This window comes from Larus michahellis, chromosome 6 (assembly GCF_964199755.1).
Source record: "Larus michahellis chromosome 6, bLarMic1.1, whole genome shotgun sequence".
Classification (NCBI taxonomy): domain Eukaryota; kingdom Metazoa; phylum Chordata; class Aves; order Charadriiformes; family Laridae; genus Larus; species Larus michahellis.
The window spans coordinates 69,214,345-69,345,566 of NC_133901.1; the positions used below are offsets into that span (position 1 = coordinate 69,214,345).

Genomic DNA, 131,222 nt, shown 5'->3' on the forward strand with positions numbered 1-131,222 from the left:
AGAAACTCCATCAGTTCATAACATAAAAACCCGTGTGCGGCCCTCATCTGTTGTGGCGGTAACAACATCTACGTATGCCAATGAACAAGCCCAATTAAACCGCTAACAAATTGTCTGCTGTCATAACTCCATATTCCAAAATTATTTCACATCGTTACCTGCACAAAGACATCATTAATCCCCTCGCAGCTGCCAAAACCCCTTCTTGACAAGTTGCTGTTATATTTGCTATACAAAAATATATGACCTATAGAATGTTGTAAGGGTGGTAAATAGAGTGAAATAAGTAAAATGTAATTCCAAATGCTAATGTGATGATTGGATTATTTGTTTACCTCTATTACTTAATTGAAATGATGCTGACTGGGAGCCGGGGTCCCATAATTTCAGTTATAGAAAATTATGTACGCACTCTTGTATTTTCTTTGAGCCCTTTCTGCCAAGCACATTGCTGTTATTTAATGGTATCTGCAGAACAAGCACGGGCTGGAATTGTCTAAGAAATTTAAGAATATGACTATTTATTATGCAAAGGTTCATGATTATATTATTCATTCCGCAATCTTTTGCCTTTTATGTGTTTACAAGATTCGTTGACAAGAAAAAAAGATTTAATACAGATGGCACGTGGTATTTTTACCCTAAGTTTTCTACTTGCACTTTATTTTTCCACAGTTTTGAATGATATGTTGGTGAATGTCTTTTCCAAGAATCATATCAAACAGGCAAAAACTGTAACAGCAATTAAAATGTTTTAAGTAGAATTGCATTTGGAAGTGTACGCCGCAGTCCTTCTACCAAGCATATTAAGAGATGTTTATTTAATCACAGACTCTTGACTGGCTAAAATCATGCAGCTGACCCTTCATTTGCTATGATTAAGGTCGTAACATTAAACCCAAGGGAGCAAAGTTGATTTTTACCAGTTGATACTTTGTCCAGTGTTTATTTAGGTCATTCTTTCCTTGATCTAATCTGCATCTTTCCTGAACCTCAATCCTATCCTGCCGTACAATTTGGTTACTTAAAAGCCAATAAAGAAGCACAAATCCTGCTCCCATAGAGTCATAAGGCCAGAAAAACAGCACCAGCTGCAGAGGCAAGACGAGCAGACCATGCAGAGCAATACAAAATCCCTGGCATGCCGTAGAAGACTGTGGCACAAGGTGTGCATGAGCACAAAAGGCACTTATAGGCAGGCCAAAAATCAAGAAGAAAAGATGATATCACTGCATTTCTGAACTACGCACTTATCAATGACCAAGCCTCTCCTCTCATACACACAATAAAACTGTCTGCATCCACGAGAAAATCTTTGTTTCAAGTCCTTCTCCCAGGTTAGAGGAGGGACGCCGTGCCACAGCGCTGCAGTGGTCCTTATTCCATGCCCTTTTCCTTAGGTTTAGTTCACGGAGTCAAAAAGCAGCCTTAAAAAGCCAGAGGAGAAAACACTCCTGGCATTAAACTCTGGAATCACGAGACATCCTTAAATATAAACAACCCGAGCAGGAAAGCTAAGGTGGGTTATTCGCTTCAGGTTTTTTCCCCAAATATAATGGTGCTTGTCCAAAGGGGGACTTTCAGGGAAAGGGGGACTGAAATTTTGACAAAAATTTTAATGATCTTCAGCAGAAGTTTTCCCCTCTCAGCTTTCCTCCCATATGAGAATAAAATGTAGAGTGTCAAAGCTTTTTTGAATTGCAAAAATATACCAATTTTATACTTTAGAAACATTTTTCAGTTTTTCATTCAAAACAACACTTCTCCTTTATAAGTATCTCTTTTTTTTCCCTTTTTTTTTTTGTCTATTTTTAAAGGAAACAAATTTACAAAGGATTAAATAACCCAAAACAAGCAAAAAAATTCATTCCAGGTTAACTCAAAACATCTTTCTACATTCTTCCTACCTCTTATTTCGGTTCGGCTTATTTCGGTTCAACTCGAATTTTGTTTCTGATTTTTTGCCAGACCGAAAACCCTCCGCTATTCATCCAGCTCCACTAACAGAAAGGCCTCGTGCAGAGAAATATGCATGAAGAGGTGGGCTATGTAACTCTCACTACGACTACCGCCAGGCTGATAGAAGCAGAGCTCGTGGACGCTGTGGGCTGCCGGGCTGAGGTCTATCGCTGCTGCCGCCACTGCCGAGCCCTCTGCCGGAGCCGCCGCATGGACAGGCTGATGGGCTGCTTCCCAAACTTCTTCATGATCTCCTTGATTCTCGCCAGGTTGGTTTTGGAGATGGTGAAGTCGCACTGGGTAGCTCCCATGTCGTAGCCGACTTCGCAGGTCTTGGTAGCGGCAGTGTAGCCCTCCGCCTTCACGCCCACCACGTATTCCCCCGGGTTGAGAAGACGCCAGTAATCACCATCGGCTCCTGGGAGGAAAAGAGGTGGTTTTCAGGACAGTGGCTCTTTCTCCTTGAAGAGGGTGTTGTTTATGAGAATACAGAAATGGCTCCACACAGATAAGATGACACCACAGGCGACAACGCAGCATCCTCACACCAGGAGGGTGTCAATGAGGCAGCCACCACCCATCACACATACCCCTCCTCGCCCAGCCAAACCTACAGGAAAACACATCTCAAACAAGTTTTCCAATATTCTGGGCTCCCTTGTTCAAGAAAGAGTCTAGTGGACAGCTATAAAGATGATCAAGGAACTGGAGCATCTCTCTTATGAGGAGAGGATGAGAGACCGAGAGACCTGGGTCTGTTCCGCCTGGAGAAGAGAAGACTGAGAGGGGATCTCATCAATGCTGATCAGTATCTAAAGGGCGGGTGTCAAGAGGATGGGGTCAGACTCTTCTCAGTCGTGTCCAGTGACAGGAGAAGGGGCAACGGGCACAAACTGCAACACAAGAAGTTCCATCTCAACATGAGGAAAAACTTCTTGACTTTGAGGGTGGCAGAGCCCTGGCACAGGCTGCCCAGAGAGGTGGTGGAGTCTCCGTCTCTGGAGACATTCCAAACCCACCTGGACGCGTTCCTGTACCACCTGCTCTGGGTGACCCTGCTCTGGCAGGGGCTTGGATGGGATGATCTCCAGAGGTCCCTTCCCACCCCTGCCAGTCTGTGATTCTGCGATTCTGTGAAATGATGAAAAAAGGACAACAGCCTTCAATTTGGTCTAAGATTTTTGTCTGCTGAAGTCAGGAAGATCCAGAGACAAATGGTCACCCTTGTAATCGTTGGTGATTCCTGAGGGGTATAAAAGATGTTCCCCGAACTAATTGTAACTAAGCAATCAAGAGGAGCCCCAGTGGGGTACCCACATCACACTCACAATCCTGGCCAGACCGCCTGGACACATGCGTTTTGGTACTATTTAGTATGCAAAGCACGTGAACGCATAATGTCGACTCACTTAGAGGTCTAAGTAAATATCCCCTTCTATAAAATCTTACATTGGGTTTTATTACACTGATTTTCCTACAAACTATAATTCGTCAGGGTTTTTAACCACTTGCTTACCTGTAAATGCATGAACAGAACTCCTGTAATCAACTCAACTTCCCCCGCATAAAGCGAGATGTATTTTAACACCTTATTGAATTGGGACTTTCTGTTTTCTTTTATCCCATATATGATCTCAGGTTACCCACATGTACTTAAGGACAGTTTTAAACTTCTTTTCAAATATTATTTTAACTAGCAAGTATGCCCAGCTGTGGGCTGAAAAAGGTGAAACGCTAATATCTAAAAATAGTTTTGCACTTTGCCCTGTGGAATGCCCAAACCCACTGTGGAATGGAAGTGCATATTCAAATACGCAGTTCTATGTATAAATAGAAATGCAACACCTTTTGTATGAAGAGGAATTGGTTTTTTTAAGCACTGATGAGAACTGACAGCCCTACTCTCACTAGCCTTGGGTTCCTTGTAATGCAGCCTGTTGCGAAAACTAAAGATGGTTTGCACAAAAATATTATACTTGGGAAAAGATCAGACTAGCTAGCCTCTGTTTAAAGAAAGAGGGTTTTAATTTAGGCTCTGGTAAAATAAAAAACATGTTTGCAAACAGCAAGTGTTAGCAAAACAGCAATATCAACTATAACCTGATACGGCAGCCTCTGGGGGCAAGCGTGAAATATTGTGCACGCAGCAGACCCCATCGGGTTAGTTCTTGCATAGCAGATGGCTCCGGTTTTTCTTTCAGCTAATTTGACCCTGTTTGGGGTGATGATCAAGGTCCAGATTTTCTGTATCTCAGGACTCGGGAATTTTTAGGAAGGGCTCTCTTAGAAGCTCTCTATTCAGTTCTCCCTTACTGTTGTGTCCATTGGCTCCTTCACCAAAACACAAACCACAAAGCTGCCCGGGTGTCTTGAATTTATCCCTAAGGGCTCATTTTTAGCTGTAAATGCTCTGGAGATTCTAGAGGGCTGGCAAAAGGCTTCGCATCACCCCGTGCATGGCTGTGAATGCATCCCTGCTCGGAGCTCGGCTTTACCCCCTGGATTTCAAAACTGACCCACATTTTCCTGACACATTTAACAGGCGGTTCATCACAACTCTGCACGCGAGGCCAGGAGAACATCTAGACATTCACACACCACCGAAAAATTATTTCAAAGCTGGATATTAAACTGTTAGCAGGATGCACTTTAACCCCTTCCCATTTACAAGTCAGCAGACATTAGTATTTCTGTCAGCTGTCATTGCCCAGAATTTAATACCAGACTAAAAGGATTGATTTTTTTTTTTTTTTAAATCAGATTAAATGCAGTAGGTAAAAAAATTCAGAGCAGATGGCAAGAGAAACACAATTAAAAATACAGATAAATTTAGTAAATAATAGGTTTGCTAAAAGAATAGGCTCCAGGGGAGCAGGTTGGAGGCAGACTGCATCTATCTCCTCCTATTGGGCCTGGAAAAGAATTTGTCATGTCTTCTTAGATAAAATAGCAATGCATAAAAATATGAAGATAGTATTATTATAAATTGTGTCAGATGACTCCATAAACCCTTCAATTAAGAGGAATATTCTTTGAGCCCGATAGGACAGACCTTTGTTACAATTAAGTGTCGTATTTGCACTTGAATGTACCAAATTTTACTAATTCAAAATTTATTTAATCATATAAAATTAGTTTATATAAATAAAAATTATAAAAATCCAGGAGATCTAGCCATAGTGCTGCACACCCAATGCGTGTAACAGCTAAAACTTAACTTTTCTCTACTGAGCAGGCAGGCAGGAATGAGCCGGGAGAGTTATCATACCAGAATTATCCTTAGCGTAGACTAACGTGATTAAATATTACTAAACGCTGCTTCAAAATCTTTGGGGTTTGTTACATAATGTATACTGAAACCATACGAAACTTACCAAAATATTCTTAAAAATTTCTCTGAACAAGGTGCCAAATTAAATTTATTAATGCTCTATTGCAAAAAATCCCACAGAAACGTGCCTCTTCCTTTGGGCTCCGGTGCCAGCTGTGATACAGGAGTGTTTCACTAGAAGGGAATGGTACATTTCTTCATCGAGATTTGCTTTGAGATTCCCAAAACTGCCACAAAACTGCCTTTGCACCATGGGGAAAAACATGTCCAGGTGCCTTTGGTCATCCCACGGATGAACTCTTTTCCCAAGGTTATCTCGTAGAGCACAGCCCACATCTAACCGTAACAACACGTAATCACTCAGACTTACTTAATCAATAGTTACATCTGCATCAAGAGAAAATGGAATAATTTTCCACAAAGCTCTTTCTCTCGTAATCAATGACTCCAATTAGCCTATTCATATTGTCAGCTTAGTGTCAGCAGCCCCCTCTTCCCATAAGTTATATTGTACGTCCAAGAGAAAGTTAAAAAAAAAAGTGCTTTCCACGCACTTTTTTTTGCCCACAGGAAGAAGCAGAGATTTTCTCAAACAAGTAAATGTTATTAGAAGGCCTTTACAGACAACTTTTGTCTGGCTCTACAGGGTAGTCGACCACGTTAATGTTATCAAAGAAATGGTAGATACCTTACAGCCTCGCTCACTTTAAACAAAAGTTATATGAATAGAGATAGTGGCCATAATTCTTCTCCTGCTTGGCCTATTTTTATATCAAGGCAACTCGGAGGTTTAAAAGGATACGTTTTTCATTTAAAAAGCTATAAATGAAAGAAGACTGCTGACAATTTGCCTTCTTTCTCTGGAGTTATACATATCGTTTTAGCTTTTTGGCTCCAACATAAATTCTTCAGTTTCAAAGACTAATGAGACATACATTGTTATCTGTATAACATAAAACAAGATAGAGAGCTTTTATGTTCCCATCTACAAAGTGATTCCCAAACAGAGTGTCAGCTTAAACACGCCTCATTAAAAAGAAGAATTTAAAAGAATGAAATAAGTACTTTTATTTTTGCTAACAACTGCCGATGGCCCTGAGCCATAGAAGCTCCGCTTTAAGTCTGGATGTAAATAGCCGTAAGATTCCCCAAGTGCTACAAGGTGGATTCTGGGACAGGTATTACATGTTCCACCTGGGCTCCTTTCCAGGTGCACTTTTGCTGTCTTTAAACTGTTGCATTTTCTTTCACGTGGCAATCCAGTGTACCGAGAGCTGGAGACGAATCACCTATTGCATTTACTTGGTCATTCCCACTATCATTTCCCAGTGGTCCCGTTTTGAAATATTTAAGGCAGAATCATTATTGCCTAATTTAATATCTGTCGTTTAATGTTTTCTTTTACAACAGAGACACGGTAGCACTGAAATAAAATTAATGTAAACTAAGTTAGATATTCCAAGATTTATTATTGGCTCAGATAATCTACTGTAGCAAACACTATAGATTTGGAAGTCTCTTATCTAAAGCTCTGTGATATTCCACAGCCTGAAATTAGTTTACATGACAAATTGTGCCATACTGTACCAAAACAAGTCAAAGTGGCAGCTAATGAAAGACCCAGAATGTCAGAGAGGACCTATAAAATACACAAAATTAGCATTCCTGTTTCTAACATTGAACCAAACCTCGAGTACACGACAATGTGCTCTGTCTGATTATTCACCATGATGCTACTTTTCCGTAAACATCCAACAGAAACCTTGTTAACCCCTTGCAAACAGCACTTTGCGTGCTAGGCAGCGCCGCTGCCGTCACTAAAGACTCCTGCCAACGTCTTGTTTGGGTATTTCTTTCCACGTGCACCTCTCCTTGCTCTGTCCCCTCTGTTTCTCTATTTAAGATGACCGTTATGTCTTAAATCACAATACAGTCCCTACACAAACGCAATGGCTGTTGGACGCTATCCCGCCTGCTATCTGCCAACAAAAATTGTCAGGTATTACTATTAATCTTGTAGTTGCTAGTGTATATTTAAAGCAGTTCTTTATTTAGTGCCATAACTACTTTCCAGCCATTAAATAGGCTTAGAGTTTACTCTGAGTATACATATCTGTGTCTGGGCATAGATCAAGACCGTGCTAAGAGGGCACATATCCATTTGTGTGGGTTTTTTTTTTCAAATTATACATATTGAAAAGAAATTCTCTGGGCTGAGATTCACCCGTACAAAGCAGTGTCTCCACTGAGCCCCATTAAACGATCTTTTATAAACCTGTGATGTTTTGCAGGAGACTCTTCAGGTTGTGAAACTCCCCCTTCCCTGCAACAGCTGTTCCTCCTCTGGACACGGCTCTAAATCACGTCTCCAACACATTCACAGTCCCGTAGCTGTTAACAGCCAAAGAAACACCCTTCGCCCACCAAGGCATTACCTGCACCCTTGTTTTGCAGTACTATAATTATTTTGTGTTAGATTTGCACTACCTTTAAGTGAGAAAAGAAGCAACAGAGTTCTTTAGACACAACCTTACTCAGGCTATTGATTTTGGGCACATAAAAGGCTATTTGCTCAATACTTTAAAGGATGTGGAAAGAGGCAGAGGAGCAGAGAGGAAAGCCATGGTTCTGCTCTTGTTTACGATGCTGAACCATGGGAAGAAGTGATTCCCTCCTCAAGTCCCACTCCTTCTGCAACACGCTGCTTGGACTGTATATTATCTGCTGGTTTTTCACAGAAAAGAGTCCAAAGTTCTGTATTTTGTTTTTAAGCCATACCTCTGTTCATTTGCACTGATGGTGGTTTTGTCTTTGGGTTTTTTTTTGGTTTGTTTTGTTGTTTTTTTTTTACCTGTGCGAATGTCATGGTTAACACCTTCTACTGAAATAACAGCGTTTGGGATTCCCTTTCCATGCACATCTTTTACTATGCCCTTGATGCCCCGATGGACCTATTGAGAGAATAAACAAACAAGCATATATGACACAGCAATGAACAGTACCATCATTAGGAACACACAACAAATCACTACTTCCATGTGTGAATTAAGTGTATTCCATTCCTACTTCATGCAATTTTGAAATACCGTTATTAACCCAGCTTCAGCCTTCTAGGCATTAACTGCTTCTGCGCCAGTGTACAAATTCTGTTAGAATTCCTGAGGCATCAAATTCGAGAGACAGATGAAACAAGCAGATAAAGCAGCAGACGTAAGGGTTTGGGTTTTTTCTGTCATTTTTAGCAAGCTCTGCACTCATGTCAAATTTTACCGACCTTCACTATTTTGCCTTCCTAAGTTAAAACAGCCTGGCTGAAGTGATATGCCAGTATTGCTTGTAGGTAAGGTTTCTATCACATAACAATATCATGTAATTAGTGACGCAAGGAAAATGTCAGAAACCTTAAACTCCCTTTCGATCCGAAAGGAGTCCTCAAGTTATTCAGAAGTTATCCTTCTGTCGAATACCTGTTCCATGAAGACAATCAGGGACTCGCGGTTGTTTTCCCATTCTTCGGGTAGCTCGCTCTCGTGGGGATACTTGTCGCAGCCGACATAGATGGACAGTTCAAAGCAGTTTGTGTGCAGATAACTGAAGTCATTTATGCCTGTCAATAGGAGGTAAAAAAAAGCAACGATCTTATATCCTCTGTTAATCTGTTGATCAGATCTGACTGTTTTCTGCAAAGTAATGTAACTTATTTAAACACAAACCGGGTATTTTTCTAGCTGGCTTAGTCTGCAGATCTGTCCAGGCAAAAGTATTTTAGAAATGCTACGTCCTCTGTAATAAAGCACCAGAGTAACATCACGGCTATACATTTAACAGAACAAGGCTTTCTAAAGACGTTGCCCCATCAACAGGTTCGAAACAGAGGACGCAAGACTGCAGCATGACAGCACGGCCCACCCTGTCAGCCCAGCACCACCATCCCCGATTCCTTTGCTGCAAAGAGCGGTGCCCTTTTGCTATCAGAAAACTTAAAGGAAATAGATATTTAGCAGAAAATAAAGAAACAACAACAAAAAAAATTCATTCCAGATGAAGTTTCTCTGATACTGACGGAACAGGTAGAATCATAGAACCATAGAAACATTTAGGTTGGAAGGGACTTTTAAGATCATCGAGTCTAACCATCAACCCAACACTGCCAAAACCACCATGTCTACCCGGCTTTTAAATACCTCCAGGGATTGCGACTCCATCACTTCCCTGGGCAGCCTGTTCCAATGCTTGATAACCCTTTCGGTGAAGAAATTTTTCCCAATATCCATCCTAAACCTCCCCTGGCATAACTTGAGGCCTTTTCCTCTTGTCCTGTCGCCTGTTCCTTGGGAGAGTAGACCGACCCCCCCCTGGCTACCCCCTCCTTTCAGGGAGCTGTAGAGAGCGAGAAGGTCTCCCCTCAGCCCCCTTTTCTCCAGGCTGAACACCCCCAGCTCCCTCAGCCGCTCCTCACCAGACTTGTGCTCCAGACCCCTCGCCAGCTCCGTTGCCCTCCTCACACCAGGAAGATGTTAGGAGAGGTCTCCCTTTACAGCAAAAAAACCCCTGTGCTTGCCTTTAAGACAGCACCAAACTTCACCAGTCCTGGACATATTCCCTTGGAGCAACTCTCACCTCTGATTGCCCTGGGTAGAAGTGGGATGGTCTACGTTAGCTTCCGTGGATGTGCAGCCCTTAACCAAATTTATACAACTCTGAATGCCAGGACACAATAACGGGTGCTCAGTGATCGTTATGTAAAAATGACTTATCAGAATAGATGATGAAATAGTTTCTCAGTCTAAATGTTTTCGTGGGTAAGTAATCTGGGTAATAGGAATGCCAGAAAAATCAAGGTAGTAAAAGTTCTTTTAAGTTATATATGGTGCCTGTTAGCTTGTAAGGAATGAAAGGACCTATTCTGTTTGCTCCCTATTATGGCTTTAAAGAGGGCCAGAATCTGCGCCACTGCTCTGCAATAAGGATTTCCCTTAGAAATACATCCTAATCAAACCCCAGGAACCTCAACGTCTCCGACCTCTGAGGAGCCGTGGTTTAAGTCTACATTTCCACTTTCCAAAGGTCCTGAGCACTAAGGAAGACTGTGTTGACATACAGATCTCAAACCTGCTATTTCCCAGGTTTCTCTCCTGATTCTTGCGATTATTTTTGTTCGGAAAATTCCATTTATTCATTCTTCACAATCACACCAATAACATGATACATGAAACACTGGAGGAAGAAATGATGGGAGCCTCATTTCTTTTTCAGCCATTTGCATTTTGAATTAGAAAAAAAAAATAAAATCTTTAAATGTTTATTAATGATCACTAATTGTTCTATTTTACAATGGCAAAGTTTAGGAGGAAATGCATTAACCACGTGCTTCTGATTGAAAGGAGTTAAAAAAAACCAACCTAGTCTTGTCCAATTACCACAGAGCAGTAGTCAAGTATTTAACGAGCCCTCGGTGCCTTTTGGATGCCGAGCGGGAGGACTCTATAATACAGATGTTAAGCTTTTCACTTTTGGTGATGGGGAAAGCCTGAATATCAGACAGTGGCATATGCTACTCTGCATAAAGGTGCTTCCTCGCTGTTTGAGAAACAGCCACAATTATTTTCCCCTCACATGCTGTATCGCATCCTGATTAATCTATTGTGAAATGTTTCGCGACACACAGTAATTGCTCTGTTTTAATACATGTATTTAAGAGAACGGCTTAACGTTGCCAAGAGCAACTCTCCGCGTAGGGTCTGAAAGATGCAAATCCAGCCTCGAGAGCACTGGAAATAAAATGAGACTTGTCTGTTCTTCACCTTTGTGCAGTTCACCTGGTGCAGAAACGTCAGATGTAAAAAGGCCGAAGAACTTGCATTCGTTGCGGCCCAAAACATGTGCGGGAAGTGGTACGGCCGGGTTTCAAAGGCATACGGAGGCGTTTGAGATCTGTGCAAGGAATCTGTGGTGCACGCACTTCTCTGGGGACTCTCTGGTGCCGAAAAGGAATTAGAAAAATCCCTCATACATTTTCCCATGGCATGAACAGCGAAAGGTTTATACGGATGACGGCGGCAAGGCCGTGGCAGCAGGAGGGTGAGGAGGGAGAGGACGCGTGGTACACGTGTGGTACAGCAAGGAGATGCCACCCACACCAAAGGACAGCGGGGGCAGCTTTCTGCAAGCAACGTGTTGGGGTGTCACCTTCAGGTCAGGCATTAAGCAAGCAGGGGTTTAGGAGAAGAAAAGTGTTGCGTGTTGATCTAAAAGGTAAATAAGCAGCAAAAGCGGAGTGAGGTATACAATCTATATAGTCACGGAGTTACAGAGTGAAAAAACAGAGGGGAAATCTATCTCCAAACCTAGAATCACGTTTGGACAGCCCTGTACAACGCAAGGTGCCATTGGTTAACCATCCATCAGCTGCAACACATATATATGCATGCACATGTATCTCTGCACCACAAATCCCTCTCTTCCTTTTGTCTATGTAAAGAAGAGGTCTAAAACCATCCCGCCTCCAGGCCGGAGGTGGAGCTCAAATGGAAACATCATCTTTTGAGGTTTAGTCTGGGGTAGAAGGTGTAAAGAATTGGAAGTAAAAGCAATATTTTTATTTTTGCATGTCCTTTTAAATATAAGGGCAACTATTTATAGGCGAAGTCTTATTATAATGGAGGAGAGCAGGATGTTAAAGTGTAAGGAGAAACATCATAAAGCAACAAAACAAATCAGATGAACCAAATCCAAGATGCAATTGTTACGAAGAAATCAAGATACTATTCAACATCTATATTGTACACCATTACTTAATATAACTTAGTGTGACAGCTGTTAGTGACATGGCCAATGTCATCTTTTCTGGATCGATTCATAATCATGTTTCTTACAGCACTTAGGAAAATTAAGCTCATAAATTAGGTAATTAAGCGTTCAAGTTAGCGTTGAGAGGGGTTTTTTTAGCACTTGCAGAAATGCGTAGAAATGTATGGTCAGGCTTTGGCCTTGTGATCTAAGCAGTTTAATCTCCGCCCCCCCCGAATTCACCCAGCACTTTTTAACCTCCTGAAAAAATATTTGAAAAGTTATTTCTTGGCTCTGGCCTTTAAAGGCTGGCCAGCCTTAACTTCACAGAGGCCAATGTAAAAGCTGTAAAAGTTTTGTCCAAAAGTTTAGAAATGTTTATGCAGTGAAACTACCTGCAAGTTAAAAACAAGAGCCAGCTCCAATAAAACGTGGTCTGCGCTCGCATCTGTTTGCCATTACCGCTGTAGTTGTTCCCCTTGTCATTCATGTGACGGCAGATGCACAGCTCAGTGCTTGATTTTATAGAATACATTGCCCAACCTATGCATTTATAAAAAGAATCCAAAGATTTTGAGCAGGGCCGTGATGGATGAGCAGGGTGCCTGTTCCGAGTCTGCTCGAAGTGTACCCCCATAGAGATAACCGCGCCTGTCGCTGCTAAAAATGTGCTTCTAATTGGGCTTTCCTGGAAATCGATGCTTTGCCTGCACTACAGGACACGGCTTCCCCTTCGCGCTCCTTGACAGGGCGACAGGCTTGGGCATATGGTGAGCAATGCAATCTGTAATTTATTCTGGCAGCAGAAATGCCTATGGAGCCCATGCAAAGTTTAAGTGTAATTAAGTGTATTTTTAAAAATAGGATGGTAGCAGGCAAGCAGCAGCTTTTGGTGGCATGTTTTTACAACTCAAAGTGAATGTGAGTGGGGGCTGATCTGCTACTTAGTTCAGCGAGCAGGAGGATGAAATCCTTATTTTCTAATCTGAGGGCCACTGGTCTCTCCCCAGGCTCCCAGACTAGTCTGGGAGTCGCTGCTGTGGCTCTGACACTGGGTGTCTCTGCTGTTTGGCAGCATTTTTCTGTTGGTACCCTCTGAGATGGCAAAGACTCACAGGTTCCCCCCTGACAGTAGGTTTGGACTGGGTTGGCTTTGTCCTGAAAAACCATCTTGCACGTATAGAATCCATAAAACCAGCGTATTGCACATGTGCTTTTGGAAACCTCAGTAGGTTTGAGGTTGACCTGAAATGGCCACCAGGTATTAGTGACACAGTCTCCTTCAACCCTCCGATAGCTGATGAAATGCAGTGAACTGACGTTCAGATGGGGAAATTCTCCTCTTGGTGCACGTTTTACCACCATTGCCACTGCAACGTACACCCGGCAGTGATGGCATTAGCATATTTAGCAAGGTAATTGCTAATTGCAGCCTCTACAGACACTTACTTCCAGCCACGGTGTGCCAGGAGGCTCCGTTGACAGTGCCATCCTCCTTTTGGAAATCCTCCGTGTGGCACGCTCTCCTTCTCGCATCTGTCATCAGGCGGTGCGTGGAGGCATAGGAATACGCAAGCCAGCGAAAGACGTGGTCGTCTGGGGTAGGGGTGTAATCCTGGGTTTTCCACATCGATCGTACCATATCATAGGGGTACGCCACCACCAGCTCTCCTCCCTGCAAATTGCCACCCAGCACAAAAGGGATTTTTTCCATCCACGCTATTATTGCCCGCGTCTCAACGGCCACCTGGGAGAAAAAGAAAGAGCGGCTTTGATCCAACCCGTGAAATCTGATCATCTTGTTGCAAAGGCAGAGCAGACGCGGGAGTCCCGCTGTGAGCTTCTTAGCATGGAGCGAGGAGCCAGCAGAAGAGATGTGGCCGGGAAGGGCTTTCTTAAATTACGGTGCCTGCCAGCTGTGCTTGGGAGGTCACCCACAATCCATAAAAACTAACAAAACCTTAATGTTAGTAATTTATACAGCAGGAACATCGATGTAGGGTGAGGCCAAGAGCAGCAACCGACAGAGATGTCAGACCGTGACACTGCTCCTACTGCCATCGGCTGAAATGAGTTTTTGAAATAAGGGATTTTAAACACAGAAATGTTTCTAGAGCCCACAGAACTGCCACAGTTAAGTGCCTTCCCCTCAAACTGGGGGGATCGCAGCTGCTATAAATAGTTGCCATTATACTTAAAAGGCCATGCAAAAGTAAGTTAAATTTTTGGCACTACGATGCAATCAATGACTTTAGCATAAGCCACCATGTTGGTTTTGCGTATGCCTCAGTGTGCGCTGTGTTATTTCAAATAAGAACATCAAGAAAACCTCAGGAGAAATCTGTACGGCGACTGAGTTTGCAAAGAGCTCATCTACACTGCAAAACTAGGGAGAAGCCCGATTCGCAGGACTGAGCCCTGCGGTGGGTTCCTCTTTGTCTACCCATCGCTGCCTAAAAGTTGGGCATCGAGTCCTCTGGGTTCTCGCAACAGCCCAGGGAAAAGAGGATCCTCTGGGATGCGGTTCCCTTCCAAGGGAGATAAGGGGGTGAATGGTACTTTTATGGAGCATTCTTTGCCATTGACTAAGAAGGAAGCCTAGACAAGTAGCTTAGACCAGGTACGCAATTTCACCTACAAGTTACTCATTTCTTGAGGAATGTTGGAAAGTTCACTCTTCCAGCCTGCCCCAGCCTCTCTACTCCCCTCTCTCTGGTCTTACTCACGGTGGCGTTTTCGGACAGGTACCAGTCGGGGATCGGGATGTGATGGTTTGGAACTTTCCTTTTACTCTTCTTCTGATCTTCTGACTCCCAGAGCAAAGAGTTTAAATCAGGGAAATTATTGTTGATGTCAATGCCGTCCTGGGTCCATCGTCCTAAAGACCAGCCCCCTAATTCTGAACCCTTAGATTTAAAAAAAAAAAAAAAAAAGAAAAATAATAAGAAAAAAAGAGATAAATTTTAATTCTGAACATGACAGCCTGTGAGCCCTCAACAAAGCGTTTGGGCATGTGTCAGAGATAATTCTATACAGAGAAATGGAAGGATGAATTATTTAATTAACTGAAATGAGTGACTGTTTTTGTTTTGTTTTGTTTTGTTTTTTTATTTTGCATGAAACCTTCAATGAGCTGAAACAAAACTTATGAAAAATTACTTGAGGTTAGCCAAAATGTTCTGTTTGGTTTTCCAGGTTTCTATTTAAGACTGGTTTTCCCCTGGGTTCCGATGGAGATGGCATATATTCCCTTCCATGGCTGTGAGTGCAACTTTGGTATTCCAGTCTTCTACAGACTGCCCTGGAAGATTTTCCAGTGTATTTGATCAGCCCCTGCAATTTTTCCTCCTGGTGTCTGTCTCCTTCCAGACTGAATTATTATGATGCTCAACACATTGTGCTCCCCTTAAAGACACACTATTAAATTTCAGCGGCAGAGGAATGCAAATTTTCATGTGCTTAGCTTGGTTTCTCACGAGAAACAGACTGCATGAATTTTCCATTTTCCATGATGGTGTTCCCATTGATCTATACACCTCAGTATGGTTTGTTCTGGCAGTCAGTGACCCTCCTTTCCATACATATCTTCCTGTTAGCCAGCGTCACACAGAATACTGGTTTTTCCAGCTTTTTTTTCTGAGTAAGAGTTTTCAGTGGCTTATGCTTGCTTTGATGTGTTTATTTTTTAATTTGTTTATTTTGATTGCTTGGAAAATATCACCTTTGAAAAAAATGAAGACAACAGGAGCATGTTTCATTAATCTAACACAACTAAAATAATCCCTTGGTATATTCATAATCATATTACCGCCTTATATGCCTTGTCATATCCATCGGGGTTGACTGAGGGCAGGAGGTGGATCCTGGTATCCTCAATGAGATGTACAATGCGCGGGTTCCCAGCCAGGTATTCTTGACACATGAACTGCATTAACAAAAGGATTAGCTCGCGTCCAAGCACTTCATTCCCGTGAGCTCCTGCAATGTACCGAAATTCCGGTTCACCTGTTGAAAACACGTGGGGGAGAAGTGTAGTCAGAGCAGCAAATTTCATTGATGTCCATCCGCAACTCTTCAGGAGAGTTGAAGAAATGCCTTAACTAACCAGGTGATAGGTGATGATGTAACTTTACAGAAACAAATAATTACTATCTATTTCATTTTGGAACAGGCTTATGTACCAGTGATATCTAAAGTCACTGTGTAAATCCTTCAAAACCGATATTTCATTAAAGAGATTTTTAATTACCTTCACAATTTCAGCATGTTACAGGTAGATTTTAAAAGTTCTGATAGTCTAAAAATAACATGAAAAAGACATGGCTGGTAGTTCACTGGGACAGGTGCTAAGGTTCTTAAAAGGTAACCGTCAGTAACTGTACATGACTGATCTCTGACTTCATACGCTCCTTTTTCTTCACTAATCAAAAACCAGGTTCACGTGCGTTTTTCAAGGTTATACTGAATGCCACAATAACTGCGCTCAAAGATGATTAGGAATAGCGCCAGCTGTTAAAAATAATAAGCCCCATAATTTAGTTTTTCCTTTGTCAGAATAACACTTGCAAACATCAAGAGGACAGACCCAAACTGGCCAAGCCATGGCTTGTGGCCGGATCCACCCTCCCAGTTTGCCTGGCCCGTGATGCACTCCTTGCATGTTTTCTGCAGGGCCCTCCGACATAGGTAAGTGGGGAAGGCAGATTAGATGAATAATTCTGGTGTGAACATCTGAGATTCAGAGACTGCAGTCTAAGATCGTCCCCAAGTCAACTGAGAGATTACATCAATTGTGCTCCATCCCTTGTGGCGAAGTGGAGAAATGTCTTTGGAGTGTGTCGTGTTCTTCCTTGGGTGGGATGAACACATTTCAGGGTATTTATGGACAAGGCAAAGCACAAGATGCCTTTATTCCAATGTCTGTCTCAGGCACTATCATAGCAATATCTTTATTTTTTCCACAGAAGGACAAAAGACTGAATGAGTTTCTATTCTGAAGAATTATATCACCATAGGAATTTGTACCCCAACACTCACGGGGGGAAGATGACTGGGGAGATCTGACCTATCCTTGCTTGTAATGCATTCACTCCATATAAAAAAGGGAAATTTCCACCCAAAGCTACATAAATCCCCACAACTAAAATCCATTCCCCGGTACTGAAATTCACTTTTATTTTGTTATTGTAAAGAATAAAACTCATTATCATTAAAGAATTTGATCCCACATTCAAAATGCCTTCTATTTGTGCTCACCCTCCTCTTCCCAATTTAGAAATATAGCACTGAAGTTCCTCCCACATACATTTGAAATCTTTGCTGCCATGAATATAATTCCATCAGTGATAATTACTGCAGATACAGAGAATGAGGGCAAAAAAAAAAAAAAAAAGAGCCAGATCCCAACACCCTTCAACAGATTTAGTTAGACTAAATCCTAACCAACTTCGTGTTCTCCTGGGTTGTCAGAAATCTCAACAGCATACAGCTTTAGTCCTTGGTTGCTTTTTCCAATATTGTAAATTCTTGTGATATTCGGGCACATTTTATTCACAGTTTTCATCAACTGCCAACAAAAAAATGACATACAGTTAGACAGTGCAGCATCAAAATAGATCCCCTATTAATTATTTCATTCCAGTTCATTTCAAATCGGTTGTGGCGAATGCTCCTCATTTTCTTTTCTCATTATTTCTTAGTTGTAAAAGCTTTATGTTTAGTTCATGAATTACAGCGCTACTATCACACAACGTAAAATCATAGAATGGTTTGGGTTGGAAGGGACCTTAAAGATCATCCAGTTCCAACCCCCTGCCCTGGGCAGGGACACCTCCCACCAGACCAGGATGCTCAAAGCCCCGTCCAGCCTGGCCTTGAAAAAACGTTTATTCAGCTTATGTTTGCTGAAACGCCACAGCACAGGTGAGGTTCGAGATCTTCCTTACATGAGATATATTTGTAAAATATCGTCACAAAATGAAGGACTTGAGGGGGAAGCCCGGTAGGAATAAAACCAGCAAAAACATTACTACTATACTACCAAGAGTCGGTAAAACACGTTTTCAAAACGTTATTCCTTGGAGGGTAATTAGGCACCTTAAAACTTCCTTCTACACACTCGATGGTTTACCATAGCGAAGTGACTTGAGATGAGCCGGGGTGTTACTGGCACGGCAAGGCAGGTACATTACAGGTTGCCACAGACACACTTTGCCAAGTAAAGGAGACTTCTCTCTCCTTTACCCTATGCAGCAACAACTTAATTTGAAACAAATGAAGACAGAAGGATATAATCCATTTAAACACTATTTTCCCAGTGAATTCTGATTACACCTGCTTCTGCTGAGGTAGAAACCAAGCCCACCCTTCTTGTCTTACAATGTGAAAATCTCACGTGGGAAAATCGTTAGGTAAGGCAGCGTTGGTGTGGCTGAAATAACAAAATAGATATAATCTGGATGACTCCATAAAAACAGCAGGACAACCTCCTGCAGTGAATAACAGACTCCTCAGAATTTGCTTACCAAGTTTCAACAAAAAATAGAATTAATAATAGAAATGCCAACAGCCTGGCTGAAGACGTTCCCTTCCATCAAAATCTCTTCTATTCGCTATTTCAGCAGAGGCTGCACGACATAGTGAAAATATAATCAAATTGCCGCGGTGCTCGCTAAAGGGCATAGGGAAGGTCACGGTTCAGGGCATAGCTCTGTTTAAACCAACGGAGCCACACAGATGTCGGCCAGGTAAGGACGTCTGGAGTCTAAATTGTCCCACAAACACTCCAGTGTGACATTTCAGGTTAATGTTAAAATTTACAAACGAGACTGAAAAATTGTGTGTTAATAATTAGAAGTTATTGCAAATCGCTTTAAATGACAATAATTTATCTGTCTGGTTTTTTTTTTTTTGCATCGCGAGGCACTAAAGAAAGAAATAAGGACTTTACTGTAAATCGGAGCCCTAGGGACTATTAATTAGACAATCTTTTCATAAACAAGGGTGCATACATTATTGAAGAAATACTGTAGCATAACAAAACTCTCTGCTCACACAGTGTTAATTTAGAAACAATATTGGACGATAACATGACCGATAATTTAAAAAATGCAATAATTAGACGTGTCCGATTCCCATGCCACCATTTAGCAAATATAAGTGGAAACACAATTCACGTTGGGAAGAACATCATTAAAATTCCTCTCATAAAAGGCTTCATTTCTATTTATAATCGTGTTGCAAAGAGACTGAAAAGATGCTATTTTTGTACATTTGTTCATCTCATACGTTGGTCTTATACATATGAGAAAGAATTTCTTTTGCAGATGTAAACTCAGCACTGAATAATCCAATCAGTTATGCTCGCTCAGTGTATTGTCTCGTTTCAGATCTATTTTTTTTTCACCATCTAATATTTTCATCATCATCATCGTCATCATACCAGTGTGCTGGTATTGTGGGTACCCAACTATTCCATGGAACTTTTTTTAATGTTCTGGGCATATGGGAGTGAGTATGTCATCATTTGTTATTCCAGCCGAAACGTATATGTGAAGCCAGATAGCCAGACGCTATCTTCTAGCGTTTGATTTAAACGAGTCAGTTAGTAACTTTTTTGAGACAGACTGCTGAAAATCCTCATGATCCACTTGCTCATAATGAACCACAAATGCTGTCAATGGATATGGAGCTCTGGACCTCTTACTAGAGACTGTCAAAGTCAACTTTTTGACTTTTTAGAAGTCAAAACTTATCCAAGGTTGACTGCGTGGGGATTATAGATTTATGTTCTACTGACAAGAGGATGAAAAGGATTATTATTGCATCAGATACTGTGGGGGTTTTTTTTCCAATAAATTTTTACGTTTTTCACTCTGATAATGAGTACACACATCAAAAGAAGGTCTATTTTAGCAGGCTAAAAACTGCTTTCTGTAATGTATGAATAATGTTATTGTCTCAGCTCTCTGTTTACTAATTTCTCTCCGTTTACCCTCTTCAAACTGCAGGAAAGTCCCTCCCAGCTGATTTATCCCTGCATCCATGCGGGTCCCAAGATGTGGGATGGGGGAGATGAACCTGTCCCCCCAGGGCTGTCTCTGGAACCAGGCTGCAGCGCAGAAGCTTTTCTAACCTGCCTGGCACTACCGCGGGCACAGGATCCCCAGAGCACTGATTGAGGAAAGCAGTTAAAAGTTGTGTTAAAAATTCATTGCTAGTGAGAAAGACGCCTAGAACCAAGTTCTAAGTATATTACAACAGTGGAAATATTTGTATTGGCCTCAGTAAACTCCCCATCATCTCTTTAATTGCCAGCATGTGATTACTTTCCGAGTCATACGAAGAACCCAATTAGAATCTAATATAATCTGAATAAATTAAGTATTTTGACACACAGAAAACCAAAACTTGGGCAAGGACAGTCAAACACAGTTCACAACTGACCAGCTCTCAGCCGCAGTCGCAAATTTTCTGCTTCTATGAAAAGTGGAAAAACATTCTGTTTTAAAGCTGTGCTTGTTTCCCCAAAGACATTTCTAACCTGTCCTTCTGCAATGAGAGTCTAAAATCCACTTTATTTTATTGGTTTTGGCAGTAATTATGCCAATTGAGTTTGTACTTGTCTCATCTTTGTGCTAAGAAATATAGGCCACAAAATCTCTACCGAAATAAACGTGTGACTCAGTACACAATTGCTCAATAAAAATGAGTGGTGATTCATGCAGTATAAATACACTGAAAATTCCGCACAGGGAAAGTGATTCACGCACTTCAAGTCCAAACGTATTATCTTTATATTTGAAGAGAAAGCAGGCAGAAATATTTCTTTAGCACAACCCACACCTGTGTCTGTGGTGACACGAAGCAAGATTAAGAACAACAACAACAAAAATAACAACAAGGTTACCTGTTTGAGGTTAAAGAAGCAAGATTATAACAGGGCTGGTTGATTTAAAATTATACTAACAGGATTTTTTTAAATTCTTTTATAATACCCTTTATTTTATTTTTTAAATTTTATTCTGATTATCCAAAGCCACTGAAGTAGAGGAGAATTCTGATGGCTAAATCTGAAAGGAGAAACAACCACAACCTTCACCACTCAAATATACATGGAAGCAAAAGGACGGCATGGGGACTTTAATAGATTGCAACTTTTTATGACAGATTAAAACAGACAGGGAAAAAATATTTTTAATTGATTGCACGTAATGTTTAATAATATTTTTTTAAAGGTAGAATTCAGATCCCACAAGAGCTCAAAAGCCTGCACCCCTCCACGCTCCACCCAGGAGGTCCCACACCAGCCTCTTTGCCTACCTGCCTCATTTCCTTGTAGTTGTGATGCTTAAAGTCAAGATTATCTGTGGTTGTCATTTCATTTCTTCTGTGGTAATAATTATTTGGGTCTGAGAAAAGAAATTAAAGAATTTTCATGTGCTTCTGCGTTTCAGACATAAAGATGTTTAGCCATAATACGTGCAAGGAGCGTAGAAATCTGAATGCCATTGTCCTATGTGTATTTAAAAACAGTTTTTAAAAGCAAAACTCAAAGGGAAAAAAAAAAAACACAAATCTGAAATATTTCTAATTAGTGCACAAATCACCTCATGTAGATCCAAAGAGAAGCGAGGAGGCAGCAGGCATCGGCTTGCTTGACAGCTACTCTGCGTGAACAACTAAACTCCAGCAGAAAAGCAGAAGGGCATCCTAAGGCTACAGCGGAGGGCAAGAGACACTGGAAAATGATGAGTCAGATGCAAGATAAAAAGAGTGGAAAAAAATCGCATGAGAGGAAAAAGCCCCAGTAAATGTTCTATGTCTGCTTGATTAATTTACTATTACAAGGAAAGGGGAATTATCTTTTAGTTCTCTTGAGTATATTCCGAGTTTGTGCACTGCCTACAAAATACAGAAAAGAACTGCTGTGCATATTAAGCATTCCTAATTACATTCCTGAGCATTTTTTGCAGAAGTCCGAGGTCTTCGTTACTTTAAAATTAGCATATTCATTTCTATATTTATAGTATGTATGTTTTGAAGTAGCTAAGGAGAATATGTGGATAGAATAAAAACCTTTTGTTTCCTTGATTTTCCAGGCCATTCTCCTGGAAAAAAACCAGGCCAAGACTGTTAGGGCTCAGCGATGTATTTCCTGATAGATGTGCTCCTGGCGTAATCCAGTGTGACTTATTTTTAGAGATAAACAAGCCTATTTGGAAAAAAATTGGACACATTCCTTAAATTGCCATATCTGGGATGCTTGGAATTTTGAGTAATAATTTGTCAAACCAGTGGTAGTCAGGCTGTTATGAAATTTTTTGTTTCCCCCTTTGCACAAAATCATCTTCATTTGGTTTAAAATTATGGGGGGCAAAAAAGCCAAATACGAAAGCCTAAATATCTTCTTGTCTTACTGTGACACAGACAAAAGACACTGTCCCTAAAGAAGAAAAAAATGGTTTTTTGACATTATCAACTATCGGTTTTGATTTTGTTTGGGGAAAAAAGCATAATTATTAGTATGAAGAATATGTAGATACTATGCTGCAACAAACACTTAATGAAATTATGGAAAATTCATAACACTTAAAAATACCTTATAACTTAACATTTTTAAGCTTCATATTTCTGACATTAAAACCTCTAAATTCTCAAATTTGTTCTTCCCAAAAAATTCTAAAAGCATTCGGGTCTTGTTCTTCTGTGGAAGGAAAGCAAAATTTGAACTTTTTCACTTATTTATGAAATGAAACATGCAAGTTCCATTAAGCTTCACTGCGACATTACCCACGTTCTCTACCACTTATTTACTCTTCGTACACACGCTTGTCTCCAATTCCAGGCCCTAATCTACAGCAGAAATGCTGGAAGGCCAGTTGAACGCTGCTCTGCAAATATGACTGAAAAATGTCAAAAAACTCCACAGTTGCCTCAACAAAATCTGGATGTTCAATGCTGCCTGTCCTTTCCAGTGAGAACTTATTCTATAACAAGACCATCTGGAAATGGGTTTCAATTAGAGCCTAATCAGGTGAGGAAACAAGATTTCTTTGCTTTTTTTTTTTTTTTTTTAAAAAAAAGAGTTTTGAAGAATGAAGTGGGTTAAGGTTCACATAATTCCCCTGCATTTTCAGGTGTTCTTTCCAACATAACCACAGGCTAAGTTGATACAAGCCCACTGACAATAGGGATGCTGCAGTGACCCCACAGATGCCTCTGGAATGCCAAACTTTTAAAGGTCAACCCACGTTCATTTCTAGAAATTATTCCTTAATATATTGATGACTGAGAAATAGGAATAATAAACGCCCCCCGCTTCTTCTAGATAAACACAATGCGTTTAATGCCACACAAAATATCTTCGCCATTGTAAAAATATCTCTGCGCTGTAAAAATATAAAAATAAACATCATAAAACTGCCAGGATGTTGAAGGCTTTCTCTAGCGCCACGAGCCAAAATATACAGCAACTGATTTTTTTTCCTAGTACTTTAATCCTTTCAAAGTCTGGCACGTTTTCCACACTTCAAACATTAATATCATGGGAATGACTGTGAATGCTGCAGAGTTGGTGGAAACTTAAAAAAGTCGTACAGTGAGAATGATTGTATCTCTGGTCCGTCCTCAAAAACAGTGCACAATTTGACAGCTCCCTAGAGAACTAACACTCATATTTTGCCAGGCTCTACCGTGGGTCTGCTTGGATCACTGGATTTCTGCTGCAGCAGGAATACAGATTAGAAAATTAAAAGCTAAAATGTAGAAAGGCATACAAATCTTGTGCGCAGCTGGTTAGGCCCGCCTTGGCAAAAATCATTTTCTTTCATAAAACAGAGCATAAGAGATCAAGAATCTCAAACCACAGAAGAATTCCATTCGAAGCATGCTCATTTATTCATGGCACTACCTCAGACAGTCTTTTTCTCTGCTAAGGAGAAAAGATCCTGCAAAAGCATGGTGCTTCAGTTCATACAGAGGAATATGTTAGTTTTTTCTACTGCTAATCTATGCTAATCTAGAGTTAATTAAGTTTGCAGGTAAAGGTAACCTGTTACCTTCATAGTTCTATTCTTCGTAAAGATGGACAAGTGACTAGGAAGCGTTTTCTATCTTCATTTCACAGAATCACAGACTGGCAGGGGTTGGAAAGGACCTTCAGGGATCATCTAGCCCAACCCCCTGCCAAGGCAGGGTCACCCAGAGCAGGCTGGACAGGAACGAGTCCGGGTGGGTTTTGGATATTTCCATGAATGAGATCAACTCTAAAATGCCCAACTGCTTTCCACCATGAAATCTCTGGGGACTGCCCATAAAAAGTACCAGAGAAGACCAACTGCTCAGCAGTTTGACATATTTTCTGTTACATTACAGCTCTACACAGCAGTGGAGCACCGATGCTTCCAGTGGGTTTCCAGTTATCGTGCTATCAACAGCTACATCTGTTGGTCTTTTTTTTTCCTCCTTTAGTTTTCAACGTCCTTTTAACTTGCATGGAAAGGTATGAAATGAGCTCTGCAATGACTCGAAGATGCAGTCAACACTCAGAAAACAATATGGTCTAAATATTTTCATTTAGTTAAGTAAAACTTGCATCCATTCCCAACACGATTTGTTCATATGCTTCATTCTCACCTAATTCCTACAGTGAATTGCATGGTATCACACTGATGGAGCTTGCAAGCTCAGAAGTGGAGCTCATGTACTCCAAACGGACAAGATAATGAAGTCGATCCAAGGCTTTTGGATAAGTTTTTAATAAAAAGAACAGTCTAATCTAAATCCTTTAGACTGCCTTCAAAACCTCAATGTGCCATTTTGCAAATGACTGATTTTTTTCATTTCTGTGTAATATAAGTGAATTCAACCTGTCTTCACAAAATTGAACACGTCACAGACAGCACGTGTGAAATCATGAAAAAAATCCTCTGGCAGACATATCAGATGATTGTGATTTTTTTTTCCACGTGATCTATTTCATGGCAGTCGCGAGCATTAACATCACACATTAAATGAGCAGGGAAATAGTACTCTGCAACTATATATGGATTCTTGTCTCTATATGTTGATGTATACTCAAATACCACACAACTCTTTCCAGTTAAGTATAATAAATGATAATAATCTGCAAGCGAAAAAACAAAACCTTAACCTGGGGTAGTTGCTCCCTAAAGGTTTTCTACCATGTTTGATATTTCTAACGATTTCCTACAGTTCGATTCGAATAATAACAGTAATTCTGAGGACTGGCAATACTCTTCCAAAATACACTTGATTGTACAAATAAAATATGAAAGAAGACCTTTTAATGACACCCACTGCATTGCTGGAGAATGTTACACATCCGTCTTGATGAGTACGGAGAAACATACTGTATCGGCTTTTCCCGGGAGAGTTATTGAATTTGGTGTCATTTTTATTCAGTCTTTGCTCAGGCAAACTTCCAAAAAAAAGTTTTTGATCACCCAAGATTAAGTTTTAGCTTTGCAATGATAAAAGCAGAGCACAAGGACAGATTGTCACTCTTAAGGAAAAATTTACTCTCACGTGAAATCGGCTGAATTTAGTACTGTTGCATACACGTTCACTTGTAGTGAAAGACACTCGTGGAAAGTCACAGTTTTATACAAAATGAGCAGACTCCTAGCCTTAACCAGGTGCCTGGCAAGAAGAGACAAGCAATGAAAATAGGACGGAACGATGCGCCCACTGAAAAACACAGTGCCCCATTGCAGAGCAGTTCGTCTTTTGTCCTGGGTTGAAAGAGATGGCATAATCACGATACCAATGATAGTTTTCTATATAAGAATTATTAAAAATTAAATTTAATCACAAATTTATTCCATTAAAATAATTGACCATTGCCTTGAATACTCCACAGTATCAATAAATGCATGAAGAGCTCAGCTAATTTTCTGTCTCCGGGTACTTTTGATCATATGCAGTTCCTTTTTGATTTTCCTTAGGTTCGAGAAAGAAGAGGCAAGGAAAGTACATCCATCCCTCTGAGGCAATTGCAAAAGATTACGCAGGTCAGTCTGCATCTATGCAAATACTAACATTTTTGGAAACTGGAGAAGGAATTAAACACTGGTGATTTTGTCCTGGTTTTCCCCAGCGAGAAATGGCAGCACTGATCCTCTGCTACAGGTAGGATTTTCTAACACCTTTCCTCCACAGCTAAATGTTTTTCCCTCGGTGAAACAGCAAAGCGCTTTTGTTGCCCGGAAGACGGTACTGACACAGTTGGATAACACAGCTTTTTTTTGTAGAGCTACTGTAATAGTCTAGAAAAGATTGTTTGTCAAAGCTAGCCTACAACACAACAAAAATGTATGGTATGAACAAAAGATAAGCATCTCACTGATAAAAATTACAATCATCTTATATAATACCAAATAGATAATCAGTAACTTCTCTCTTCCGATTATCTAATTAGTGTTTTCTTATGATTTGTTCGACTTCTAGTCCATCTAGCGTATGCAGCAGGTTTTATTACCAGAGCCCTACCCACAGGAACAGGTCCTAGCCGAAGGATGCAATTTCATCGCTGTCAGTGCTAACGAGCTTTCCTAGAATATTAATGTCTTATTCAGGTTTCTTTTTTATCTGGTATTCCTTTCTTACCTTCCCTTGTGAGCCTACATGATGGAAAGCTGATACATGGTACAGACTGAATACAAATCACTTAATTGATTCAGGGATTAATAAAGACACAAACCCTAACATTACAAGTTTAAAAGACAAGAAAAGAAATTCAGAGTCATGAAAAATGACTTACTTTCCCTCCGCTCCACTTTTTTTCCTTAGGGTATTTCCCTACGTCCCATCTGCCCGGGCACTGTCACTGCCTCAGGAGGACATGGTGCGTGGGAGCTCTAAAGTACGACCAAATGGCTCCTCCTGACGACTTGATTTCTTGTACGTTCACACTCAGGGTGCAAATATAATCAAAAACACACCAGGGACTGAAGGAAACTGAGCATCATATAACTTCTTTCATGGGTCTTTGGAAAGGCTAGAGTTGTTTGAGCTGACAGAGCTCCACCTCCTGATTTTGATGAATTTAAGAGACTTGCTCTGTTTTAAGGAGGAAACCTCTGTGAGGAAAGAACCCTCACTGTTTGGTCGCACAGTTGATACAGCGTACTAGAGCAGCGCTACCAACGAGGCTGGACCCATGGCCAAACCTGTTGGTTATCTAGATTGGAATGAGTAAGATGGCACCAATAAAGGGCGAAGAAGTCCATTTACAGAGAACTGCAAAAAAATAAGTCATGTCCTACAGGACATGCATGGAAAGGCCTCTGCAACCTGGGGAAGAGCTTTGTTTTGAGCGCCTTGCGTGCGATGAATAAATGAGCTAGAAGAAAGAAATGTCAGTTCTTCCTGAGTGAAAAGGATGGGTCAGCAGCTTACCAAAATCTATTAGTTCTTTCAGTCCAATTACATTTTGCATAAACCCACCCCATTCCCATTGTGTTTCTCAATGAATGATTCTGGTATTTTCTTTCAGAAATAAACTGAATCAGCCACCGCAGGCAATTAACTCAATAAATGACTACCAGCAGGAAGCACTGGTGCTGTTTCCAGGCTAATCCAAGACCTGCAACAAGCTGCGCCAGCACTCATTGCAACAGTGGTGGAACTGCGGATAAGTTCTCACCTCGGCAGCACCTTCCCCCACCGATACAACCCCGTGAAGCTGAAGGGTGACAAATGCTAACGCTGCAAAGCAGAATTTGGCCCTGTATGAGCGTACGCCCAACAAGAGTCTAGTGTAAATAACTGCTGCACTTAATAAAAATCAAAAATCAAACACTTTGCAAATATCAACGTTTTTGCTCTTTCCTCTTTAGGTAGAGTTTTAGGGAATAGAAAAGGATCGTGAGAATTTCCCTACAAAACGCTCTCCAAAATGGTTTGACTGTCACCTTTGTTATTCCCCGGAGATCTCCGTGCATGTCCTGCACGCCAGGAAATTTCTTCACAGTGCTGAATAAAGCTACGCTTTTCCTTCAGCCTCACCCTGTTTTACAGAGAGTGGATCCTCTGCAAACCCGCAGAGGAATTTGGGATAGATCACTGCCCTCTGACAGCCCGTCAGTCCTTTCAAGACCTGAGGGGAAATACTGGCTCTGGAATTGCCCCTCCAGTGTAAAAAGTACAATGGGAAACAAAGAACCCACAGAGCTGGAGTTTTCTGAACTCGTGGTTGAAATAAATCAGAGTCCTACTGAAAACATGAACATTCACATAGGCAGGACCCCCCTGGTCACTGCCATTGGAGTCCGGGATGTGTTTGTTACCCCCAGAAAAGCAGATTCTAAGTGCTGCGACCTTTTGCTGCTTCACATTAATACATCTACAGACTAAGCTTTATGACAGTACTTGCCCCGTATTTCTCTTTATTAGATAATTATCCCTTCTGTCCCCCAGATTGTTTTTTTGCTGAGTATTTAAACATCTAAAGGACAAAAATCAGGCTACCTCTGCTTGGTACGTGAAGACCCTACACCAGCAGTGGAATTGGAGGCAGCAAGTCTCCGAACAGCAGCAGGAACAGTTAAAGCAGTAATGAGAGACTTGGGAAAGGCCGTTCTCTTTCTGGCTCTAGTATTTTTGAAAATGCTATTCATAGCCCCCTGCAAAAAAAAAAAAAAAAAAAAAGAGACACCTATCCCCAAGGTGCCAGAATTTAAGATCAAAAAGACAAGAAAAAAAAAAAAAAAAGCAGATGAGGGAAGTGGAATGAGTAGTGGGAAACTTAGAAAACAAACTGTTTTTCAAATATACACACGCATACACACACATATGAAGACACAAATCCACCATGCCAGTACCTACAACGTGCTTAACGGAAACATGGTGTTGCCATAGTTTTTCTTTAAGTGGCCTCCTATAAATTTTCACTTTGTATACCCTGTTTAGCAAAACCCTAACTGTATTTTGCACTCATACAATAAGAGAAACGGCTAACACCAGAAGCTTGTGCTGAACATCAGGTTGTGTCTTTTCCACTGTTTTTACCTTCACCTGCGACTTACCACGGATTATTTCGGACGCAATAACACTTGAAATTTGCCAGAAATTCTCCAACCTCAACTCCCCTCCCTCCCCCTACAAGATAAGCACTAGTTCAGTCACAATATTTGCCTGGTAAGTCCTATGGCCTGTACAATGAAATTAATTTAAAAAAAAAAAAAACCAAACCAAAAAAACCAGACTGCATAATTATAATGGTTCTTTCTTGTCTTAGAAGCTCAGGACATCTGCAAGTGACTGTCCCAATATGTAATCCTATTGCCTCACTAGTACATGTGCACTCAGTAAGATTAATTGCACTGCACTTCAGCCCGAACAACAGAGAATATCTTGTTAGATCATCCACACAATCTTGTTTTATTAATAAAGCCACTTATAGATGCCATGCGGTTACATTTGAAGAGTTATCCTGATACCATCCCTGTATCTGGGCAGATATTTTTGTTTCTTTTTGCATAACTCTACTCCCTAAAGGCAGGTATCATATCAAAAGCAAACATATCCAAAGGAAATAAAATTTAAGAGTATTGACACAGGCAGCCACGTCATCACCAACTGAGACAGACTCTTACCTGGCAAGGGACACCCTAAGATTTCCAGTCTCATACAGATGCTACCTTCTTCGAACCAGGACCGAGGGTTTATACGGATATAACGTGCAACCAGAGGCACCGGCAACATATTGAGAACCGGGATCTCTTTCTCACTGTTTCCTTCAAAAATCTACGTATGGAAAGAGCAAGATCAGTCCTTCAGAAAGTCTTTTAGCACCTTTGGTAACAGAATCAGATAAAGTCCCCTGGTACGGCCCCAGGTTGATGGTTGCTCAGGCCAGAACTGCTCTTCAAAGAGCACAATCCCCCCATGTCCCTCAGAGAGGGGCAAAGGAGCCAGAGCTCCACACCCTCTCTCCGACAAAAGGCACCTCATGGGCATGAGATGTCCCCAGGGACCAGCAGACTAACCCTCGCATGGGCCATGCAACAGGGAACACATCTCATCGCAGGCAAGACAACTTCCAGGGTGGCATTCGCATCCACAGGCAGACATATGCAGATTCGTCATATAGAATATCCTGGGACCCTCTCTATGTTATGTGATTTGCTCTTAAAATTAGTGGGACCATTGAGAGACGTTGCCTTGTAGTCTTACGCTGACTTATCTGGGAAATGAAAACTCCATGTGAACAGCCCCCGCTTTCCCACCTCTGCTCTTCTTCATAAAACATCTGTTTCGCGATACTCACCACATCTCCAGACTCATTTCTGACAGCAGTCCACGCATGACTGTCATTGCTCACCAACACTCTGTAAGAGGTCACCCAGTTACTCCTTGAAAAAGACAAAGAGTATCTAAGTTATGGAAAAATAACTTAGAATGACTGCAAATTTTCTTTAATGTAATAAAGCTTGCAATGGAAATCCCAGTTGGCAAAGTCATGTCAATACTTGGCTGAAAGTGTGACATGCAAATCTAGATTCAATAGATAATTAAAAAAGCCTAGTGCATAGAAGCAAAAAGCCGAGATAATACTCTGGGATTCTTTTGTATTTCTCTTTCTTTTTATATGCAGATTTTGGGATAAATGGCTTATCTAGACCAGATGCATCCAGCATTAAAAACCTTACCTTTTCAGCAACAGAACATTTATTATTTCTGCTGTTACTATCAAAGAGGATGGGGAAAAAAATAATAAATCCTCTAGGATGAAAAGTCTATGAATTTCAACCAGCAAAATTTCCATTTCTTCCAATACAAGAATGACTGGAGCCTGCAGTCGTTCTTGTATTTATCAGCAGTAGATAGGAACAAAGAGACAGTCCTGTCACGCGGAGCCCAACTGATCACAGTACTAGCCCACTACTACAATATCGAGGTCAGTCTCCAGTAGGCTGATCTTTCTAGTGGCCCATTATCCAATATACTGCAAAATCCCCTTTAATCTAAAAAAGCAAAATCTTCATTCATACTTGAATTATGTCTGTATTCAGCTGAAGGAGAGCATGAGAAGAAATAAAGTGCTGCTTCCGACATTCTGAGTTGAAGCTACGTAGCTTTTACGCTGTCTAGCCATTCCCTATGGTAATGTGCATATAGCTATGGAGAAGGTAATGCCCTGACTTTCATATTTGTTGGTCCGAAAGGGCAGCAGTAATTTATTTTTTTCCTCTAACACCTTCCTGTTTTCAACAGGCAGTGACTTGGAGGAGATTTGTGGCTTGGAGGTATCTTTGTACCTCAAAGTCAGTCCAGGATGATTAAGTTCTATTTTCATGTATATAAACTGATCGTGCATAACCAGCTGTCCTCTGGAGCAGCCGTTCTTGAAGGCTGGTTCTTAGCTAAGCTGCACAGCCAGATTGCTGGGAGTGAAACCAGGGTAAGGAAAGCTCTTGGGACTAGAAAGAAGACGAGGGGCAGTTATGGGAGAAGCAGCAGAGCATACGGATCGGAGATACGGAGATTACCTGGAAGGACAGACGCACCTAAGAAATCTTCCCCCATACAAATGCAACTTTATTTGCTTTTTTTTCTTTTAAAATCAACAAGCAATACGAGCAACTACCTGTGAGCACACACTTTGGCTTCACTGCGCTTATGTTCGAAGGGACCAACTAGCCAAGAAACACCAAAAAAGGGGCAGGGGCAGAACGAGAGCAAATTCATCAGCCACAAGATCAGCCCAAGTTCATCCAGCTTCGTCTTGTACAAAATAGCGACCTTCAAATAACGCCTATGTCAATGCACGGGCAGCAGAAAATTTGTAACTTTAGATTTCCATCTGCTATTTCATTTTCTGAGTAACAGTGAAGATTCACAAAAGATTCAAACTGATGTCCAGACTTACAAGGGTGCCTAAGACCAAAGATGAGATGTTTAGTAGGATTTAGAAAAGCACTTCCGTATGTAGTACGCTAATACCCCCACAAAGTCAAAGATGAGATATCACGTGATTTTGAAAAAATGACTGGACAAACCCAGCTCTGCTTTACACACAAAACCTGTCCCTTGCAAACCTTTCACCAGCCTTCTTCAATGAATTGATATTGTTATTTTAAATGGAAAAAATCTTGACTATCGCCAAGCAGCCCGAGCTTTTTATTATTGCATTGAAAGCATGAATACACCTGTAATGCGCACACTGCTTCAACATTAGTTTAACAACTTTACCAAGTTAGCAGCACACTGAACGTACTAATTGTCTGCCTGTCAGTGGAAGGTATCCTGGGGTACAGGATTTACTGGAGATCTGTGAAGTGCTATGCTGGTATCCCAATTCTTTGTGGCCATAAAATGATATACAACAAAATAGTCAGTGACTTCAGCACGGTCTATAAGTTTCTACTAACTCTTGTCAAGAAATTAACCTTTTTCGCCTCAAATTCTCTGTGATCATAAGCTGAAGGAAAGCAGATTTACTTCTAGGAAAGATGGAAATTTGGAAGTGGCCAACATCGAAATTCCAGGAAGAGGGAAAAAAAAAAAACAAAAACTTTTTCCAATTGAAAAAGAAACCAAGCTTGAGAGCAAAACTCACGGGCTTGAATGGTGGTGGAGGTAGTAGTGCACATATTCATCTCACGTCAAATGGTGTTGGGTTTTTTGGTTGCTTTTTTGGTTTTGTTTTGTCATTGTTGAGGGTTTTTTTGTTGTTGTTGGTTTGTTATTGGTGTTGTTTTAAATATTTCTTAAAAGTTTCTTGGCCATTTTTCAAAATCTGGTTAAACAGCCAAAAGAGGCAATGTCACAAACCGAGTAACGTCATTGCTTCTGAAGTATTACAGAACTTTTTTCACTTCAACTACACAAATAAGATTAGGAGGGCAACCACAATACATCCATATTCATTACTCTATGCCTGGAAAAGAAATCCAAACAGAATAATATCACGGTCACATAAAAACAAGACAACAGTGGACATTCTTTATAATTGAGAATTTTGTAAGAAAATCATGGTGCACAAAGGACGTTTTTAAAAGAACCAGCTCATGTTACTGGTATGAGAAAATGTTGCTGATACGTGAATATTTCCAAGCCAGGATTTTATTTACCATATTTTAATTTTCTCACTCCCTACAGTTACAAAGGTTCAAACTTCTCCCAAAGGAAAATGTATACTAATCAGTCGTACACATATTCCATCTTGAGTGACAACAAGTAACATGCTTTTCGGCGGCAGCCTGCCAATTAAAATACAAACGGGACTACATCCAGCCTCGTACGTTTGCGGTCTAGAAGGACTGCAGAGGGTCATGGGAGGAGATAAATCAGCGCAATGTATTAGGTCACACACCACATCCCATTAACTGTCCTCGCCTGTAAGGAACAAGCATCCACTTTGCATTTGTTGAGATGCAGAATAAAAACACCGCGGGTGACCAGATCCTTCTCCCACCAGCACCAAATGCAAAACTGCCTCTAGGGGCTTACCGTCACAAGAAAAACAGCTCCTGCCAATATGAAAAAGGCTGCTGTACATTCAGATTCCCCTCCGAAATGGCATCTTCTACCTTAAAATCACATTCCCCGGGGTGGGGAAGGGAAACTTTGCACGCATTCATGCTTTCAGAGTATCTGGGAAACTGGCAGAAGTTAACGCACAGGGCTGCCGACCAGGCAGCTGATTATCTGTAAATACCAGGTATTTCTAAACATACAGTCCAGCAGCAGAGCACTGGCATCCTAAATCTTCTCCAAGGCTGCAGATTTTCCACACGTGTGCGGCACAGGAGGTCTGATGTTTCCAGGAAGCAGATGGAAGTGTCGCACACGCTGGGATCCCCAGCCAGGCTGTTTACAGTAAGCTCGGAGCTTCCCGGATTTGGAGGGTTTAATACCTACGTGGTGCTCGGTTGATTTGTGCAGACACAGAAATCTAAAGCTTTCGGGGAAATCCGTCCCAGAAAGACGACGGCTAAAGCAAAGTCTCGTGCTAGGGGGAGGATCGGGGGATGTCGTCTGCTTTGTGTTGTTACCTGACGGCAGGAGGATCCGTCTCGCTGGGTTGGGGATTCGCAGACATTAATTTCTGCAGCGCGTCACATCGAATCTTTTCGGGGCCCATCAGCACTGAACAATAAAGCTGTCTAAGGAAAGCTGAAAGCAAGCTATAAAGCTTTGCAGTTCTTCGGATGTCCCTACCGATGTTTTAGAGAAGCTCTTCCGAATTCACTCTATGAAATCTCCCTGAAACTACTATTACGTTCGGCAGACAAAAATACAGATATTTGTTGGTTTTAAAGAGTCAAGGAGCCATAGTTCAGGGAAAGTCCTATGCCAGCACTCAGAAAAGCGTGCGTTAATTACCGAGCTCGTTCTTGGCAGGAAGCTAGGCGGTACAGAAGTTATTGCGTGACAGTACCTTCAAAAGTATGCGAGGTTGCCTCCAGTTCATCATGCTCGAGCACAAAGTGCTACTTACATGCCTCATGAATTTCATCAGTGCTAGAAAAGGATCACGAGATACGCATTTGAGAGGAATCATTTTGGATTCAGATGCTTCCCGTTAATAAGTCTTTTCAAAAATTTATGCCAGCCTTAACTCTTCAGGAGGAGAGCCTCTCTGAAAAAGCTCCGTATCTATCGCCCAGATTAATCAAGTCGTTTCACAGAAAGCAAATGCAAAAATGAAATACAGCTAAAGTTCACTTAATGTGATGAGGTTTTATCATTATTATTAATTAGTTGGTTTTTATCTGTAATGCATTAGCTTTAGACAAGGCTTATCTGAACATCCTGGATTTTAAATTCAGTTTCTTGTGATGCATGGAAATGCCCAGCTTGCCTTTTTTTGGATGGAAATGGACAAGCTGAGGGATTAAGTGACTTGCCCAGGGACAGAGAAGGAATCTGAATCAAAATGGAGAATTAAAAGCAGATCTCCAACAGCTGTGGCAGGTTCCTGTCCAGAGGATCAGCTTCTCCTTATCTACGCACATAGAATCATAGAATCTTCATGGTTGGAAAGGACCTTTGAGATCATCGAGTCCAACTATACACAAAAAAAACCAACCAACCAAACAAAAAAACCTCCAAAACCAACAACCTACAATCTCTGCCCTTCCGAGCATGCCCTGAAGTGCCAAATCTAGACGTTTCTTAAATACCTCTAGGGATAGTGACCCAACCACCTCCCTGGGCAGGCTGTTCCAGTGCCTGACCACTCGTTCAGTAAAGTCATTCTTCCTAATATCTAACCTAAACCTCCCCTGCCACAACTTCAGACCATTTCCTCTGGTCCTGTCATTATTCACCTGGGAGAAGAGGCCAAACCCCACCTCTCTACACCCTCCTTTCAGGTAGTTGTAGAGGGCAATGAGGTCTCCCTTCAGCCTCTCTTCTCCAAGCTAAACATGCCCAGCTCCCTCAGCCTCTCCTCATGTGACCTGGTCTCCAGACCCCTCACCAGCCTGGTAGCTCTCCTCTGGACACGCTCCAGCACTTCAATGTCCCTCTTGTACATCATCAGGCTGCTGAGCACAGGGAAAGACATCACAACAGCATGAGAACAACAGAACTTCTGCCTTGCCTTCCCTGACCTAATTTCCTTATTTTTCTTCATGTGTATTAGACGCGTAGATGAATCCCAACTCGGCACGACGTGCAGCGAGTGCTAAACGAGAAGCAGCGGAGGGATGCCAGGCGTTTGGCTGCCCAGCCTCCAGCAGGCAAGTACATCGGCCGAGGCTTCTGACTGTTTGGATACGGTTTTATTTTTGTTTGAACAGTATCTGCTGCATGCAACATTTTAAGGCCAAGCTTCTCAATTACAGAAAGCTGAATAAGCAACAGGTGAAACGAATCTGGTACCCTTATCCTACTCTCTAAGGATGCTTTTCCACATCACCAAAACCCCACATGATTTGAGATAAATGAGGAAGGTTGGCAGGTGCCGGTCAGCAGAAGCTCAAGCCCACAGTGGCAGAGATGGTGGAGAAGAGACCAGAAAACATTGGTAGAGTTCAGGTTAGCATCACCTCCAATGGACCCGGCTCCAGCTGACCATATTAATCTTCTGCTGTCACGATAATCTGATTTATCTCCATTACAAAACCCCCAAATTAATAGAAAATGGAACCAGACGGGCACACAAATGTGTATCTTTCAAGAATATATAAACTGACAAGCTAAAATACTGGAAATAACGGTACCTCTTTATCAAAAAATTGCTAAGCAAACTTTAGATTGATCTGTAATCATGCAACAGAATCAGCATGCTGGCAATTAAGGCGCTTTCTGCTTGAAAAAGTAATTTGTAGTCTCATGCAATTAAATATAAACCCATTAATATTAATATTCTAAAATAATATTTACGTCGATAAATTTTAAATCACCCACTGCCCAGCAGTTTCAAACACAAGCCAAGTCAAAAACCGCTCAGGCTAACCACAGGTAGCCCAGCAAGCTTTACAAACTAATTGAAATAAATATGATTTAAGAGATGGAGCTTGGCTAGCAAGCAAGGGTATTTTTTTTAATAATTGAAATCTTTGAATGTTTAATTTTTAAAATTGCTTCTAGCTGACTTAAATGAATATACTGCTGTGAAATCCAGCTCTTCCGAGGCCCTACGAAGAAAAGCTCAGGGCCAGCATTTCACTTGCTCAGAATGAATTAAACACAGATTTTCCAAAGCTCTCTTCTCAGTCTGGAGGGGTTGGGGTTGAAAATGCATTTCCCACCCAACAGCGGCCACTTACAGCCCGGTTTTTGCAAGATTTTAATCTCTGAGTTTCTGACCTCTCTTGAAAATCCGGTGCCGGCTGCAGGTGTTTCCTTTTGCTGTTGGACATTCAGACAGTAACACCTGAAGATGCCAGGCCTCCTGCGTGGGGTTAAAGACATCCTCTGCCACACAGATTTTATGGTCTTACCACTCTTCATTACAGGCCATTCTCCAAAGAGAGCTGTATGTTTTTGGAAATTCTTCCTCCACCCAGCTTTCCTCTTCCGTATCTCCTAAACACAACCAGGCTGTGATTCCTTTTCTTCTGAACTTCCTATTGGGACATTTTAAATTTTCCTCTTCATGCCTATCACACCTTTGTATATTAGTCACATATTTGAGGAGAAAAATCTGAACTATACAGGCACTGCCTCGCTCTGCCTTTTTGCCTCCTTCCCGTGAATATTAAAACAATGGAAAATGAAAAGCTCCGGCAGTAACCAGCAAATACTGCCATTTGTGTGCACAGCTGTGGGCATATTTGAAGTGCCGCTGAAGGTCTCACATCTACCAGGCGCACACAAGGATGTGGCCAAGCTCGGCGTGGTGCGTGCAGAAGGGATGCTGGCCTGGGGAGGACGCTTGGGTGGGGGGAAGGAGCAGCTGCCCCATGTCCTCTAGGTAACCCCACACACAATCATCCTCATCGCGACGCGTCATAACACACATGCAAAAATATACAAATCAAGGCTGTGATTAACAAGCGTGAGTAATCTGTTGCAGCAGATGCCTGTATTCATTGGAGGTATCCTTTTCCTGAAGGCTTCAGCTCATTTGGTTTCAAACTACCCATTGTAGCCCCTTCCACAGAGGTTAAAATGCTTCCCTTCCTCTTCTGAGCATCCCCCGGGAGGCTCACTGTGCCAAGCGGCTTCTCCCCACACAACACCGCCCTTCCCCAGTGCAAAGCCCTGGTTGACCATGCAGGAGTTGCTGGCCATCCCCTCGGGGGGACGGCAGCAACCTGCTCCCTCCCCGCGCTGCGCGGTGAGTCACCGAGCCTTTGGCAGGAGAGTCGTAACTGGAGCAAGAGCATCGTGACAAATCACACCCGCAACAGAACAGCATCAGTTTTGACGTTTTTGTCAAACAAACTTGTGAAAGTATAAATACATTCCTGAGCATGCTGTCAGAACTCCACCTACACGGGATCATCGGAGCTGGTCACAAACCCAGCCCCCCAACGCCAGGAGCGGACGGCGAGCGTTCATCGGCAGCGATGAACACTGTGCCAAAATCCCACGTAGGGCACAGCAAACGAGGTGGAAGATTAAGATGGCACAGGAACTGAAGTGAAGTAACGGGACGGACAGCACTCGAGGCGGAAGCTGCCGAAGGCTGACTCTCAGCGCTGCAACAACGGAAAGCCCGGGAGACGGCTCCACCAAGCCAGAGTTAACGGAAAATATAACTTATTAAGAAAACCAATCATAAACGCTAGTACAATATGTAACGAGGGACATTAATATATCAAGGAAGTTTTTTCTACACTGAATTCAGGTTGTTTTGTAACTCCCATCAATATACTTGATACGATTTCCGTGGATTGGGAACAATTCGCTCCCTGGGAGTCTGACCTCGGGGAAGCCGTAATAATCTCTGCAGCCCTGTCACCTAGTCAGGGCAAATAACAGTTTGCACTGATTTGATGCACCATAACAATTCACGTCAGCACAGAGCAGCTGCTTATTTTAATTACATGATTTGGATAAGACATTGAGACTTTTTCGTTGAATTTGCTGAAGTTTCATCGGGGTGTGTTTTCGCAGCCCTTGCGTGGGGATAGGAGGTACTGCTCTGAAAGCCAATGCCAAGAATGTTGTCCTTGTGAGCTGGACAGGATTTAGAGTTTATTCTACTTTGCTTTCAAAAGCAGCATTGTGTTGTTGTATTTTGACCCTTCTTTGTCTATACAGTGCAAAATTTTGTTTTCTTAGATGTCTATAGAAACAACTCAAATACCTATGAGTAACCACTGTAGCATCCCAAATGCTAACACAGTTACACTGAATGGATTATCGCTGCTCTTTATACTCTTATTGTTGGAACGCTGAAGATGCTGATGTGATTAGCTCTTCTTGAGGCCAATCTTACTATTAAGACCATGTTTTTAATACCATGAATGGCTGATGAACTTGGGAGGAAGCAAGGATTTTTATCCTCTGGCAAGCAAGGGAGTTTACCACCTTGCAATCCTCACATACACACTGTCCATAAAAGCAAATCTCATTTCCTCAGGAATTGCCAGTGAGCATAAATTAAATTTGGGGTAATAAATTAAAATTCGGGACAACGCATTCATTTTGTGACAAAACAAAGAGCAGAATGCTGTAACGCCAAAATTAGAAGCAACTGCACTGACCTAAATTTCTCCTCACCTGCATCTCCGGAAGGTACCCAGCTTGCTACAGACCTAAGGTTCCCTAAGGACAGTTTCTCAGAAGGGATGTTGGGGGACCACGAAGGGTCACACCGCACACAGAGGAGGATGAGGGTGTACTATAGAAAAATGTAAAATTATTCCCCTATTCAAACACAAATATCTGATTTTTAGCACAAGCACCATCAGACGCACAAATCAAATCTGCTGGATATTTACAACTTGCTATCCCTACGGAGTGGCACAAGGAAGTCCAACAAGTGACACAGTAGGGAGTGTGTCATGGTGTCTACACCAGCTCCCAGTCAAAACATGGCTTCAAGAGCGATGAACTAAAATGACCAGTTTAAAAGTGGGCCAGTTTAGAAGCAAGCAATATGTGTAAGTCATTGTAACTGTTCCTTCCAGCCAGCACCGCTACTGATTTATTGTCTCCTCTAACCAACTAACCTTTTAAGCCCTGTTGCCGGTTTGCAAGGCACATGGATTAACCTCTTCCCAAATGAGATTTTGAAAATTGCCACGCCTACTTTTTTTTTCCTTAAAGACCAATATATTGCATAAAATTAAAATATCTTCAGTATTTTCATGAGGCTGAAAGGCCTTAAAGAAAACACACTGTGGGAAAAAAAGTCTATTTTGATTTTTTTTTTTTTTTAAAGATGTCAGAATTTTGCTTTGGAATTCGAGCTTTCTGCACAGATTACTTCATCCACGCTTTCTCTTGGTTTTGTTATTTCATGACATGCAGTGATAGTGCATAATTTAACATGCTTGAAAGATTAATTTTAATAAAATGCATTGTCACAAATACATCTTACTCACTGAAACATTGCATCCTCTTCTAAAAATCAAAACATCCTCTGCACTGAAACAGTCTGAGGCTTTATATTAGTCAGTACACGCTGAGTCTATTTAGACGTGGGTTTTCTCTTGATACAAAAGACGGTGCTGAGTTATCAAAAGGTTGTTTGGGTTGTGGGAAACACATTTCCTATGTTTTTCAGATTCTTGCCAAACTGCTAAGAGTGATTAATATTTTCTCTCCCTCTGTCAAGAGATGCATATTTTAAACTATCACATCATTGCTTTAAATATATGGCACAATCCCACAGTGATGCTTCCAGTGTCCCTTGGACAGTTGTTTAAAGCTGCTTGGTTCATAACACTGAAGGCTGTATTGGCAACCATACAAAGAATTATATATTGTATTTCTTCCCCAAATATTCAGCCATAAACCCTCTTGTAGGCCAGCTATGGCACCATCCACCTCTCAGAAGAGGATGTCACGTGCCTTTCTAAAAGGTCACATCACTCCCACAACTTTATCTTGAGAAGGCAAACAAAATAGCTCTGCAAAGAGATGTCACTGATCTATGGCGGCATTTAAAAGACGAGTAGACATAGCGCTTAGAGATACGGTTTAGTGATGGTTTTTGTCAGAGTTAGGTTGATGGTTGGACTAGATGATCTGAAAGGTCCCTTCCAACCTGGGCGATTCTACGAGTCTCTAATATCCATCTATCAGCTACTAGATATTCATAGAGAAACAGCGCGGTATCTGCCCAGAGACACTGATCCCCAGATGTTCTCTGTTCGTACAAAGAAACTGATGTTCTGCCCAGTCTCAAGGTGTTGGCTCTTATTCACATCAACCCACACTTGTGGCACCTCTGAGTTTTGGCTGTCTTCAGTGTAAAAAAAATATAAAAAACAGGAGTCCTGGTTCTCACAGCTGGGCCCCACTTTACCTGAGAAATTTAAACATCTGCAGATTTTCTGGATAATGTAAGCAGAGTTTGCCATTTATGATGGTAAAAGAGCACTTTGCCAGGATTTCAGGTTTCCCAAGAATGCCGGAGGTGCCTGAACAGCAACAGCCCTTGAGTCCCCATGCTTACTTTGACTGATAAAAGGAAGAACTCCCCAAATTCAGGAGTTTTTGGTCAAGGCCTGGTTTTTGCTTGTTAGAGGAAGAAAAAAGAAAAGTAGAAACACTTGATTCCATGTGACTATCAGGGAATTCACAGCCAGGCAGTTTGAGCACAAAATTTGACTCAGAAGGTTTGTTTTGTTTTGTTTTTTTTCCCCCCCTTAAAAAGGAAATTATTAAACAATTCAAGTATTCACTCCTAACCAAGCATGGTTTCCTTCTGTCAAGTCATCTGTGTTTTTAAGCGCTGTTTCTGCACCTTGGCTTCTTCCTCCTCGAGGCTCTCGTGTCTCAAGCAGAAGCGCCCTGGACGGGCACGCAGAGCCACAGGGGACGACAGACAAGAAATAGCAACTTTCCAAGTGAGACTGGGAAAGGAACAACGGAGGTGAAACAGTTTCTGCCAGCATACAGTAGGTGACAATCCCATGCATTTTTATGTTCTTTGTATTGAGTCAAGTGTAACCTTCAATTCATCCATTATTATCCTATAAATTTCCAACAACAACAACAACAAAAAAAAAAGACAACAAGCCAGGCTGATGTGAATAGACTGTCTCTGGGTGGAGAAGGACATCAGCAGAACTAGAGTTTCCAGTGCTGCTGTAAAGGAGCAAAGTGTAGCTCCCACCACTACTACACTAGCTCTGGCTACAGCATCAGAGATACCCGCAGAACCAGAGGCCAGACTGCCAATAACTCAAACGTTGCAGCCCTGCAATGAAAGGCAAAGTTATTTGCTGCAGGATTGGGCAGGGTGTCCTTGCCTGCCCTCCCTTGTCATTTTACATGTCCTCATTAAGTCGGCAGCAGGCAGCTAAAGGGACCAAGACAGGTACAAATCTGATCTAGGCACAAGCTCAGAGAGAACTTTCAGTTAAGTTTTCCACTTTGCAGAAGTTTCTTGTTCAATACAAAGAGGGAAAAAGAAAAATAAAAGGTTGGTTTTCTGATTCTTTGTTACTATCACATCATAACATTGTTGAACTTAGCATATATCCCAGTGTCTTGATTTTTTTTTTTAATTTTATTTTTATTTTAAAATCAAATGCTGGGAAATTCTCCAAGGCTAAAACAAAATCTTACGTTGGCCCTCAAGCTTAGCAGGCTTTTGTTTCTAATACAACAGAGATCAGAGGGGTGTTTTTTGGCTCTCCTACCTGAAATAAGCCTCTTCTCCAACATATGTTTCTATTAGTTATGAAAGCAGTATATTCTGGTCATATAAACTCGTGAAGTTGGGAAGATGCCTCAGGTAACAGAATGGCATCTTTTTGTACAAACTTTAATATCATAAATAGTCCTTTTTGATACCATCACAGTCAGTAGCTGAGTAGAAGAGAAGGAAGTTAACGAGTCTCCTTTGATTGTAGTGCCCATTGTAGCAAAACCATCAAAAAAGAACCTGCCCACACCAGTAAAAGTCCTACCAGCCTGTTTCTCCTGGTCTGGCTCACAAAAGGCAATTCACTGCGTGCAAGCCCTATGACTGTGGTCAGGTCATTGTCTCTTGAGTTTGCCACAAGCACCAAAGCTTCCACCAGTGCCTCTGAATCCCACCCTAAGGCAACTTCTGCTCCAAGCTCGGCGTCTCTGCTGTTGTCTGGATTCAATTTCCCTTTGTGTAGCTCTTCTCTACACCAGGATTTCATTTTTCCTTTCTTCTCACTTTCTTGACTGCTGGAGGAATCGGGGTAGAAATTCATACTGAGAGAATCATCTTTCAGATGCAACAACGTGGTTGATGGCCATGCTGTTCCCAGGTGCTGAGACTCTGGAAAGCCCAGGACACCACTCTTGCCCCAGCAGTGGGGGCTGCACACATCAGCCTAAACTTTTTAGAAAGCATGAGCATCTCCAAGTTATTTTTGACACCTAAGGACTTACACATGCAGAAGCAGAGCACAGAAACGTTGACTACACTGATTTTATCTGTTCAATCTGATGAAGAGAGAGAGAAAAATGAAGTGGACTCCAGGGACGGGAGTCCCACAGCCAAGGCTGTATCAACAGACACCAAGCGAGATGGAGGCCATCACACCCTGACAAGAAAACCCACTTCCATGGCAGTCCCTCATGGGCAAGCTGGAGGTAGCGAAGGAGGTCACCCCTTCCTGGGACTATTTCTCCCTACTCCCCTGGCCCCTCCATGGGCCAGCCTTACAGGACATGTCTTCCAGGAAATATCAGCCCACCCCAGTATGTGCCTAGTCCAGCTGGAACTATCTTTGCTCCTACGAGGCAGAAATGTGCCTGATTCTCCACAAATCTGAGTAACAAGCCAGGAGGAACCTGGACCCACTCTCCCAGCACCAACCCCACTCTTTCTGCTGACCCTCAGGGTTCTGCCCAACAACTCTTCACGGGGGAAGAAGGCAAAAGCAAGATTCAGTAATTTAAAAAACAAACCAAAAAAAAGAGACGACGACTATGAATACCAACTATAAATAGAGTGTCAAATCCTGCTGTAAACTCGCAATAGGGCTGAACTAAAAATAGCAACACTACAACGAAGCAGTGCAGCACTGGTGTTGATAGGAACAGCAGTGTCAAGAGTATGAATATAGAAAAGAATAAGACTTTTCTACAGCAATTATCTACCTAACACAGAACAATGTAGAATAAATATAGAAACCTTATTGCCAAAAACGCTCCTGCTCCTGCAGTAATATTAAGAGAAATAAAAAAACTCCAGAAAATTAAATTATAGAAGGAAAGAAAAGACTCCCTTTTCTTTTCTTAACTATAATGGTATTTTTCTGGTTTGCCTTTAATTATATGGCACATTCATTTTCTTAAGTGAGAAATCAAGATAGAATCAAATCCTTCAACACAAGAAGGACATGGACCTGTTGGAGCAGGTTCAGAGGAGGCCACGAAGATGATCAAAGGGCTGGAGCCCCTCTGCTGTGAGGACAGGCTGAGAGAGTTGGGGGGGTTCAGCCTGGAGAAGAGAAGGCTCCAGGGAGACCTTAGAGCAGCCTTCCCTAAAGGGGGCCTACAGGAAAGATGGGGAGGGAATCTTTATCAGGGAGTGTTATGATAGGACACGGGGTAACAGTCTCAAACTGAAGGAGGGGAGATTTAGGTTGGATATCAGGAAGAAATTCTTTATGGTAAGGGTGGTGAGGCACTGGGAAGTTGTCAATGCTCCATCCCTGGAGGGGTTCAAGGCCAGGTTGGACGGGGCTTGGAGCAACCTGGTCTGGTGGGAGGTGTCCCTGCCCATGGCAGGGGGGTGGCACTGGATGATCTTTAAGGTCCCTTCCCACCCAAACCATTCTGTGATTCTGTGCAATCTGACCAGAACGGACCTAAGGCTGGGCATCTCCTGCATACTTGGTGACAAGGTTTAGCAGTACAAGTGGGATTATTTGCTCACATAATGCAGTGAGACTCAGCAAGAAATTAAGAGACTGAACAAACAGTGTAAAGACCAGGAAAACAAATAAACCACCACCTCCAGTTCCTGTTTCTGCCAGCTGATTGCTGCATTCCTCCTATACAATTCTCGCCTCATTCACACTGGCTGTCTTATAGAGCAATCTGGGCACCTACACTCAGAAGGTCACAAATGAGTAAACGCACACAAGTCTGTGCAAGCCAGTTATTTCTCAGTGCCATATACTCATTCTGTAACACAAGCAGTAACCAAAAAGCTCACGAATGATTTTGGTGTTGGATGTCATCAGCACTATCAGATCAAATTTTGTTTCAAGAGTTCATTTAAAAATCATGTCTTTTCAGAATTTTACCATTTATTTGGTGATTGTCTATGTCTTAGAAAATCTCAGAGGTCACTGGTCATTCTTTAAGACGATAAACTAATCAAATTTAATGCTGGAAAAGAATTAGGAAGTTTAACACAAGCAAATTTGACAAGGTGAGTATGAGGGCATATAATCTGAGCGAATTGTGTTGCTTCCTTTGCCAGATGTAGATAGTGACTATGGAAGTCTACTACCTTTAAATTTGTATTTTATGGCATATATATGCACTTCACCTTTTACTGTTCCTCCATTCCGTTACTTGATATCACAGAGCATTTCTATTCTTTACTTTTTCCTTGAAAACCCAAAAGATAATACAATATGAATTCCTTGGTCAGAAAGCTCAGAATCTCATGTAGAAAAGTAAGCATGTACTTACGACCAGAGAGAGTTTCTTCCTTGTGTGATGACTCCAGTGAATTTTGTTAGCCTTCGAGCATCTACTTCAATCCACTGATACGGGTCATTTCTTCCTGCACACCAAGCACCATCATAAAAATCATTTTCGTTAACACCTGCCTGAAAAGAAGGCAAAACTGTCTTCATAAATCAGAACCAAGAAACTGAAGGTCTTTCATGGGAAAAAGGAAAGAACACATGAAGTCATCATTCATTCCACTTACTCCTGTGGCTCCACTTTAAGACCCCCGAGACTGTCACTCTCAACAGCTATATGGAGCAACCAAAATATTTTCTTCCTCAGAGCAGGGAGGGAAATTCTGAAAAGTCCCTTCAAAAACTAAGAACTATTATGTATAAACTTAAGTTGGAGTGAGAGAGCATAAACAGAGCTTCAGTTCAGTCCACCTGTCTGTGCCTGTGGCCTGGTAGAGCCTTTATGCAGAACAAATTATCCACACGGTCTTCTGGAAGTCCTAAAAAGCCAGCTCCAACCCATGTAAATAGTGGTCAGTACTGGAGCAATATCTCATTTCCCACGGAAGCAGCAAAGGAGGGGGTAGGCCATATGGAAGCAGTAATACCATTTCCCACCAATTTTCAATCCCAGAATTATTAATTTTCATCAGCAGGGATATTCCTTAAGCAAATTAATACCAAAGGTTAAAAATTTAGGAATGCCCAGCTGTACTCCAACTTGTGTCCCAATATGTACCCCAATATATATAGGCAAAACCACCACAAAGAGCCTTCTCAACGTTTTCAAAGAAATAGCTGCAAGGTATTTTGAGCAAGCTGTATTCTAAATGTATCCGAAATAGTATTTAATGACACATAGCATCTGAGGTCTTCGGATATTTATCTTACTACTAAAGCCCAGGAAGCGTTCAGCACCAAACCGGCTACGGCCATGGAGGGCACAGAAGATTTTGCCATACGGTTTTCTGAGGCTACATGTATTTTTATGATATTTCATCTGTGTTTAATATGGATTTATCATTGCCATCCACATAACTCCAAGAATGGATATCCTTGATCATTTCCCAAATATAAATGGAGAGCGTAGAAAACTTTGTAAGTTTATCTTAAAGATAGATTTTAAAGCGCTGGTATACAGTTATTTTATGCTCAGTGGTACATTTTCAGTTGGTGAAGTACCCAAGAATACAACTGTCAGTTAAATGTCCCGAATTATCCCTCCGCTTCCCACTGAGCAGTATTTGCAGATATTACAGCCATAGCTGGCTTACAGTGACAGAGATTGACAGGTCTGTCTACCTCCATTTTTACAGATGGTTTCTACCCAAACGGGCACCGGCTGGGTCTAACGCAAAGAAACGATGCAGTTGTTAATCCCTTTTCCCTGTGGGAGTCTGGTGGCATCTGGAGGAAGTGCTGCAAAACATGGACAAAGGTTCAAATCCTAAAACTTCTCGTTTTCTCAGGTATTCAAATCTGAGGCAGGGCAGCTTAAAAATTACTTGTTGTCCTGCATCTACCAAATTTACATTAAGCCACCTACTTCTATGCATTAACTGATATTTTAAAGCGAAGGTCATGTAAGAGTTGAAGCACAAGATACAGAGAAAAACTCTATTAACAATGGAAGATAAATTCTTCAAGGGGAACTGAAGACTGGGAAAACATGAGAATACAAATATGGTCACTGACCTGAGTTATAACCTTTTTCAAGAAAAGGTTTCACTGCGTTTTAAAATAAGATGGAATTTGAAGTAGCCTTAGGGTTTAAAGCCAACGCTTGCCAGGAAGCGTTAAGATCTGCAGAGCACCTTGAACCAGCAGCCTGCTAATCCCCTTCACACTGACGAAATTCCACCAATTTCTACAGACCAAGTACCTCTATGTCTCATTGCTTCAGCTGGGATCCTTGGTCCTCATTCAGACTGAGGATATTTCCCATCGGTGTGATGCTCAGAAAGGTGTAAAACTCTCCTCTACGTTACAGTGAGGTTGAAGGAAACAGGAGAGAGAAAAAAAGAGCTTGTTTCCAAAAAAAAAAAAAAAAAAAAAAGAAAAACCCAGACAAAAAAAAAAAAAAAACACCCCACAAAACCCAACCCTAAGTTACATACTGAAGTCTCCATGGTTTCAACCAGACTTAAATAAAGCTAAGCATGTGTTTAAGTTTTACATCAAATATGAAGATTTTACAGGACTCTACAAATACGGACAGCTTAAAATACGATGGTCTTAAATAGGGGCAAAGAGAGTACACAAGAAAAAAGAAACTGTGCTGCTACTTTCTTATTTCCTGACATCAGCTTCTCTGAAGCTTAAAGAATATTTTTACTAGGCAAAATGAAGCAGGTGTCTGTGTGTAACTATCACAGAGTACTATGTGAGAAAGAAGAGTTTAATCAATGAGAAGGTCTTATTACAAACATTTCCAAAGGAAAAGAATTCCGATAAATTTATGTTGAAACTTCTCTTTTCAAGCTTCAAGTCTGCGTATTTCCTTAAGGCACCTCAAGTTTTGAATTTGCCCTACGGCCCCTTCAAAATAAAATAAAAAAACCCACTTATGAACGCAATCAAATATTTAGTAGTTAAAATTATTATTAAATTTCTTTGGAAAGTTTTGATTCCTGAAAGATGAGAAAAGCTATCAACAAAGAATATAGATCGAGATACCTTTTCTCAGCAAGATGCTTACTGGAATTTAAAGATTGTATATTGAGTTAGTGGAGATAACGGATTCAAGTTATGATATACATAACTTAAAGCTATACATTTTAAACATTGACTTTTACCTTCATAAGTAGAAGAAAGAAGGAGACAATGAAAACTCGAAGGACGGACTAGGTCTTAAGCAAACCCTTTTTTCCTTCACTAAATTTTCAAGAATAACTCAAAGTTTAATCTAGCTTATATTTCACTTGCAGCCAAATGCAAAAACATTTCTCAATATGCAGCGTCTTATGAAAAAACACCTTTTTGATATAGGAAAAGAGTGTGTTTTTTTCCTGTCACTCCTGAATAAGTTATCTCTAAATGTCAACGTTGAAAATTGTAATTCAAATAAAACAAATCAACTGCTTAGTATTTACCTAGAAGCCAAGATGAAGGGAAATCGAAAGGTTACAAACCCTTTACAAATTATATGGCTTCTGATTTTAATTCACGTTTACCTTCAGAGTTAGATGTGTGCAAGACTGGACAAACACTTGCTTACGTTATCACTGGTCCAAAAGACTTATACTAAAATGAGGCGAAAGATATTACCGCCTAAATATATTAAAATGAAGAAAGACATTTCGGTTTACTACCACAAGACAGCTAGAACAGCAGGAAAAAAAAACCCAACAAACCACATACCCAATAGCAAACCACTTCAGCTTAAATTCTTATCCATTCCCAGAAAGGTGATCACAAACATTATTTTACCACAGGAAGTTTGTGAGGAATACAAAAACAAAGCATTACTCGTCACAGGTATTTATAGCAACCGCTGACAGTAGGAAAGAGAAGAATTAATGCACACGGGCTGAAAGCAGCACTTCAATAATTTTGTCTTTTGCTCATGTTTTGGTAATGGAGCTTTTCAAAAGGAACTAGGGAAACAAGGAACTGAAAAGACAAAAAGCCATACGTCCTGCTTAATTGCACACACGTGATTGCGTTACTTGGTTAATCTTCAGTGTAATTTGGATTTCTCCAACCAGGAAAATGAGGAAAGGGAAGAAACATAGTTTGACTAATTTTTTTTCAGGTTTTAACCACTGCTAATTATTTTTCAAGTGACAGATACTAATGACTTTTATCCCTGAAGGCAGAGCGCCTCACTGTATATTATTTTATGCTATGATTTTTCCTGAGGATGTTAAATTACTACCAGTTATGCCACTTTTGCAGTTGCAGGCTAGATCTCCAAAACATGGGGCTCTACGGCCCCAGTAGCTCCGTCTCTTGAGAGGTCCCAGCTGAATCCCCACGTTCACACAGGACTGGGAGCAAAATCAGGTCCCATGCGGTGCAAGGTCTCAAGAGAAGCAGAACCTAGGAGGTCTTATCCAGTCCTGCTAAACCTGTCGTTCTTCGGAATCCAATGTACAGCAACTGATTCACTTCATACGCTTCAAATAAACTAAACGGAATAAAAAAAAAAATAACCCCAGAAGCCTTTGAAAAACTTAATTATTCTGTGAATTCCCTGCGAGCCGAGGTAGTGCCAGTTACCTGGGGTGAGCCCTAAGCTGCTTCTCAGCTGACTTCGCATCAGATGATGAGATTGAGCAGAGAGTGGAGTTCGCCTTATTTCGGGGAGGAATGCAATAGTCACATGAATATCGTGATGGCACTCTGGCGATACCCAGACCAGGCCACGAGGGCAGCAGCCCATAAAATTGCTCATCGTTAGATTAGCAGAGTGCTCTGGTGAAACTTGAGCGGCACATCGACCTCACGGAGCCTCTCTGACTTGGGCCAAGCATTTTTCTTCGTGAACGCTACTAAACAGCATGAAAACACAGCTTAAATACCTCTGCCTTTTGCCTTTCCCCAGCATACTGCAACCTGCCCTTTTGAGCAGCAAACAGAAGCCACCAAGAACCTTGTTACCCATCTGACACATCAATCCCCTTTAGCACCTGTTCCTGGTTATAAACTTTTATCTTTTAAACACTACCGAAATTCAGAAGTCTTAATGCAAAGTGCAATTAAGTACTGAAACCCAAGTGGCAGGGAAGAGGTCCGCAAATTCTAAGTGGCTTTAGAATTACTAGCACCTTAAAATTTTTTCAACATTCTATGAGTTTTAAGCTAGTCCCAAAGGAAGCAGCCTCTAAAGAAAAATAAATGCAAGCCCACACTTTTAACACTGCCGGCCATAACATTAACTCTAAGTGGGCAAGGGATTTAGGGAATTATGGTATATATAGTATACAGATAAGTTTTCAGTAACAGTAAAAGCTCTTAATTGGAGGATTACCAGAAATCTCTATTAGGGATGAAGTTCTTAGAATCACAGAATGGTTTAGATTGGAAGGGACCTTGAAGACCATCTCATTCCAACCCCCTGCCCTGGGCAGGGACACCTCCCACCAGACGAGGTTGCTCAAAACCCCATCCAACCTGACCTTAAGAAAAAGGGCTACATTTAAATAAGAAAAGTAAAACAGATGAGTCATTGAAATCAAACTTTGCTATAAGCCAGGTGTTGTTGGGTTACTAGCATATGAGCCTCCCACAGTCCCGGGCTCAGGTAAGTCTCCATCCTAGAAAAAAGTAAAACCAGCTTTTGGATAATAAGGGGAGACAATCTATGCAGAACGCATACAGCTCAAGAAAATGACAATATGACGGTCTGTATCAAGCAGAAGAGTGACGTTGTGAAGCCTTCCTTCACAGGAAAAAAAGCACCATCTTTTGAACAAAGAAGAACACAAACCCAATTTGCACGGGACAGAAGGTCCTTCCACCCAAGACTCCACACAGCATTCCAAGGAGGAGACAGCAGCCCCTGCTCTGCAGAGGTGGGGACCTTATTCTCACAAAAAAGCCAAAAGAAACCGCTGCCACAGAAGTGTCAGAAGCATTACGGTTGTAACCAGTAGGGCCTGGGCACGGCACCTACCCAGCAGGTGAAGGTGGGATGGGAGAAGTGCAGGCTCTGAGGTCCTAGGAGACAGGACACCAAAGGAAATGCACTTGGTATAATTCAACCATGCTTCAGCTTATTTCCCAGCAAGAGACTGTCTCCTCAGCTCCTGCTGGAGGATCTGGACTATATTGAGGGGAAACATCCATAACTAAGGTTCTTACACTGCTCCACCTACTTTAAGTCAGCGTTACTGGTGACAACAGGACACTGGGCTAGATGGAGTCCTGGTTTAAACCAGTATGGTCATTCCCGTGTTTAAATAAATTAAACTTTAACATCACCAGGAAAAATGAGAAACCGCAACCAACAGAGAATTCAGAGGTTTATATCACAGCCCTTGGCCTTATGCCACTATATAAAGAAAGCTATAATAAAAAAATTAAGTATTCCTATAGAACTCATATGAATATCATCCGCACACCATCTTTGTGTTCATAAGGGTTGTTTTTTTTTTTTTCTTAGCAGAGCATATGAATAAACAAATCACCTCACTCAGATCTCAAAAGGAATTAAATGTGAAGGCTGCAGGTGAGACTTCACGCTGTACCCAACCCCCTGTACCTGCACCCGGGCTTGGAAAGGAAGAGCCCAAGACCCCATTCCCACCTCTGTGCAGGCTGCAGGCTCCTGTTACTCACCTCCAGCTGGCTTTGCTGCTCATGGGGCTGCATACCAAAGCGGTTTGCTGAGCTTTCGGACAAAAATTAATTCATTTAAACAAATAACAAGGAAAAAAAGGGGGGGGGGGGGCAGCTTTTTCCCCCATAGAGAAGCTCACGGAGCTGTTTGCGTAGAGGCACCAGAAGGTGCAGCAAAGGAGAACAGTTGCCCAGTGGTGCAACTTTAACTCTTCAACCAAAAGCAGACCCTCCTTCCAGTGGCCACCCACCATTACACTGCAGTGGGCACCAGGTGAAATTACATGGCTGATTAGAGCTCATCTTTCCTAGTCCCAGTCTTAGTTCGTTAACCAGCAAATTCCTTCAGCTGGAGAAAGAAAAAAATCTAATGACTGGTCTAATAATGAAAGATAACTAATAAATGAAATAAACTTTAGAGTTGTTTTTTTTCCGCTGTTGACTTGGTGCAGCTATTCTGTTTATGACTTTGAGTTTCAAATGTACTTTTTATGCAAAAGTAACAGTTTTACACTGGAAAAGACTGTACTTCAGAAAATAGCACGAATAAAGTGAAAACCAGAAACACAAGAAATGGGAAAATAGCAGTTGGTCCTGCGAGGCACCTAAGCACATCTTTAATATTAAATAAAGGAAGCTAAACCAGGTTGTATGCTAGTGACTTCTGAATTAAAGCATTTTTTTTGGTAGCGTGATCATCGCCCCTGAAAAGCTGCCTTGGGGCAAATGCTTCACTTAAAACGACACTTTCAATTAGTCATTGTCATTAACCACAGGCAAACCACAAAAAGAAAAGCAACTTGCGTGTAAGTGTAAGCTTCTTTCCCAGCTGGTTGTTAAAGGAGCTGGGAAGGGAGCAGTTCTGGGCTGCCCCTGCCTTTGCTTGCTCTTAGAGTACGGTGTGGATTTGCCCCCTCAGCACACTAAGTTTGGAGGTTTTTTTCCTGAGCAAGCCCCGCGAATCTAAAGGTTATCCATCAGCCTTAGTCACTTCTAGAATCCCAGTGTTTCCCCTTCATTTGAGTTACATGAGCTGACAAAGTAGTCAGAAGCGATAACCATCCGTTGGTTCTCTTTATACAACAGTACAACCTTAAGCCATTCTCCCACTTAGGAGAAAAAAAAAATTGATGTTACCTGAATATTAAGCCTTCCTCTGTGGGCCCCAAGGCCATACCGCTTTGCTGTAGAGGCATGGAGCTGGAAGTCAGTAATTTTTAATGTCTCTAGACCAAGTGGAGGACAATCTACAAAACAAAAGATTGATTAAAACTTAATTAAAAAAAAAACAACCCACCACTCAACACAAAACAAACACGTATTCAAAGTTTCTGGATTCCACTTGTGCCAAGCTGGCTGGGGTCCTCAGCTGGTATAAATGAGCACAGAACTGCTGAGGTCAATGAGAAATGGCAGCTCTCATAAAATCAATGAAGCAATGCTGATTTACACCAGCTGAGGATCTGGCTTTTTGAGGGTCTCAGATAGTTATTCCTGCTTGCTATATGCTTTGGTTTTCACGGACATGCACGGTATTTCCCGTCGAGTGCTCTTGAGTACAAAATGCCAGTAAAACAGGCTTTTATTTTTCTCTCTTTTTGGGCATTTTCTTTTTTCATCTCTTGTTTTGAAATTTCCCCCTCCCCCCCCCTCCCCCCGCTGTAGTCATTCCAAGCTACTGTATGAAGTTATGTTTCTAATTAAAATCTGTTCTGGAAAGTTCAATCACAGTCCCTCACGTTGCACAATAGCATCTGTTACAGGGGTCTGGGAGGCCGGACAGCCCAGCTCCAGAGAGGTAATGACTAAGCACAAAAAGGGCAATTTGAAAACAAGGGGGCATTTCTCTAAGCTCCAAAGCTTTGAAGAAAGAAAAGCAGATGCCATTACTTTAGCCAGCAATGGATCAAACTACAGCCTGGAGCTCTGGCTTTGGAAGAGAAGACATTGGAAAGAGGCTACTTCATGTTTATCAGAAAAAATATTCTGCTCTAAAATAACCCCAGCCCCCATGGTATTTAAGGCCTTCACAATGCTTACCATTATTTATCCTCAAAATGCCACGGTGAGATGGGGAAGACTCACTCTCAGTGTTCAGAGAAGGTGAACAAAACCACAGAGAGACACTTTGGGAGCATCTAAATTGTACAACAGAGGACAATTTAGAGACCCCGAAGTCAGCGCCAGCTGGAATTGGAAAGTCTGCATAGGGCAGAGGTGGAAAGCAGTGTCCTACTTATTATTTAGCTTGGGTACTTGTTAGGTTAGACGAGGTTTTGCACTGCCATGGCCATATCACTTCTGGTTTTGGATAGAGGCCAGATTTTTCCTACGGTTGAGCGTGGGTGGTTTGCTGTAACTTGCAAAACGGCCGGTGACAGAGACAGGAGCCGAGCACTAGTCATAAATCATGGAATCACAGAATGGTTTGGGTTAGAAGGGACCTTAAAGATCATCCAGTTCCAACCCCCTGCCCTGGGCAGGGACACCTCCCACCAGACCAGGCTGCTCAAAGCCCCGTCCAGCCTGGCCTTGAACCCCTCCAGGGACGGGGCAGCCACAGCTTCTCTGGGCAACCTGGGCCAGGGGCTCACCACCCTCACAGCAAACAATTTCTTCCTCAGATCTCATCTAAATCTCCCCTCTTTCAGTTTGAAGCCATTCCCCCTGGTCCTATGGCTCCCCTCCCTGCTCCAGAGTCCCTCCCCAGCTTTCCTGGAGCCCCTTTAGGGACTGGAAGGGGCTGGAAGGTCTCCCCGGAGCCTTCTCTTCTCCAGGCTGAACCCCCCCAGCTCTCTCAGCCTGTCCTCCCAGCAGAGGGGCTCCAGCCCTCCCAGCATCTCCATGGCCTCCTCTGGCCCCGCTCCAACAGCTCCGTGTCCTTCTGCTGTTGGTGGCCCCAGCGCTGGAGGCAGCGCTGCAGGGGGGTCTCCCCAGAGCGGAGCAGAGGGGCAGGATCCCCCCCTGGCCCTGCTGCCCACGCTGCCGGGGATGAGCCCGGGCTGCGGGGGGTTCTGGGCTGCCAGCGCACATTGCCGGCTCGTGTTGAGCTTCTCCTGTGTGAAATGTGGTCTGAAGCCCAGATCACATTTCCAGTCCCCAGGCCACACCTGCAGTCCCCAAACCGTCCTTCCTCACCACCTGCCTGACAGCTGGGATCAGCATCTCACTTGCACCACGGTTGCTGGAGAATTGTCAGAGCTCACTCCCATGGTCTATACCTGTAACCCTCTTACATATATATTTTCAATCGCTCACCAAAACGTCAGGAGTGTATGTACCTGAGAATCTCATCATCGCCATGTCTAACTTTGGCATGTAGTTTTGCATTACCCTGCGCAAACTGGCAAAACGTATGAGATTGCCAATGCTCCTCCTTGGCTCGTTAGAACCTAAAATCCCTCAGGAAAAATTTTACTTCTTGTCAATTCATGCTGGGATTTCTTTGTTCATCCTTAGGAAAGTTCTCACAGGAGTCCAGGGCCAAAATTTATATCTCCATCAGAGACAATGCTACATATTAATAGTAAAGCCAAATGCTAAATATTAACGTATTTTCTAAAGTACCAGCAGCGATCTTAGTCTTACACAAGAGACAAAATGTAGACAGTTCCTCATTTCGAAGAGCTTTCAATCTAATTATCTAAAACAGAGAAGAGACAGGATAAATAAGGAAAGGCAGAGGAAGGAGTAGCTCAGAGGATTCTTGTTTCGTTGGCTGATTGTTTTAATCCCGTTTCCCTATAGAGTGTTTCATCTTTCATCATACTCAGACCAGAAGAAGACTCAGGCACTGACAGATCTCTACTGGGAGTAAATTAAAGAGCTGGGAACTGCCTGCCTTTCTTTAACAAGTTCAGTGCTCAAGACAGGTTTGGAAATCGGTCTCATGGTGTAATCCTGCAAAATTTTTTGCTCTTTGGTATATTTTGCTCCGTGGACAGTCTCACTGTTCCCAGGCACTCAAATGCCGCCCGGAAACACCCCCGCCTGGTTTGAGATGGAAACAAAAGCAAGCTGCTTTTACATGCTTAGTTCACAAAATATCATTTAATTTGATGGTTTTACTGCACCTAAGAAGGCTAAGGGGCAATGTAGAGGTACTGCTAGGAATTAATAAAAAGTAGAAAATCTCCCACAAAGTGAACAGCCGGCTCCGTGAGCAACGCATCCACCGAAACTCCACCTCTTCCAGATTGTGTCTCACAGCCTGTTCTCCACTACCGAAGAGGAGCAAGAGCTTACGGAGCCGCCCCAGGGGCACTGCAGGTCACGCTCTTCTTTACAGCAATCTGTTTTCATGAAACCTGTTGGAAAGACCCTATTTTTGAGCCTGGCAGCTGCCCATCAGACCTGGCTGAAGTTTCCTGGCATGATATATGCTTGCCAACGAACGTACAAGAAGTGGGTTTGCGTTTATTCGGACTGAAACGTTACCTATTTACTATAAAACCGCAATATTCCTGGGTTGCCTGTGGATTTCAGAGGGGGTTCCTTAAACTACAGGATGGGTATTTGCAGGCTGAAAAAAATTGCCTGTATGTATTTTTGTGTACTATCTCTGTTTCTAGAGAAACTGAAGCCTAATCCTAAGGCTCAAAAAAGTTCACACGGATCTCAGTTAAACATGCCTGACTGCTCTTTATTTTTCAGGGATAAATAATTTGTATTGTCTGTGAACACATCGGATTACCAGGCCAATATTATGAAATGCTCAATTTAATGTGAGTTTTCAATGAAAGCAAGATTAGGATCTAAGAGGAGGCAGGAGCTATCTACGATACGCAGTATAGATACCTTTGATGAAAACTGGGCAATATCTTGTTAACAATACGCTGTCCTTTCTCAATGTGCTCAAGCCTTACAATATTTCAAATGAAATCATTAGGAGCTTTACCATCCATTCAATAGTGTCCAGGAATTTATTTTTTATTGTTATTTATGTAAATTAATAGGAGAAGCACCTAACTTGCTTTCTCTGGAAGTGAAGTAGACGTTAAGCTGTCACTCGAATAACTTACTGAATCACATAAAGATTTATTGTTTTTCAACTTGGTAAGAAAAATCAAATATTTTGCTCCACTACTCAACTGAAAATTAATGAAAAGCATTCCTTTTGCAGTTGGCCCCTCTTTCTCCCGTGACCATCCCAAACCGGGGACAGAGCAGCAGGATTCTCCATAAAAGACCAGCGACCTTTAGATGTGTCTGTCTGTGCCGCTCTGCACCAGGATGATATTCTTGGAGTCATCAAGCCTATTGTTTGCAGTAGCTTTGACGTATGGAATTTGTGCGGTTTTCCACAAGAGAAGGCCTTTGATTTTGCCTTTAAATGAAATTATGTCTTCTATTTATAGCCATAATATTTGGCTATTAACGCTTCAGGAATATTAATTTTTTCCACATGCACATGAATTCCAGCATCAATAAAGGGATGAAAAGAGAAGCATATTAGAACAAACCATCAATCTTTAATGTACAGAGGTGGTGGGGGAAAAGTTTTCAGTATGACCTCATCTGATTACCTCCAGGTTACTCATTATAATACAACATAATCCACCAAAGGTTGCCGTTTCACTACCAAAAAAAATATTAATTCTGCGTCATACTGTGAATCTAATTTTAGATAAATTATTTTGTTGGTGTGTGTCAGGACAATTTATTCTTTAAAAGCATACAGGAAAAGAAACTGATTTATGGCATTCATAAAGACTGCACTTTTTAAAGTATTGTTTTAATATATTTTATTTAAGAAATCTTCCCTATAACAATGAAAATTGCCACACAATCTATAAGACTGTCTTAATGCTTTTGTATTCTCCGTGCTAGTATTTTGTATTCTCCATGCTCCAACACTTGCAGAACCTACAGAAATTGGGTAGCGGGAATAATCATAGCAGTTCATACCTTATAGATTCAACTGGAAACGACCCTGTCATTTGGTAATTTCTTTGACTGGTTGAAAAACTAATTGTTATAAAATAATGGAAATTCAACCATGACTTTAAAAGACATTTAAATCCACATACTTAATGACCTATTAACAAAATGCAGCTAGAGTATTTATGTTTTAGAGTGACCGAAATGCAAGCATTAAGCTTGCAGGTGCAAGGAAGAGGCTGAGTTATGGACACTTCTCTCTACCTGGCCCATATCCAACCATGATTTCGTCTGTGATTTGCAACCATGATTTAGAAACGAGCCATTAGTAAGATGTCTAGATCATTAATTCCAAGACTTAAAAAGAGATTGGGCTTGGATTCAGACTTGGTAACATTTGTACCTGGAACAGCGCTCTTGTAAGGTTTCCATTTCGAAATAGCTTTCCTATCAGCTATGTTAAATGGCAATATTTCAGTTGACCATTATTTTCAATTATGCTTCTGCCAGCCAGACAGACAACTGTATCCCAGCTAAGGGCACCGAGGCATTTCTGATACTTACCCACAGCACTCGCCTGTCCCTTGAAGTCGGGAGGGGGAAAGACTCGAGAATTACTTCAGTCACAACCTCACCTCCTGAAATCTCAATTTACCAGTTATAATTCATGGCTTGCCTCTACCTGAAGGAGCTACTGAGCTCCCTTCTCAAGCCAACATCGACTCAACTTGCAGTCTCAGCATCCCGCTGTGCAAGGATATTAATTAGCCCAGGTTCGAAAGCAGTTTCAGCCTCGTGGTGGGCTATGCCCTACAGATACAGCATCTTCCACTGAAATTCTGGTCAAAAAACCCACCTTCTGCAGAGCCTGCTTGGTTGTCTTTACACCTGCAGTATAATTATAGCTGCTCTGCTGCAACGTATTCTGTTCTTTATGATAAAATTCTATTAGCAGGCATTCTTAGAAACATATCAATTCCATAAGTAGAAGATATATGTATGAGCAGGGCAAGGAAAACACTTCTGTTCATCTTTATTGCCTATATTATTCATTTATTTTCTTTTCTTGTAGTCTAAATAAAGATTGTCAAATAAGCACAGATTGTCTTTATAGCTTTTGTATCTAATAAGGATGCATTTAGGAAATCATTCTGTACTGTTCTTTTGGAGGCATAGCAGACAAATTATTGTTTTATTTAAAGGATATTTTCCATCAATTTAGGGATATGTACAGTTTTTCAAATGGAAAGAAAAAAGAAGCATCATGTTTTGTTTTCACTTACATTTTTAAAAGCCATACCTATAATCCTTTTCATTTCCCTCAAGTCTGTTCTTATCTAACTCCTCATGCACCATGATACTCGGATCTAGAAATGGAGAAACACCAGCCCTGTGCAGTCTGACAGTCTCCTTCACTTTTGGAGGCAGAATGTACTCTGACTATTTATTTTTTGTGATTCTAAATGTGTTTTAGCTTCAGGAGCTTTGTCATTTTTAAATACATAAGAATCCCTTTGCGCTTCCAAACGTCTGGGGAGAAAGGATGTCACACTGCATAGGTACAGCAATTCAGAGAAGACACGAGGAGGTGAAGGCAGTGTGACGGTGAGTTAACACAGAATTTTCTCTGTTCAAAGAATGGGTTTAGGGCCAGGATTTTTTGTTCTTGCTGTTGGTGTCTGTAGCTTTGCGTCTGGGGCTTGAGCTTGCACCACCAAAGTCAACGGAAGAACATCACTACGATAAATATGAAGAGCTCATCACCCTTCCAGTGTAACCGATTTCTGTAAGGAGTGCATTTTCCATGAAAACATACACTGCTGGTATGATTTTCAGTAATGCAGCACATCCCCAGTTATCACTGCATTCGGCAGCACCAGAGGACACTGAAGTATCTTTGAAGTGAGGCTGGTCAGTTTAGAGCGTCAAAAATACGTGTTGTACATCTTGGCCAGAGTTTGCCTAAATTGGGGGACGACAGTGGCCAGCGGGCACCTACAGCAACAGAGATGTTCTGTCATTGCTGGGAAGAGAAGCAGGTACGGCGCCAGCGTGATGTGCGTTAGGGTGCTATTTCTATTTCTGGTAACAACCTATCACTGTCATCAATACTTGTTTCTTCCTTCTGTCAACCCATTTGCCCATCAGACTTGGCTAGAGACTTGTCCCTGCTCTGGAGACCTTCTTCCCTGAGGACTCAACACATACCTTGCCAACACAGGATGGTCGGGTATCCCATGGCAAAATCCCATTGTAATACGGAAGATTTAGCTTTAGGTTTTGATTCCCTGTTTCTTTTTCTGGACCATCCCAGGGCAGATGCAGAATTTAGGCCTTGTTTAAGCAAAACACTTAAACATATAGTTAACGAAGAAGATGCACATTTTTGAAGCAATTTTTGAACTACAGATGCAGGGAAGTTAAGCTCACAATTAAACACATATTTGGGGGGATGAAGATTTAACACTTATCCTATTATTCATACTATTCTTAGATCTTTATGGACTTGGACAAAAATTGAGGTCATTATAATACATTTTATCCTAACAGCTAACTTTAGAGCTTTTCCTACGAAAAAGTGAGGTTGAAAATTCATCTTCCAACAGCAGAAACTTTTAATGGAAACTCTGGCAGTCTAATTCCTGTGTCTCAAGTAATATTTAGGTCACAGGTATTTTGCAAAGTATTTTAATACTGCGATGCACCTGAAAGGTGAAGTAACAGGAAAAGCACATTTCTTCTGACCTGCTACTCGCTGAAAACATCTTTTGATTCCTTTGCTGCGATGGACAGCCTTTGTGGGGGCTGAATTAAACTGAACAAGGTTCTCCTTTTTCTAAATAATTTGTTATCTTTACAGGCTGAAGACATTTGTGGGGGGAACGCGGTCTAGCTAAATTTTGCTGTTTTGACGATGCGATCGTGGAAGTGTGAAATTTCCGCAGATGTTCATGAGTCACACTCTATACTTGGTAGGGCCCAGCTTTTCCTTGGAAACGGGTCCGTGCATTTCAGTCTGAGCGCTTTTCTGACTTTGTTCACGTCTCAAGGGTTGCTGGCAATACATACTAGTTTCTTCGGAGGCCTGAATTCAGGCCACCAGCCCCCATGCACCCCAGGTTAATTGAAGCAGTACAGGCAGATGAAGGTTCTTCAAGCACACGCAGTTTGTTTTTATTTGCTTTTTCTTATAAACCCATTCCCAGGGCGCTAAGAGAACAAAGCAAGCAATGTGCACTTGCAACAAATCCCCTACACAGAAGTTAAAATACTGAATTATAGTCCCAGATCAAAGATCAAATAAAGGACTAAATAGATGCCAAAGTTTTCTACCCTAAGACAACGTTAATTGTTCTCTAATGTTGCATCGAAGCTGTATATTTTTCTAGGACAAGCAACAAATACTGCACAGGGGTTTAAGACGTTGGGGACTTCTCTCAGAAGGAAAGGGCAATATTTATCACAGCACTGCAACACGCACTTCTCTTTATGGCTGCTGTTGAAGATTAAAAGAAAAAAAAAAGCCACAAATGCTTTTGGTTAGAAGCCCCAAAATCCATCTCTGTTAGGAGGTCTCACCCAAAGCCTCCTTAAATCAGGAGGAACATTTTCATGGGCTCTGGGTGAGAACCAAGTCTGAGTGAGGGTCCCACAAACATTACCCATCTGGTATCTCAGAGCTGCTTTTGATGATCAAATACGCCTCTTCTTTGCAACTATCTTCTCCAGGGGCTGCCTCTGGGCCAAGGAGCTGTGTCTTGGCAGCCTCTTAGCCTGGAGGGAGGGGAGGTGGTTTTAATCCTAGCTTGCTGCCTAGGCTGGCTCTTCTAGCCCTCCTTTCCCTGCTAGGAGTCTCTCCAGAAGATTTGCTGCAACCGTGTTTCATATGTCCCACGCTGCATACACTTCAACAGCTAAACCAGCTCTTTCAGAAGGGAGGTGGTTACAGAGAAGTGGCAAATATCTCCTGCCTGATGGCACAAGGCAACGCAGTGCTGGGCAGGGAAGGTGTGGGTTTAAAGCCCGTGTCCGCTGGAGTCATGGGCAGCAGACAAGAGTGAAAGCCCCGCGATGGTTTCAAGGCCACCAAAGTTGTGTCCGCACCATACCTTATGCCAGTGACACACACGGCCCTCCTGTGATACCAAGACATGGAGCACTCCCATGCTTGCTTTGTGCCACCTAAACGCTGTGCACCAGCCGGCAGGATTTGCGCACCGCGGTTGCTTGAAAAGTTGCAGGGTACAGACTTTATGCGAAGGTAAAAATGTCTCTTCTCCTGCTTCCAAGGTTGAGGGAAAATTCAGCAATTAAAGACAAATAAAGAATAAATTATCTTGATCCTTCAGGTCGGGCCTGAGATGAAACCAAATATTTCTGAGATCCAGAAAGTATACTCTTATTTTTTTCTTGCATTACTTCTCACATTTTTTGCTCCCTCACAAACCCAGTTTGTGGCTGGTTCTAGATGCAGCAAAACAGCACATTTAGCAGGAAGAGCTTCTATTATTCCTGGCACAGCTGGAAGCAGGAATTTCCAAAAAGCCTGTTCTCTGGGAGATTGTTGGCCAAACTTTCAGGCTCAAGGGGCTCAGCTAAATTCCAGATAATATGTGACATTCCCTGAGCTGCCTACAGCTGCCATCGTACAGCCTGTCGTGGAGATGACGCGATTGATGATGTGATTTATGACGTGGACACTACAGGAGCCCGATCCCACATGCACAAAGTCTGCGTGCTTGGGCACATGAGGCATTTCCCATTTTTCCTCCTGGCTCTGTCCTTCTGCTCAGGGGGAAGAAGCAGCCATACACTTCCGTGCCTGCAGACAGAAGCCTCCTCCAGGTGGAGAGGTGGGCAGGCACGGAAACATAGCTCTTGCATGTGTTAAACTGGCCTCCTCTCCCTTACCCCGCATCTCTTTGGGAGAAGAGAAAGGCAGAGGAAAGCAAAGGAGTTTCCTCCTTCCTGCCCACGGGAACGCCACCTGGCTGACCTGACATGAGAAAGGAGGAGGGTGGAATTTATTGCAAACCTGCTCATGGCATCCAGGCCATTAACAAAAGAAACGATGCGAGGACAAGCTGTATTCTGTGCAGACCGTCAGCACATGGAGGCATTAATTACCACTGTAGGCATAGCCCTAGGAAAGGTTTCCAGATGCTGGTAATACAAGGTACCCTCTCATTTATATCCAAACCTGACAAGTCTTCCACTTTATCTACAAAGGAATACGTGTATTTGATTGCTCTGAAAAAAGACAAATTATTATCTTCAGTGGCCAAAAAAAAAAATACAGCCTGAAAAATATCATATAAATTCCTAACTTTTTATTATGAGCTTTGACTAAGGCTGAATTCTGTGCTATTAATTTTAAAATGTCTCCTCTGCTGTTTTTCTGAAGCACCCGATGAAGACTTGCTGTAATTCCAGCTAAAGCCACAAAACTGAGTACAGCCATCAAAAATGAGAACTATCCTTTTTTTTTTCCAGAGCCAAACAAATAGACTTAGCCAAACAATGGAGAAAAAAACTGAGACAGACCGCTCGCACAATGGCTGGGTATAGGACTAAAATTACCATTAAAAACACATATCTGCCCAATGTGTCCATGCCAGAAATAGCTTAAAATATCAAATCACTGAGGTATACTGCAAGACCAAAGATTCTACAATAAGAACATTAAGTCTAGCCATTAAAAATAAACATTGAAACTTGGAATACCATTAACAAATATAAAATCAAGACAGAAAATAGTTACTACCTTAAGATACTGCCCTGGCCCAATAAATAAGACACCTTAAAGTGCTGATGTTTAACCACTTTAACAATTCGATTGGAGTGTATTTTACCGAAAACAGTACAACTGCATAAAAACAGTTGTATGAATGTAAAATTGGCTTGTGGTGCAATTATTTTCCTCCCCCTCTATGAAAGCTGTAGTAGCAACTTTATGCAGAAGTGAATATATCCATAGTTAGGCACAGCACGTTCACTATGCAGTTGTAGAGAGTGACAGCATAGTCAGGAAATTCCTTAAACGTACATAACCTAGAAATTTTCCATAACTTCGGGCACTGGAAACATACATCTGCCAAGAATTCTGCCAGCTTTAAGGATTTTGCAGCAAAGCCAGCCTTTTGGAGCAGAAAAGGGATCCCAGGGAGCACAAGGGAAGTATCCAAGTGGGAGGACATAGGAAAGGGGCTGTATATGCTCCATCGCGAGGGTCAGAATTACACACCTGGGGCTATCGTAGACCTAGTGGTGAAACGCACACAAACAGTCTCAGCAGTCCTCTAAACACACCTAATTTCACTGAAATAGGTGGCACCCCTCTGACATCACCCCGTTTTCAACTTCTCGCTCTCCCCAGCGCACACAGGAAGCCCACACACAGACAGCAGGAAAAACCTGAGAGATTGTAAAGGAGGTCTCATTAGTACTGATGAGCCATTAAATTTTATCACCCCTGCTATAGTTACCTCCCTTCCTAAGTACTAAATTTACACTTGAGAAAGACTGAAATCAGCCACTTGCCAGTCAGCACTACTTAATGTTATCCAGCTTTGAATCAAGTTAAGCTCTAGCATAGACCAAACTATTTATTTTAATTTTCTGTAAAGTGGAAAATCTGGTGTATACGATATTGAAACTAGCACTAGCTTCCTTTGATGACGCAATCCAAAGCCTGACACAAGTAAATCGGGAATGAAGAGAGAATCACTTTGCTATTGAGTTTTGGGTTTCATAGTAGGCTGTTAAGCTTTCTGACTTAGCTCTTGGTGGGCGCCAGCAGACTTCAGAGCCAGCATGATGAAGTAGTGTGAGCTATGCCTTTCGGCAGCAGACAGTTGTTAGTCATCTTAGCTATGAGTTGAAATGTCATCTTTTGTTTTTTCATGATTAAAAATACGCATTCACCAACAGAATGTAGAATAGAAGTAGCCTGTATCTGCAGCGAGACCTGGGTGAATAGCACAGAATCGTCCTTCCGAGAGTCATTCCTCCCCTGCTGGTTTGTGAAAAACTCATCCTCACCAATTTTAAATCTTCCCAAAGAACACGCCGCTAATCAGAAGTGACCTTAAAATTTGCCTCCTCTGCATGTAGACATATAGCTGCAAAGACACCTCCGTGCACAAGCAAGAAGACCCTCAAAGGCAGGCTGACGGCTTCGGCAGAGGCTGCCAAGCCAACCATCATACCCAGGCACCCAGCTGTGCTTATAGCCCTTGCAATGAATATCCCTCCTCCTCTCGCAGCGCTATCGGCGCTGCTCACCAGGAGGAAGCATCTCGGAGGGGGTGGGAGCGACTGCCCAAGCCCCGGCGTTTGTTTGGGAGCCGTCACCCCGCAGAGGCTGGTCTTGGTTGCTGCCTAACCCTCCTCCAGGTTGCACATCTGGGCTGAATACTTGACCTATATAGAGAGCCTGTGACAGGAAATACCTAAAATCTATCCAACTTGGGTTTAAAACCTTTTATAAAGTGTAAGTCTCCGTTTTATGGAGACCTGGTGTGTCTGCTCTACCAGTGAGTTTAGACATTTATACCTTTTTTTTTTCTTTTCTGAAATCACATCTGTTGTTATTATTTCATATGAAATAATAAGAGAAACGAACAAAACCAAACACTTTCTCATAAAGGATAGAAGTCACCGTAGTGCCTGGAGCTATTGCTCAGGCAATGATTTCAGAAGAAAGTTGTGTGGTTACAATTAACCTGAACTCAAACTTTGTGCTTCTTCCCAGCCCTGAAAAAGGAATCAGTTTGTATTTTCTAGAGCACAGTAAAAGACAAAATAATTTAGTCAGCTTGTTTGCTTTTTACTTAATTATTAATTTTAATGAACTTTTTTTTTTTTAATTGCTTCGTTGATTCAAGCTCACCTCTAAGACAGTACTAAAAAGTCAAAAGTGGCGGATATATTTAAAGTCCCAAACAGTGGAAAAGTGTTTTAGTGAAGGGATGAAAAATTGGCCAAGTGCACACAGAAAATAACTGGAGGTTGTTTGGATATACCCAGAAGTCCTGAAAAGCAAAAGATTTAGCAACTCATATAACAGAGCTTTTTTCTTTCCTTTAAAGCACCCTACGTCCAAGCTGTTGCACCCTTGAGAAGCACCCTGAAAGCAGAGTATTTCAGAGTTCAAAGCAAAAGGAAGTAAAACTTCAAGAAACAATTAAATCTCTAAGATTTGCGAAAATCAAATCCAGGCCTGGATTGAAATGCGACTACCCTTCAAAAAAAAAAACACAAAAAAAAACCCCAAAAAATGGAAAGGAAAAGCCTAAAGAGCAGAGTGGAACTCCAAATCCCTGGGGTGCACGGAGGGTTGTAGGAGGGATGCTCCCCCTGGGAACAGGTCTATGGTGTTTGGGCTCACTGTGAGGACACAAACCACAGGGGAGCACAGGAATCCCACTGGAAAATGCACCACGGATGAAGAAATCCAAGCACAGAGCCCAGCCCCTCACAGGCGATTAATTATTCCCTAAAGTAATTTCTGGAAAAGGCATGATTTTTAAGGAGCTCACAAAACACACACGCGCTCTGCAGCCAGGCTCTCCCTTTCCCACATTTCACCAGCTGTGCTTCCCAGGAGCTTTTGCTCAACTTCCCAAAGGATTTCAGCTTCCAGATGACTTTTAAGCTTTCAGACGTTCATCGTCCAAAAGGCAATGGCACATACCACAGTCCATCCATTTTACTTCCTCCTCTCTACCTGTCCTCACGCTAGTCATGGAAAAGCCAATTTAGGGAACTAAAAAAAAATAATTTCTAAAAAAAATGCCCCAAGCCCAAGCAAGCACCAGAATTCTGTGGTTTTAAAAGCTCAGTTAATATCTTTTAAATTTTGGGCACTCAGCATTTTCACAAGCCTCTGAGCTTCCTGCCCACAGAAAGAGAAATGCTAAAAATATCGTGAGAAAGACATGGCTCTTGATATTTCTGAGCTGATCGGAGGGAAGAAATAGAGGTTCAGCAGGGAAGCTCTTAGGAAGCTCCAGCTCCATGTTACAGAGCGAAAGAGTTGAAACAGTTCAAGCAAGGTTCAGGCAAATATCTCAAGGGGTGGGCACCTCTCCAACTCAAATGACTGAGTGTTCAGAGGTCCTTCCTCCTTATTTCAGCTTCCAACGACCTTGCAGCTTTCTGCGGCCCGCAAAAGATTCCCAAAATTCATTCTGTCTAAACATCTCTCCCACTTTGTTCAACCACTCAGCCCCGGTCCAGCAAAGGCTTATAATCACAGGCGAAAATATTACCACATGGGGGTTTCACTGATTAAGATCTAAGTGTGTCAGAAGCTTCAAATGATACAAAATTTGAGTTATTAGGGAGTTTAAAATTGCATGCAAGCATGTCTGCTTGCTCAAGGCTGAAAGCCCAAAGATCCAAACTGAAGGCAATGCACTTGTGGACTTACAATGCACTTACCGTGGACCCCATGAGGGCTGCTCAGGAAAGCATCCAAATAAACCCTAATTTATACTCCTTGCCCAGTGAGGTTTGACATCCTTTCCCTGGAGAACAGTGTCATGCTAGCAACAGCCCATGTTGGCACCACCGGAGCCCTTGTCTCCACTACAGGACATGAATTGGCTAATGTGCAAAGTGCAGGCTATGATTTGGGGCTTATCATTGAGTTGATAAGAAGCTCAATATGAGCCGGCAATGTGCGTTCACAGCACAGAAAGACAATTGCATCCTGGGCTGCATCAAAAGAAACGTGGCAAAGAGGGTGAGGGCGGGGATTCACCATCTCTGCTCTGCTCTGGTGAGACCCCACCTGCAGTGCTATGTCTATCTCTGGGGGGCACAAACATAAGAAGGACACGGAGCTGTTGGAGCAGGTCCAGAGGAGGCCACAAAGATGCTGGGAGGGCTGGAGCCCCTCTGCTGTGAGGACAGGCTGAGAGAGTTGGGGGGGTTCAGCCTGGAGAAGAGAAGGCTCCGGGGAGACCTTCAAGCCCCTTCCAGTCCCTAAAGGGCCTCCAGAAAAGCTGGGGAGGTACTCTGGAGCAGGGAGTGGAGCGACAGGACAAGGGGTAACAGTTTTAAACTGAAAGAGGGGAGATTTAGATGAGATATGAGGAAGAAATTCTTTACTGTGAGGGTGGTGAGCCCCTGGCCCAGGTTGCCCAGAGAAGCTGTGGCTGCCCCATCCCTGGAGGGGTTCAAGGCCAGGCTGGACGGGGCTTGGAGCAACCTGGTCTGGTGGGAGGTGTCCCTGCCCAGGGCAGGGGGGTGGAACTGGATGATTTTTAAAGTCCTTTCCATCTGTAACCATTCTATGATTAACTCAGCTGCTGCCCTGGAGAGCCCATCCTCCTTCCCACACACAGGAGCTGGAAGTATTTAGTAAGCATAGTTATGCTGCACTTGAAAAACCATGGAACAGAGAAAGCTTCGAGGCAAGCTTCCCTGAGCATAAAAAACACCCATTTTTCAACTTGCTAATTGGGAGGAAAAAAATCTGATTCAGGACTAATGAACAGAAATACCGAACGGTTTTGCAGAGGAATAGTTCCGTGCTATTTTCTCTCCACTTTTTCAAAGGATTCTGTGACATTTTAGCTGCATAACTGACACTTTGAAAAGTTTCCTGTTCTGTTGCTCTTGTAAGAGTCAGTCAGTCAGTATCATTGCAATTTGACCAGCATTCAAGCATCAAAAAAACCCAAGTACATATTTGCTGTTTGGATATTAGCAATATGAAACAATTCAGGTGTGTCTGTAATATTTTGTATTCCACATGCTACTAGCCTTCATCATGATTTGTACCTTTTAGAAAGTAGACCTACAAGACTTTTTTTGCCCCCTTTTTCATTTAATACTTTAAAATAACACTGACTGCCTTCAGCTGCTGGCTGAGAGCTTCGCTCTCTGTTCATTGTGGACTTGAAGTATTGCTTGCAGACAGACATCACCCTATTTTTTTTGTAGAAGTGTTTTCAGATCCTAAGCAACAAGGAGTAGTTTTGCAGAAAAACTGGATCAAGGGTATATTACCCCTTGCATTTGCTTCTCTTTTTAAATAAAGAATTCAGTCATTCAGGCAGGGAATAGATGCTATACCTTGTGATTTCAGTGACCAGATACCTCAACCCTCATTCCTCCTGGGCTGCAAGTTGGCAACCGAGGAATTGATCCGTTTTCTTCTCTGAGCTTCGTGCATCCCACCCATCTCTGGGCTTCTGCAGTACCTGGACTCACCTTGACAGAATTTTCAAAGCTCTTTGGAAAAAGACTCATAGCTTTCTGCCTCTATATGTGATCCCCCAATCATTTATTCCACTAAAAGATGGTAACACGATTTTTTTGGGGCCTCTTTCTGTCACTTATATGCATCTAATGAAATATCTGATGCAAAGGAACTGGACTAGATGTGAGACACTCATCTGAGGAGCCTGGAAGAGTCTTGGACTGCAGTCCTCTGCTGGGATCAAAAGCATCCAGAGGAGCCTGAGGAAAAAAAAATCTTCCAAAAAAGCTGTAAGATATTTCTCTCTTTGTCTTAGCTGGGGTATGTGCTGGACCCTGGCAATGACTGGCCCTGGTTCCTTGTCCTCTCCTCTCCTCTCGTCCTCTATTCACCAGCAGTGTAAGAGCTATCGCATCACCTTAGGGGAAGTCTCCTGCTCCAGTGGCGTGCACTGAAGACTGGGGCACGTCCCCATGCTGTTGTGTCCCATCCCAATGCTGTTGGGTCACCTGCATCCTGGAGAAGATCCGAATCCAGACTTACTTACTATGGGAAATTCCAGCCTTCGCTCCAGCCATATGTATATATGCCATATGTTAACTCATACATACTTTTGGCAAATGGAATTTTTACTTGGAATTTTAAGTGCATAAAGAACGTACGATTTAAATACTCTGTGGGATAAAACTGGGTCTATCGGTTTTGGTAGGGTATTTGCCACCCAGCTTGTGATGGCAAATGTAATTCCAACTGTTTCTGAAATGTTTTCTGTAATTTCTTAGTACACGAGCAATTAAGGGGAAAAAGAGAAAAATCATGTTGTCCAAGGCTGAAGTTTTAAGTTCTACTTTTAGGCAATGCAAGAGTTAGGCAAGCCTCCTTATGCAAGGCCCTTTGGCTGAAATCGAAATTTCTACTCTAAGCCAATGACAAATCTTTGGGAGGGTTGAAATCCAGACCTGTGTTCAGACCTCCTCTGTCATGTGTATGGGGCAGACTCATTACACAATTGAAAATTATCTTGGGGAAAAAAAGAGTGTGTTAAAGCCAAATCTGGCATAAGGGGTGGTCATAATGCTGGTGGTAAGGAGTGCTTACGTCCAGATTTGAGATCAGGTCTTCTAAGATACTTTGAACTTTTCCCTTGATTTGACAGATGTTTTAGGAGGACCCTGACTGTGAAGAGGAGCCATAAACCAGTCACCCTAACACACTCTGAAGAGGAGAATATAAAAATACTCTAATTTCTGGGAAAGAATGATAAAGAGGGTTTTCAATTGCTCCCATTGCAAACACCATCATCTCCCTGCACACCGCGATGATTAACGCGCCCAGGCAGTTTGTAGTAAAACTTGTGTGTGTTAGAGGAAGGAGATACCTGGCCTCTCTCTGTACTCTCTTGTCAAACGTAACTCCCCTTGGAATGGGAGACTGTTTTGCTTTCTAGAGTTCATATGAGGAAACACGTAAAAGGTAAATCTGGGGACAACGGAGACTGCAGAGCTCTGAGCCCCTCTGTAGGCCAAAGAAAACTCTGGAAGTCAAGCAGGGGCATTTGGGATTCCCCTTCATGTTCCCTTTTAGGTCTCAGCCAGGAGGATCAATCTTGTAGAGCCAAGAAGAAGGAAAATGCCAAGAAAACTAATAAATTTGTGCTACATGGGAGTGTGAGGATGAAATCATCTACAGGAAGAGCTTAAGCCCCATAATCTAAGCAATCAAATTAGATTTCAGAAGCTTGGTTGAATGAGCTAGATGTCTGGAAGAGCTGGATGTCTGGATGAGCTGGGTGTCTGGATGAGCTATTGAGGACCAAAAGAACAAGCTGAGCACAGGACTCTGGTGTTTAAGCTCCACCAAGTCCCATTAGAGTACCCAGCATTCAGCTTTGGGGCATATCCAGCGTGTCTCCTGGATGATGAGATCTATCTACCATGTACTGGGATTCAAAACTGAGCATTTGCCTGTCCACATTTCCCGAACAGATCGGTACACTGCAAACACGTCCAACACTGCAGGCTCTGGGTGAAACATGGCCACCAGACATGGCAATGGAACAGGATGTTTCCCTTTATCTAACTTCAAACGATTGCCCAGATGGCTAATGCACTCTCATTGCTGACGTGAACGCACATCTCGCAGGGGAAGTTGTTGAACATGAAGCTACTGAGGCACAGAGGTGCTCTCAGCCTGCGCTGCAGAAGACAATCCTCCTTTTGTAAAGCTCAGAAGGAGCGGAATGGGGGCCAGAGAACTAAGATGAACGTTATTCTCCAACCTAAGGGCTAGGGCATGAGAAATCCTGCCCTGATGATTATTTTGGTATTTGTATTAATTCACAATGAATGAAATAGAGAAAGATCAACTACAGTTTCAATAACTGCTACCAAAACGATCACTACCTGTGGCCAGACTTCAAGGAGAGGAGCTTCTCTCTTAGATTTTAATCTGTTGTCCTGAGCACCAGACCACACCTCTTTCAAAACTCCTGTATGTTTACCAGTTTTTCAATATAAAAATGAACATAACCCTTTAATATTGACTTCCCGAAGATTTAAATTGCTTTGTACGTTGAACTTGGTCCTCGGGAATCATGTTGATTAGAGCAGAATAACGCTATTGCCAGGTACATACCTCACATATTTCACAAGCAGCTGACGTATGGCCATACAAGCAGTTTGTATGCAATTCATTAAAAAAGCCAAGAAGTTTGAAGGCAATTCATTAAAAAAAAAAAAGATAAAACACAAAATAGATCTGTACGTGATTAATTAAAAAAGAAAGCAAGTGCTCCATTAATCAGGTACACTATTCGATTTGAAAGTAATATTCTCTATGTCAGTAGCTAGAAACTACAGAATAAATACAGTGTGTAGCAGAAAGAAGTAAAAAGATGTGTAAGCCGCCAGTACATGGACTATGTTTAATTTATGTATACAACAACTTTTATTACATTCCTTGTTTGGACTGTTGGATGTAGCAGCAAATTTGCAAATACAGCATCCTGCTAAATGCTTGTGTGAAAGCCGGAGCAGAACTATATTATTTACTATTTACAGATCTGTACATTTACAGGATTCCCATACTGTAAATACCCACAAGTAAATAGAAGTTTAATCCTGTATCTGGGGGCTTTCGCTACTCAATCAGATGCCTAACTTCACCCGCGGGCAATAGTTACTGGGAGTCACTACGGTCCGCTGAAGCTTCCCAGCTTTTGTGCCGTTTCCTGCAATATTGAATCCGCCACGCAGCCCCACACAGACCATGCACTGCAGGTTTGGGGCTCACGCATGTGTCAGAATAGGAAATCTTTCACTCCACCCAATCCAAGAGTGAAATATGTTTCTCCAGCTCTGACACATTAGTAGTATCTCACATAATTTTTTTCCAAGACGTTCTAGTAAAATATACTTTTGGGCCTCATTCTTATTTGTAAGACAGGTCTTTTAAACACCCCTGAGAATCAGAAAGTCACTTCAATGCCTCTTTTTCTTTAGAAAAATGATGCAGATCACTGAGGAAATATGGAATAAACCCCTTATATTTCCTCATTGCCCTTTAACCTTTGATAATACGGTCCAAATCCTGGCTTGCCAATGCCAGTATGTTACCCATGAGAAAGGAACTATTTTATAGAATCATAGAATCGTAGAATGTGTTGGGTTGGAAGGGACCTTGAAAGGGACCTTTATGTCCACAAGAGGACTTAGATATCTATAGTAGATTCCCCAGAATATCCTTTGCAACTTAACTGAAACAGGCCTAGAGAGATTAACAGCTGAACCCAAGTACTCCAAAGATGCTTTAAATGATCCCCACAGACTTCCTCTGGTGTCTTCATAGGCACTCTGACTCTCAGAGTCACCATCTGGCATCTCTTCATTCCCCCTCTTGTTTTTCTCACCTGTTTTTTTGTTGCCATGTTTAGCTACGGGTATAAAAGAGAAACAGTTTTCCTTTTACACCTGTCAAGTTGATTTAGCACTGCCTGGTGACTGCACGAAGAATAAAATGCCTTGCTCCTCTCTGGTGGTGCTCCATCCCTTCCAGCACGCAGCAGGCACCCAGAGCGCCCTGTTCTTCCCCACACTGGGATGATAAAACCACAGGGGGCTGGAATAATAAGTGTTCTTTTTGCTGTGATACAAGGAAATTAGAAATGTGTTTGCATCAGAAGCAATGAATTAACATTGCAGTGTATTTTACTAACGGTTTAATGTAGGTATTTTTCATTGCTTGGTCAGATATGTAAAAACCCCATCAAACACCTTTTGAAGTCAACAGAAAAAGCCACAGAAAGGCATCCAGAGGAGCTAGGCAAGCTTCTGTAAGAGACAGCTTTGGTGCTCGGTGGTCAGCATCATCCATGGCTCAGGAAAAGAAGTCCCCATCAGAAGAATAACCAGGCAGCAGCAGTGTTAGATACCCATCTTGGTGCTGACCACAGTGTCCTCTAAACACCCTTATTCCATTGTCCATGCACTTTATTCTTGCCTGGGCACGGATAGTGTGTTCGGGTAGGTTACAGAGAAGTAACTTCTACACTGGAGATGTAACTGCACGGACATGATGGCCACAACCATCGCTGAATGAAATCCCATGCAAAAATGCAGGAAACTCGAATGCGTCGTTGACTCACAGCCTATTGAATTAAATAGGACCAAACTGTCCGCTAAGGTAGCTCCCAGGGACAGAAAGATTAAAGGTGATTGTCTGTTTCTAACATGAGTAATTATTCCTATCATTCCCTCGGTGAATGGTTGGTTGAGTTGAGTAAAAGCCATGGAGTGTTTTGCATGTGTAATCACTGGATTTTAAAAGGCAAATAATTTCAGCTGCATCAGAGCTTTCCGTATTCCCATTTTCCTTGAGTACCCAACACCCTAGTGTTAAAGGGATGTATTTATATGTTCAGTTCAAAAAGCCTTGCTTTATAAAGCAAGCAGTGCCACAAGACATAACCTCACCAGAGGCCTGACAGGAAGACCAGATCTGATGCACCCTTTGCGTAATAACACTATAAGCACAAAAAATCTGTGAACATCACAATCAAATCTCAACTCTGTACCCAGACAACACATCTTTTGGTAGTCTGATTTTTACATAGACAATGCATTAGACAAGACTCAAAAATCCAAGGAAGAAAAGGCTCAAACACTGAAAATTCAAGAAATTGCTTCTTCTGCACCATAACTTCCGCTGGTTCATCCTTTTGATAGATTGTAAATTCACATAGCTGACAGAAGTCTTCATTTCAAAGCTAAAAGAAATAAGTGAAATATGATTTTGAACCATCGGATTGACCTGTCTAGCCAGCTCACTGAACAGAGAATAACATTAAAAACTAAGAATGAATTCAAATGATGAGTGACTTGTAATATGCTGGCATTTCAGGAACAGGTCTAGACTTAGGTTCATACTATTAAAATCAATTCAGTGACACCATCCCTTTTTTAAAGAGGTATTTTTCTCACCTTAAAAATTAGTTTGAATTCAGAGAAGACTGCTAGGAGGATTATTGTAGAAACCGGTTTTCTCGAGCATAATCAAATGTGTTTATTCTTGTATTTTTTTTCTCATGTTACATTATTCATTGAAGTCATGGATAAGGAAAGATGCTAATCAAAAAGGTTTGGCCAATTTTGAGGGCACTGCTCATTATTCATTCTTAGTCATCCTTTGTCCTCTTTTGTTGTGACATTCTTTAAAGGATGAGCTCTTAAATGGAATGCCTATGTTACATTTCATTATTCTACATATTTGTAGAAGTGCTGAGGAGAAAATAGAAGCTGGTAGATGAAAGCAAGCTCATTAAAAGCCACATGTTTTCATCTTTGCTTGTCACATCTGGCAATTAGGACGCGATACAGGTCATATTAAAATTCATGGGATATGCACCTAGGGCCAACGAGTTCGTTCGTACAAGTTGGTAGTATAAGAAGTTTAAGCAAAAGCTTTAAAATGACAATCAACATTATAGGTCACAGGAGTGCTCCACTTTCTCTGGGCTTCTCAGGAATGGAAGCCAGCTACAAGGTTTAAGAGAGAGGATACCCGTGGGCTAGAAAACAGCAGCGCTGGTAATTACCCAGCATACGGGTAATTCTGTGCTTGTTTCTTAATTCCTATACGAGGCATTTATCACCGCATAGCCTTCGCTTAAATACCAGCCCACGTACGTGGTCATCCCCAACCTTCATTTTACCCTGAGTCAGCTCCCTAACCCCAAAGCCTGTTTCCTGTTCCCCCTGAATCTCTTTTGTGTTCCCGTTTCCCTTCACACCTTCCCGCTAAGCTCCCCGACACGCTGCCGAAAGCCCCTGCTGGCTCTGCTCCCGGCCAGGCCCGCGCCAGCCGCCCGCCCCGTCTGGCTTACGGCCCTCACGTTCCACTCCAAGGCACCTTGCCAACGTTTCCAGTGACTTCTTCCCAGCCGGAGCTCTGAGGCTTTACCCCCCCTTCAACGTGCCAGCAAAGTTCAACATGCTGGACTTAAATGTCTTTGGAAAACTTCGACTTTGATGATTCCTTTTGCTCCTACGCTTCCTCCAAACTCTAGGTAGGCCTTCAGCCTGCCCGGCTGTTTCCAGTCTCTCCCCTTTCCATCTCTGCTCTAGCTAATCCCATCCGAAGCCACTATTTTGGCAAGCGGTGTGGATTCACAGGCTACCTTCTCCTTCTATGTTTCCTTCTGTTCTAGCTGGAAATCTGATGTATCTTGGGGACCTCTTCTTAAGTGCTTTCAGCTATCGGTTCAATGCCTTACAGATCACTCTCTCCTGTCTTCTCCCTAGTAAACACATTCACCATTCAAATGCCAGTAACACCATAAACTTGTCATGTTTTTAACTTCGCACTCTCTTCAGGTCTTCATCACCATTTTGCAACTAAATCTTTCCAGTTTTGCCTGAGTAACGTCTCTATGATTCAGCTTTTCCTCCGTATTCACTCATTGATCTCTCTCCAAGCCTTCATTATCTCATATCTTGATAAATGCCTCATTTAATGTGCTATCAGTCTATTTTTATACATTCAAATTCTTTCCACAAGATAATTTTCATGGTTGCTTGCATTGGCCATTTTATCCTCTTTTTGCCTTCCCTCACCGACTCCTCCTCAGACACATGGTCCTGTGAGATCCTGATCCGTCCAAGAGATTCCTGTGCCCTACGTAAATTACAAAATCCCCAACAAACCCAAATCCTTAAGAATTACATTGCTGAACAGGTGCCAACATTACACAAAAATAAACAAATATAAGGCAAGTAAACAGTGATGCATCTGAAGAGTTTCATCAAGCCTGGGGAAATCAGCAGATAAGACAAGACAAAGGAAACCATGACTAGTACACAGATGCTACGTCGGATTGCACAGAGATCAAACACTGGAAGGCCTGTGAAATACAAAATAAATGTGCACTAAAACCCCTTCTGAGCACTGCCATATAAATAAACATCACCCCTTTATTTTCTAAAGGCAGCCAGAACTGAGGCATGGCCAGAACAAGAACTACTGTAACAAGTATAAGTTTTGTAAATCAAATCAAAATAATTACAGATTTAATTGTGGCAGACTTGGGCGCAATAGGAACTGTTCGGTCACAATCCAGAGCAACGAGCAACACTGAGCAGTGCTCATGGGGACTGCAGACAGACCCCCAAAGCATCTGTAGGGGTCTGCCCCACAGATGGTAGCTGAGACGTATATTAAACTCTATTAAAAGCCCCATAAAAGAAAAACATTGACGTTAACAAGGCTCTTTCCACTGATTTGAATGGGCTTTGGATAGAGGCCTAAACAAACAAGGATGGAATTAGAAAATGGAAATATGTATATACAGAAACCTGTCAATCCAACCATTTACCTTCCAAGGGTGACCTAGTACCACTTCATTTATGAGTCGTTTAAAGGGCAAGGAGGCAGACGGGTATTTTTAACTGTTATCTGAATCGAGTGTTTGCAAATATTGATTCTATTAATGCTTTTATTTTAAAAACCACATTGCAACCCCAGCAGCATCAATAGGATTTCTTCCTACATTAATATTTCACAGATTGAAAATATCTATATTCTCACCACCTTCGGTAATTAGCTTAAATAAATAGAGTCTGTCTCATCTGTTACGTGCCGTGTCCTTCAGACTGCTATGTTTGATTTCAACTTTGATTCAAAGCTGGGGCTGATCAGTACCAGCTGCTCAGCCAAAGGGCAGATCACACGTTCCTGTTCCTCCGTTTCCTTCATCCCAGCTCCCAGCCAGACTATTGTTTGTTACAATTAATTAATCCCGCATGCCCGGCTGCCAGCGAGCCTCACAAAAAGCAAATTTTTGTATTTACTGCGTGTCCAATAAATTAATCCCGGTTCCGGTTATATGTATAAACACATATAAAATGTATACATATATACACATCACACATATATACACAGCCAGATTTATAGTTACTATTCATAGATAACTGTTTGGAGACTGCTATTATTATTTCTAGCTGTCCTTTTAACAGGCCAGATGAGAGAAATGATAGATATGTATTATTATTTAGGCACCTCTGGGAGGGGCCTAATTTTCAGATCTTCATTTCAAACTGATCCCTGGTGACATGGTGACATGGCACTAAGCATTGGAATCACTGCGCCGGCAGGACCTGGCCCTTGCCTGCCTTTGGGAGAGGAGAAAGGAGAAATTTCAAATTTTATAGCCAGAACTTTTAACACTGCCTGCAGTTAAAGTTGCCTTCCTGCTAAAAACCTCCTGTTTTCACTTACTTCTTTAACAAATGCTAACCATTCTCTTTGCTGGGTGTTTGCCTTAGGCCTTATTACGGCTATTTCAGTTAAAATAGTTCAGCTGCTCCCGAGGAAATACACTGCATTTTCCCATATTAAAGTAAGCCCAACAGCCGGTTTGTTGAGTTGGCGTCAAGCCTCCACGTGTTGGAGCAAGGAACGAAAGTTTGGTGGATGGAATCAGTTGTTTATTGTACCCCTGGCTATTTTTTTAGGAGCTCATAGACTTTAAAACCTCTTAATGCACGTGGCTGGTGAAAGCTTGGTAGGTCAGCTGTGCCAAAAGAGTGAACGACTGTTGTGGAAGGAGGGACTGAGCTATTTACAGCTGCTTTTGGTGGCGCATCACCAGCCTCTTCTGCGCTCCCCTTGACCTTGTGCTTGGCCATGCTGAGGAAGGACCTCACCTGACTGAATGCAGAAATAAAATGACTCCCTGGGCTCAGAGAGTCAGGTAGGGTGGAAAGTAAAAAAGCAGTACATTAGAAGATGAGTCTTGCACAAGTAATTGGTTGGCACGCAATGGAGTGTTTCCTGGGGAAGCTTTGAGGAGGTAATTTTTTTTCCCTTTTCAATTCCATAATTTCCTGTATAGAAAAATGAATGCAATTCCATTTGGAAATTAGCAAATTCAGACTGCCTGTAGGACCTCAGTATGCTCCCTGGCAGCTCAGCAGTGTGATATAGTTTGAATTTTCTACCGTTGTGTCTACAGTGCATAAACCAAACCAGGTTTGCAAGGGATGAGTGCTCCACAATGATGAATGTAGTTACTGGTATGGCTGATACCTTCCCTCCACCTACAAGGTGCTCAGTGCAGCTGGTGGGGAACAAGGAAGATGCCTGGCTGTGAAGATAAATGAACATTAGCCTCACAGATTGGATACTGTCCTCATTGCTGTCATATTTGGTGGAGTATACGTGAAGCCATGGTGCTGGGGAAATTGGGAAAAAAAAACAACAGGGAAGATGAAAGCAGAACTGAACTGCAGAACATCCCCCTGCAGGCTGGAAATCTGCATTGTCTCCACCACTCAAGAAGAAAAATCCAGGTACCCAATTAGGTAGCTTTAAAATCCATGTGTTGCCCATGGTTAGATAATGAACCTAATAAACCAGTCCTTGAGATGGTCCAGGCAGTAGCATCTGCTTGGGAAGCTGCTGCCTAGCTGCTAGCCCCTGCGGGAGCCACAGGCGCAGATGTCTCATGTCTCTGCTCCCCTAGACAAGGTGTATTTCCTTTATTTCCATGGTTTTGGCCTTGGGTCACTCTGGCAATCCGAACCGGCTGCCACACAAATGTTTTTCCAAATTTCAGAAATGGTATTTTCTTATCACTATTTATTATTATAAAAGTTCGTATCTTAGAATCACAGAATTACAGAATGGTTTGGGTTGGAAGGGACCTTAAAGACCATCTGGTTCCACCCCCTGCCCTGGGCAGGGACACCTCCCACTAGACCAGGCTGCTCAAAGCCCCGTCCAACCTCGCCTTGACTTTGCTAATCAAAGGCTAATTAATTTCTGTTACTGTTAAAATTAAATTGAAAATATTTTGTTCACTATCTTCTAGATGTAACTGGGAAAAGTGAAAGCCGCTCTGCAACCCTTGCTCCTCTGTTTTGCTCTACCGCATGTATTGATGGCTCCAAATTGCAAACTTTGTGCCATATGCTCCAGCCTTTAACATTAAAAGTTTCCTTCTGAAGTAAAAGGGAGTTCAGCTGTAGCAGAGTGGGATCTGGCCCGAAATTTCACAGTTCTAAAGTTCATGGGCCAAGCTCCCTCCTAAGTGTCCCAAACCAGTAAAGTACCTACCATACATCAGGAAACGTGGAAAGAAATGACTCTTCCTTCAGGGCGGTGCAATTAGCTCTTAATGGGAACAACTGGTGGTAAAAGCTGATCGCGTTTCTGCAAACTTTTATAATTGCATATTTTCATCCAATCGAATGCAGACAACAGAAAATGGAATTAAGGGTGGCCTTTTTTATTATAAGGCATTTTTGTTGCTGTTTAATGCCTTTATTTTAGAGGTCAATAATTAAATTGAGCTTGTTGTGGCTTAGGCTTTTACAGGAAGATCTTTGTTTACATATCTTCCTCTGGAGGGCTTTAAAGTGAAATCCCAAAGAAATTCACAGGTTTAGATGTAAAATTAATTCAGGAACCTCTCTTAGATGAAAATGACAAGGGCTAAAGTAAGGTGTCACCACATACAATCCACTTTTACTACGGAATCTGTCTCTTCTTCTGCTTACAGAACAGCAGCTTTAACAGCAAGCCAGTTGTCAAGTGTAATTAAGAAAGTAAAGCCAGTATACTCGTTAAAGTGCAGCATAATTAATACATTACCACTCTGACATCTCTTTACTTGATGAGGAAAGGGTTAAAAAGCCTATAAAAGTTCTGTAGATCTGTTCTGCGGGCTATTAAAAATTAATGTCTTGTCATCATCATCACCACGAGCACATTTATTGTTATTATTACCAAGACTGCCATTAGCTGGATATTCATTAATGCTAAAAGTCACCGTCAGCATGAGATTCAGCAGACTCCGAGCTCTGGAGGAGGAGGTGGAAAGTTACCTGGTGGAGTTTCAAGAATGGGTTTTCCTTTTTTGTTGCTTTTCTTCGGTTTTAACTCTTTCCTGCTCGGTTTGAACCCTGGGTGCTCCTCTGTCTCTGCAGCGCGAACAGGTCCTTCCTCTCCAGGTTGCTCCGTGAAAGGAAAAAACTCTTCACCGGGATACGGAAAGGAGTAATAATGATCCCTGTTGCTAATCTCCTGCAGGTAATAATCCTGATCGTCCATGGGGACAGCCCGGGACACATCCCCCAGCAATGCCAGCCCAAAGGCGCAGAGAGCGAGGCAGAGCTGAGAAGAACGTGAGCTTTTCTTGCTCAGGGCAATCATTATCGTTTGCTTGTGCAGAAATCTCCTCTGCAAGTCCCAGAACTTTATTTGGCAAGAGGGAAAACAGAGCCTTGGCAGCTGGCGAACCGCCCCCCCCGCCTCTCAGCCCCCGAGGAGCCGCAGAGGGCTGGAGGAGCCTGCCTGCGGAAAGTGCCTCCGCTTTGGGCGAGTTTCGCCAAAGTTGCGAGGAGCGCAGCGGGACGGAGGGCTGCGGAGGGAGGGGGCAGGACGGGGACGCATGTGATCCCCGGGCTCACCAGCCAGACAGACGGACAAAGCTCTCCGCTCCGCCGGCGTTTGGCAGGTGGGATCTCCAGCGCCGTTAACTCGTTGCTTTTCCTCTCCTGCCTTTCTTTTTGTTGTTGTTGTTGGTTTTGCTGCTTTCTTCCCCCAAAAAAACAGAGTTGCAAGGCACTTTGAGCTAAATCCCCTAACAGCGCCTTTAGTCTTCCCGCACGCGGCTGATCCGAGAGAGCATTTATTCAAAGAAAAGTAAACTTGGCAGCCAGCCTTTGCCTCCCAGCCTGGGTAGAAAAGTGTTTCCCTCCCCCCGGAGATGCTGTGCAGCTGGGGGTGGGCACAGGGAGCCGGGGATGAACCCTGCCCGCATCTGGCAGGGCTCATCCGCCTGCGCTTGGACAGCGGGCGTACGTGATGTGGATCCATGGCAAATAATCCTCATTCCATATATGCTCTGCTATATTCCCTTTCGGGGCATTTTACTATTTTTTTTTTAGCTTTTACAGATACAGGATCCTTCTCCAGCACCCATCTCAGCCTTCCTTGTTTGTATTAATTTATATATCTATAACTTAAAAATAGTTTATATAACTTATATTAGTTTATATATAAAAATATATACTTATATTAATTTATATATATAAGTTTTATATATATTTACATATATATATAAAAACTATATATGTTATATATAACTACTATAACCCAAGACATAGCATGTACCAATTTATAAGAGGTTTCTCCCAGGGTACATGGGAGCTCCCTGGATTCAGCCCAGCTGACAACCAGGAGGGGCATGTTTCATCCGTCACCCTTTTTCTCACTCTTTTTTGGAATGATCCTGACTTTTGTTCTCTCCGAAACATCTTCTAAACAGATTGGGATGTATTGTGCTAGCAGCTGCACACAGGCAACCCCCTGTCCTTAATGGAATCAATTTGTCCGAGAATAAAATCTTATCTTTCATCTTTTTAATACCTCAAAAATAACCTTCAGTGCTGAAGGAAATGGGCCGCAGTTGGCTCGCATGAAATAAGAATCTGTCCTCCCGTGTTGAAAATACCAACTTTTATTGTCATCATGTATATTGTATTTCTTGCCATTGTCCAGTCATCTAGGAGAACGTATTACATCTGTTACCCCACTTTATTCTGCCTCTGCCATCACATTTCGTGTGCGCTTCTCGTAACTTTAATACTATAATAAGCATAATTTCATATCCCAGTACCTATATCTTTTGGTATATTTGGTTTCCAGACTGTGGGTAATTCAGTCCCATATTTTTAATGATCATCCTTGCTTTCTCAGTCACTATCTCAAAAGCAATTTAGTGATTATATGGTGTCTGTTGTCCTTCCTTTTAGACAGATCAAAATATATTTTTGGTAGCAAAATTGTTTTCATTCTTCAGTTTAAGGTTTTTTTAAATCTGAAAACTATGACTTTTTCTGTCTTAAAGATAGGAATTTTCATTTCCCAAAACTAGAATAAAAGATACTTTACTTTTTCACTGCTTTTCTGAATTGGATTTATTTTTTTTTTAAAAGTCCTTTAGTGGAAAACTGCTTCCCATCAGACTTTTCAGATAGTTTTATCTGGCATAGGTGGCTTGGTCGCCCTTGGCACCGAGTGTGGGTGCAATGTGGGAGCCGAGACCTGCTGGATGCGGTGTGTGAAACAGGCTGCTTGTTCTCTGGATCCAGTGGCAGCCTGAATATCCTGGATATTCCGTTTTAGCGATTTCACAGCTGTGCTGTTCTCCCTTTCCAAAGTATCCCGTCCTCTCCTCCCTTGGTCCTAACTTCCGTAGCACAAGCTACAGAAAATGTGTATAATTTGCAGCACAGTCACTCTTTTGCAAATATTGTGGACATTCGCAGATGTGGGGAGAAGGAATAGAAAAATAGACTTTTCCATGACATCATTAATGACCTATTTTTTCGGTAGCTCAAGGAGCAAATTATTATTTAACTCATTGCAGTGGGTGAAGAAGGATACAGAGAAACAGAAGAGGATTTACATTTCCAAGCATAATAAGAAGTATTTTCATAAAATATAGTCACGTGTACATTAATTAAAGACCCGAGGAATGTGATTTGGGGGAATTTTACATTATTTCCTTTTGGCAACTTTACATGTGTACATTTCAATAATGTACGTAAACATCATGCATTTTCTTTCACATACAACAGGCTGGTTCTATAAAGAGACAACTGTGTGTTTGTGGGTTTTTTATTTATACTATATCTTATAACAATGTGTCATGTTGGATTTGGGTGTCTTTAATAGGTGAGTATGCAGAGTGGCTGTGTATACATCAATGCGTGACTATAGCTGCGTACAGTATAGCAGCAAGAATCTTCTCCTGCTGAGATCAGATCTGTACTTGTTTAATGTATGTCAAAATATACATTTAAGTGATACAAACGGCAACCCAAATGTCACCCAGATCACCCATCACAGCACCTTATTATCCGTGTACCAAACAACTCATGGCTATTTGTTCATGTTGCTTAAGGGAGGTGTTGGCCATAACATTAGGGGCCAAATCATGTGCCAGCTGTGTTTCATCTCATTCTTTCATCTCACCCCTAATAAGTTCTGAATTCATTGGCAGATCCCTGGAGAAGTTCAAGGCCAGGTTGGACGGGGTTATGAGCAACCTGGTCTAGTGGGAGGTGTCCCTGCCCAGGACACGGGGTTGGAATGAGGTGATCTTTAAGGTCCCTTCCAACTCGAACCATTCTATGATTACAAGCAAGCTCATCAAGGCAGTGAAGCTCTCGGTGAAGTTTCCATGCGCTGCAGTTAGCTAAGAGTCCCTGCAAGGGCCCCCTCACCAAGAGATCTGAGGTGAAAGGCCACCACATGGGCTTGCATGTTGCAGGAGAACAGAAGAGGCCATGCCCAAGCGTGCATGGCAGGGGGACATCCGAGACAGAAGAGAAGCTTGGTGAGGAATTCATGGTCAGACATGAGGATGTACCCAGCAGGAGGCAGCGAGAGACTCAAGGAGCAGCATGTTTCCTTGCACACCTCCACTTCTGCAGGTAAGAACTTTGCAGAACTTCAGGCAGGGCTGTATCCACTCCTTCACCTCCTGTAGTCACCACAAACAACTCACTCTTTTTCTCTCCATCTGTACTTACCTCAAGAAAGACTGATTCACCCAAACATACCTATCAATACGTATTCCTAGGTCTCGACCTGCGTCAATAACCAGCTCCCCTGTATTTCTTTCTCTTGAATGTTAAGACTTTCTGTGCGTATGGATGCGCTGCTGCTCCTTCCACACCAGCCTCTCCTTTTGGGGTCTGCATGCCTCCAGCCAGCTGGGACCCCACAAAAGTCTGTCTCTAGGCAGAATTTTGGTCTTCCTCACTGCAAGATGTTTTTACCATTTTTTTTTCTCTCAGTCAGAATCCTAGTAACATACAACTTACAGGAAAGGAGATGTTTTTTCTTCTTAGGACTATTAAGTTCATTGAAGGCTCAGATGTTTATGGCCTAAGGGCTGTTCCTTATTTTTGCCCGTGAAGTATCACAATAGCTTTTAAAAACTTGCAGTCGACGTGAAAGGAGATAAAGCAAACTAATATTTTTGTAGAACAACTACATTATCCTCCCCTCCTGAACTGATGCCAGCGATAACGTGTAAGTCATTCTACACTTCGCTTTAAATCTTTGTCCTGCTGGAGGGAAACACAACATGCTGTTACCTGCAAAGGAGCAGGGCTTTCCCCCTCCGTTCCCAAGAAGCAGTTATTTGAAAGATGATGGCTTACCCGCTACGCTGAGTTAACACTTCTTAAGCTGTGTATTTTGAGGCAATTTCAACAACGCCCCTGGAAAAAGAGACACTTCCAGCTCCCCCTTGCCCCTACCCACAGGCAGAGTTCTCTTTAGCTGGACCAGTCCCCATGTCACCCCCGAGCTGGAGATGCTCAGGTGCCAGCAGCAAGAGGACACGTGAGTCACCCTTTCCTGCCCTTCCTATGCCTCAAGATGGTGTTTCCCAGCTCTTATTTCACATACACCACTTTGATAATATGTGGCTTTAGTGGAACTAGTGGTTTGTCTTTGGGAGAACTGGGCTCTACGCGTTGCGCTCTTCCCCTCCCACCTCCGCAGCCTTGTTTCTCCCTATCCGGTTGTCACCAACCGTAACTTCATGGAGTTCAGATTCACAAATGCACTTTTACTGAAGAGAGGCAGAGCTGTATGTGTAAGCACTGTCCTGCTTCAAGGTCTTCATTTGTATGTATACTACACAAGCAGTGATCGCACGTTTATGCTTAATTCAACTTCAGACTGCTTGGTGACTTCTGCAACCTCTCCACCGGAATACGTGCATCACTCTTAAATCGGAGAAAAGCTTTGTGGTTGGAAAGAAAAGATGAAGAAATAGGCATCCTTCTTTTATTGCCGTTCCACGGTAACTTTCTGAGGTAGCACATCAGGTTTCTATATGCCTTGGCAACAAAACAACGCTAAAAATAACTTTCCTTCCGAACACCAGTAAAGTTTCTGTTCCTTTGTACTTCAGATCTGTAGTAAATCAAGGAGCACAGAACGGAGCAAGAAAATCGAATTACCCTTTTTAAGCAGTCGTTTTCTTTTCCACATAAAGCACTTACCCCTGCTGTCAACAAGGTCAAACCATCTCAGAGGAAATGGAAACCCAAAACTGACATTGGGAAATACAAAGTAAACTGCATTTAACGTTTATGTGTCTCTCAGATGCCTGTTTCTTACATATGTAACAGAGCCAGATACTGGCTAGCTGTCCTTCTGCTTACCTGCGTACGCTGCGTGCATCCCTGGGGTGTCCAGGCATTTAAAAGCCTATTTGCACTTGTTGGTGAGGCAGATCCTTGAAAGAACAGCTTTTACTGCAAAAATGACTGGAAACAAAACCAAACTCTCATATGGTGGCATTTTACTCATTTTTAGGAGGCATTTGACTCTAAAGGGAGTGTCATTATTTCACCAGGTGAGGGATGCCAAAAACACACGGGATCTTAACATTTGTCTCTGAGCACGTCAAATAATGACACAAAATATGAGTAAGTCTAAAGAGCCGCCAGTTGTGCTCCCCTCCCTCACGAGCCGGTGGCTGTTTCCTTTAGGAAAACAGATTTTAAAATAAACAGATGACATTAATGAAGGCAATTATTTCCTTCAACAACTGCTTATTTTAACTGGTTAGAAATGCAGCCTGCGTCCTGACTGGGGAAATTAGCCCAGTGTATTCTCTCTAACTTTTCTCGTAAGAACAACATGACCTTCAGATAATCAGTCAGCATATTGCCTTTGTGCTCGTGTCTGAAGAAGGAGCTCGGATTGCCATGGAAACAAAGGCTCCTTGTTCTCTTGTACTTCCCTGTGCTATGATATTATTTTCACTAGATGAACCCTTCACTTAGCAACAAATGGAACTGTGGGATTTTCATGTTTTGAGCATCCCAAAGTCACCAGGTGATGACTTAGGTGATGGCTCAGTCCATGGCAGAAACGCTTTGAATGTGGAGCAGAGACTGCACCCATCATCATTATTATTTAGAAATATTTAGATCTGATACGTCTGCATCAGTACGTTTCTGCTGGAAAAATGAAAACTAGAGATATACTCTTTTTCTGAGTTTTCTTTACTTTTTTCCTTCCGTGCTGAACAGCTGAGAAGAAACAGCATTTTAAGAAAGACGATGTTAACCAGGGACATAAACAAAGCCAAAAAAGAATTTCTGGCATTTTTGTAAAGAATGCAACAGTTCTTTTTTTTTTTTTTTTTTTTTTTTCTTTTTTATGATGGGAACTACATTTCTTCATGCCCCAGAATGCCTGTAGATTTTATGTTGACAACACATTGCCCTGGCATTTGGCAGGCACTGCTGGATCAAAGCCAGCAGGATTATCACTAGGCTGAAGAGGCTGCCTTGTGATTAAAAATTCTGTAATGCTAGCAGTACAAAAAGGAGAAATAATAATATTTTTTTTTCCAATACTGTTTTTCTTTGGTTTATCAGCATTTGAAAGACCGTAGGTCTGCATTAGTCAACAGTTTAAAGTAGAGGGGTTTTGCACTGTTCAAAAATAGGCAAATTTTATGCGCGTTCTATTTGAACTGTAAAAAAAGCCAACATTAAGACACCAGAGACGATGGGGTGACAGTAGTTTTATGGAACAGTTGGAGAAAATGGGGCAAAATGCCCCCGCTGCGCGCCCAGCCAGGCTGCGGGTGATGTGCGGCTGGAATGTCCTTTTCGCTTTACTTGTATGAAAGCAGCCACTTCCAGCAAATTCCCATGGACATCACCTGCCTGCCAACATTCGAATTTCAAAAAGTAATGACTCTCTCACATTTCAGTCTGGTATTTCCTGGACCAAAATTGCTGTCCATGTGCCATGCGGAGTGTGAGCAGTGTGTTTAGCACATCCCAGGCAGCAGCAGGGAAATGCGATGCGGAATTTGCCTGAAACCTACTCAAAGGCCATTTTTAATGGGATTTCTTCAATATCCACAGCCTAAGCGTAGCCTGAGAAGTCACGGGCAAAAGTCCGGTGGAAACTGAAGATGACACATATATAGGTAGTAGCCTTTGTCATGCTAAAGGCAATAGAGCTGGCAAATGCAGCGTCATCAGAGAGTAGTCCTTAAAATTTCTGTATTTATGGATTGTGTTTTCAAGACAGAACAGCAGGGAATTATTCCTGTCAGATGCAAGTAGTATTCATGGCTGTGATTCATTTAGGTGCTTAAATACATAATGTGATATCTTCCATATGATAACTATGTCTCTGCATATCTTATGTCCAAATCCAAACAGATCCAGAGTAATGTAGTGAAGTTTCATTATTTATAGGTAATGCATTTATTTGAAGATGGGAAAAGCTGGCTTTGTTTATCTTCATAATCACGTATTTTGCCAATATGCTGGAAGTACCTTCCGTAGTGCATTCACTTATTAAAACAGTGAAAATGCAAGAATTTATGGGAAAGAAAAGCTCTGAAATGAGTTTTCACTTGTCATACAGAAGGCATGAAAGATTTGTGTCAGACGTACATTATCGGATATGCCAATATAATTTCACAGCTATGTAATAAACTTGTTCAAACTTGACTTATAGCCATTGAAAAAGGGCTTGCGCCAGCGTGTTGGATAAAACTGTTTGAAAGCTGAAGTGATAGGCTCTAAAAATGCACTGAAGCTTTAAGGCTATGCAGATGTTTACTAATATGTGGCATAATATAAATTATGACGTTCCAGAGAATTTTTTGCCATCTCATACCACAAATGCCCAACTGTTTGAAACGCACTAATATAGTTTTCCGCATGGGTCCTGGGCACTAATTCTGCCAAGGAAGCGGGATGGTGAAAATTGCCTTGCATTTTTGGAATTTATTTTAAGTATTTAGTTTCAAAAAATCATAGAATAGCTTACGTTGAAAGGCACCTTTGGGAAACCAGCATCTCCCTTTTAAATCCCTTTTGTATGTTTAAACTGTAAGATCTCTAAGACGGAGTTTATTTCTCACAGTGTGGTTGCATATTCCACTCATTAAATGAGTCAAGACTGTTAGAGATGTTATTGACTTCAACAGACTTATATCATAAAAAGTATCATTAACGTTTGGGTTACCGAAGTTTAGTTTTGGAAACATTGAAACTTAGCTAAATACACCCCATAGTGCAGTTCAGATTGGTTTTGCTTACTTCGTACTGGTTATGGCAAACACAGTCCAAGCAAAACAAAAATCCGGCTTCACTTGAGGCCAGATAAGCTTGTCAGCTGAGTGGGGAGTAATTTCCAGAAGCATCCATCAGGACTTACTTAAACGGCTTATCTGAGAAATAATGATAATAATGTTTTTTACAGGAAATCACTTGTGACTGGAATTTTTTAGGATGCTGTTACGTGCTGGTTTTGCTTATGATGTTCTCTTCCCCTCCTGCCGGTGGTCCCCACACGTTTGCCTTGGGATGGGCTTCCTCTTCTTTGGCCGTGGTGTTGTACGGCATTGACCACAGCGCACCGGGGGAGCGGCTGAGCCCGGAGGGCTGGCAGAGCAATGACCACGCTGCTTCTCCGCACGGTTATAGAGTCAAGCAGGATCCCCGATTCTTCATTTTCACTTTCCCAGATTTTAATACAAACATCGCTGCCGAGACCTGCCTTCACACTGGTGATCGTGTTCTGCCTCATCGCTCCTTTCTGCTTCTCGGCGGCCACAGTCTCAGGGCTCCATTTCATGGGAAATCTCAGAGGATTTGCAGTGGTTTTGGAAGGAGATCAGCAGACCTTCTGCCAGGCTGGCAACCTGGGAACTGGATGTCTGCAGACCTGAGCCTTGAGGGTGGCCTGAAATTTATGTAGGTGTAACACCGCACCGTAACTGTCTTTCCCATCTAGTTTCACAGGTGATTTGAAGCTCTATTAAATAAGATGCCTTTTCTGAATATAAACAGGCATTTTCAAATGCATTCATCATCTGTATTTTATTCGCTTCGGACAAAATCCCGGCAGAAACTCACAAGAGGCTCCAGATCATTTGCAGGGAACATTACCGAAGGCCTCTTTGCCAGCAAACGAGGAAAAATGAAAATTTAGCTCCTCTACCTCCAGAGAACTCCATCATGCACTCACATATTTTGATTAATTAATGCTGAGTGACAGCTTTAGGTTTTACGTGTACTTTACATGTATTTTAAATGAGATTACAGTCATATGAGGTCATGATGTTTTATGAATTGTAGAAGTCACTTGCAAACACTCATTCAAAGACTGGGATTATATCAAAAATATCACACCCTTCCTATACATCCGGATTATCTTCAACAAATGCAAACTGCCAAGGGTGTTACAGAAGCATCATTTTTCCATCCTTACTCCCTTGAATACAGTGAAAGATAATGTATTTAGTAGCATCTTTGGAAACGCCTGTCCCACTGTGTTGCACTGTCACCAAGCTGTCTGTCCGCTCTGTCTTCCCAGATGCCTGTCCACCTGCAGCGCCCTCGTCGCTAGTGGTGCTGGAATCCCTGATGGATTTCGTTTGAACTGAATGGAAAAATCAAGATGGCAAATTAAATTCCCTTCACATAGCATGAACGTTGGCTGAATAGTGAAAACACAGGCAAATTAGTAACCCCAGAGATGGAAAACTGCACTGTGAATTTAACGGTTTTCTGTTCTGTTTAGTTAGCTGGTTTTTCAACATACAGATAGCTTCAGACCAACCCAAGCGTGTGAATCCTCTTGCCAAGACGGCAATTTGGGGGTGTGGAAGAGAGCCAAAGGTACTCAATCAGGACAGGGGAGCAGGAGATATGAAGAAAAACAGAACTCACTGTGATGAGCAGCCATAGGCACCAAGTCATTAGAGAAGAGCCATATAGGGGAGACAGAATGGAGATCCAGAAGAAATTATGCTCATCATCCTTTCTGCCTGCACGTGCTACCTGTGCCCCCAGCCCCCCCAGGACACTCACTGCAAACTTGGAGATATTTTTCCTATTTCTGCATCAGCATCTCTTTTCCCAAAGGCTGCAAAGGTCTTCCAGTCCCGCTGCCCTAGGCCAAAATATCGTATCATAGGTCTCCCCTGGGGGAAAATGCACCGTCTGTCGAGGGGAGGCGCTGCTGCTCTTTTCATGTGAGGGACAAGGATGGTCCAAAGCTCCCATTTCTGCACCAACACTTCTGGGGTGTGATTTCCACACGCCTCGCAAGGCGGACAGGCAGGGGAGGAGGGCAGACTGCTGAAAGCTCTTCCCGAGTCAGCTTCCAGACATGTAGGCAGCACATCACCAAATGGAAGGGAGTTTTATAGGGACCTTTGATTTAAATCACATATATTCATCTTTACTGCAGAGGAAAAAGGAAACTTCACTCACAATACCTGTCCTACCAATGAAATTGCCATATGTGGAGTTCAGGTTGCAGCTAAGAACTTTTGGGCTTTTTAACAGCTGTGAGTATGCATCGTGATTAGTTTCCTATATTAATATGAATACAGTCATTGGCAGCAGATCGTCTTCCCTGAATTTTTACGATGAGCCGAGCTGCCAGCCACTTCTTTCTTCAATCCGAGAATTGCAATTGTTTTGGTTCTTGATTCAGCAGGCACTTTGCTACGAGACCTTGGTGAGTATCATTTGAGCAGGGTGGGAAAGTCCTTCCCACCTTCCCAGGCTTAGCAGCCTGTGACCACAGGCGAAGGACTCTGAGCCACGAGGAGGAGAATGCTCAGATAGACTTGATGCTCACCAGTGGCCATCTCCCCTACATGCCCGTACAACTCCTCCCAAGTCTCGGCAGTTCGTGTTAGTTATTTAAGACACTCAAGATTCCGCTCAGACAAACGAAGAGTTTTCCAGTGGCATATTTTCCGGTGTGAAATGCTCCATGTCATGAGCCTTCCCACATCCACAAACATCCATTGCCTCCAGTGCTGCACGGAGAACTGTGCCTAAGCAACCTGAGGGCCAGCACAGCAGGGAAGAAGGATGTGATGTGCCTAGAAAGTTTTCTTCTGCTGTAGCAGTTGTGTCTTCACCTTGGTAGTGGAAAATGAGCTTCAAAAGTTGGAGTCAGCTGGAGGATCACTTACAGTTTGCGTCTAACTGTGATCCATCATACATACCAGACTAATGGATTACAGCGCAGCAACTTCAGCTTCATCTTCCTTTATCTTGGAAAATCTGGGTAATGGCATTAACTGTATTTTTCCATAAATAATTTGTATGAGGAGGCCAACCTTGTAATTGCAATGGAAAATATTTGTTTCTTGTTATTTCGCCCAATCATGTGTAAATTCCTCCTGCCTACTTGTCTCAGACTGTCACAAAAGGAAAAAAAAAAAATACTTAAAAGGCAATGTTGAAAATGCCCTGCAAACACCAGAAGCTTAAAATAAAACAGTAGGGTAGAGAAAGGCAAAGCAAGACACAGTAAATTCCAGACAGACAGTCAGATTCCACAGATAATCATTAATCTGGAAAAAAAACCCTTGCGATTTCTAAGATTATTGGAAGGGGGGTGGTTGCCATTGATTTAAACTTTCTAGTATTTAAATACTCCTGCTTAAATAGCATGGCCATCGCTCACCTACTGCAGGGACAGCAGGAGAGATGAACCACGCGCGAGGGTTCAGATGCAAAACCGCATCCTCATCCTGCCCGTGACCTGCCGGGAACGTGAACTCCGCTGGCTGCAAACCTCCTGCAAACATCACTCCCAGCTCTAATTTCCAGCAATTTGCTTTATAAAAAGCTCTAATGAGATGGTGTTTACAGAGCGCAGCCCGTGGGTGTCGGGGGTGCCGGGGAGCCCGGTGGCCGGTGGTGCAGCCCTGCCTGGCGAGCAGCCCCGCCGTGCCGGGGCGTGCAGCCAGCTCCGGGCTCCGGCAAGCCAAAAAGACTTTCTTCAGGCCACGTCAATTAACGATCCCCTGAATTTCTATCTCAGTTCCCTTGCAGGCAAGCCAGTTATTGTGTAGCTTGGTCCTTAGTGCCTGTGCCATCATTTCACGTGGCTCCTTGCTCCATTTATTACAGCGTCGGTGTTCTCAGCGCCTCACATTTTTCCAAGAGCTGTTTTTGCTAAGAAAATAGGATGAAACCAGAAGGTTTTATTATCAGCCCAACAGCAATCTATTGAGGTAATACTGCCTTTGCCGACAGACGTTTCTGCTTGGTCTGTCAGTCTCTTTCATTTCCTTGTCAGAAAATAAACCTCTGCGCTATAAAGAAAGGTTTAAAATGGGACAGTTGTGATTTTGGTCTCTTCGGAGTGGACTGTAATTGTGCTTATATAAATAAAATATCCCAAGCTATTAATTCTGGACAATCAGAAGTGCATGTTCATCTTTAAACAGTGATACCGCACTCTTTCAAAATCAGATTTAGAACTCAAGAGAGAGGGAAACCTTTTTTTTTCCGCCCCCCCCTCTCATTTTCTCCCTTTCCCCCGGGCCCTGAAGCGCTCCTTGCGTATTTTCCCTTTGTCCAGGTTTTTTCTTTTTTTTTTTCGCAGCAGCAACGACACGTGGTCCAGCCACGAGCACAGAAAGATGAGGAATAGCAGAGCTGAGCATTGCTTTCACCTCTGGCACTGACTTGCTGTGTGAACCCGACCATGTTGCTTAAACTTTCTGTAACTCACTTTCTCTAGTTATTCTCCTCGGAAAAAAAAAGTGCATTTTTATGCAGCTGATAAGAGCTATTAGCATTATTCACTTGTACTTTCACGTGCATTTTTATATTGAACACAGGTTCAACATTACCAGATAATTTTGGTTTTGAAAATTTATATGAGGGAGATTAATTAATAAGCTGACTGTGACCGGTGCTGCACCGTCCTAACAAGGCGAAGGCAGGAAAAATCTTGGCGTCCCTTCAGATAGCGTCGCCTGGTTGCAGTCTGTTCTCCAAATTATTTCTTGAAGAACCTACAACTTGTAAGCTACCAACCAGTTTTACAGACACCCTGTTTATAAAAGGGATCGTAAGAGTCTCCCTCCTGTTAGTGCGACTTTTGAGGCCTCATCTCAGTGCAAATTTCCTTGGCTAAAATGGGGATAAAGCACAATCGTGCTTTTCCTTTGCCACAAAAGAAAGCAAGAACAGGTAGATACCAGCTGTAGTAGCAGCTGATTCCTATAAATGGTGCTTTCCAAAGCAAATGAGGCAAAACTGATTGCTTATTCTTCTCCCTGAAATTAGGATATTTCCCTAATGGAGAAATTTAGCACGCAAATTTTTGAGTTACACTCCAAATGTAACATTCTGCATACAGCAAGTGTGTTACGTGCGTATGTTTCTATGGAAAGGTATAGGATGACTTGGTGATTTTATCAGGCTGCTATAAAGTTGTTGAAGTGTAGTGTTCTTAAATGTTTAGTTATATGACGGTGGCTGTATTTTACATATATATGTAAATGTATAATTGTAATGTATATTCTGTGCCCTACATATAATAATACAATAATACAGGCCGTTAGGAGACACATCTGGACTAAATTGTGTGGATGAAGCTGGGAGGACACAGGTGGCCTGTGTTTGCCTGCAAACCACGTTATAAAGGCTGCTGTCAGAAGACAGGCTCTTCAACAGACCTTGGGAGAGGGAAGGGGTGGATATAAGAAAGAAAAGGAAGAGAAAAGTTAGTTTTCTGAAAGCTTTGTGGTTCCTGAATTTAGGTTTAATATCACACAAGGGCCACATTTGTATAAATTGGACTAGTTGGCTTTTTCAGTGCTGATTTGGAGGGCTGGAGCCCCTCTGCTGGGAGGACAGGCTGGGAGAGCTGGGGGGGTTCAGCCTGGAGAAGAGAAGGCTCCAGGGAGACCTTAGAGCCCCTGCCAGTCCCTAAAGGGGCTCCAGGAAAGCTGGGGAGGGACTCTGGATCAGGGAGGGGAGCCATAGGACCAGGGGGAATGGCTTCAAACTGAAAGAGGGGAGATTCAGATGAGATCTGAGGCAGAAATTCTTTGCTCTGAGGGTGGTGAGCCCCTGGCCCAGGTTGCCCAGAGAAGCTGTGGCTGCCCCATCCCTGGAGGGGTTCAAGGCCAGGCTGGACGGGGCTTGGAGCAGCCTGGTGTGGTGGGAGGTGTCCCTGCCCAGGGCAGGGGGGTGGAACGAGATGGTCTTCAAGGTCCCTTCCAACCCAAAACATTCCATGATTTCCCAGAGGTGCAGGCCATCAATCACTGTCATTTTAGATGGAAGATAGATTGCTATTCCTCTGCCCAGCATCAGGCAGAGGTGTCTCAGCAAAAGCCACCGGCTGCCCGAGCCGGATGGATGGTGTGCCCTGGGCAGCACAGCCCCCGGCTGCCAGGACAGGCTGGATGCGGAGCAGGCTGACCTCCTTTACAAGGGCTGCTAATGAGGGTTTCAAAATGAGGTCAGGGATTTGTTTTCGTCCAGAAAAACATGCAGCTGATAATGATGTGTAACTTCTCCTTTCTCCACACTTATCATTAATTCGGGCTAATTCTGAAGACTAGGCTCATGATCTGGATGGTAAAAATTGTTATAATTGGATATTTAACTCCCTTTACAGAAGCTCAGAGGAGCCGAACGCTCTTGGACAAAAGCAGCAGAAACTCTTAAAAATGTCTGTTGACATTCTCGAAGGCTGATGTCATCATGCAGCTTTTTCTTAATAAAAGGGTGATATGTGTGGGTGCCTACAGAATTAATTAACTCTTCTTTCTGTGTGGCTCTGGATGGTTAATGATTAACACTTCCATCGCATGATAGCGGTCAACACGGATTAGCTCAAATTGCTACTGTTGCATCTCTAAATAAATGCAGATCATAACACCAAACAAACGGCAGCGATGGCCAAGCCGACCTTTAAGTAGAACATGCAAATGAGTTCAATACAAATAGCAATCCTGGGTCGTTAGTAAGCGGGTGTGAGTGTCCCTCTCTGTACGGGTAGATGCTATCTCAGGGGGTTTCTTTCTTCTTGATTGTGTTGATAGTTGTTCTAAAAATAATCTTTCCTGTCCAGACCTGCTTGAGTTCCCGGATCCCCCAGCATGTGACAAGCCCAGGGCTGACAGATTAATTTGAACTGTAAATGGAATTTTTAGAAGATGCCCAGAAAATGCTACCGTATCCCCCAGACGGGCAGTGAATCAGCCTTGTGAAGAGCCTAGAAGCCATCTTCAAGCAAGAATAGCTGCAGGAGTGTGAAACCCTGTCTGCTTTTGATGGCCACCCTGAGAGTGCTGTCTGTCCATCAGGATGCTGAGCTGTCACCAGGACCTCGGAGCACGCTTTGGGGCAGATGTGCTGTGGAGCATCACTGTCAGACCCCTTCAGCCTTCCTGACTCTTTCAAGAGCAATTAATGGTGGCAGCTCGGGGTTTGTGTTGCTAAACACCAGGTTTCCATTATTTCCCTCATGTTGTTGGAATAGTGAGTCACGATATACGTTTTCACCAGATCAGAGAATGGTAGGGGTTGGAAGGGACCTCTGGAGATCACCTAGTCCAACCCCCTGCCAGAGCAGGGTCACCCAGAGCAGGTGGCACAGGAACGCGTCCAGGTGGGTTTGGAATGTCTCCAGAGACGGAGACTCCACCACCTCTCTGGGCAGCCTGTGCCAGGGCTCTGCCACCCTCAAAGTCGTCTTTTTTCCAGACTGAAGAGACGCAAATCCTTCAGCCTTTCCTTTGCTTTTTTCTTCCCTCCTCTGTTAGTACGTTATTGTGTACAGCCCTCTGCTTTACGGGGGTTCACCACGTGGACATCGGTGCTTTGGAGCTCCCCAGGACAACGCTGAGCAGAGCTGCGTGTAGGCAGACACCAAGCAGTAGCTGCGTTCCAAGATCAGGCCAAAGATCTGTCTCAAAACCAGGACATAAATTATGACAGTTTACGTTACATTACATAATAACCCGTTGCAATAAACATGATGTTTAATACCATTTTATGGTGACCAAGCTACTTAGAATGTATCTCCCCATGTAAATTCTCTGTTGTCTGTTAACAAGTCGGCTCAAGCTATGGGCTGTTCCTTCCCCAAAGCACCAATAATTTGTATTTCATAAAAATAAGAATGTGGGGAAGGAAATCAGTAGTAACTTTAAACCTCTGCGGCCTCCATATTCTCTGTCAAAATCCAATGAGCCAGGCCAACTGGAACAAAAGTTATTAGAGAAAACATCCTCACAGTATGGATATAAAAGCCTAATTAATTAACTAAACAGGCTAATTAGAGAATCAAACTGGGATTTGGTAACAACATCCAGAGCACTAATAAAATTAATCACATGTGCACAATTAACACGCTGTGAAGATTTGGGCTGATGGATCATACTTTGGAGTCTCCTTTGAACACAAGGAAAAGGTGACGACGATCTTGTGACCGGGCCATAGCTCAGATCGATGGTTGGGCATCAATTAATGCAAGACATTTATAAAGTAAGACCCAGGGAGATTTCTGCAGTGTCACTGGTGACAGCAACTGAACCGAGGTCAGCTTGTACGGCTCGAGGGAGCCTATTTACTTGCAGCTTCTTGAACGTTTCCTCGAAATTATCTCAAATGTGGTGGATCCATTTAAGTGAGATTGTACATAAATGCCCATTATCATTAATAATGAAAACAGCTGCAAGGACCACACGTGTTTGTTCACCCGGCCTCCAGCGTGGCCTATGCTGAGACTATGCTGAGTGCCCCAGCTGGGGCTGATCCCCACTGGGGATGCTGGTTTGAACTGATCACACAAGACTGAAGCACCTGTAGGCATTAATTGCTGTAAATCTGGTGCTCAGAAAATTACTATTTCGTTCTGGTTGACTAAGTTTTCTGGAATAGATGACCCAGTCCTGGCTTCCACTAAGTGAATTTACACTCCAAGCTGTTGGAGGGAAGAAAGACTGTCCCTACCGATGTGTCTGCAGCCAGCTTGCCCCGTCCACTCCTCTCTCTTCCTTGATGTGTCCCTCAACACTTGTGGTGGGCAGAGGGCTGTAACAGGCTGTGACACTCCTTCTGACTGTCAGGAAGGGTCCTTGTGTCTCTGTTGCAAGCTTCACCGTGGATTGCTCGGCACGACTGAGCCCCTGGAATTCCACAGAAGAGGACAGAGCATTCAGCCAGGTGACGCAACGGAAGGCTCAAGGGGATCCAGGTCCAGCCATCAGGATGAGGGTAGCAGCAGCCGGAGTAGAAATAACTCTCAGAGCTAACAAGCAAAGAACATAAACGCCGAGTTTGAACCAGCAAATTGCTTTCACTTCACAGAAGCAGAGCTTTTGCTAAAGGTCCATTTCCACGGTTGTAATGAGAGCCATATTTTTATGAGAGCTATGAAAATAAATTAGAAAGCTTCAGCCTTTGGACTGTTGCTAGCCTTGACAGCATTTGCAGGCACTATCATCTTACATTTTTAAAACTTCATGTCTTTATTCTACTCTGGGTGGCGGTTATGCTATGACATATAGTCCAAAACAGTACCGACCATACCACAGAAAGGTGCCTTCTCTGTAAGAGTGAACAGTGTCACCCACACATCTTCACTTGTGGCTGCCTGGTTCACACGAAAGACATTATCTCAACTTGAGCCATTTTTCTCAATGTTGTTTTGAAGAATAACTATTTCAAGGCGAAATCTGAGCCTTAGAAAATTTGAGAAAGGGAGACAGGGGAGAAAGTATTTTTGAATTTCGCCACAATTGAAATGCCAGTGTTTGCAATGCCAACCCACGCAACTGTTGGCAATTTTAGGAACGTTTCAGAACAGAGCTACAAGAAGGATGCCAGCATAAGGAATACTGCCTTCCAAAACCGAAAACAAGTCTGTTTTTCTGCACTGTGCAACTGAACACTTGACTGTGGGCTAGAAGTCCCCTGGGTGGAAGTAGGTTTCCAACAGCAGAGGGCTCTTTTGGCTCAGCAAATGACGGAATTATCAGCCCTAGTAGCTGAAACCAAGTGATAAAACAAATAAAAAGCAGAACAGAAATGAGCTGTGAGTTTTTAATGGCAAGGCTATACTCCACTGGAACAACTTAACTGGTGACAGATGTGATAGAGAAGTGAGAATGTCTTTAAAAGTTATGAATTTTTGTGTAGAAATAACCTAATAAAACTGCCTTTCTAGCCTGAACTGTGTAGTAGATCAAAATGGATAACCACAAAAATCCATCCCAAATTCACAGCTTCTCATTCCACTATGGAAAATATCATGAGCTGAGGATGGGAAGCTTACATGATTCTAATTTCTAGGGTTTATATGTTGGTATTCTAGAAATGTGTTTTGATGGAAATGTTATCCACAGCATTTTCATATTTGCTTGGGTTTTAGTTACGCAAGTTCACCAGCCTGATACGTTTACAAAGTGTTTGGAAATAACCATCTGAGGCTTGAATTTAAGATTTGGAGAGAAATCAGGGTAAAGCAGTTGAGATCAGCTAACTTAGGGTTCTTGGCCACTGGAAAATGATGTACTTTTTCCCACAGGGACACGAAGTGGACATTATAGATCTGCAATTTGGTTACATCAAAGTTACCTAGTCATGCATCTTTTATTCCTGGGACCCCTTTATAGACTCAGAATCTTGAAAGACAAGAGCAGAAATGAGCCGGTGTGCGTGAAGACGCAGAAAGTTTATACTCTTGTGGTGGCTGAGTTCATCACAACCTCAGCCAAATGACTGGCATCGATACGACTCCTGTATTATTAGGCACATTTCGTCTTCTCTCAGCAGGGGAGTGCTCTGATATATGTTCCATCTAAACAATAAAAAGTAGTCATACTTAATGGGACTCTCCATACCACTTCTAGATCAAAACTTGGTATTAACGTTTGGTGCTTAATGTCACGTCAAGAAGTTTCTTACAATAAAGTAAATAGCATGTATTTGGTGCATAATCCTCTTTTATGAATTGGGATAATTTTTTCTCAGTTCTGAATTTGTTACTGATATTTATTGCAGAAAACATTGCCGTATCTCTCTGTACTGTGTGGAAATTTTGATTCACCTCTGCTTAATCTGAGTCTGCCAATCAGAGGTTGCCTTAGCTCAGCATCATCCGAAAATACACCAAAACGACCCAATCATGTGTACAGCCTATACGTGGGGTCTTTTCATGGGACATAGGGAATATTTGAATGTAAACTAAATACAGGCAGCTCTTTGAAACTCGTAAATAAATACCATATGTCAAACCTTTTCACATGCTCTTGTGTAAATTGCTGTTTTGTTTGCACTATGTAACCAGATGTTGTTGTATAAAATCTCCCATGCTGAGAGCTGTAACTAGAGGCTGCAAAGAGCACATGCCGTTAGCAAAAGAAACAGTGTTCTTGCCTTTTTCCCTTCTATGTACAGCAGTTTATAAGATTTTATCTCTTACTCAGAATGGATTCAATCCTGATTTACACGCTCCTGAAAGAAGCAGCAGGCTATATTTACGCAATGCCCAGTGCCAGCATTTCCATTAGCCTTGAAGATTGCTCATTCTCCTCTTCCTTCAAGGTATTGTCGCCTTTTAGCTCCCAGCCACTGCGCTGAGGCTCTTCCAGGGACCCGTTCCTGTTCAAGAACAAGTCCTTCCCTCCTGGGATACCCTGCCCAGGCAACAGGGTGCAACTGCACGTCTCCGAAAATGAACAAGTCATTGGCCTTAAATTGGGACACGAGATTTGCCTTTGTTGCTGACTCTTTCAGTATATGTTCTTGGACTCACTTTTGCTACTCTCACATTAAGAAATAACACCAGAAAAACTGAGCATTTGCCATTTTGGGGTATGTCGTTGCAGACGACTTGACACCAGACTTTGCACCTTTCCGATGTACGGCGGAGCTGTCGCCTGGGTGCCACATTCAGGGCTAGAGCTGCGGAGCCAGGTGGCGGCTGAAGATCTACCCTGGTCTTTAACCTTCCCAGGGTGGAAGGGGTGGCTTTAGGGAATGGAGCTGGAGACTTTGCAACTGACTGGAAAGATCCGTCCCCTTCTGTTTCCAAGGGCCTCCTCCATAAGCAACAGAAGGCTGGAAAAAATGGGCAATTGTGAATATTTCTCTCTCAAAACGACAGTGGGCATTTCAACGCCAGCAACTTTTCAGAGATAACTGCTCTTTTTGGAAGCACACAGCTTTTCACACACAAAGGGATCTGAGGCAGGACCTGCACATATGATCTCCTTCAAAGTATTAATGTTGCAGAGCTTGAACCCCACAGAAGAGGACCCTGCAGATTAAAGAGAAAGAGAGGGGGGAGCTCAAAGACTTTGTTGGGTGCTCAGAGGGGTGAGAACCTGCCTAAGAAGGACCCATTCTCCCTCGTAGAGCAAAAAGAAGGTCAAGCCACATTTATGAGTCTTGTGACAAAGGAAAGACTTTCTTCAAATAATGAATACAGTATCTCACAACAATCTTCTGCTTTGATCTGATCAGCTACCCTTATCACTGCTCACCGCAAAATCTTTCTGCTGTCGCTCGCATATGGAGATGTTTTAAGCAATTAGAAGAAAGCGAGACGAGCTGTTCTGCCACTTTATTTTGGAGTTCATTGAAATGGCCCTCATCGTACAATGTAACGGACCACCAGCTGCTAGGAAATTCAATCGGACTACAGCGTTACAGTGAAAAATTAGCCTCCTAAGGAGCAAGTTCAGTTCTGTTCGACTGAACAATGTGTTAAGAATATCTCTGAGCATATGGCTCCCCTATGATCCCCATTTAAAAACAATCTGAACTGATTGATGAGGGAAATTAAAGGGTACATCTAAGCATTTCCTACAGCTGTTGAAAGAGAAAATTATTTATTTAATTTCCCCCTATAGGAATATAGGACTCAAATTTCTATAAGGCCCCCAGCTATACCAGCATGTTTTTCAACATGATCAGCGATAGGGACATAAGGCCTGGGTAATGCTTGTCCCATAAATGCTGCTTTTAACCACCTACTGGCTTCACTCTTGTCTATCTCCATCACATAGCAGAGTCTGTCTCTGGAAATGAAATTGTAATGCATTGCAAAATAGCAATGTGTTACTATTTTTACTACTACTATAGATATCCCTAAGCCCATAATAAGAATTTCTGATCCTAGGTTTGGATGCAGAAGTGGATCAAATCGAAGTCTTCAGTTCAATAGGGGGAAGTGCTCACCTTTTGGGGTTTGAATAGGTTTGGTGCGCTATACGAGGGAATCGTCACACACAATTTTTGCTGCTGGTGTCTCCATATTTACGCAGATACCTGGGACCGGGCAATTCCCAGGGACTTCCACCCTGCAGACTCTGCAGGGGCCAAAATGCGTCACTACAGATCACCATCATTGTAGCAGAGCTGGCAAAAGCCTTGTAATGTGCTATGGAAAGTTCTTACAGCAAAGGGGACAACGGGCAGACAAAGAAATAACCTTTTAGATCACTTACACGTGAATTTTCAGAGACCATCTGTAGGTATTTGTATCTTTTAGTGTCCTACCTCATCATGTTCTCACCAGAAGAGCAGAAGTTGGAAGAGACACACAGAGGTAGAGACTCTTTGGCTCTGTGTCAGTATATCTACAGGATGATGAAATATCTTTGCATGGAGTTGTAATTAAGGGATATGCTTTTGTTCAGCTCCAGTTACTGGGATCAAAATTAAGTCTTGAAATAATGATAAAGTCTACAAAATGTTTTCTTGCTTTTCCTTGAGGCCAAACTAATATGCAAGAAAATAACAAAGGACTTCTTGCGAAATCAGCTGGCAATATGATGTGTATAAAAAAATATTTTACTAGAAGCTCAAGGATGAGCTATTAATTTGATTCGTGACCCGTGGTCCAAGCGGAATTGTGTGATACATTCCCTTTCGTCTTAGTTTCATCTGGGAAGAAAAGGCACCACATGAGCCCAGGTCTAAAGATCTGCCGTGTCTGGAAGGTGAGATACTGCCACTTCTGAGCTGAGCTAAATTTCAGTATTTCAATATAGGATCGACTCAGGCTGGAGATACAGTCCTGCTTGTCTTGTGCTTCTTAAAACCTATATTAAACATTAGTGCAATAGTAATGCAAGAGTTTCCATGTCTGAAGCTCCTGATAATGCCAAAGATTTGAATTGTCCTTTCGTGGCCTTTTCTTATCTGTGAGTCAGTACTGAGTCACTATTTGCTTCTCTGACAATGAACAGTAAAATCTATTCATCTTTATAAATATGGGGAAGCCAAGTTAATCTTTTAGGGAAATTTTCTGAACCGCTACAGAAGAAAAGAATGCAGCTGCTTTGCATTTCTGACACTGTAAAATGCTCTTTGCCTTCTACACATCACCACTTATAATCTTTTAATAAGAAACAAAACTATTGATGGGGCAATGGAACAGAAAGCCCGTAATAACCTATTGTTAAGCAGTAGACATAAGAGTACCTGTTATACCTTTTAATAAGCTAAACAGTCATAATTCAGTGAATCTCAGGCCATGGGGCTGAGGTAGCTGGATATTATTGAACGTGAGGTGTCAGAAGAGAAAGAAGAATCAGGAGGAATGTAACAATCACTGGCAAAAGCTGTAAACTCTTAATCCAGGATCTTCAGAAGTAGTTTGATGCCCTAATTTTAATGGGAATTGGTAGTAAGCTGTTCCATAGCAAAATATAAGTTCTAGAGAGAAAAGGAAAAGAAGCAGAACTTTTAAAAAGTAATACATAACTCAAAACCTAGAAGAGGTGCCTTATAATAAGAAATTTCATGTTTGTTCTGCTTAACAAAGTGAAGATTGAGAGTCTCCTGTTCGCATTGGAAACACCTTTGTAAGCTACAGAGATAAGTTCTCTCTAATCTATTCTACGTTTAGAAAGGGGATAAGTGATCTTCCTGGTCTCCTTAGCTGGCAAGCCCATGAAAAGACATACAAACCTTTTTTTCTGAGTCTGGTGACTATTAATGACCGAGGAATGCACGGCTGCCTATAAAATCTCCATAGAGTGGAGGCAGCAGAAGCATTTCACAACACTTCCACTAATGTCTTTCATCTTCTTCCTTTTCTCCTGCCATCCAAGCTGCAGTTTCTCCATTCAGTGCCTCTCCCACACACATCTTATCTCCTTCTTTACCTTTCTCACCTGTCTCTCTTTCTCTGTCCAAAGGCAATGCTTCCCTGCAGGATGCCTAGGCCTGTCTTGGATAGATGACCCTACAAAACCTTTTATTCCAGCTCCTTCAGAGCAAACCGCAGAGAGTGTATTTACCTCCTTTGCGAGGTGCACTAGTCAGTGCCGGCTCCTTCTGCTTTCTTGGCCTTTGCGGCCTGAGTAACAGGATGATTTTATTAAGGATGCTGGACAGGTTTATGGCTCTGGACTGCTGTGTAAAAAGAGCACAGCGTATCCCACAAAATGTTGTTTAAGAAGTCAATAAAAGTAAGTGTTCTTAAACTGGAAAATATGTTGCATTGCTTCTCAGTCCCGGCTTGTCCTAACATTGTCCCGGCTGCTGTATGTTGGTCAGGATTGGGAACCTGATTTCCTCATTAATATCAGGAAAAAGATAAATCTTAATACATGTTACAGCATGCAGTGTAAACAGCATTGTTTCTATCAAGGTGCCTTTTCTGCTGGCTTGTGCTAACGATAAAACTGCTTACGCGTTGTAATTGATTGTAAGGAGAGCTGACGTGAACCATTCATGCTGTCTGAGTGATTAAAATTCTCCAGATGGATCCTCAAAATACAAAGGTCATATAATTAGTCTCCCTTTAAGTGAGAAATTCTTACTTCAGGGTCTCTCTGTGAAATAGAGTGTAGTATATCATACACATCTCTCTGCATAGCTCAGTTCGGAGTGTCTTTGTGCTGCAACACTTCTCAGGAACGTAGGAGAATGTTCCCAATCTACAAGACAGACACTTCGTACCTACTACTGCACGGAGTTGCTGTATTTTCCTGTCATTCTTATGAACGTCATGTGAGCGGCAAAGACCTTTATTATGAAGTTGTTAAGTAACAGGCTTAAGTTTTTATGCCATGTTTTTAATCTCAATTTGTCTGCTCCTCCAAACCTCCCCTAGATTGCCATGAGGCACTTTGTGGGGTTTTTGATTTGTATTAACTACAGATGCATTTACGACAAGAAAATATGCCTCTAAAAAGATGCCAGATTTTTTTTTCCCTAATTGTAAGCAATGGAAATAAATACTTGTTAAATTATTAAAATAGTCTAGAAAAATTCAGAGAAGTCATTGGCTCTTCTGCTCCAAATGCTCTGTTTTTCCAAAAGCTTTCATTTAGCTTAAATCGCCAGATGTTGAATCTAAGTGTAGATCTAAACTGCAAGTTTTCTCCTGTATTTTCTGCTGTATAGTGCCTCTGATGTATCTAGAGATGGTTTAAATTTTTCTCATGCGTAAGTCCTCAAAATAGATCTTAGGAGCAACTTTTCTAGTAAAGCAGCAATGGATTTCCACTCAGACCAGAAGACAAGTTTCAGTCAATACTTTCTGAGTTGCAGAAGGGTTGAGAAATGTTTAATCTACAAAGCTTCAGGCAGAACTTGGTGATGATGTGTGTGGCAGTGTGGATACAGGCAAAGAGATTACAAATAAAAACTTCACCTTTTGAGGTCTCACAAAAGGCATGGAATAAGGGACACCTCATTTACTTATGTACAACCTGATCGTCATCCACCACATTCTTCTTTGTTACCATATTACTTTCATCAGCATTTCCTTCTTGATCTTGCTACCTGGCAAGTGACTCTTGCACACTAAATCACTATGTCTTTAAGTTTTCCGCTAAATTTTTTTTTTAGTTTCTTTAAAAAATTCTAACTCTGTTGGGTTTTAATTCTAACTTTAATTCAATTCTAGATATAGTTAGTTTCCTGTGGTTTTCGGTGGATGTCTCTGTTTGGACGTTGAAGAATGTCAGTGGCAGATGTGATATTATGCTCTTGCTTTGAACTCCTTCAGACCATTTTCCCTGTAGATGCCAGGGCTCTCACTGTGGCCAGACCGGATTTTATTTCTCCAGGAAGACTCCATTAGGGACTGAATTCCTTTAAATTATTATCTCTTTTTACAGATCTCCAGTTTTATAACATGACTAATTCAATTTCACTTAAAGGTAATAATAATCTCATTCTAAAAGCCGAAAAGATTCTGTTCCTGAAAACTATCTTATGGTTTTAAAGGACCATATAATTTTTAGCAAGGCTGTTCCATTAAGAAGAGAAACTTCTACAGTTTCTCTCTTTTCTGTCAGAGTTATATTCATTGTCTTCTATCCTCCCATCTTTTATTTCTCTCTTTCCCTTTGAGTTATCTGGTGAAGCAGGAGAACTTGTGAGTCTATAATTAAACTCCACCTAGAGCTGTCTGTCCTGGATAGCTTCAGATATCAAAGTCACCTTTCTAAATTTTGTGCAGTGTGAATTATATAAAGAACAGAGTTTAAGACATCTGAACTTTTAGTCATCGTATTTAACGAAGTGTACATCTTTGTACATTTTAAAATGTAGATAATGCTTCTGATGCTTAAAAAGTATCCTAACAAGATTGTATTCATTAAAAATGCAAACTGAAGATAAAAAAAAAAATGGTCAGATTAATCCTTGAGAACTCAGCTCCAGTATTTTATCCTGGATAAACCTGTGTATCTTCTAATGGAGAGAAATAAGGCACATCTAGAAAGTTGAAGAGTTTGGGGAAAGCAGTAGTTGAAGATCTTGAAAAGTAGAAAGGAAGGTTCTAATTTGTGATGAAAATCTAAAATCCCTCTCTTAAGCTTTAAAAATGTATGGAAGAATGTATAAGCTTCCATCAGCATTTAAGTTTAGAATTCCGCCCTAAAAGATACATAACATTCATGTAAAAATATAAATAAGAATCTGGGTTAGTCAATGAATAGCAAAATACTAAGGGTTGGGTTTTTTTGCAAGCTGACGTTTTGCCTTAGCCTAAATTCTTGTCACATTGACCTGTGAGACAGTTAACATTGCAGCTAAAGTAAACAGTGTGAGCCTGCCAAAGAGGATGGCATGAGACAATCCATGATGGACAACTATGGAAGAACGTGTCTTCAGAAAGAGTCCCCTGCCACAGCTGGCCGATCCACAGGGGAATGGGGACATTTACAGTAAATCTCTGATCCTCACCAGTCATTCTCATGAACTTTCTCTTCTTCAAGAATGCAAAGAACGGGATAGGGCTCTCTTCAGCCCTCATTAATAAGGAAAAAGCTCATCTAGGTGCCACCACGGATCAGCTGTCTTCTCACTTTCCAGATGCAAAAGTGAAGAGTTACCCAGGCTCCAGATGTCAGCACAGCTAATTCCCCAGTACCACAGGTGGCAAAGCTTCTGTGCCACAGCTGCTTCTTCAAGGCTGATGGGTGATCTGTCTTCTCCGTCATTTGGATGGAAGGATTTAGGTTTCTCCCTTTGAGCAACGTGGGAACAGCTTTATATGTACAATTTTGCACATGCACCTCTCTGCTTGGCCCTGGGAAGCAAGCTAAATATTGTTTTCAGCCGGTCGCCTGCACTAAATAAAACCTCTGCTGCCTCTGAAATATGCTCATAAATTTAAATCCATACTGAGCCTGGAGTCTTCGCTCCTTGATAAGGGCACATTTTTCATGTCGCAAGCATATTGTTGAGACTCTAGAGACTGAATCCTTGTCTGCCGGCCAGCATCCGGGGTATCATTTTTTCAGGCAAACATTCTAGGTCATTATAAACTGCACTAATCTCCCTTGTTGAAATTTACATTTCTAAACCAAAGAGGGATCAAGATGCATTTGTCCTGTCACATGCTATGGCGTTTAACCAGGAGGTTAATTCATTGATTGACTTACCGCCTCTCTTCAGCCCGCTTTGCTACTAATCTTCCATACAAATAGGGTTAAGGAATATAATTTAGATTTACCAGCATAAACAAACTGTACAGGCACCCTGCTAGGATACAAAGCCTAGGGAATTCAGGGGATAACAAGAAAACAGCATAGCTAAAGAAGCAATAAAATTAACAGTAAAATCCACATGCTGAAAATGTTGGAAATTAGAAGGAACAAACTGGGGAAAGGACAGTTTCTGCTTCCAGCAGCCAGGGCCGGACACAAAGGCGGAGGGGGTGGAGAAGAGAGCAATGTTCCCCCCCGGCTTGTAACCCATGTCCACGAGCCACGCTGGCTGCAGATCACAGGCTCCCCCTTCTTGCGGCGTCTGAAATTGGTGCCTAATGGGCAGGGTTGATGGTTCCCCTAGAATTCCACAGTGGTTTGAAGACCCCCAAAGGACACTGCCGTGAGCCCCAAGGTGGCTGTCACTGCTGAGCCGCGTCACACCTCCACTGCCGTGACTGTGACGGGCAGAAATCTGCACCAGGTGATTCAAAACACCCAAAATATACAAAATCAAAAGAAAAAGAAATAAAATAATCTCATTGCTTTGAACTCTTTCAACAAAAGCCCCCAACCGAGAGGGCTTGCTTCCTGGAAAAAAGCAAAAAATAGAAATGCTGGGTTTGTTTCTAGCTCTGTTTTTCTGCCCACCTCCCATCCTGCACTGGCACAGAGCAATCCTCCCCCTCCAGACTCCGGGGGAGCCGTCAAAACCCAGCACCTCTCCACACCAGTCCCTCAGTGCTGCTGTTACAGTTTCAGAGCATTTTCTACCCTGAAGGTAGATCCTGTCAGTCTGTCGATCAGCCCAGCCACATGAGAATAACTTATGATTATTAAAAGTATCATGAGCTCACCAGCTTGGAGACCCAGCGGGCCCCAGGGACTCTCTAGACTCAGCCAGCATGAAAGGAAATAGCAACTTTTGTCAAAGGGGCACAGGTTTTGCAACGTGTGGGAAATATTCCTTTACATCCACCACCAACGTTCTGCTTCTGTGGTTGTTGTTATCAGCCAGCCATGCTGTGCCATGCCTCGATGAACCTCCCCTCTCCCATGCCATGGGACCAAGCTGCAGAACTGAGACCTGCAGATTTTACCATGCGCACTCAATGGAATTCATAGAATCACGGAATGGTTTGGGTTGGAAGGGACCTTAAAAATCATCTAGTTCCAAACCCCCTGCCCTGGGCAGGGACACCTCCCACCAGACCAGGTTGCTCCAAGCCCCGTCCAGCCTGGCCTTGAACCCCTCCAGGGATGGGGCAGCCGCAGCTTCTCTGGGCAACCTGGGCCAGGGGCTCACCGCCCTCACAGCAAAGAATTTCTTCCTAATATCTAATCTAAATCTCCCCTCTTTCAGTTTAAAACCATTCCCCCTCATCGCATGGGTCCCCTCCCTGACCCAGAGTCCCTCCTCAGCTTTCCTGGAGGCCCTTTAGGGACTGGAAGGGGCTCTAAGGTCTCCCCGGAGCCTTCTCTTCTCCAGGCTGAACCCCCCCAGCTCTCTCAGCCTGTTCTCATAGCAGAATTCTCAGACTTGCAACGTGTTCCCTTTTGACCCCCGAGCCGGTTGTCCCACTATCCGTCCAACCGTGGGAGCTCTGCGGAGGTGGCAACGATGGAGAGGGAGGCCATGAGTGCTGACATCATTCGTGTGGACTGACGCTTTGCCATGGTTTGGGAGAAGGGCTGTGATCTTGCTGAAACACGTGGCATGAAGGTGTGAATATGTGAGGCAATTACCAGCCTCCATCTCAGTTAATGAATAAATGTTAGGGAAAGTATTTTTCCCCCTCTGCTTCCATTTTTCTTCCCTCTCCCATCCTCTGGTTAAAATGCTTTAACAGTCAGGAGATTTTTCCAATGGGTAAATTAAGGGGAAAATGGGAAATCTCAGGTTCAGAAGCAAAGGAGGAAGTCACTGGGTGAAGCTGTTGCCGCTGCCTTTTCATAGAATCATAGAATCATTTAGGTTGGAAAAGACCCTTGGGATCATCGAGTCCAACCATCATCTCCACTCTACAAAGTTCTCCCTCACACCATATCCCTTAACACCACATCTAAACGAGTCTTAAACACATCCAGGGATGGTGACTCCACCACCTCCCTGGGCAGCCTATTCCAGTGTCTGACCACTCTTTCTGTGAAGAATTTTTTCCTAATGTCCAGCCTAAACCTACCCTGCTGCAGCTTGAACCCATTCCCTCTTGTTCTATCACTAATTACCTGTGAGAAGAGACCAGCACCAACCTCTCTACAATGTCCTTTCAAGTTTTTGTAGAGAGCGATGAGGTCTCCCCTCAGCCTCCTCTTCCTCAAACTAAACAGTCCCAGCTCCTTCAATTGCTCCTCATGAGATTTATTCTCCAGGCCCTTCACCAGCTTCGTTGCCCTCCTCTGCACTCACTCCAGCACCTCAATATCTGTCTCGTATTGAGGTGCCCAGAACTGGACACAATACTCAAGGTGTGTACTTTTCAGGGAGTGCTGTGTTTGAACAGCAATCTGCTGCTTTCTCTGGCAACGAAAATCATCTTCTTGGTACACGGTGGCAAAGACCGCTATTGAAAAAGGCTTAGTGAGATGCCAACTTCAACCTACTTATCTGCAAAGCATTTTCTGCAAAAACCATAATGAGTGAGCTTTGAATGCAAACTGTTGAAAGCAAATCCTTGCCAACGTAGACTTTTTGCCCGGTGAGAGGTGAGAATAATTCTCCAAGTTTAGTGTCTTCAGTCTGGTCATTGTTCTTTAGCCTGGACAACCTGTCATCTCAATTGTTTTTTTCCAGAAACATCGAAAGAATGTTCTTTTTGCCTGTCTGTACCTTACATTCTCATAAAAGTGTTTTACCGGAAAAATAAACTGGCAGAACTGTGCCTCTGGCCATAGCCCATGTAGCCCATAGGCGCACAGTTGCCCTTACAGTCATTGAGCCAATCTTAAAAAAGGAGAGAAAACTGAAAATATTTTAATGGAAACATCATTTTTAATAAAAAATCACATCTTAATTGAAAAAAAATATTCAAATAATTCTATTTTGAGCATCAGACAGTATCTAAGACATCTTTAAAAATTACAAAATTTTAATAGAATTGTAAAAGGCTGATATTCACTGGCTTTTTAAATTACTTTTTAAAAAATCAGTAGAAAATTATTATGTAATGAAAGGTTTTCCCTTTATTTTATAAAGACAGTAAGCCAGGGAGTTATCACGGATTGCCTACCACGGTCACCTTCCTTGATAAATGTTTATTCAATATTTGGCTGCTTTTCATTCTTTGTCTGACTTTGGTCTCACAAAACCAAAACACAGAGTCGAGGGATGTTGTTTGGGACTTGGACAAGAAAAATAAATGCAAGAGTGTTTTCTGATCTGTTCCGGTGAGAAGTGAAGTGGATTGTTGTCTATTTTTTTAATAGTGCGTCTGGACAATTTTGACTGTTTGGGAGAATACCAAGCCAGAAGTATTCAAAATGTTCCCAAGATACAAGAGGGTAATTGAAGTTGAGTTGTCCTATTTATTGTTCCCTTGAAGGACCTGGACTTTCCTGGCTGATTTGTCTCTTCTTTACCATCACCACTAAGTGGTAAAAGCTGTGTCTGAAATGTGTATAGCAGATCGCAAAAAGCATGTGAATTTAAATACCGGGAGGAAGAGAGAGTTTACAGGCAAAAATATCACAAATCCCAGGGAAAATGTCACCAGCACGTTTGTGGCAGATATCTAGAATTCTCAGAAAAGGTAGATACGTTTTGTGTGCAAATATCACTGAATTGTGGGTGTCAGGAGGATGGGGCCAGGCTCTTTTCAGTGGTGCCCAGCAACAGGACAAGAGGTAACGGGCACAAACTTGAGCATAGGAAGTTCCATCACAACATGAGGAGGAACTTCTTGACTTTGAGGGTGGCAGAGCCCTGACACAGGCTGCCCAGAGAGGTGGTGGAGTCTCCGTCTCTGGAGACATTCCAAACCCGCCTGGACACGTTCCTGTGCCACCTGCTCTGGGTGACCCTGCTCTGGCAGGGGGTTGGACTAGATGACCTCCAGAGGTCCCTGCCAACCCTATGGTTCTATGATTCTGTGATTCTAATTCAAACACTGTTGGTATGGATGTGGCAACACAAGGGATAAATAACACCCCCAGGACAGACTTAAGAGAAGAACTTTTAATTGAAGCTTTTCTTTCTTTTCTTAACTCTGTTTGTATTTTAGAAGGTAAAACTATTATGACTTCATCACGCAGTATGTCCAAGGAAGGCAGAGATTTCACAGGTTAGAAAATGTATTTTGCGCACCCTGGTATTCTCAGGGTAAGGATTACCCTAGCTCTCAGTTTGTTGCACTCTCTGCTATACAGACTGGTCTCTCATGACTTACTGGGGAATATGTTTTCTGAAATAAAAAGCTTTCTCTTTAAACTAACTGTGACATGACTTTCATCCAGCTGACAAAACAAAACAGTGAACATTTTCAGTAGTATGTAGGACTGGGTTTGGGGGCTTCTGTTTACATGCAAGAATTACGCAAGGCAATGAATCAAGTTACTGGCAGCCGGTTTTGTCAGGACCCTACATTCTCTATTTCTTTGTACAATAATATTTACTCTCAAAGCACCCCCAACTACGGCCTCAAAATGTCAGTGCAATAGATAAATTTCTGTACAAATAACAACAGATACTTCCTTTTTTCCTGTACCACAAGGCTGTGGTTTCTGCTTCAGATTCCTTTCCTTAGTTCTCCGCCTACATTCATTTTTCTCCCATGCAACTTCCATAAAGCTATTCTTCATATCTATCAGCGTGAACAAATGCGCACTCAGAGACAGAAATATTATTAAACAATTTTTTGCAAATCTCAAAACCACCTTCTTTATTATATTTGAATAGGAACAGATTTTTCAAAATTTGCAACCATATCTTGGTAATAACCCATGGTACATTAGTATAATATGGTTAGTTTCTTGCAGGCACTGTATGTTGTCCAGAGGTTGTTCCAGTAACAAAAGCACATCCAGATATGGTCTTTAAGTGAAGTAAAGAAAAACAAACCAGGTCAGCCCAGCAGAGAGATTTCAATGACACTCCTCAATCTGCACAGCTTTGAATCCTGACCATTGTTGATTCCCCTGGTCCAGCTGAGGAAACGCACTCTGTGTCTTTATGAAGGTTTCTTGAGAAGAGGTCAATGCAGTACCCACAGAGTTCAGGTTTTGTGGAGCCAAGGTGATGACCTACCCCAAAGCCTTCCTCTGCTTGACCCCTGCACTCGTCGTCCTACGGTCCCCATCAGAAGATGCCGCTGTCTGTGGAGGAACAAGTCCATGGTGTTACTCAGCATCCTTCTCCCCTTGTGCTGGGGACAAGGACGTGGGTCACCAAGGACATGAGACCTGTAACAGTTTGATGGCCCACCTCTCAAGTTACCAGGTCCTCATGCCATGACTGTGCTGTGTGGTCCACGACACAGGTAACATGTACTGAATTTGGTTGTGTTAGTTCTGCAGTCGGTGACACATGTCCCATTGACTTCGGTTGGATAGGGCTTTCATTTGAAAAGAAGAAAAATTAATCTGATTTTCTGATTAAGGAAAAATAAAAAAGATGATTAACCTTAAACGCTATTCAGAATTTACAGAAACAAATGCCATGTTGAGTCCAGGGAAGTTAAGCAAAGTCATTGTGTTGTGACGAAGAACATATATTCAATTTTATAAATGGTAGAGCCTGTGGTGGTGTTGTTGTTGTTGTTGTTGTTATTGATATTATTATTTTTATCACTGAAGGAAAGAGGGAATAAAAAGAAGCAAAGATCCTATTATATTTCTTAACGTTCAAAGAGTGTGAGTCACAGGTTTTTTTCTTCTCAGGTTAGAGTATTAATAAGAGGGTAATTTTCTAGTTGGCTGTGTGTCAGGAATATAATCTTTATCCTACTTTTTAGAACAACTAACACTTATAAGGCTGTGATTATGTTATGTGCTAATCCACAGCAACTATTGCAGGAACTCCCTGAGACAATATCCTCAACCCCCCACTGTTCTATTTAACTTAGAATGATATGGCCAAGAAATCATATACTCAAATCTCAGGCCATTGTGGATACGTTCCTTCTTCTGAACACTAAAAAACCTCAAGTACACAAATATTTGCAGATATTTGTGATTTTGTGGTGATTTAAATAAACAATTTCTCAGTAATAAGGACTAAGTCCACAGCACTGTCAGGCATTAAGCAGAATGAGATCAGACACCGAAAGTAGTTTTCATTGGAAAAAAAAGATGTCAATTCAGATTTTAGATCTGAATTTTCCTTCTAAAAGGAATAAATTATATCAAACGGTCACTTATTGCTCAAGTAATACGATGGGTATTGGTGGAATTGGTCCTACACTCAACAGAAACACAAACGGCGGTTTCTATGCTTGTTTTCAGATGTAAAATGCCAGCTCTGCAAAGGCAGTAGATCCACAGAAGACTATTTTGATGAGGGTCTTGACAAACAGTTCAACCATGAATCAGGGCAAAGAGACAGAAGATTTCAGAATGATGTGTTGAAATGTCATTTCTTCCAGTCCTTAAAAAAAAATAAATTAATTTTTAAATCAAACTTTGAAAATTTTAACCAAACATCTGACCTTATTCCATTTATTCTTCATGGAAGTCAAGGTTTAAAAATATAATTGGTATGTTATATAGAAACATATATAGAAATTTGTATGGTGAGATGATACGTACCAATAGAAAACCAAAAAATAAGTATAATATAATTGATTATGGAAAATGCTGTCAGAAGGAGAAGGGAACTTGCAACAAAAGGTTGGGATAAATAAAGAAGTGGGAGGAAAGGAGAAGGGCAAGAGCACAATGAGCTGTATTATTTCCTTAAGATACAGAAACATCCCCAAACCTTGATCTCTAGATGACATGAATCTGTGGATGTATGTTGATATCAGCTGAGCAATGTCAACATTGATAATGAAGTGTTCCCCTCTCAGACCGTCAGCGAGTCACTCACCAGCTCCACCATCCTTCAGGAAATTGCCTTAAGGGCCTGGGAATGGGTCTGTGACAGCAGCATGGTGTGATAAAAGGTAAGGTTTGGGGTTTAATGACTTTCAGCTCCTTTGTTTTGACAATCGAGGGGGTTGGAGAGTTATTTGCAGAGCCTGAGGAAAATCCGGCCTGTCATTTCAGGATGGCGTGCTCCAGTCACCTTTGCAGCCTGGAGAAAATCTTATTGAGATCTTCAACCACAACACAGGGAATTTTTCCTTAGTGACATCGGCTGGTGTTGGCAAATATCCTGCTCATGTTGAGAGAGGTGGAGAGCTTGCGTAATCCAGAGCGATACAATATACAAAGAAGAGACCATCTGCAGGCCCTGGACCCATCCCGGGCTGCGTGGCAGGCCTTGAGCAGCAGTTAAATAATTTGATTTGTGTATTTGTTCCACTTTCTCTATCAATGGTGTCCAATGCAACAATGGCAACGGGAATTGTGACAGTGTCTTCCCATGCATTTCACTTCACCTCTACAACTAGTACTCAACTACTATTTTACAAAATTTGTACCTGTTTCCTTCTAAACTGTCAAGATTATGACAATTATGATTATGTCAATGCCTCATTCTGCTTAAACTTAACAGAAGTGAAAAAGTTCTTGGAATAATTAGCCAAAATAGTATCATTATGTAACTAGGCAAGTGCTGTCTTTTTAATAAAAACCTTAATAAATATATTAAATGAAAACATGTGGGGCTAATTGCTTCAAGGCCTGCTTTATTTTCTTGTGTTGGCAGTTCCCCCTCCTTTAGTTCAGCATAGATTTGGTATTTCCTAAGAGTCTCACGTGTTAGGGGGAAAAAAAGCATTTTTATTTATATAGCGTTTGTCATGGTAAAAGCATAGGAAGGCATTGTTTTAAGATCAAAAATAGAATCTCTTGTGAAAAATCAATGAATGCAGATATTTGACGTCGGAGGAATGCTACCTGTAGAGTAACCAACTCCCCTGCAGCCATAATCTATGGACTTGTGTTCACTGCGTAGGGCTCCCAACTTTTCCCTTGATTCTGGAAGAAGGCTGGAGGTCAGCCAGCCACCGGACACCAACGCACACCAAACACTCGAAGAAGCCAGCCCACGAAGAACAACACAGCACACACCGTGCCACCGATGAAAGATTTTATTACCAGTTGCCCGGTAATTAATATTTTCTTTAGAGGCCCGTCAGCTAAACTTATGTAATGTGTAAAAGTCTCAACTTTCTTTTAAAAAGAAGTTCAATTCTAGCCCACAAGGCTGGGAATGCAAACATCAAAATGAAATAGGAAACCCGTGGATAAGGAGGAAAAGCAAGCCTCAGAAGAAGCCCAAATGTTTTACTTTAATTAATCTCACATTTTGTGGGATTGGGCTCACATTTTTCAATACATGGGATTAGCAGCAGTGTGCATGCTATATATACTATTTTTTCCTTTCAATTAAACATGAATTAACTGAAAGTATAGGATTTCTTATGTGACTGAATGTTTTTTTAGAGATTTTCTGTTTTCTTGCAGCTACACCACGGTCCAAGGTTGGAGCTCTCCAACCTTATCCAGGAGCTCTCAGTAAGACTGGTATCAATCGGAGTCCGAAGCAGTACCCTTACCAAATGGCATGTCCTACTGCTGCTTCGGCTGAAACACATCTTATAGAAAAGTTAAGATGCTTTCCTGGATTTTCACACACAAACCCAGAGGTGGTGTATGATGGTAAAGACTTGTAGGAACTAAGGATTAGTAAGAAACATTAGTCTTGTACTTGGTAATGTCAATAAAATCCAGTATTTTGGATGGACGAATAGAATCAGTGTAGTATTAGCAGTCTCAAGTCAACTTTCAAAGACATTTTTTTAGTTTGGGCCTGTGTGCGGTTCACTTAGATGCAGTGAAATGATTCACATTTGCTTCATCTAGTTAAAATTCTAGTTGGATTTTCTTCCCCAAGCGATGAATTAAACTGGATTTCCTATCAATCACTTAGCATGGAGATATAGTATGATAAATTGCCCTTGAAAATAAAAGTGCAAGCCTCTTAGTAATAGTAATACTACACACACGAAAAAATGAACATATGCAGAACTTGACTCTTTCTTAGGTGAAAAGGCACAGCATTCAGTAGATGACAAACTTATTATTCCTTGTTAAAGGAATCAATAAATACCAAGATGCAGAATGTGCACAGTGGTGGTGGAAGTTCTTTCCTTTTTCTTTCTCAGAAGATCCAGAAGTTGTCACGGTGCTTTCAGATAGGGCACACACGGGTAATTTTTAGACCTATTGCTGTTGCAGTTTGACATCTGAAAAATACTTGTTTGGCATAATAATTGTGTATAAATCCTCCCGCTAATGACTGGTACATTGAGGATGAGAGGCATAATTATAATCATGAAAATGATCTTTGGAGGTGATATCAAACAGTACTCAATCACAATTAAGCGAAAAACATGGTGGGTCTCAAGTAACCTGAAGAGATTTCAGAGTTGAATAGAAACAAGACCAAATCTAAAGGAGGGGATACGGACCTGGAAAAAGGTGCTTCCTTATAAATGGAAAATTAAAAGATGGTTATAACGCTTATAAACAGTGTCAAGTTTCTCCAAATGGTGTGATTTCAATAGAAAATTATCCCTTGGCTTGAAAGTTTCCCCCGTTCCAAAGACAGTTTCGTAAACAAATGGTCCATTTTTAGTTTTAGTACAATAGTTGGTATAGCAGTTCGTTACAGCAACTAGTTAGCGTAACAGTTTGAAGCCAAAAAAAGTGCTTCTTATAAACAGACTGAGAAATGTAGTTTAAATTTAGTAGATGAAATGCCGGAAATAAACAGAGAGAAACTGACGGAAAAGGAACTTCCAGTGCGACTGAAACAAATACTGGCTTCAAATACTTGTAACCAGCAAGCCGGCAAATTCAGTGAGACTGTTGGAAAACATTCGGATGCTCATTGCTGATACTTTAAGAAAGGGAGGGGGGATTTTAGTGGCTGAAAACATAACTCAGTATTTAGGGCCGTGGTATGAGGTGTAGTAGAGAAGAGGAACCATTATAATGACCTTGCTATTAAAATTATGCTCTTCATATTGCCGTTAGATGGAGGAGATACTAGATATGTTGGTATACCATGCTCTGTTACCCAGAAGTTTACAAGAGAACAGCTCCCACGCAACGGTGGTTCAATTCTTTTTAATCTACCATTTAAAAAGGGGGGAGAGGAGGCTTTAGTCAGCCTCATCTTTCAGCCCTGAGGTGCTGAGACCTTCAGCTGTGGTGTATCCGTGTCAGCTGAGCTGGGGGTGGGATGACTCTGTTTGCCGTGACTATATGCACCACCCAAATGGCCAGGGTGCCAAGCCCATGCTGGCACAGACTGAGTGCAGAAGCTCCAGCAGGAAATTTATTCAAATTCTCCACTAACATCAGGCCAGAGAAGAGGACAGATATTTTTTATTTCTTTGTCTATACTGGCTAACTCGGGGTATTTTGCATCTTAAAAAAGCTTTTGGTCACAGATACGCATGGATGATAATTCCCTCCATCAAGACATTTTATATTAGGGTGCTGACGTTGCCCTAAAATACTTTTTTGACTTCTGGAAGCGCTCCGCTCTCCATGCTGGCTGTATCATTTATCCCACACACCAGGATAAGGTATGGATAGACTGCAGGAAGGGGAAGGGGGCCATGGGGTGTCTGATCCTCCCCAGGGCATCACTTGTGCTCTGGCTGCAGGACCAGCCACCAGCCCTGCAGAGGGAACAACCCAGGAAAGGGAATGATACATTTGTCCAGTTACTGCCTGTTTTTTTCTCCTTATTCTCCAGCCAACGTTCGACCAGGCAGGGCTGCCTGCTGGGAGCCATGTTGAGGAGAAAAGTTGAAGTGCTCCACACTTTCCATCAGAAATCTGTTTTTACTCTCTGTTGGGTCTGTGTGCAGCTTAGGTTTACTCCACCCATGGGAAACACAGTTCTATATCCTGCTTGGGACCTCTTGGTCCTCCCCAGCACCTGCATGTCTTTGAAAATCCTAGTCAAAAACTCAGAGTAAAATAAAAATTAACAATGGGCCTTGAGTCAGCCATTTGTCAGGCAATGGGCCTTTGAGTCAGCCACAAATATCTGAGGCTTCCTTCTGATGAGCCAGCTTGGGCCAGGGGTTTCATCGTCTCTTCTCGCTCCATACAACATCCCTACACATCTGAAGGGCCTAGACTGCCAAAAGATACAGACCATCGCCGGCACTGAACAACCCCAACCTGCACACAAGGTAATGGGTCTCCAACGCAAACAAATCTCATTCTTGTAAAGACATTATATTCCCGTTGAGTTGCTGGGTTAACTCCTGTCAAGGTACTGAGGTGTAAATAACACTCCATCAATTCGCGCTATGTAAAAGTCTTCTGGGAAGAAAGCAGGCGCTGGGGCTGGCCACCAGGCATCTTCGGGGAGAAGTTAACACATCAGGCTTTCTACTGCAGTGGGTATGGCGTACAGCCTGCTGTCAGCAGAGGGATCCCACTGCCCATTTTTGATTTCCAGGCTCCTCACAGAGGTGACCCAGAAGGGTGTGATGACTTGGGATCAAGCGCTGAACCGAAAAGGATCCGCTCTCAGAGTCGGCGACCCCAGAAGGACCCACTCCCAGCCTGGAAATGCCGGTCACCACGGTTCCCTGAGCGCAGGGGAAAGCAGCACGCAGGCACTTCGCAGCCACCCCCCCGTTTTACGGGTGGTCAATTTTTAGCAGATGTTTTTTATTTATTTACATCTCGGCAGCCCTTTCTCGGCTTTGTTTGTGTTTCTTGCAGGGGTTCCGTTTGTGGGCGAGGGATTGCGCCGGAGGTGTGGTGGCACATTACAATCAGCGCTGACCGTTCTGCTCGTTGAACAAAGGACAACTGGCAGCCTTTGCCAGCGTTTCCATTTCGTAAGCGCTTACTGCTGCGTCTCTCCGTGATGAAACACATGTCGGATCCCAGCAGCGTAGGACCACCTGGAGCACATTAGCATCAGAGCGGTTTAACAACCTGATCAGAACTTTTGCAAATGACAAGTGGCATTTGGAGGAAGCGGGAGGTGGAAACCTCACCCAGCCTTTCCACGCAAGCACACTTCCAAGCATTTCCCGGATTTTCAGCACTCCGTAACTGCCAGGTTCACTCGGCTGTGTGGGGTACTGTATATCAGAGGCTCTGAACACTGCTAGGAATTGCAATATTGCTGCTAGAAGAGCAATCGTACTTGTTAAATACTACGAGAGCTGAGCCAAAGAGGGGAGCAGCCTCTCACTGGTAGGTGCTAGAACTGGGCTGTCCAAAGAAGTCAAGGATCTTGTTCTTTTAAAAGGAAGACATTTTCTTCCAGAGCTTGCAATGACCTTTTGATCAGGATCTTCATGCAACTTCCTGCCAAGGATAATATGGCTATGGGTTACCGAAACCCACACTGAAACAGCACCGTGATGTAAAAGTCTCAGAAGTTGGGAAACGCCAGCATCAGCCCGTGCGTTGCCTCTGCCACTCTGTGGTAGCACAACAAGAAGCGCTGCGCTGCGGGGCTTTACTCCTCCCCTAGCATCCCTGACTATGAATAATAGCAATACACAACAGAGAAAGCAATCTGAATCATTACAAGGATGGTCGGGAAGGACGGAAAGGATTGCACAGGAATTAATGCAGTGTTTTAAAGACCCTGGAGTACTTCAGCAATACCAGCCTAAAGATCACTTATTCTTTCCTTAAAGACTTGCAACACATTTTGTAGCTTTGGAAAATGACTTTTTGTGTAGCTGGACTGCAAAAAAAATCAGCACAAATAGTAATTTTTGCTTTGTTTTATTTTTCATGTAAAAGAAAAGCATGTTATTTTCACTAGGGAGGTGGATGAGAAGTGCAAAGAGATCAAAACTTCTTTTAGCATTACGGTATTATGACTGGTAAAAATAATTTCTTTACTATATGAGAGCTTCCTCATGGCAATTAAAAAGAGCCCTAGGACAATAAACATCTCTTTCACTCGTTTTATTTAGTGAGAAGCTGGAAGAGACCACTTGGGTCATCGAGTTCCAGCCCATATAATGCAAGGTAGCCTTATAAATGAATGTTTAATTCAGAAGGGTCCCGAAAACCCCATCTGAGGTGACCTACACCCCACAGACTTCAGCACCTGTCCCAGCAACACATTCAGGACCTCAACTCAAAGGTCCTGTTATAAAGAACCCCAGGGAGAGAGAAGGAACAATGCAGGAAATTCCCAGTTCCTCTGGTTCCGTGCAAGAGCAAAAGTATTGCTGTTGGATAAAACTCCCAAACGTGTATATAAATTTCCATATATTTTAAGTAAATTCCTGTGTTTTTCTTTCTTTCTTTACATTTTTCCCTGGACGAGCAATTTGTGATACTCCAGTCTTTTCTCATTTATCCATCTGGAAGTGCCTTGTTTAGAAAATACCAAGATCCCAAGGCCATATAAAATTTTGATGAGACATGTTCTCCCAGGAGGTGAGAAGATTCAACATTTCACCTGAAAGTGCCTCTTCTATTAAAAGTAGGCCACTTCAGCCTATCGACTCACATGGCCGAGGCAGCAACCCACGCTTTCTGCTTGGAGGAACTGGCTGGTAAGAACAAGTTTCTGCTGTGAGAAATGCCCCTCCAGCAGCAGCCAAGTGCCTTCCCGCTCACCAGACAGCTCCCAGCAGATGTGTTGGATGCACATCTGTGTGCTCAGGACCTGCTGAGCTGTGACCTTCCCCCTGCACATGGTGGGACCACCATTGGGGAAGCACCTCCCACAGCTGGGACTTTCTGCTCTTGCAAAGCAAGACCGAGGGAGCGGGCTTCGTGCCACGCCACCCTCACACATCAGTAGAGAAGAAAGAAAGTCTCTTTTCACCAAAAGAAATACCCAGAGGAGGCCCAGGTCAGAGCTTTGGAGAGTTTCCCAGGAGTTTCTGTTGTTCTCTCCATGGATGACTTTGGCACTGCCCCACCTTCTCCAGCTGTCCCTGTGCAGCCACCCTGCATACCCTGTGGTGAACATCTGGGGTTTATCTCCAGGAGAGGTGTCCACGCTGATGAGAAGGAGTGCAGCTGCATCATCTCTTACCCAACAGAGGACTTGGGCATACATAACAGCCAGGGTGACAATCACAGAAGGGTCCTGTAGCTCCTGCTCCTAGTCCTTGGAAACCCACGCTTGGGTTCTGCCCGCTGGGTTTCACCAACCCGTGCTCAGAAGGGTCAGAGGAGGATTTTATTCCTTTCAGTGGGTCGCCAGTAGAATTATTTCCTAAGCAATAATTACAGGGCCAAGAAGATACATCTCCACAAAGCACATGCCAGCGTGCATAAGTGTATCAGAGGCCAGAAAATGACTCTGCAGATCCTGGTACTTCATCACTGCTTCCATCTGTAGGGCTGGCATATAACGGAGTCTTCCTTTTCCTTGTTTTATTGTGACTGTAGCACATCTTTTCATTTTTTGGTGCAAAGTCTGCAATGTTATTTTGTGTAGCCTTTATTGTCAGAGTGGAACTTCAAGTGGTTGCAGTTGAAATACTGTCTTGTAATTTGATTGAATTTGTGTTTAATCCTTTGCCAGTAAGAAATCCTTTGAAGTAGCAGAACTATGCTTCTCTGCAGGTTGACTTGGACACACAATAACCAGAGACAGATAGCAGGCGAATGTACTGGAGCAGAAAGCACAGATTTGCTGGTAGGTCCCTGGCAGCTCCAGACAGATTCCATGCTTTAGTTTTCCTTGATTCCCCCTTGCTCCAAAGACAGGAGTAACAGCGTGAGGACCTTCCTCCATTAAGCCCCTACTAATACTGCCCTCAGACCAAGCAACAAAATCCTTCCTACAGGGGCTGCCAACCAGCTGAGTTGGTGTTTTTTTTCTGCACAGAGCCCTTCTCCAAAGCCTTTCCACAGCTCACCACTGTGGGAAACCTTCCTTCTAGTCTCCTCCTCAACAGAGCTCCAGGCTGGGACCACCAGAGCAAGAACTGGCTCACATTTAGGCTAGGGATGTGATGGTTGATGTGGAGTCCCTCAGCTCCACTCAGCCCCCAGGAGATCAGTGGGGACCCAAATCAATGTCCCTCAAGGTCCCACTTCTCTCCCACTTGGTGGGGGCGGTGGGCGGCAAGTGTTTAACTGAAGTGGCATGTGCAAATGGAGAGGAAAAAATCCGTTCGAGGTGCGTAAGTCTCATCTGTGGCGGCGCAGCGGCAGCTAACGAGGTTATGATCCCCCGGCGGCGGGCTCCGTATCTGCCGCCTCTCGTAAGAGTGCCGTGAAACCCAACCGCCCGTTACGCGAGAGCCATAAAGCCGGCAAATGCAAAAGCACGACAAATAGCTGGCGCTTTGAGGAAATGACGCCAGCCAAATGGATTTTCCCTTCGCTGGGAAAAAACTCACAGTAGAGGGACTGTTTGGAGGAGGGGGAACAGCCTGAAAGTAATGCCTTTTCTCTCCTTCCCATCCCTCGCCCAGGGATGGCGCCCGTCACACGACAGGGTGCAAGGTGGTTTGGAAGAAGGCGAAGATTTCCCATATGCAAAGCTGGTGGAAGGGCAGGGATGGGTTCCACCTAATTTTCATGCTGGAACAACCTGAAAAGTATTCTTTTCCCAAATATATCCAATAAATCATAAAAACAAGATAGTAGATGCTGGAAATAAGTGTTGCTGCCCCTTACAGTCCTATTCAAATTGACTTTAAGCACACGAAATGATTTTTAAACTGCGATGAACATAACTACGTGTACTTTCTAGGCATCTAAGTTTCCTATTGTGACTCACTCAGAGATGCTTTTCTTGGGTAATATTCTCTGGGCTTGCATCTCAATGTATACATTTTCCATACCCTAATCATAGAATAACTCTGAAAGAGTGTAATTCAGGGAAAAAAATATTTATACTTCAACATTCTTCCTTATGCGTTACGGAGCGCAGGGAAAGACTTTGGCATCAAAACCTACTGCGAGGTGGCAACTCCAGGTCTCCATCCAGGCATCCAGCTCGGCTCTCTTGTTGGCACCGCTGGGAGCGTTCACATTCATCTTTGGGCTCAGTAATCCTGAGTTTGTGTTTGAAGACATTTTACACATATTTTTTTTTTCAGGGGATATTGTTTACGCTGAAGCTTTCTTCAAGCCAGATCTTGAAGCAAGGCACGGGGGAAGTATTTGCACCAGCCTCATCTGCAAACCTGAGCCCGTGTTGTCTGTGTTACATCTGCTCATTAAAACCGGGCTAGTGTGAAAATGCTTCGAGGATAACCGGGAACCAGCTCGGCTGATTCTGGGGACTTGTGTAAGCTGCAGAGCAGAAAATCTGCTGCATGCGTCTAGAAATCAAGTCGCTCCGGGGAAAAGTAGGACAAACATGTTAGGAAAACCAGGCCTGAATGGGGGCTAAATAAAAATGTGGTATTTCTTCATGGCAACACTGGCGTTATGTTATAAAATCCTCTAGTAAATGAAGTTCTTTCTTCTTAAGCACACAGTAGATACTGTAACATCATGTCAATCAGAAGGTCTCCTAAAAGACTGCACATCATCACGCTGAAAGCTCCTCTATCTATGTTAATATTGCACAGTATCTATGTTAATAATGCAAAGATGTCACAGAGAAAACTTGGAGTGCTGTGCTGGTAACTGATGCTGTTAATCACAGCACTAACTATGCTGCCTAAAAGCCTGGAACTTGGTATTTGCTGTGGAAAGGGAAATTGTTTCAGAGTTTTGTGTACTTTATAGATTTCTGGTCTTCTGAACTACGGATACAGAAAATTCCCCTCTTTTTTTTTTTTTGCCGCCATAGCCACAGTGAGACAGCAGACACCTATTTTTGAAATGCAGTGCGGATCTCCTTTAACTGTTTATCAGGGAAAAGAGGAGAGGGGGTGGCTATGGAGGAGAAGCATGCAACATTACACTTCCTGAACAATGTGCGTGTTTCCAAGTATAGAAAATAATAAAAAAACCCCAATATTTTCTTGGTTCTTGACTTTAGAGACAACCAGGTTTTGGCTACCTTCACAAAGCTTTGTGAAAAGCTCCATGTATCAAAAAAGTCTCGGGATATTGGTCAAGTTACTTATTCTAGTTACATTCCTCATGTTCCCTTTTGCCTTGTCCTTTTTAAAGCAACCAGTCAAGCAAACAGCAGGCTGGTTGCTTGCAGCAGAGGAATTTCTCCCCATGCCTGTAGGAAGCCCTGCCAACCTCCCTAAGACAGTCCTTCACCCTTCCCACCGGGCGCCACGCGTGGCCTCCTGCCCCCCCCACAGGCTGGGTTTCCTAAGTAGCCTTCTATTTTTCTTCCAGTGCCAGGTTACCTCACGAGACAAGGAGCTTTTGGTGATCTTTTCCTCTCAGGGGGAATATTAGTTTAGGCGTAATGCCAAGCCAACGTGGCTGGTTTGCCTCCTGATGTTTGCCAGGCAAGGTGAGCCCAGGTCTGTCTTGTTAGAGGCTTCCTCGAGGTCTGGTGGGGTTCTGGGGACAACACGGGCATTAACATCTCCTAATTCCCAAGGGAGGGCGTTAGCTGCAAGGTCATCTTCCTTTCCTTTAGGTTTGATGACTACAACCACGAGCTGGGTGTTTTATTGTCTGGGGCAAATCCTTGATGCTGCATTCTTCAAAGTAAAGAAAATACAAGCAACGAGGAATATGCAGCTCCTCAAAAGGGTAGTCCCAAGAGCAGCAACAGATTTTTAAACACCCGCAGCTGAGGGCACTTCAAATTTTAAAGCTTTACAGTCTCAAATTTCTTAGATACCTGCCGAGACAGCGATGAATAGTGAACACTTCTCGCTAGTTTGTTCCTTTTACAGTTGGAGGACCAAATCGCTCTGGCACAAGCCACAGTTTCTCTAAAATAAATCAAGTTCCCCCCACCCCTGCTAGGGCTGTTCTTGGAGCCTTTCATCTCTCTCTGCCCCGACTTCTCCACTTCTCCAGCACTTCGGTTCCTGATCTTCAGTGTTAAAAATTCCCAATTTCCTGGCTCTGCCAGCAGTTAACTTCAGCAAATCCTGCCTCCTGCGGTGCTGGACACCTACAGCTTCTGCCTCCTGAGGTGCTATCATACTCTTGCCAGTACACTTAGGCTAGTCTAAGTGCTTTGAACCTTCTGGCTTCAGAAGCTCAGGATTTTGACTGTTTGCCGAATTGTTCTGTTTCAAATACCTGTCTTAGCTCATGCTGTGCTGCCTTCAGCCCCCCTAGCCTTTAATTACACAGCAACGCATACCTACCGGGCTGTTCATTAAGTAACATACACTCCTGTAGCACATACAGAAGAAAGGAAAACTATTGGAAATCAGCTTAGTGTAAATGTATAAATTCAGTACTTCCCGAATACGGTATTACAAAAGCTCAGCCACAGTTCGGAGGACAGGACTGCTCTGCAGCACCACCTGCTGAAGTGACATACATCCAGCTCCAGAAAGGCGCATATTAACTGTTCAGTCATGAACTCGTGGCTTTGGGTTGGGAACAAGTGTTCCAGGATTCACCCTGGGCCGTGTGACACAGCCCTGTCAAGGACTGACTCAAATGCACCTGTTTGGAAGGTGTTGTTTAAATGCAGAGGGTTTTTTTTCAATCTGAAGAACTTTTTCTTCATGTTTTGATAGTACTGCCGAAGCAAAAGATGCTTCAACATCACTCGGTTTAGTAATATCGCTGTGAGGCGACACAGCACTTAGGAAATACTGTTTTATGATTCAATAAATACTGAACTGACTGCTTAGTGCGCAACTGTCACAGAAGGATTTTTCAGTAGGTATGAATTGTTCGTACGTCCTTTTCCTGATATACCGTGCTACAGGATAACTAAACAATGCACTGAAATAATAAACTCGTGGAAGTTGGGCCTATGTTTGTCAGTCACAATAAGGAAATGGGATTTTTATTTGGTACCTTCAAAATCCATGTTAGTTGCACTGAGGTTTGAGAAGGGAGCATGGATCGTATTCGGGAGCATGGATCAGAGTGAATGTGAAGGTGTGGGGCTACCCCAGTCCTGGTAGGCTCATGCAGGAGGGAGAAGGGGGATCATGATGCCGATGCCTCCACGTGAATAGCATCAATGGCATACTTTGTGTAAACTGAACTGCTGGGCATGTTTCAATCCTAATTCTCCCAGTGCTCTTTGTGATATGTTGTTACATACGAGTTATATTGAGTTATGTAGAGTTCCGTAGGAGTTAGGTTGGGTTATGTTGAGTTATATGTGAGTTACATTGAGTTACGTATGAGTTATATTGAGTTATGTTCAGTTACATACAAGTTAATAGTGAGTTATGTTGACTTATGTATGCGTTTGTCTCACGTCGCGTGAGAACCACTTTCCTTCCACCGCTCGGTACAATTCTGGGGAAATTTCTGATAAAAGCTTTTTGTGAGCGGACCTCTCATGGGCTGCGAGCCAGGGTAGCAGGCTTTGCCTGTCACCATCAGACACGTCCCTCCTTTCCCCAGGGTTTCTTTCGCCTCCTGCCCAGTGTCCTTTTCCACGGCTGTGCTGGAGCAGGGTCTGGCCATTGCACACCGACCTTTCCAGTTCCAGCTGAATTTCCAGATATACCCTGCCCTCTTGTGGTCTCCTGCTGGCCTAATCACGCCTCATTTCTTGCTGGTTTTACTTATAGCACTGGAAAATAAATGCCTGGTGACCCCTCAAACCTGCATCTGGAGGGGATGAGGTGGCAATGCGCTGCACCCTACCTCTCTGCTCCTGCCCCAGGTGGCCTCCGTTAGCAGCGTCACCACCTAAAATCACCAATGTGGTTCCCCACAAACAGAGCTTAAAATAAAAGGCGTATTATATTTTTGCCATCTGTTACCCACCCTCTGGACCAGAGTCCTGTCCTTGGACTCCGTCCCATCCAGACCCTGCAGGCGGGGATGGACGATACCTGAGAAATCTTCTAATGCTCAACCCTTTTCTCTTCTTAGCTATAAATGCAGATTTTAGACACTCTTTCAGACTCTTAATACAGTCAAGTAGCTCCTCTTCTTCCTCAATAATTTTTCTATTGCCTTTAATATAATTTGTTCCTTCCCAAGCCTAAATGAAGTGTTGGACTCTGTTGTACGAGCCGGGCAGCGGGAGGTGAGGAACCTGCATTTCTGCAGATCCTGTCCTTGTCCTTCCTGACTCTGAGGTTAGACCTCCCAGTGCGACACACAACTTCTGCAGTGGGCTCAGCCGATACCTTCCCAGTCAAGTCAACATAGTTTCCCCAAGTTATATCGTTATTTTCCTTTCCTAAGCTTTTTCAGATGGTAAAAAAAATCCATTTTTTTTCTTTTCCTCTGACAGCAGTACATCTCCTTCTGCTTATTTTTCTATATGAGTTCTTTTATTTTTTTGCTACCTTGCTTGGTTTTTACTGTCTTCAGTGCAATTTTGCCCCATCGATTTGTCTCACCGCTCCAGGATTCCATTTGACTCAACCACAGGATTTCTTTCTTATTCTACTCCCCCTCCTCCATCCCTTTCTGTAGCTCTTGTATCTCAGCCTTTCCCTCCTCGCCCTGCGGTAGGGCCACGCTGACCCAGGTGCCCCACTCATATCGACAGACAGCAGTTTTCATTGCTTTCTATCTCTGATTTCAACATACTAGAGGAGGAGTTAACATGTGTAGACCCAATTAACCACCCAGGTAATTGGCGCCACCCAGACAGAACAGCACAGGGGACAACCCTTGGCTTCTTCCAGGCCTGGGATAGCTTGGCTGGAGATAAATGAGTTTTTTTCTACTTTAATGCCTATTTAACGGCAGTGTGACCATTCCCCGAGTGGGGAGTGGGGAATCGCTCTTCTCATAGAAGACCTGTGAAAGCAACAGTCACTTAGAATCATAGAATCATAGAATGTGTTGGGTTGGAAGGGACCTGTAAAGGTCATCTAGTCCAACCCCCCTGCAGTAAGCAGGGACATCTTTAACTAGATCACTTAAATGAAGTCAATTCAGGCCCGGAGTAATAAGTATAAATAAATACACACACCCCACACACATGCATCACTATGAAGGCTAAGCTGGGAAGACAGAAAAGCTGGGAATGATCTAAATGGTATTGTGAGTTTGTCTGACTTAGGGATGTGTTCAGCAAGTCCATAAACCAAGAAAAATAAACACTGAAGTTTTAAACACTTCTTTTTTTCTCTACAGTCACATTTTTCAAAACTTCAAAAAACAGGGAAAAAGACCGAATTTGGTTGGCTAAACTCTGAGCAGCCACTGATGAATGACATCGTGCTACATGTCTGATGCAGACAGCCCTAAGTCCTTGGTCCCTGGGACACCCAAAATATTCCATAACTAGGATGAACTAATTGTGTCTTCATCAAAAGCTAGACCCCCATGTTATTTGCAAGTCATCTGTGGCTTAGGCCTCCTTAGCCTAAAACAAACAAAGGTTTGGAAGCAGCTCCGAGGCTGGGTTTGTTCTTCCACTGCAACGATTTGAGTGCCAGCACAACTCTTCCTTTCCTCATTCTCACTCATTAGTAGAGGAAGAGAACATTCTATAAGTGTACAAGACATACCCAGGCTGAGGAGAGAATTATTCTGCCCGCCTTTTGATAGTAAATGACAGTACTTGGTGGTGTTTTCTTTGGGGAAGGTGTCCTGTGCAGCAACTTTACAGTGCCACCGCTGCCACGCAGTAAGTTGTAACTGCAGCAACTGCTCCTTTAGCAACTAAACAGCGCTTTTAAAGCACTTAGAGTTGTATTCTCAGCATTTTTCCTCTAGCTCTCCCACGTCTGTGACCCATAGCCAAAGGAGAGTCAGCGGGTGGGGAGGCAGGAAAAGGGGAATCATAGAATGGCTTAGGTCGGAAGGGATCTTAAAGATTATCTCGTTCCACCCCCCTGCCCTGGGCAGGGACACCTCCCACCAGACGGGGCTGCTCAAAGCCCCATCCAGCCTGGCCTTGAACACCTCCAGGGATGGGGCGTTGCATGTGCAGGACCCTGCTGCTGGGTTGGGTATCCAAACTGAAGATGAAGGTCATGACTCTTCTGGAGGTAGGGAGCCAGGTACCACCTCCACTCAGAGGTGATGCATCAGTCACTTCATGGGCTTAGGGCTTCTCACCCCTGCAAGCATCAGAGGGGTCAAACCAACAGTCATCGTGATACAGATGTGCACATGAACCTTCTCCGCTTCTTCCCGCAGCCTTGGACATCATTGGGGCAAAAGGCATTTGGTGGGTGATACCAGGAGAAGGCAGATGGACACCCAGGGACCCCAGCATCCCCAGTGCCCCTCTGCCCTGGCATGCCTGGGGGTGGAGGAGCAGCCCCTGCCCCTGCCAGCCCAGCTGTGGAGGCACCAACACACCTACACCTGCCTGCTCCAAGGGGCGGCTTTTCCACCGAGCAAACAGATGCTCAGAAATGACGAGTCTGACGGATGGAAAGTGGGTTTTTCCTCTGAAATGGGATATGTTCATTACTATTTGTGTCTCTTCCGAACCTTATTTTCTGCTAATTGTGGCTTAATACGTACACAGCAGGCCTCTAATTTTCAATGGCAGCTTTCAGCCTGGCAGTCCATTAAGCCCCTGCCATGCTGGCAATCATTTTAAGGGCTTTTCTATCGATAGAAGCAGCACAGGCAGCCTGCAGAGTTTTCAGAGGAGCTGTGACTTAAAAGCAGGGGTCCCCAGCAGAACACAGCCGAAATCGGCAGAGGTGAGCATCTCCCCGGCCTCAGCTGCTGATGACATCTTTCCCCTGATGTCCCTGGTACGGACAGAAGTGTGGATCGAAGCCTTTAGCAGCATCTCTGCAAACCAGGATGGCTAGGCCACCGCCTGACAGCGGTTTGGCAGCTGCTCTGAGCCAACTATTAATAACTAGAAGTACCACTACGATAACATGACCCAATAAACTCCCTCAGCGCAGAGGTGCGTGCTGCATGATGGTCTGCACTGGTGCTGGCAAAGCCCCCGGGGGAGGCTGCAGTGCAGCAGGACCCCACGGCAGCCCTCAGGAGGGACCGCAGGGATGAGGTGTAGCGAGGTGGGGATCGGTCTCTCCTCCCAGGTAACAAGTGACAGGAGGAGAGGAACCGGCCTCAAGTTGTGCCAGGGGAGGTGTAGGGTGGATATTGGGAAAAATTTCTTCACCGAAAGGGTTATCAAGCATTGGAACAGGCTGCCCAGGGAAGTGGTGGAGCCACCATCCCTGGAGGGATTTAGAAGACGTGTAGATGTGGCACTGAGGGACATGGTTTAGTGGTGGACTTGGCAGTGTTAGGTTAAGGGTTGATGATCTTAAAGGTCTTTTCCAACCTAAACGATTCCATGACTCTATGATGCTGGGGCTGTGTGGAGCCAGTGCTTCTCTGCAGGGTCCCCAACTCCTGGGCTGCACTGGAAATTATAGTCCTGTGGGCATCTGAAAAGAAGGGGATTTCTTTCCTTTTTTTTTTTTTTTTTTTTTTCTCCCTTCCCCATCTGCCTTTTCTTTTTTCAAAGTAGAAAAAAAAAAAGCGTGTTATCTCCACGGCACAAAGTATTGCCCGTGTTGGCCAGAAGATGGTACTGCGACACAAGCGGTTTTGTTAGAAAACATCGCTGCTCACCAAACGCCTCGTTTAACGTGCCTGTGCGAGGGGTGTCTAGCAGGAGTAACTTTTTGTGACACCGGCGTGCCTTGTCTATAATAAAAGAGCGTTTGGCTCAGTTGGAAGATGAATTAATTTCTTGGCAGAAAGAGATACCCAGAACTGTGACAACTTCGCCGCTTATCTTCAGTTTATTAAGCTGAAGCACACGCGCCTGTGCGCCGGACTCAAGGGATAACAATGCACCATTTCCCATGTAAACCAGCGCCTGTTTTTCTTAGCAGGCGATCCTTTGTTTTTACTGTGCTTCTTCCAGCCAAGCCAAGATGCTTGGCCCGAACACGCAAGGTCTTACAGAAAACACATTTCACATTCCTCTGCAGTAGCAGCGAGAACATTTGGAAACGACCCTTTCCTCAGTGCCTTTGCGCTCAGGGAAGCCGCATCTTTCCCTGATTACTTTTGTTCATCAGAGATAAGACGAAACACCGTAAGAGACACACATTTTCTGAGCTCTTTGCAAAGAGCCAACTGCTACGCTTTGGCAAACATGAAAACATATTGTCTTGATAGTAAGTCCAA

General features: G+C 42.7%; 1 protein-coding gene across 1 annotated transcript; it reads right to left on the reverse strand.

Annotated features, from left to right (window-relative positions):
* Positions 1–1,813: 1,813 nt before the first annotated feature.
* On the reverse strand, positions 1,814–80,841 carry CPXM2 (carboxypeptidase X, M14 family member 2). The gene is made up of 13 exons (XM_074591937.1): positions 80,062–80,841; positions 52,729–52,838; positions 45,314–45,453; positions 30,372–30,456; positions 29,698–29,848; positions 21,401–21,489; positions 17,522–17,645; positions 15,888–16,084; positions 14,806–14,985; positions 13,529–13,826; positions 8,758–8,897; positions 8,142–8,241; positions 1,814–2,377 (listed from the first exon to the last, which is right to left on the reverse strand). Exons 1-13 carry the CDS (start codon positions 80,387–80,389, stop codon positions 2,124–2,126), a joined length of 2,196 nt encoding a protein of 731 aa, XP_074448038.1. The 5' UTR covers positions 80,390–80,841; the 3' UTR covers positions 1,814–2,123.
* Between the last annotated feature and the right edge of the window lie 50,381 nt (positions 80,842–131,222).

Coding starts and splice junctions, on each gene's coding strand:
- CPXM2 (XM_074591937.1), bottom strand. CDS start 80,389: ATGATTGCCCTGAGCAAGAAAAGCTCACGTTCTTCTCAGCTCTGCCTC. Junction 21,490..29,697: donor CTTAGGGTGTCCCTTGCCAG/GTAAGAGTCTGT, acceptor TTCTTTTCTCAG/ACCCAAATAATTATTACCAC. Junction 13,827..14,805: donor ACCTGTCCGAAAACGCCACC/GTGAGTAAGACC, acceptor TTTTTCTCCCAG/GTGGCCGTTGAGACGCGGGC.